Source organism: Perca flavescens, chromosome 2 (assembly GCF_004354835.1).
Source record: "Perca flavescens isolate YP-PL-M2 chromosome 2, PFLA_1.0, whole genome shotgun sequence".
Lineage (NCBI taxonomy): Eukaryota > Metazoa > Chordata > Actinopteri > Perciformes > Percidae > Perca > Perca flavescens.
Window position 1 is genome coordinate 10,100,716 of NC_041332.1, and position 139,631 is coordinate 10,240,346.

The 139,631-nt window shown below is 40.5% G+C and overlaps 3 protein-coding genes across 5 annotated transcripts; 2 read left to right on the forward strand and 1 right to left on the reverse strand.

The window, feature by feature from the left end:
* The first annotated feature begins 8,966 nt into the window (after positions 1-8,966).
* cacng2b (calcium channel, voltage-dependent, gamma subunit 2b) lies at positions 8,967-76,699 on the forward strand. The gene is given in 5 exon segments (XM_028565474.1): positions 8,967-9,177; positions 59,460-59,543; positions 72,078-72,218; positions 76,174-76,502; positions 76,505-76,699. Coding segments are annotated over 5 exon segments (960 nt in total).
* Positions 76,700-91,219: 14,520 nt separating this feature from the next.
* On the reverse strand, positions 91,220-104,987 carry ift27 (intraflagellar transport 27 homolog (Chlamydomonas)). The gene is made up of 7 exons (XM_028605676.1): positions 104,810-104,987; positions 104,239-104,318; positions 94,588-94,647; positions 94,205-94,264; positions 92,825-92,942; positions 91,647-91,756; positions 91,220-91,515 (listed from the first exon to the last, which is right to left on the reverse strand). Exons 1-7 carry the CDS (start codon positions 104,841-104,843, stop codon positions 91,411-91,413), a joined length of 567 nt encoding a protein of 188 aa, XP_028461477.1. The 5' UTR covers positions 104,844-104,987; the 3' UTR covers positions 91,220-91,410.
* Positions 104,988-105,814: 827 nt separating this feature from the next.
* Positions 105,815-136,831, forward strand: syngr1b (synaptogyrin 1b). 3 transcript variants are annotated; one of them, XM_028597529.1, is made up of 4 exons: positions 105,815-106,284; positions 129,926-130,163; positions 133,186-133,331; positions 135,637-136,831. In XM_028597529.1, the coding sequence occupies exons 1-4, from the start codon at positions 106,183-106,185 to the stop codon at positions 135,856-135,858; spliced, it is 708 nt and encodes a 235-aa protein (XP_028453330.1). In that variant the 5' UTR covers positions 105,815-106,182; the 3' UTR covers positions 135,859-136,831. The 3 variants fall into 3 exon arrangements, with proteins under 3 accessions (XP_028453330.1, XP_028453338.1, XP_028453348.1); XM_028597537.1 differs by lacking the exon at positions 135,637-136,831 and adding an exon at positions 133,593-135,129; XM_028597547.1 differs by lacking the exon at positions 135,637-136,831 and adding an exon at positions 134,950-135,129.
* Positions 136,832-139,631: the final 2,800 nt, after the last annotated feature.

A 139,631-nucleotide genomic window follows, 5' to 3' on the forward strand; every position in this document is an offset into this window, starting at 1 on the left:
ACAGAAAACTCAGATTGGACAGATAGTCTAGCTAGTTGTCTGGATTTACCCTGCAGAGATCTGAGGAGCAGTTAACCATAGTCCTCAGAAACCGACTGGAGTTTAAAATTACAAAACAAAGAAAGCAGACGGTAACGGACATCCAGCCGAAAATAGTGACATCCGGAATTTTCGGCAGCAATGGAGCAATCCCGGAAGTGGAATGTTGTGGATATAGACTACATTACCACTCTCCCTTTAGCTCCGATTTGGTTTCCACAATGCTTAAAGGAAAAATCTGGCTTTTTAACTGTAAAATGTTCCACTATGTTCACAAGCTAGTCGCTGACTTCATCTGCTGTTTGGTGCTGTGTAGGTAGGGTACAGTGGGTTCATCTGAGCTGTTTTCTTTGAAAACATCTGTGGCTGTAAATCAGGCTGACAGGAGCAGTGGGACTAAACCTAAACAGTAAAGTTGCGGGCACCTTTAAACTAAAATCATCATACACTACTTCTGGGTGCACAAGCACCATCGTGTTTGGTTTGCTATAAGCAGAGGTGTCAAAATTATTCACATTCATTACTCAAGTAGAAGTATAGATACTAGGGTTTGAAAAGACTTCTGTAGAAGTTGAAGTATCAACTCAAGCTTTTTACTCAAGTAAAAGTGTAAAAGTACTGGTTTCAAAACTACTTAAAGTATAAAAGTAAAAGTAATCTAAAAAAAATGACATTAAGGAAAAAAGCTTAGCCCGCCCCACAGGGGCACTACCCCACCTCCACAAAAAAACATTTTTCTAAAGGCCATAATTACTATAATGTTATATTAAAATCAGCCACAAGGCTGGCGAGGCAAGGCTGAGTCTGTGTTTTTCAGACAAAGGCAGCTACAGTCCGGTGTTAGAATCCTTTCCAGTGAAATACAGACTCACTTTTACACCGTTTAGCTGTCAGCATTTTAACCGTGTTTAATCTAGCTGCTAGCTAACAGTAGGCTAACGTTAGCTGCTGTCGAGTGTAGTGTTAACTAGCATCCCGTGCGGCGATGTTTCAGTTCCCTCTAACGTCCGTTTTCGGAGCATCAAGAAGCGCAGTCATTTAAGTGGCACCTAATAAGGCACCGAAATCTATTTTGGTCTGATAGATAACGGTCGTTAAGGTATATGTTTATACTTCTCATCAAACCACAATCAAATTCACTCTCTCCGGATGGCGCGATTTATCTGGATAGGTTTTTTTTTTATGTGTGTTTTTTTGAACAATGACGAGCCGGAATGAAAACAAGCCGAACTGAAATATGAGTAACGAGGCTATTTTTAAAATGTAAGGAGTAGAAAGTACAGATAATTATGTGAAAATGTAAGGAGTAGAAGTAAAAAGTCTGCTGTAAAATAATTACTCCAGTAAAGTGTAGATACCCAAAATTTCTACTTAAGTAAAGTAAGTAGTAAGTAAGTATTTGTACTTTATTACTTGACACCTCTGGCTATAAGTCATGATTGGGTAAATGAATAACGTGTTCTTGATGTGCTTAGTAAATTACAGCTCTTAAAATAATAGCAGGTATAGCCTAAAAGAAACACTTAAAAAACAAAAATGAATGAGACTGGACCCTAAAAAAAATTATAGTAGTTTCAAACAATTACTTTTTTTAATGCAAAAGTACATAAAAGCATGTTGGTGTAAATCTTTCCACTTTTTAGAGATAGTTGGTGCATCATTGAATATGTTTCTTGACAAAGCATTGGCATTGATTCAGAGGTAAAAGACCTCCTATGATAAAAACGATGACAAAAAACACAACAAACTACACGTTTGTCATCGGCATATTGTTTGTGCAGAATGAGCACCCAAAGACAGGGCAACAACAATGCATCAACAATGCCGTGCTGGTCATGATTAAGGGATTTTCTGCCTCTCCTCTGGTCTCTGGCCATCAGTAACCAGAGTGCAGCAGGGACTTGAGGCTGTGGCTGGATGAGAGGAGAGAAGGAGGAGTAGAGTAGAATGTTAAACATGTCCTCTAGACCCCAGAGGAGGAGGAGGGAGGACGGCCAACATGGCAGACTGTTCTCTCGCTGCTTCTCTCTTCTTCTCTACAGCTTTGTTTCTTTCCCTCTCAATCTTTTTCTCTCACTTTCTTCCTCCCACTCTTATCTGCAGCTTTCTCTCTTCTTTGGAGGTCTCTTGTATCTTTCATTTGGAAACGGTTCATATTCATCAGTCTGTGTGTCTTTCATGAATCTCTCAGTTTTGTCACTGCGATTGTAATTCACTCAATGTATGAAATGTTATTAGGCTAAAGGATTTGCGTCACTGAATGAGGTAATTTGAAAAAAAGTTAAACCTGTTCTTTCAAAATGATTAGTATTGCAATATCATAATACTTTCCTGTACTTTTTTAAAGAGCACTTAAACTGCCCCGGTAAACAAATCTCAACATTTTATTTTTCACATTTCATTATATTTTTAAACAGAAGCCTTACAGACAAGTTTTTCCCACAGACACTAAAAAATTACAAAGGAACTAATTTGTAAATTACACTTCCAGCAAGTACGTACAAAACTAAATATGTTGTGGCCGGGTTGGGTCAGTGGTAGAGTAGGCGCACATGCACTGAGAGGTTTATGCCTCGACGCAGAGGTCCAGGGTTTGACTCTGACCTGTGACAATTTCCTCCATGTCTTCCCCCTCTCTCTCACCTAGCTGCCCTATTAAAAATAAAGGCAGAAAAAGTCCCCCCCCCCTCCCAAAAAAAAAAAAAGTTAACAAAATCTGAAACTCACTAATTATCACACCATATCTCTTTTGTTAAATACATACAAAAAAGTGTAGTTATGCAATGACTTCCTGGAGTATTGTCATCAGTGTGAGATTGCCAGGCAAGCAGAAAGACTAAGAAGTCACTGCGCCCAGACAAGAAGTAGTCATAACCCCCCAACAAATTACACAAAAAATATGTAAATGTAAATTAGTGAAGATGTTTGGCATATTTTGTTATCTTCGGACACAGCCAGGCTAGCTTTTTCCCCCTGATTCCAATCTTTATGCTAAGTTTTGCTAACTTTAGCTTTATATTTAGCAAAGAGATATGAGTGGCTTACCTAACTCTCTTGGCAAGAAACCAAACAGGCGCATAATCAAAAATATCGAAATATCCATTCAAACCCATGTTCCAATGCCAAGGCAGGGTCTTTATGTTGGCATGTATTAGGGTAATACATATACATTTCAATTTAACAATCTGATGCAGGGGTGAATTTGTATTTCTAGGTAAGATAAGGTAAGGTAACATGGAGAAAAGCATGAGTTAGCGCAACCCTCAAACAAAAAGCAAAAGGTCCACTGTGCATGTAATCACCCAGGCAGCTGTATAGGCCAATCGGTGACAAGACAGAGCCTCCCTCATTACATCCAGATCATACTTCTGCTGCAGCAGTTATGGCCTTTCAAAGTTTGAAGTGTTGACCTTTAATTACAGCATCCGGAACAGGCAACTTAGTGTAATTTCAAAATGCCAAAATCCATTGTTCCAAGTTTCTTCAACAGTAGACCATTAATGTCTTAGGCATCTCCTGAAATATGCTGGATGTATATATGGATGAACTATCAGACTGAACCAGTTGCTACCTTTTTGCTTCTTGGTTTATACATTCACTCTGAGTTCTCTGAATCACTCTGTCAGGCCAGCAGCACTGGCAGACTTGTAGCAGTAGTGAGACATTTTGCATATCAGAGGCTGCAAATGGCAGCGAGATATAACTGTGAAAAATCTGAACTTTGATACCTAGAAATCATGAAAGGTTGTGTAAGATTCGCACATCCTCTGTGGGTTAGCCTTTGTACTGTGTAGCCCACAGCCGGGTTGCAGCTCTATGTGTGGGATGTGAGCTCCATGCATCTGAAACGTCATAACTCATCTTCTCTGACAGACTCTATTTCTTGGAGCCAGTGCGTAATCAATCTCTTTAGGATTTAAATGTAATTCATGATCATGTTGGTAGACAGTAATCCTGTATAGTATCAGTTTGTTTTGTTTTAAATATTTGGATGTGGATATTTGGATGGAGTTTTACATGTATATTAATCACGTTAAAGAAAGGTCACTCCACTCATTTTACAGCCGAAGTTTAGTTTTTTTGTCATGGCACTTCTCAACCCATTAAAAAATGTTGTTACATGGTTATCCCAGTTTGGGCTTCAGACTTAATATTTTTAAAAGAAAGTCTGCATTACAAACTGGAGGTGTGGAGTTTAAAAGACATTGGCACTTAGTCAATTTTGAAGCTGCAGATGCAGAGATATCTTATTGGAGACATTTGTTGTAGCCTACTTCTGTAGCCTACTTTGCGTAGATTACTGACCAAGACAAATAGATCAGAAGAAAGTGATCCTACATATCCCATAATGCAACTTCAAAGCATCTTTCTTTAGACCCTCCCCACCTCCTATTCTTTATTAAAAGCATCTCTTGCGAGTCCCCTAACTTTTTGGAAGAGAAATACTAAATTACTGGAGTACCCCTTTCAACAAATTTTGAGTTGACTTCTCTTTTGAGGTTCAGTCTTGCATGCAAATGTATTTTAGTTCTACTGTTGCGTTAGCTCACACATTTACCAAACTAATTGTTCAGTATTGTTACATAAAGGGTTAGCAGATGGAAAGGAGAGGCAACAATTCTTAGATATCTAACATAGTAAGTCTGGCTTTTGCATTACTGTCTCAAAGGAAGTATGGTACTTCTGTCTTAAATTGTGTTTTGTCACTTCTTGTGCTTGATACTGCATGTGCATATTATAAAGATTTGGCAAGGGCAAATTGAGCAAAACATACTTTCATCTAATCATGCTGGGATATGACATCTTTAAACTATACCAACACTATCCATTAATCCACTGTGTGACTATTTTGAAAGAGATTATTTTCCTACTTAAAGTTTTCAAAGTGACATTTGCTAAAACTACTACAGCACAGTAGTTATTATCTAACTGGTTAGTCCCATTTTTTAATCAAACATCCCTTTTTCAATGGCAAAGAAGATAAGCAACAACAGTAGTGATCGATTAAAACTCTTGAATAAAGACATAAACCCCATGCATCCATAAACAACCAATTATCATGTTCAACCACAGACAGATATGTAGCTTCAACCTATCTTCACCTCCTTGGAGAGAATAAAACATCAACAGTTTTTGTTGCCTCTAGGCCAGCCCGGCTGCACTAAGTATGGGTGTTTTTGTGTGTGTGCATCTGTGTCTAGCTCCCTGGCAATCCCCATGAAAATACCATGTGGCCGCAGAGCAGCCTATCACAAGAGGGAGACAGTTGCCGTGCTTCTGGATCCAGGGAGGGAGCTGTCCGTTTCAGCACCACGTAGAGGCAGCAGTAACCATGGTGCACTGTGAGGATGAACAGGATGTGACTAATACAACAGAAACAACAAACAGGACAAGAACATTTTTACACCAACTTGAACGTATGTATTAAAATAATTTAGACAAAAATACAGAAATTATACAGACACATTATGCAGATTAGGTCTACATTCATTCACATTCCAGATATTTCCACCTACATGCACCACTGACATCTACATTTGCATGTGCATACCTAAGTAATATTTCAGCACACAAAGCATACTTAAATACATTGTTTTGTATATTCTGTAATAATCTTTGGAAAAAGTGTCTTAACATAATGTGAAGTACATTTCCGTGGTGGTGACAGTAAGAGAATCATTGTCTTCTCTGCGATGGTGAGGGGATAGGAAACATATGACAGAGTCAAACATACTGACCATGGATCACTGAGCTTTACAACCTAGCCCATCTATTTCTGTTGAGGCCATCCAAGCCCTTAACCGCTCGTTCAGGTGTTTTTTCACTGCTCAACCCTTTCATCATTTGTGTCTCACATCTCCCCCTCACCAGGAAATTAAAATACACATCTGTCTGCCTGAAAACAATAAACCCGCTGATGATACTAGCGTGACACCTTATTGATCCCTGTCAAAAAGTTTTTTTTTATTGCCCCTTCCATGTAGAGGTCAGAGGTTGGAGGTTAGCTACAGAGAAGCACTCCTGGGGATAGTATGGGTGGTGCCTTGCTCCAGGACACTTCAACAGGGCAGAAAGGGATTTGTTTGTACATCTTTCAGTCACACCTGCTTCCAAATGAAATGGTGTGGATTAGTTTTAATTATCAAATTTTGTCTCAACACAAATCAATGAATAGTTAAAATAACCCATACATTCTAATCCCAGATCATATGTTAACATGGTCATTACTACCATCAATGTAAAACCACTTTATATTTTGTGGGGGACTTTCAGTGGTTTAGTGACCAGGGTAGGAATCTTAAATTCCACATTTAAAACATACACACTGAAATTATTCATTGGGACTATAAAACCTTAAATTTGACTACTTTTAGGCCAGCAAATAAATGGTTTTATATACAGTATCTCCACTAGAACTTATTTTTTTAGGCCCGGAATTGTTTCCTTAAAAGAACTATAATTAAGTACTATATAGGAAAAGTAGAGAATGATTTGAACAGTTTTTTTAGTTAATGTTTAGTTATTTGAGTGCTTGAAGTTCCCAAATAGCCACTCAATGTAAGTAAATATTGTAGGAAAAGATAGTTGAACAGCTACAACACAATAAATGAAATATGAATTCAGACTACAGCACTGTAGCTGCAATATAACTGTATTGCATCCTAATGCATTTCTTTAAAGCACGTTGGATTGACTCTGTGTTTGTTAGGTGCCATAGCCTACAAATTAAGTTGTCTTGCTTTTCCTTCAACATTTTTGAAAGGGTATCAAGAAAATAAGTCTCCAAAAAAAGTTAATGGAACATGCATCTTCTTTTCACTAAGAAGCCACATGGGCTTGTCGTCAGAAAAATGAAATGCTGAGATTCAGCATTAGATGAACTGACTTGTTGAAAAGGACTTTTTTTTGCAGTGCGCTTGTTTTTGCGTAAAGTGCTGCTGCGCACGGAACATTTACCTCTCTCTCTCTCTCTCTCTCTCTCTCTCTCTCTCTCTCTTCCTCGTTCTTTGGTTGTGTCGATTTTTTTTTCATCCGCTGCTTCTAACCATCATCCACCCCCTCCTCCTCCTCTGCTCTCTCCACTTCTGTCTCAGCTCTGCAAAGAAGAAAACGAGGAAACCAAGGATTGATGTGTTGCTCGACTTGAAATTTGAATTAGTATTTTTTTTTTCGCGCACATACAGTAAACCCCCACGCCTGACAGCCTTTTGTTGATTTCTGATGATTTTTTTATGTGATGACTGTAAACGGCTGTGTGTGTATGTGCGCTCGTTGCTTGGCCGTGATATAACCGTCTAGGATCGTTTGGATGCTGGAGGAAGAGGCTCTGTCGCTCCGGGAAGCTTCGTCCATCCCTCCATGTCCTCCTCATTCCTGCGACCGGCTGCATGAGCGGTGATGCTCGGCCTCTCCGCCTGGATGCGCCCCTCTCTCCGCTGTGTGCCGTCGGTACCGCTGCCTGTGTCCCCCTATAGCAGATTCCCACTGTCGCCGGAGAAAGGTCTAGGGACCACATATGGAAACTGGGGATCAGAATTTTAGGAAAAAGGAAAACTAAGCAGGCTGTCGTTTGATTTTATTAACTTCATATTTTTTTCTTCCTCTTTTTGGCTTGATTTTTTTATTATTTGGAGGGAGGGGTTAATCGTCCCTGGTTGGTTTATTTTCCTTTATCTCTTAAGGAATGGCTGGTTTTCATGGCAGTCATGGTACCGGCTGATTATTTGCCATTATTTATTATTCTGTCCTTGATTTTGGGGGAGCGCTTGATTCTGCTCGTTTGAATTTGTTCTTTCATTTCTTTCAGCACATCCAGTCCTTATTTTGTTCAACACATTCTGGGCCCTGTCTGCCTGTCTGTCTTGCCTGTCTCCCGTCACCTTCTTCCCACAGAATACATGTGATAGCCTTATTCTTAAGAAATGCCTGAGATGAGCTTCCAAAATTCACTGATCCCCTGGGTAACATCAAGGTAGTCAGATCTCATCCCGAATTGTGTCATCATCTGTTGGAGGTCTCTGCTTTTGCCTATTTTTTGGGGCCATTTTAAAGATATCAGGCCGCCAAGTGTGTTAGTCTTAACCACCCTCCACCCCCACACCCCCATGTTTCTTCATCCCTTTTCAGAATGAATTCATTCACACTGCATGCATGCTCGTGTTCGTCCGTGTACAGGTGTGTGCGAGTAAAAGTTTAGCTCTGTGAGCGTGTGTGTGTGTGTGTGTGCATCTGTGTTTGTGTGTGAGCTGGAGAATAACAGTGTAGGCTGAACGTGACAGCCTATGTGGGAAAAATCAAGCGCTACATGCACATCATTCCATACATCACCGTTGAAGCTGTGAGGATTGTAATACATGTAACTGCTTCAGTCAGCTCAGAGAGCTTGAGACAACAACAGAGAAACAGAGCAAAATCCTCCATCTTCTCTTACCTTGGCCTTTTTTTGAGAGTTTGACGTTTAGAGGCCTTCTAACTCAACAAAGTAGGACCTAGATCGCAGACCAGGTCTCTTGTGGGATCTGCTAGAAGCCTGTGTTTTTTAGGTCAACATTTTGTTTTCCAGAGCAGGACAACTTACTGCCACTTAAGTGGAGTAGAACTTAGACACCTTTGTAGCTGAAGGTTCTACCATCCTAACCAAAGTCTGTTTCTGCCCGTCTGTTGGGCCAAACAGACAACCCCCAAACCTTCGCCCTCATCTTAATTTTTTTTTTTCACTTATTTGCTGTTCCACCCCAAAACCAACCATACGATTTCCCCCGAGCTCCCCTAATTCCCCCGCCCCCCCAGCCGCCCCCCGCTACCGTCGTCCTCCCGACACATCCCACCCCCCGTTTTCCGAGCTGGCGTGGCGACGCAAACTCACAAATATTTACTTCCTGTACGTCAAGAGGAAAGGGGGCCCCCCTTTCGTGGAATGCGGCAACATGGGTGTGTTTGACCGCGGAGTTCAGATGCTTCTGACCACGGTGGGGGCCTTTGCCGCCTTCAGCCTTATGACCATCGCCGTGGGGACAGACTACTGGTTGTACTCGCGCGGTGTCTGCAAGATCAAGAGCACCAACGAGAACGAGACCAGCAAGAAGAATGAGGAGGTGATGACGCACTCGGGCCTCTGGAGGACCTGCTGCCTGGAAGGTGAGCCGGAGATCTACTGGAGAAGCAACATATATATATATATATATATATATATATATATATATATATATATATATATATATATATATGTACATGCACACATACACCAACAACACTCCGCTCAGGCACACGGGCAGATCGATTCCTATATGCCCACACACACAAACACGCAGTCCTGCATTTACACTCGTAATGCCTACACATACACTCACATGCCTGCACTATTCTTTATGTATTCTGCATTCATTTCTACACATTAAAAAATGCGTATTCTCCCTAACTTACACACACCTCTGCTTTTCTATCTATCTATCTATCTATCTATCTATCTATCTATCTATCTATCTATCTATCTATCTATCTGCATACTTCCTTCTCCCTGCCTGCAATTTGTGACACCATATCCTTATTTGCCAAGTATTATAAGTCCCACTCTTTCATTTCATAATGATTTATTCTTACGTAATTTTAAAATTGCAGCATTCCTCACTGCTTCACATTTAGTTAAGTGTAGGAAGGAAGGCTTAACCTAATGTTGAAATGTTGAGAGATGAATGCAGCTTCTTCTAACAGGTGTTTCGGATAAGGCTTCCAACAAATGGTGTTTGGTTGCTTTCCTGTCCAGGGTGTAGGTTGTCATTTTGGGCCGTCATAGCTGGTGTACGGATTGGCATTTTAATAGTCCCAACAGAGAGCCGCTCGGTTAACTTAGCAAACTCCCAAACTGGACCCCAAAGGACATGCATGGTCCAGCTGACTCGTATGGCCACCAGTCCTGCTATAAACTTGTAATTGTTGTCATTTTACATTCTGCTGAAAGGGGAAATCTGTAAAACTCCACGTTTATCTTCATGACCAAGCTGAGAAATGTCTCCAGCAGTCTGTATTTAGATTGATAAACAGGCACACTAGAATATATTTTCTTAAGTCTATTTTACAGTAATTGTATATTCCTTTCCCATGTCTATGAAGGGAGTGTTTAGTACTCACAGTAATCCTTCCTCCTTTCCATACTATCATTGAGTCAAAGCTCATGATAACTATAAGCAGTTTGATTCATCCAATGTAACCTTTTTAAAGATCAACCTGGACAGTTGCATCTGTGTGTGGAATGGTGAATGTAAAGAGAAAGGGAACTGCTATGCAGGTTCGTTTGGAAGCTGAGATGGAGAACAATCCAGTTTAAATGTGGTACAAACTCACTTTGCCCTACATAACATATCATTAAAACGTGTGGACAAAGCAATGTTTTGGGTGTGTGCGTGAGAGAGAAACACATGAGAGTGTATTTGAAAGAAAAAAGCAAAATCTTAACATCTTGTAGTGTGTGATGTCTTCTAGTGTGAGTATATTTGCAATCACACAGAAGAAGAACTGTGAAATGTCTTTTTATGTGTGAAGTAAGGTAGGATTTTAAAATTCCTGTGATCTGAGTTTGTCCTTTTCGTAATCCCAACAACTGGCACTAAATACCCAACTGTTATCCTTAACTTCAGCCTGTTTTTAATTCTAAACATACATATAAGTCCTAAGCCTCAAATACCTTCTAAAAAGAATAGAGTGCTAAAGACTAAAGTTTAAAATTTTGCTGTGTCTCACGAGGATAGTAATACAAGCACACACACACACACACACATGCACACACGTAAGCTCAAGCGCACACACACATGCACACGCACACACACGCATACACACACATGCTGCAGAGGGTGAGGACACACTCCTACTTACACCATGCCTGTGTGAGCCATCTTCCTCCTGAATCACATAAAACCCTGCCCCAGATTCACCTGATTCACAGGACAAAGCCATGTGCTGACATAGTTTTAGTGCATTTGCCGTACTTCTCCCCTGAATCAATTGGTTGTCTTTCAGTGAGTGCCTCAACAATAGCTGATGTCTTGTCATTATAAATGTGGGTTTATGAGAGAAGGAAGGACAGAGAGACGGAAATACAAACACAGACAGATTATCTAAAAGTTTGACACAGCAATTCTTTTGCTACTACAACTTTCTGTCCAGTTTCCAACAGTTTTAATGTATGCACTAATGCTTTGTTCATGTTATGTAAATACATCGAAGATCGGCGGTAATTATGACGTGGAATGACACACGTTGCTGAGTCAACACTCTTTCTATAGTTTGATGTATTGTATGTCATAATAACCACCTACCTATTACTCATGTACTGAGTGTGTGTGTGTGTGTCTGTGTGTGTGTGTGTGTGTGTCTGTGTCTGTGTCTGTGTGTGTGTGTGTGTGTGTGTGTGTGTGTGTGTGTGTGTGTGTGTGTGTGTGTGTGTGTGTGTGTGCGTTTGTGCGAGTGCGTGAATGCTGAGACGTGACTCTCTCTTATCGTGACCTCACATTGTCACATCGGTCGAGCCATACAGCCTGATCCTGTCACACACCTGGTTATCCGTTGTCTCAAGGCCTCAATGTAACATCAAAATATATTACAATTGAAACTGTAATGAGCCCCTCACCTCGCCTTCATGTGTAATCATTTAAGGACACTAACCCCTTTACAACATGCTATCTAAATTTCCAGATCTGACATTAAAAACAAAATGAGCAAATGTTGGAGATCAAGTAAAGCATGTGACATTTACATTTGTGATTTGTTGTATATTAATCATTAAGAACTTGGGTCAGCACAATGTCATGTCGCTCATCTTAAAATGAAATATAACCCCTTAATTCTTACAATAATGTAGATCATGAAGCATTGGAGTTTGGTGTTATTGGTCAGTCCCTGATTGTGCTTATTTCGAGACATCCCACAGTCATTATAGAACTGTTACATTGCATCATGCTCTCTTCAAGGAGTCTTGTCTAATATTATTGTCAGTCGGCCTGCCACTTGACTTTATGACATTCAACTCTAAAAGCATGCCACAAACTCAAATGATGGTTATACATACTCAACTGTTCTCCAACTTCATCTTGTTGCTACAGTGCACGTATCACCTCCACTTGCCAACTTTTTCAGGTTAATTTATTCTGCTAATAAGGCAGATATTACAGCAAACCATATGCAGGTGAAGCTGAAACATTATAATAGACGGACTGTTTCTTTTTTTTTTGTAATCCGAGTTTTTATTGTTTTCCACGTGAGAAACAAACCACATTTAACAACATGTAACAGCACTAAACAAACACTATACAGCAATCTGGGCAACACAATTAAAACATATACACCTAAATAATCAATAAAATAGGAAGAATAAAAATTAAAATTAAAATAAAAATACAATTAAAAAAATAATATGGGGGTGTTGGTTGAGATCGAATTAGTCTTGATAATAATATTAATTATGAGGCACTAGTCAGTTCAAATTGAATAAAATGCAGGAAATGAGACAAGACCTGGTAGAATAAACCCCTACGATCATTCAGTTTTGCAACAGAGAGTTGTTTCAAAAAATCTCACATTACATCACTACATTCAGTATTTCTTCACTACCCTGGAAAAAAAACAAAAAAAAAACAACAAAAAACATTGTTATTCTGCTACAGTGGCTAACTTAGTTTTACCACCAGTGTCAAACAGATTGAAACAAAATCTGTATGATGCCCTCAAATACTATACTATATTATTCATCATTATTTAACAGGTAGTTTTAAAATGTATGTTACATTTTTATTGATGCTTCTCAAGCATTGTTGACTTCTTGCCCCTGGCTACCTCTCTGACCTTTGGACCGTCTTTGGAGTGAAAAGGTGAAGCCTTAAGGCTCTTAAAGCCTAAGATAGGGATGCCTTGGCTATATATCCTTTGTTTAATAAAAAGTCAAAGTTAAAGAAAACAAAATGGTGTCCAGGCTTCCCAGGCTTTTGCTGTTATGTCCCTCTGCCTGCGGCAAACCTTGCAGCTTGCCTAAAAAAAACAATGCTTAGAACTATACAAAGTTAGAGTACAATATGGTTTATACAGCTTCACATGTGTGAGTGGCTCCAGAAAATCAAACAAGAAAAGTCTGATACACGCTTATAGATTTTTGACATAAGAACAGTATGACATGTAAACTAGACAAAGAGCAAAAGCGTTTTTTTATTCTACCATTACAACGACAGAACAGACACGGTGGAGGTAATAGCAATAGACACAAAACTGGTTAGAAGCTACGTTTACCTGTCATCACAACCATTGTTTGAGCTTAGCAAGGCTGATCATTTATATACAGCAAGAAAACACAGTATCAGACTTGAGCTAACACAAGCACCAAGGGGCGTAGCACTATATTTTGGACCCTGTACATGCTGTAGGCATTCTCTATGGGCCCCTTCCTCACATCCATGGCTATTCCTTCCAGTATCTTTGCGGGCCGTCCTCCCATGAGGGCCCTGTTTACTCATCTACTTCTTCACTACTATGGTTTGGTTTGAAAATAATACATTTTGCCACAAGACTCGCGTCAACACTACTCCAGCATTTCCAAGTCTCTAGAATGGAGACATTTGGTAACACTGCTGCCCGTGTTTTGGTTTTAAAACTCCCAGGTTGCTTTTTAGTTTGGACGGTCCCAAACAGAGACCTTTGGAAACGATGATGCACGTCAGACAGGCTTATCAGTTAGGTAGGGTTACATACCTTTCAGTAACAGTTCCACCTTGTTCTTGGTTCAAGGAAATAAATCCCTGGTCTTACTTTTTGCCATTATTGTTCTTTCTGCAAAGTATTTTCAATTTATACATCCATAATTTTTATAACATTAGGCGATCTTCAATCTTACTGTTTACACCGACACGTGCCTAGTGTATGTAAGTGGTCATGTGATATGCGTTGTCGTATGTGTAATAAGGATGGAGATTAGTTCTGCTACTGGAGCCAAAACTCTTGTGTGAACGGAGAACGTTTTTGTCTCAAAACGCCGCTTAAAATGAAAATGTAGTAGTGTAGATGCCTAAGTCCCTTTTATTCACACACCTAATCAGTTGCTAACGCTAGCCCTCTGGGGAGGCTACTTACCTAAAAAGTCTTAAAGGTCCCATATTGTGAAAAGTAAGATGTCCATGTCTTTTGTATTATATAGACGGTTGAAGTGCTATATAAATACTGTGAAACTATCAAAAAACTCAATCCACCGAGAAATGCACACAGCCAGTAGTCAGAAACTGTGCCTTTAAACGAGCCATTAGGACTTCTGTAAGATTGTGATGTCACAACTACACTATATATAGGTAGAAAGTGACGCTACTGTGCCTTTACAGTCATTCCCTGGCTGCAATGACGGTGCAGAGACTCACATTCAGAGCAGACTGGGTTTTTTCAGGGGTGGGGTTTAAAGAGACGGGCGCTAAAACGGAGCGTTTCAGACAGAGGGAGAATAAAGGTGTATTTAGACAGACAGGATGATATAAATAAAGAATTTTTTTAAACATTAACGCATGTAAATATGTTCTAGCAGAAACCCCAAATACATGTATCAACATGAAAATGAGCATGATATGGGACCTTGAATGTAGAGCAGTTGTGAAAGAAATGTGTTGTGAGATGAACGCTGACTATGGAGGACAAGAACAAAGCGCCAACCAATCAGATTTGAGACTACAGCAATTGACACCAATGCCAGCTGTATACATAACCTGCACAATAAGTGAAGGAAAATTAAGAATTGCTGGGTGTTAGGCTCCTTTATCAGGTTGCTTACATCACCCAGAATGAAGTCGAACTACTGATCCCTTTCTATGAGAAAGAATATAAAGACCCATGAAAAATGTTGAATTTTTGTTTCCTCATTAAAAACGAGTGTTCTTGTTTCTCGTTCTGTACTTTGTGCTCATCGTCTTTTTATCCTGCATCATGAACTTTCACTCTTCTCAACAATTAACTGGTTTCATTTGAAAATTACCTCAAAAGGAAACAGTGAGCAACTTGTTTCACATCACTGCTTTTTCAAGCTCTGTTATTAAGAATGTGATATGCACGCGTGATAAAAGCTACCTGTGATCAACCACATGACCAAATGATGTAATGATGACAAGGTCAAATGGAATAAATTCATTGCTGTGAGTTTGGAACTACACAAACACTGATTTGTTGTGACTTTAGGGACAAAATGTGTTATTTTTTAAGACAGAGAACATGAAATCTTGGCAGAGTTGCAAAATTGTGTCAAATCAACAACACATTTTGTCGATGTGAATGCAGCCACGCCAACTCACTCCATGTGATATGTTTATTTTCCCCGCTAAGTGGCTTTACTTTTCACACTCTAAGCTCGCTCAGTGTCCTTGGCACTGGAGATTTCAAATGGTTAAGAGCAGAGAAGAATCTGAGAGAGATCCAGGCTCGCTCTGTGTGTTTCGCCTTCAGATCTACAGTTGCTTTATAGCTGCGTGGTGCAGAGAAGAGAAAGAGAGAGAGAGAGAGAGAGAGAGAGAGAGAGAGAGGAAGACAGAAATTGGGAGGTGTTGAGAAAGAGAAAAAAGAGGGAGAAAAAAGAACTAGAGAGAGAAAGAGCAGGCAGCCCTGGTTTTCTGTCACACCCCCTCAGGCATCCTGTGCTATCTTTAACACACAGGCCTAAGTTCTATCTAACCTATCTTGCCCCGGCTTTTAACATAATACGTCACAGTGCATGCTTTTTATTTGAATGCTCGGGACATGATGTACGTGATTTGCAGATACCAGTGACTGACTGACTGACTGACTGACTGACTGACTGACTTACTGTCATCGCAGCGACATGTTCGCATCACGAAACAGGAAAGATCACACATGACAGTTCCATGTTGAGCGTTGAGTTCTGTATAGCAGATTCGATTATGCCTCGGCCTTCACGCTTAGGCCTGTATATAAATGTTAGGGTGTTTGAGTGTGTGTGTTTGTGTGTGAGGCAGGCTGTCTCAGAATTGGAGTGCATTACGGCGATGACATTAATTATGCTAATAGCCATCAGCTCCGTTAGCTTTGCAGTGCTGATCGTCAACAGAGCCTCTCCACGCTGCCTCTTTATCTAAAGCCCCAGATAGTGATACGCCAGGATAGGAGTAACTAATTACATGGAATTAGATTACAAAGAATAATGCACACCGCCTCCTTATCTAAAGCTCCAGTTAGTGATACGCCAGGAGTAACTAATTACATGGAATCAGATTACAAAAAATAATGCACACCGCTTCATTATCTAAAGCTCTAGTTAGTGGTTCAGTGGATGGGGAGCACAAATGACATGTAATCTGATTACTGAAGTAATCTGGTTGGGAAAAAAAAACTTTTACATATCAAGCCCCAGTCGGACATATTGTAGGTAGAGATGGGGACTGGCAAATTCCATTTAATCTGTTTCCAAAAAAATCACACACTGGTGCTTTATCCGAGGCTTTATTACGTGACATGATGGGATTGCAAATTTATTCAAAAGTCAACTGATTATATGGGATTTGGGATCTATAGGCTGTCAGTCAAGAAAAAATGTTGATGATGAAAATACAGACAAATTAAATTATGATTTAAGGAGATAGTTCCACTGTTGCAGTTGTCAAAATGCAAATAATTACCTTTCATTTTGTCCTGTTCTGGTGGGTTCTTAGTCTCTTTGGACAGATAATAAGCATTACACCTGTAGGAATTAGTGAAGCACAGATTGTATTTGGTTGTTGCATCCTGTATGTTGTCACATGTTCTATAAATTGATGACATTCATTGTGTTCAGCAGTTGTTGTGTATTATTTGATTGGTGGAATATTAGTAGAATAATTGTGATTTACAATCAGTCTTTCCTTGTGTGTTGAAATAAGTCCATAACATTAAGTATATACTGTATATTTATTGCAGGTGATGATACTTTAAGGATGTTTAGTGCACATGTGTAAAATCAGTAATTCAAAATTGGAGAAGCATGCTTGGTGTGAAAAAAACATGTGTTTTGACCATGTATTGTATTAAGGGATACAACATCAAATAGGAAATAAGAAATGGCACGAAGTCTGTACATTGCGATAAGATGCACCTTTTCTAAAATATTGTCTGTCTATATTATAGGGCTACACCGAAGGTCATTTTTTATTTACATTCAAAGCTTCTATTGATGGTTTTCGAATGAAGCTTTAAATGTCTGTCGTCATATGTTATCACCCTTAAAAAAAACAACATTTTACAGACCGCAACCAACACATTTTTGCGATGTTAGAAAGTCAGTCAGTATTAGATTTGAATAATAATGTTAATGGGTTGATCATAACCGTCCATCCGAACTGACAAAACTGTAACATTTTGAATGATGAAAATGCATATTAAGGAATATCTGGAGTCACTAAAGTGTCTTATTTCCCACACACAAGTAACCAATTTTAAGGAGAGCAGAGGTCAAAGCCATAGTCCCTCGGATACAAATGCTGAAGATTGTAAAACACTATTCATAGTGTATTATGGAGTGCTGGGTAAGGAGATTGGAGTCATTGTTCTGCCTCGGCACTGAGGCTGGCAAACAGTCAGCATCCAGCAGCGCTCAGTGGGCGTGCTGTTGTTGATACTGTAATAGAAGTGACTGACAGGTCACGACAGCTGTCAAACCTCAGCCGTCAATGTGCTGCAACCACCCAACTCCTGGAGACTCTTCTTCTAACGAAGCACCAAACACCTATTTGAAATTATTTTTAGCTTCAGAACTTATTTAAATGACAATATCTCTATTATGTGAAGTCTAAGCACACCCAGATTTTGCAATAACAGCCCGAGGCTATTATTTGGTTTTTTTTATACTACACATTACCCCCTGAAAATCATATCACAACGCATCTCTTTACGCAAAAATAGTCCCTTTTTAAAAATCATAATTAGTCATTATTGGAAAAACTACAATACATGTTTGGTTCTACATGTTGTGCTACAGTTAATAAAACAGAGGTATTAAAGAAAAGTTTTTGGTTTGCTTTTTTCATTGTCAAGAAAGAGCATATGTGCAGGAAATATTCAAGTGAGTAGATAAGAAGTCCTGAAGGCGTAGTGTCCATGTAGCAGCTGGTGGCAAGAAGAACTGTATTCATTAACCTCAGAGTTTAAAATGTCAAAACTTTATCTACAATAACCCTTTTAATATTGGCTACAGATTTCCCATTTATCCCCCTTTATTTGCTTTGAGGTTGGAAAAATCATCTTAGTCCACACTGTCTGACAGTATCATGTACAGTATGCATTAGTTGTATCAGATGTTTGGAATCTTCAAGAACATTCTGATCTCAACTACAATTCTAAATAAAGTTCTGTCGGTTTGGACAAAGTTTAGCGCAATAGAATGAGTTTGAGTGACATTTTGACTGGTCGGTTAGTTCAGAATGACCTTTTTTGGCCAAGTTTGTGTACACCTACAAACAAGGAATTTGACTCAGTTTTTAGTTGCTCTTAATGTACTTAACACACAGTACCAAGAACAATTGACTGGAAGATAGAAATAGACATGCAGCTAAAAACAAGGACAACAAATACCAACAAAGATATGTAAAAAATAAACATTACTAATGTGTACTGTATATACGCTACAAGCAACATACTGTAACAGCAATATATAGAAAAAAGCAACAATTATCAACATTCATTGTCTATATAAGTGTCAAGCAACTAATCCGGTTGAACTGGAGAGTTGACAATCACTGCGACAGTTAGAACATCACAGACATAACCAATACTTTACTGCTGCACTTTAAATAGACAGAACAGGCAATACAGTGTGAGACACAAACAAAGACAGCAGCACGTACACTGGATAAACATCACAACCTAAACTTTGAAAGACTAAATTCCACATTTGTGCTCATAACGGCACTCACTTCTATAAAAGTGCTCACACACACACGCACACACACACACACACACATGTCTCAGCATCCTGCATGCAGCCATCACACGCCCCCTCAATCGGTCCCCACACTCCTCCATTCACCAGTTATCGAGTCTGCGCCAGTTGGATTCACTCTGTGTGCCTGTCATCCTGGACGGATGGCCCTGTGTCGGTGGTCCAGCTGTGGAGGCTGGCTCCAGAGATCCAGCCTTTCGCGGACTTCCATGATGGATCTTGCCCCAGGACAGTCGCTCGTTCCTAGGCACAGACGGGCGCTGACAGGTGGACCTCAGCAGGCTCTAAATGCTGCTATTAATCTCCATCACGGCGGGTTTGAGAGCAAGCGAGGTGCGTGTGACAGGAGATATGTTTCTGGGAATGAGGTGTGAGTGTCCGAGAGTGTGTGCTCTGTGTGTGTATGCGTTTGTACCAGCATTCAATTTTAGCTTTCATCACACTCAAAATCATTTTGTTACCGAAGACATAAAAACCTTTTGAACCTTTGAGAACCTCACCACGTTCAATATTTTCCCCCTTACTGCAGTATAGTGGTCTAGATTGACAAAATATAACGCCTCTTTGGGCTTTTTACGTAAATCCCTTTTGCAAATTCACAATTGTCAGTTTAGGAACAATGTTCTTTTTGTCCTAAGCTATGATAGAAAAAAGGTTTTAGAAAAAAGGTTTTGGAGACATGATGTATCATCATGACAGCTGTGTTAGAAGCAGGGCAAATATGATCCATGTGTAAAGGTGATGTTTACTTTAAGTCGAGTCAGTGTTATTGAGCCTCTGAAGAGAGAGATGAGTCAAATAGATTGTAGCTACAGAAAAATGGTAGTGTTGCTGCTATTATTGATAATTGCAGAAATAGGCATTATATACATGTTTATGTTATTGTAAGATGAGATTTATTTTGTGACTATTTAGTTAACAGATGACCTTTTTAGGGTTACTGAAATAAGTCACATATTTCCATTAATTGTAGCTTCATAGTGTATTCTGTTCCTTGAGTTAACAAGGGAGCTATCTAACATGTTATACCCTGCCTGTAATTCAGTAACAGTTATATTGGCGGAGGGATATGATGTTGAGATGATGAAGCACATTTTGTTATGAGTCTTGAGTTGTCCTATGCTTGAAGAGTGTCATTAAAGTGAACCAAGTTATACAGTCAAAGCTGTCTCCGTGCTCTTACTCTATCCACGGCCCGAAAGTACTTATATGTAATAACGACGAGTTAATAGTTAACGCTAATAATAACTAGCGTCACATTATGATATGTAACATGTACTGTATGGTTTAGACGTAATGCTGCGTTACTGCGTTGCCCAACTGTGATTTGTTTTTTTGTCCAAAGTAGGCTTTCTTATACGATGACATGACAACGTACGCTTGTCAACTTGAGAATAAGACTCAGGTTAAAATTTCTTTCAGATTAGAGTTATGATGAAGTTAGGTAATAGCATATTAATTACAAGGTATACTTCTATATGCTTGTGAAAACCTGTGCACATACCCAGTTTCTACATGTGTGTATTTGCATTGGCTGCATTGTAGAGGCCTAAACCTGCCCACACAGTGAACGTGTGAGAATTATCTGGTGGCTTGCTGCTACTATGCACACGCTAGCACATGCTTATGATTGCTTTATTGTACGTGTGATATATGTTGGTGTGCATAAGTGTATGCCATAAAAGATAAGGATTATAGTGCCAAGTGACTCTGGACTAACATGGCTTTGCTCACTGTGATGATGCTGCTAAAGTGTTCGTGTCTGCATTGAACCTACGGAATGCAGAATGCAGCTTCCTGGAAAACTATGACCTCAATCTGCACAGGTAGGCTTAAACAAAAACTCCTGCCATGTAAAATATAAAGTTTTTTTTAAGTAGGCTAATCCTGTCCATACGTTCAAATCTAAGAAGAAGAAATACGTCACATTATCGAGAAGCTTTTAACAACTATTACAACTTGGCACTGTAGAAATAAAATGAAGCAACAAAAGGGCTTAATTCTTACCATAAATATATTCAGAAATTGATTTGAGTGACGATTTAAGGAGAATTCTTTCCTATTATGCTTCTTTTAGACTATCCATCATGTGTTTCCTGTTTTAAAATTGGAAACAAACACCAACAACACAATGACAGTTAGCTCAATTAGCTGAAGTAAGCTTTTCAGTGAAGAAGAGAACTTTCTACATCTATTGTACAGCTTTCTTCAGCTAAATTAGATGGCTTTGCGTGGCTGGGATTTTAGACACACTTTAAAAAGAGCATATTGAATAGCAGTCATGTGTAGTAGGTCTTTCTCATAAATTCCTTTCCATCCATAGCAACAGTAAGGTGCCTGTCTTTTCTGCTCTCCTTACTCTCTTCAGCCTTCTGCTATATCTGTTGTACGGTTGTTGTTTTTTGCCTTTTGTGTTCACTAAAAAAACACATTATTTTGAATTTTCTATTAAAAGACTGGCGAAGACTAACATTTTAAACCCTGACTGTAATGCAACGCTTGGGGAGTCGTGTCAGACACAATGGTATCATGTCATTTAGTGTAGTGAACATCAATTTAATTATTGGACACGTGATCTTACATTTGTCAGTATGTTTTTATAATATATCCTACATCATATTTATTATCTGCTGTCACCCAGCGGTGTTAAATCCCTAATGACCTTCTCCTCATTAGCTAATTAATGCAGTCATTCCACCTTCAATTTGCAGCAGCTCTCCTCGTCCACATGACGCTGCGTAACTATGGCGATTCTGCTCTCTGTTGGTGGCACAAGGCCGCCTGTCAAACAGGCATCACGGCCTCTCAATCAAAGACACTGTTTACTCGCACTCGCACACCACCTGGGACTGACACACACTCCGCTCCGCACCATGGGAGGGACATCTATAACACACACACACACACACACACACACACACACACACACACACACACACACACACACACACACACACAGGTGTAGTAGAGACACAAGGACGTACAGAGTTAACACACAACAGGCATTCACAACATGTTTATAATATATTAAAAATGATCCACATTAAAATGCATAAACATGTTCTATTATTAAAACAAAAAGATCTATAGATAGTGCTTTCTAGTCAACTGCCTCTCTGATAACTAGAAAGCACTAAACGTTATGCTAGAGGCAGCTGTTGGATCTAAAATACATTTCAGAAAATGTTACTGTGATGCTGGTATGTTTCAACAATTTCAATTGCAATCAACTTTTCTAGACTCCTACAGAAGTGGTATATAGCCTACTGTATAGTATATGGACATAGAACAACACATGAGGCATCTGATGGGTTGCAACATAATTCTAGGAAATAAAGATTCCCACTACACATTTTCTCTTCATCTGTACTTTTCATTTACAGTCATTGCAGGGTTATTTTAATAGAGAACAATCTGCCTTTGGTTGAACTATATGCCAACGGATTGTTTCATTGTATAAAGGGGTTGGACGCAAATATGTTAGGAGCTACTGGACTAGAACAAGTATTGGTTACACTTTACTTGAAGGTATCTACATAGGAGTGACATAAACATTTATGACATAACGCTTCTTTTAGTAAGTGTCATTTGTTTTTTGTCATGACAAGTTATGGTATTGGTTATGGTTATGGTTATGGTTAGGGTGTAATTTTACTGTGGAGTAAAAGTGTATATGGTCATAATTTGTTTGACGGCAGAAAAAAGGGTCCGTGAGTCGGGCGCATGGTTCAAAAGGGTTGTACTTAGTGTTTTTCTTTATTAATTCATAGGTGTGTTTTGGGCGTAACATGCAATAAACCAATCAGTGTCATCTCCTATTCCCTTTAAAAGCCAGGAGCGTTTGTGCCTTGGCGCATTGCTATTATGATGGCGGATTTACACCATAATATTTGTATTTGTAATATTTTGCATGTTTGTGTGCTGCTGCGCTTCCCTGTGTGTGTGTGTGTGTGTGTGTGTGTGTGTGTGTGTGTGTGTGTGTGTGTGTGTGTATGTGTATGTAACAAGCATAGTGTGCACACGCTGTGCATAAGCCTAGGCGGATTTTACTAATTTGCTGTTTAAATAACAATGAAATGCTGCGTTATTGACTTTAGACCAGCACGCCCATGGGCGCAAAGATGGGCGCAGGTGCATTTGCTATTTAAACGACGTGGGCGCTGGACGGGAAATTGACAACTGCGTCGGTCTTAAACTAGCAACGAGACTTGCAAGATAGGGCCCCTAAGGACATAAGTGTAACTCTGAAGAGATATAGTATCCAGTATTAAGCAGGAAAAAAAATGCACAAAAAACAAAAGTGAAGAAAAGTAAGAAACAAATATGCATTTTACAGTGGAGTCCGGTGTTTTACCGTAGTAACAGTATGTCACGTTCTTTGTTTAACAGTATAGTAGGTTGAGTGTGGTGTAGCAGAGAGCTGTTGGCACCTCCACACAGTCTGTTTAACGCCTGGTGGGAGAGGTGCTGACAGGCCCAACTGCTCTCTAATCCTACAGACATTAGAAGCCAAAGGGAATGACCAGGGAGCCCAGTGTCAGTGAGTGTGTGTGTGTGTGTGTGTGTGTGTATGTGTGGGTATGAGCAATATGTATGTAGAGTATGTCTCCTTCTACATTGATAGACACACTGGTATTTCCAGGGCCTTTTGGATGATTAATGTGGGTGACAACAAAAACGGAAGGATATAGAAACTCTGTACTTTCAACACAAAGACGTACATCCATCAGACATCTTTGTGTAAAGGGTCTAATTGATGTTGGGTCACCAGAGCCTTTGGTCCCCGCCCCCCACCACCACCATCAGTCACAGTAGAGCGACAGACCGACCAAGCTGCTCTCAGTGTGAATGCAGGGTAAGGCTGCTGCTGCTGCTCCATTATGGAGTTTGTCTTAGTAGTAACATATGGTCAAACTGATGGAGTAACAATGCTGTCATCTGTAAGCTGCATGACTCACAAACACAGTGTAAACTGTGTGCGTGTTTGTGTTCCCAGTCTCACTTGCCTGTATGTGACACATTAGCCCATTGATTACTGTTGCATTAGAGAGTAAGATAAGCAGCCCAAAACACACAGACACACACGCACACTTTACAAGACACAAGCACATTTGTATACAGTACATACAAACTATTTTAAATAAAATACACGTATACAATAATACATTTATGTTTTCACTTACTGTTTGAGTAATGACAATTCTTGACTTCATAAGTTATTAATTTATTAATGATTCAGAATTTAGAAATGTCTGTAATACTAAGCAGCAGATTTTTTTTTTGGTTGAGTTGGTGAATTTTATGCATGTGGACAAAACCAAGTTACAAAGTACCCGCCTTGCCGCGCTTTTACATTTTCATGAGAGCTGTAGTTTTTACTGTGCTCACAAAGTAATGATCATCATCAACTTTGTTAAATTTTTAATGGCAACTGCTTTCGTGAAAATGGTAGTAGTTTTTTTTAGAAAGACAGATGAAAAAATGTTGACTGAGAAATTTAATTGCGTTACGGAAGCAAGTGGAACCGATGCTAGCTGTCTATAAATATACACATGTAGTACATACACATGTAGTACATACACACAACAAACCAACGCACAAACGCTTGTGTTTTCTTCATGACAAATACAATTTTCATATGTTCTAGTTTGCTGCTATGGACTGCGTGTTTGTGTTCATGTCTTACATGATAATTGGTTAGGGGGGGTGAGGGTTAGTCCCTGCCTCTACTGAGGCCAGAGGTCAGAGGTTAAAGGTCAAATGTGTTGTCTTGTAAGGTCAAGTGATGCATTATGGACTGAAACACACACATACTGTATATAAGTACCAAAAAGTGATGAATGTTGACGTTGATGGATAAAATTACCACCTAATTATAGCCTTAAAACAAATCCACTATTCAATAACTATATAGCCATGAATTATCTCACACAGGTGTTACCATTTTGTCAAATTATTTTACATTTACATGAATCAATTGTTTCACCACTTTGAGGAATAGAAACTGGATTGAACAATTAGAAGCACACTCTGAGGTAAAGGTATGTATTCATTGTATAGTACAGGCCAAAAGTTTGGACACACCTTCTCATTCAATGTGTTTCTTCATTTTCATGACTATTTATATTGTAGATTCTCACTGAAGGCATCAAAACTATGAATGAACACATGTGGAATTATGTACTTAACAAAAAAGTGTGAAATAACTGAAAACATGTCTTATATTTTAGATTCCTCAAAGTAGCCCCCCTTTGCTTTTTTGATAACTCTGCAAACCCTTGGTGTTCTCTCAATGAGCTTCATGAGGTAGTCACCTGAAATGGTTTTCACTTCACAGGTGTGCTTTGTCAGGGTTAATTAGTGGAATTTTTTCCCTCATTAATAAAAAAGCAAAGGGTGGCTACTTTGAAGAATCTAAAATATAAGACATCTTTTCAGTTATTTCACACTTTTTTGTTAAGTACATAATTCAATATGTGTTCATTCATAGTTTTGATGCCTTCAATGAGAATCTACAATGTAAATAGTCATGAAAATAAAAAGGAAACGCATTGAATGAGAAGGTGTGTCCAAACTTTTGGCCTGTACTGTATGTTGTGCAGGGTTTGGAGCTTCACAATAAAAAAATTTGGCACATTTGTTCCTCCAGATATTCATAGAAAACAGGTTGCTCTAAAGCTGTTAGATGATATGTATGTCTAGTTGCAGATGAACTATTATGGAATACAATCGAGAACAATATGCCACCCAGTAATTTACATTTTTTACAATTTATAATTTATAATAATTCAGGGTGCTCACAGACACTTTGACAGGCTACTTTGGCTTTTGTGGTGATCCAGCCTTTCAGTTAGGGACTGATTTCCAACAGTTGAACCATTGTGTGGCCTTCCAGATAGAGTACTTCCTGGTTAATGTCACCTGGTAGCTTTATCAAGTTCTCCATCACTGAAGATCAGCAGGTGTACGGATGTGTTTCTTATCAACCACTGAGTCTGTGGAAACAAATAGTTGTATTATCTGGTGGTTGGCTGTGTGAGAGGCGTCCAGATGCCATAGCTCCTGTCCTCATGACACAAAGTGAAACCCAGCAAGGTGTCAGTTTTTTTACACCTTTTTTTTATGTCAGTGTGGAATGAGTTTACAGATACGCCCCAGATGTGTGCAACTTAAGGGGGCTATGATGAACTCTGGTGTCTGCCTTTTATGACACTCTTTCTATAGTTTAATGTATTGTATGTCATAATAACCACCTACCTATTACTCATGTTGAGTTTGTCCTTGTTGGTTAACGTCATATGTGCTTTGTGTGCGTGTGTGTGTGTGTGTGTGTGTGTGTGTGCGTGCGTGTGTGTATATGTATGTTCTTGTACGTTCTTCTACCTTTGTGAGGACCAGGTTGTAGACCTTAAGAGTAAGGACATTTTGGCATGTCCTCAGTTATTCAAAGAGCTCTTTGAAGGTTAAGACTTTAAAGGCCCTGCAAACTTATTTCCCAACCAGAAAATATACATTTTCATAGTCATTGGCAGTGTTGGGCAGTAACGCATTACATAGTAATATATTACTGTAATATTATTACTTTCCACAGTAAAGAGTAGTGTAAGGGACTACGATTTCCAAAACAGTAATTATATTACAGTTACTGATTCAAGTAACGCTGCGTTACTGCGTTACCCAAATGTGATATGTTTTTTGTCCAAAGTAGGCTTTCTTATATGATGACGTGACGTGACGTACACGCTTGTCGTAATTTAGCGCGTGGCAGGTCAGGGCCAGGGCAGGTCACTTTGGCTACTACCCAAAAAGCTAAATGAAGGATGACAGAGAGAAGAGTACTTTCAAGTATTGTCATTATAGGCTTTGAACCGAGTGGGAACATTGATGACATCCAACATGTCACTGTGAGCAGAGCAGAGCAGTGCAGCGTCCCTCTCCACCCTCGCCTTGTGCACGCAGACAGAGTTACTATGGTTATGGGAATCTATGTGAAACTCGACCATGAACTTAAAGTGCTCATATTATGCTCATTTTCAGGTTCATAATTGTATTTAGAGGTTATATCAGAATAGGTTTACATGGTTTCATTTTCAAAAAACACAATTCTTTTGTTGTACTAAACATTGCTGCAGCTCCTCTTTTCACCCTGTGTGTTGAGCTCTCTGTTTTAGATACAGAGTGAGGCATCTCACTTCTGTTCCATTTTTGTTGGGAGTCGCACATGCGCAGTACCTAGGTAAGGACTACTAGCCAGTCAGAAGCAGAGTATGAGGGCGTGCCATGCTAGCAGCTAGGCTAGCATTATAACGCGTGTTACAAAGTGACACTTGTTCGTCACAGAAGTAAAGGCTGGACTACAATAGAGCTGTTTGGAGCAGTTTGTGAACAGTGTTTTCTGTTGAAGATGGTAAGTCCCTTTGGGGTGGACTTTGGGCTTTTTCACTTTGTAAACCTATAACGTGCACAAAAAAATATATATAACACAATAAAGGAGAGGGAAAAAGCCAAAAAGCATAATATGAGCATTTTAATAGGCCTATGTAAATGTGCGATAGTCTTCGTACCATACAGTGACTGGATGCAGAAGGATTGCAGCTATGCAGTTTGGCTGATTGTTGACTCCTTCTGTAAGGTTACTTATTGTTCCAATAAAGTAGAATGAGTTCTACAAGAGCTGGCAGATTGTGCATTTGGTTTGTGTGTTTTTGTTTTTGTTTTTTGTTTTTAATATAACAACTTCTGTAACTTTTGATACTAAGTAATAAGTAAAGTAGTAGTAGTAGTAGTAGTAGTAGTAAAGAGTAACATATTACACTTCCTGAGTAACTTGCTCAACACTGGTCATAGGTTTAACTACATTTGTATCAATTTTGATTGACACTACTATAAATGTCGTGAAAACAAGGTTGCCGGGTGGATTCTCTGACCTGGACAGTAATTGGTGGATGGAAAAGGTATCATCCTGACATTCCCGAGAAAGGCACTTAGGTCCTACCTGAGGCTATTTTTGACCTTTTGTGTGTTAACCCCTAAAGAGCAGAGAAGGCAAATAGGTAGCAATTACTATAATTAGCAGGGGAGTCTTTTTCTGAATTAATCCATCATATCCTCCAGCCTTTTTGATTTCAGTGCTATAGTCACGGAGCAAAGGCTTGTGGACGAGGAGGAAATGGTATAGAGGAAGCTGAGCCTGAGGCGAGTAAAATAGACAATTTTTCAGATTTTGTAATATGCAAGAATTGGCTTTAGGCTGTTCTCTCACACAACAGTTACCATTGTGAAGCCTTTTTAGGCATGTACAGTGTCTCAGGTGTTAGCTTCTAATGGTTTCATCTACATTCATGAGTTGAGAACTTGGTTCCAGCAATGCCCCACATTTATTTTGAGCAAGAGATAACTCCATGTGGGTCTTTTTCGTGTGTGCTTCAGCCGTGTAAAATAAACTTTCATGCAAAGTCGTGGATGCACTGAAAAAGTTTTTAAACTACTTTCTGTTGGTCCGTATGCACTTCATTCCTGCTGTACTCATCCCCCGTTCAGGACTGCATTGGAGAGTCACAGAGAGACATGCTGTAAGTAGCTGTGGAGTGAATCAGTTACTGACACTTTTAACCACTCACAGATCAATTGCAGCTGTTAAATGACCCAGTGAAAGTGTGTGGTTGTATTGTGTGGTGGTGTGTAAATGTAACAATGAGAAGGATGTGTTGCTGAAACACAGCTTGCATGCTCATCCATTATTCCCCCGCTTGTTAAAGCTATGCCTAATATCATCCCCCTCTTTTCAGTAGTCATGTAACAGTGGACAAAAAAACAATTCCAATATGTTTTTCACAGTCACAGTCCTGTCTACCTGCCCTCAAACATTCACCTGTTGTACTGTAAAAGTTAATAAAAAGCTTAAAAAACATCCCCAAAACAGCTAAGGTTGTCTGTTACATAGATGGGGTGAAAATTGAATTTTTATTTTGGGAGCTAAGTCAACTTATTATTTTTCCATCCAATTTTTGAAATTAAATGTTCGACCCTTTGCCGGGCAGGTTGATGCAAAGCATTTGATTCTTAAACATTAGAGCACATTCACATGTCCATTAGTTTAGAAAATCAAATATATTTGAGTAAATTTTGGTTCAAATTATTTTTCCAACTGGATATGTTATTTCAAGGACATCATTTCCACTGAGGATTATGCTCAAAATCCTATTTCTGTCCCCCTCATTTGAGTTGTATTAGGTTGATTTCTTCAGTGTCGTCTTACTGTCCAGCCATCATCATCCAGATGAGTGAAGATCTGACTTGATACACTCATTTGAGTTGGTTTCAATTATTACAGTGTACTCACACAGCAATAAGCTTATAGGGCAGCAGTGAGTTATTTGCAGATTGTTTTGCCTCTAAACAGTGTATACTAGATCTTATTCTATTGTTATACATAAGTTTGTTGTTTTTTGTTTTTTTGTGTTAAATCATTGAACAGTAAATCACTGAATCAATATTTTATTTGCAGTTAGGCTTAATATTCCCCTTAAAAGATGATAGAATTGAACATCAGTCAAAAATAAGGCAGCTCGTTGTTGTAAATAAGCAAATTCAACGTGTCAGAGAGTATCAGGAATCAGCCTTTCCATTTTTTGTAATTCTGCCATTATTTTGGAAAGCACAACAACCATGCTAAAACTAAACCTATGCCCCCTTGCATAATTTACTTGGGCCCAGTTACATGTAATATAATGTGATTTTGATGAACAAGCCAGATGTAGGCCTACTTCACTCATGCAAACAGCTCATGACACGGTTGAGAATGTGACCGTGCTGTTTTGAGAGAACAGGGAGCTTCTTCCCCACAGCAGGTACTGTAGCACACGAGTTGAGTCAGAATAACGTGAAGCGATTCAGCAGTTTCCTGAAGCCTCTCAGAGTTTGAGTTCAGGTCAGTGCAGTGACAGCAGCATGTGGACACAAAATGGCCTCCAGCTAGTGTGGTTGGTTGTTGTTTCGTAACTCTGCAAAGACTTGCTGACAAGCAGGTGACACGCAGAAACAACTTTACTGAGTGCAGCTTTGCAGCGAATATGTGTTTGTGTGTGAGAGTAAAGCCGGTTACACACTGGATGCGTCGCGCGAGCGTGTCAGCTGCGTGGCGTGTCCGTTTATATTTCGGCTCCCATGTTAACAGGTTAGAGCTTACACACTGCCTGCGTACAATGCGTGCCTGCTAGAAATAGGACTGACGCCTATTTTTCACGCGACACGCAAGCGTGTTGGAAGCGTTTCCAGGCAAAATAGAATAGGAAAAGAAGTTTATATGTCGTTTAGACACAAATACATATTCATAAATGATATGTTGATGTTTGAAAGTCTCTAGGTTTTGATATAAATGCAGATATACATTTAATTTTAAAAAATAATTTATTTTCTAATATTGCACCTGTAAATAGGCCTACAGAACGAAATATTCTGTAGCCTATTTTGCCATCAGTACTGCCGACGTTGTCTTTGCTGTAATCAAATCAGCAAATATTTATGTTTAACATGGTATTTCATTTTATCAATGGTAAACATACATGTGTCCAGACAAGGCTAGCAGCAGCAGTGCCGCGTCAGACACGTTTCTGTTGAAATAGAAAAATCCACGCAGCTGACACGCAACAGAAACACCACGCAGGCAGTGTGTAACCGGCCTAAGGGATCCATTTATGTGTCTATATGAGCTTTGTTTTTTAAAACCTCATTGTGAATTAAGTGACTGTTAAAACACATCGCGTCGGCCCTCTGCTCGCTGTACAGTGGAGGGTCATTTCTCTCACAACATCCCGTGTCAGTGTGTTTTGAAGCTCTAGATTGTTTGCTGTTCTCCTTTTTTTATAAAGACTTATTGTTGAATATGTAATGTCAAAAAATATATAGCAATCATCAAACTAGACAGCCCAATCATATGCAACACTACTACAGATGGTGTAGTTTTATTGTGATTTTAAATGGGTCTACAACAATGAGCAAATAATCAAAAGGTTAAAAAGACTCCACCCTGAGGCTGAATGACTAATGGACACTTAAAAATAGGCATTGACAAAATGTCATTTTACCACCCTGTGCTGAACTTTAACCCTTGTGTTTTCTTCCCATCGACCATGAACTTGTTGTCCCTCCTGATCAAAAATTGAATTTTTTGTGCTTTTTCCGATGCCTTTATTTTACTATGTAAAATAAAGGCATCTTTTACAAAGTAAAATAAAGGCATATTTCATTTGAGATAAACCTAATTTATATGACATTATACCTATTTCTTTTTAGTTAAAACAAAGCAGAAATGATGAATTATTTTGACTAATAGTTAAGATGAGAGGATGTTGAGTGGATCACAGATGGGTACCTGTCAAAGTTTAGTCTTGATACTGTATTGAAAGCCATTTAAACATTTTATTTTAAATGCTATTAAATTGAATAAAACACCCAAAATGGAAAGAAAGTAATCATTCATTTTACCTGCGAAGAACTTTGTATCTGTTCCATACATCCATGCATCCAGGTTATTTTTGGGGCAATTTGGTTGAAAGAAACCTATATTTCTGACATACATAACTTTGAAAAGGGGTCAAATTTGACCCAAGGACAAAACAAGGGTTAAAAAAACCACACAAAAACCTAAGAACTGAATTAAAGAAATCTCATAGCTTTTGGTGTGCAAACCTTTGTTGTACTTTTTGGATTCGGGCAGTGGTTACACACACACCCCAACTCTTTCCTTTTGTTGTTTGTGGTTAAGTAGTTAGATGGGGAGATTCAGAAGAGCAAGTTAGTTAAGATGTGGTTAAAAGTAAAGCTTGACTGATAGATCAATGGTGGCAATATATCAGCTGATATTAGCTTAATCCAGATTTATCAGTAGCAGCTTTCATGTTGGCTGATAACAAGAAATTGCAGTAGGCCTACAAGAAAGCCAAAGGTATGTTTGAGGTTCATTAAAAACAGTGTACTGAGAGCACAAATGTATTTTTCAACTATAACATGTCTTCTGCATTCCAAATTTAGGTCACAATTCTTTAAAAAAAGAAAGGAATGTTTGTTTACATTATGTGTTAATGCAAATGTAACTATACTAATGTAAATCAAAATTGGTCTTAGCCTCAACAATTCATTCTTGGTTTGGCAACAGTTAAAACATGAAGAATATATACATAAAAGATTCTGAGATGCAAATTTTTCTGCTACTGTTTTTTTTATTTTTATGAATAGGTATCCTATTAAAAAAGTTTATACTGTATCTCAATTCTGAAAGATACCCACTGTGGTCCTTGCTGAGGAAGAAGCTGGTGTTTTAATATGCTCCTTGTGATATTAAATGAGAATGATTCTACTAATTTCCCCCTGCTGTTAAATTAGAAAGTGTTTTGAAGTTGTAGTGAAACACAGCTAAAGGCTGGCTTCTTGGTTTCAAGATATTTACGGAACTAAATAGTTTATGAACTTTAGGAGGGGCAAATACTTTTTGTTTTTGTTTTCTACGCATTTCATCCTCCGTCTCTCTATGCCCTCGGTTCCTTCCTGCTTGTTGTGAAACGCTCCGGCGTTTGTTGAATATTCCCAGATAATTTAGAAGGCAGAGGACAGGAGGGGGCAGAGGCAGGAGGGAAAGAGTTGGAAGAAGAAAGGGAGGGGGGGGGAAGGGGTGAAGAGAGGAGGTGGACGAAGAATGGAAAGAAAGAGGGATGAATGGAAGTGATTTGGTGGATCCAAACTCTGCACCCACTGGCTTTTTAAGGACCAGAGGCGAGAGCTGCAGCGACATGCTACTCAGAATACTGGATGCTCCGTCCTCCTCTCCCTATCACTTTCAATCCCTCCCGCATTCTTAAGGAATCAATAGTCACAAATTAATCATTCTGCCCAGAGCACTGAGAGAGAGAGAGAGAGAGAGAGAGAGAGAGAGAGAGAGAGAAATGGTTTGCATAAAGATAGCAAAGCAGCAGCAGTGTGCATAATCACACCTTCAGTACTTCCAGCCTGATTAGATGTTATTCATTGTTGTTTCACTTGTTTGGGGATGAGTAATCATTGTTGTCATGGCGATTGTTGTGGCGCCCCCGTTAGACGCTCTTTATATCATTTCAGGAAGGAAATACATCTTGCCTGGTCTGGAAATCCAACAGTCGGAGATTTTAAAGCCACACCAACTCTAAACATACCAGCTCTGCTCCAAAATATGAAACTGAAACTGGAAATAAGTCAAAGTTTGTCTTGGTTGGAAAACAAAGGAAACATTTTCATCAGTTTTCCTGATAGAGTTGTTAGAATTGATAAAGACAAACCCTGCGATAAATTATACCGACTAAAGAGACTTTTGAATATTGCACGAGAGCGTGTATACAAAGTTTAGCCTTACAATTAAGACATATGTACGTCAAATATTTGTATGTACTGAAAAATTGCACACTGTAATGCACCTACACACTGGGCCAATACACTTTAGTATTTTAGTCAATACACTTTAGTAGTCAATACTTGAATTGCTAATTTATAATTTCGTTGTCCCTGCATTTCATCCTTCAGATGTCTTTTAAGATAAGATAAGATAGACTTCATTAATCCCATACTGGGGAAATTCCTGTGTTACAGCAGCTCAAAAGAAAAAAGAAAAGCAATGTACACACATCAGAATAACACCAATACACATTAAGTAGACATAGACAAAAAAATATACATAAAGTATATGAACAAGAAAATAGAATCAGTTATAATAATAATAGTAATAAAAAACAGACATTTACACAATAAACCTTATATAAACAGACAGTATATATACACAGATATACAGATGAGTAAGTTGCTGGTGAATAGATATGACATATTGCACAGTTAGAGTTTTTCAAATTCTTATTTTTTTTGACACACTGCGTTTCACTGGATATATTGTATGATTGTATAAGCATGTGACAAATAAAGCCTTTGAGTCTTTGAGTCTTTGACTGGATTGTATGTCCAATACTGCTGATCGGCTTCATGAGACAGCTATTTCCTCTGCCTGGCTGTTGGCATGTCTAGTATCTCTGCACTTTTAACATTATCTAAATGATAAACACATATCCAGACACTGCTGAAATTGGTTCAAACAATATTTTTGTTTTGATATCATCAAAAAGAAAAATAAAGATCTTTTTTTAGTAACACTCTTTTTCTTAGAAGGTCTCATCCAAACAGGATCGTCTTCAATCTTTGTTTCCTTTATGTTCCTCTGCATTTCTGCTGACTCTCAGCGCTTATTTCAAGGCTGAGCAATCTATTGATTACTCCTTCAATATTTTAGTCTATAAAATGTCAAAAATAATGTCAAATGTCTGTCACAATGTTCTACCAAAGACCAAAGTGATGTCTTGCTTACTTATTCTGACCAGCAGCACATAAATAAAAGTAGTTAACCAAAACACTTTTACACAACAACAGTTTTAAAATGGTATAGAATTAAGAAATGCAAACGGGCAAATTGCAACCTGGAAATATTGATATGCACTTAATAAAGTTTTAAAAATGAATTAAAATGTGCTTGATTCTCAGTGTTTCCAACATATTAAACACTAAATCACTAAATAATTCAGGTTTCTTTAGACTCAAACGTGCAATAACAGGGTATTTTTTTGGCCACTTTGGGGCAGGGAAAACAAGTTGGGAACATAACAATGACATATCATCACAGTTACTGAATACAACTCATGATGCTAAATGCAAAATGATGCTATAAGAGCGGTGAGAGTGAACTAAAACAGTAACGTTTCAGGCCAGACTCCATTCACATTATCACATTGTTTTCTCATTAGACAAATGGTTTGTATACACATGTTATAGCCTCAAATCAGCACCCATAAAACCCCCAGTAAATAATCTTCGTTCACAAAAACTATGTTGCAGCTATAAACATATATACCCACAATCGTGCCCACTCTTTTGCCAACCCTGCACAAACCTGTGTTCCACATATACACAAACGCACACACAGCTTGCGTGACAGCATGTGTTGCTTTTCTTTATCCAGGCTACGAGCATATGACTGTGACACAACCCCGCAAGCCCCAAAACAACAAGTACTTAATTTGCCTCAGGACACTTTTCAGTTTCATCGGCACTGCAGGAGAGATCATCTCTGTCCAGAAAACATCTGGGTGAGATGTCAGGGTGAGACTGAAGAACTGGTGCGAGAAGGCAAGATAGGTGTGGGATGAAAGGGGGAGGGGGGAAACCAGAGGGAAAAATAGAGAGTTTGGATGTGTAGAGAGGGAAAGCGAGGAAATGAAGGATGGAATCAGGGGTGGAGAGAGGAAGGAAAATTGGCAGAGAGAGCAGATGGAGAGACAAACTGAATCTGGTGAAGAAGAGAAGGTGTAGCAAGAGAAAGAGAGAGAGAGTGAAAAGGTGGGGATAAAGAGAAGTAGAGGAAAGGAGAAAGAGAAGAAGAAGACAGGGACGGGTAGAGATGTGCCAAACAACATCTGTGAAGGAGGGAGGAAGAGGACAGGCAGCAGTGGATGTGTACGGGAGAAAGCTTTCCAAACAACATCTGTAATGAGAGCGACATCTGTAATGAGAGGAAGGGAGGAGAGGTTAGGCGAGAGGAAGAGAAGATCTTGAACTGAGATTGTGCTGAGGTGATGACTGACGCTGCTCTGAGTGATTCTTAGTCATAGTAAATGTTGTTGACGAGGCAAGCAAGTTGAAAAATATTTTGTGAAAGTTGAAAAAAGTTTCTGTGGTCATAAAACATGAACTTATGATCACAGAAGCATCAGCTGATAGCGAGCAACACATTTATCATGTTTACTCTTTGCTGATTTGGAAAAACACCTGATCATACCTGAGCTTTTTGGTAGACACCATCTATTACAACGCATTCTCATGAACGGGTATGATTATAGTACGAAAATATATGCACACCAAAACGTAAGAAATCCTACTAAACTAGGAGACAGCCGGCTGGTCACGTGACGCCGGCTACAGTGGCCGGCTACGAGCTCCATGACGCAGAGCAGCAGTTGCTAGCCAAGCGGCAGTTGCTAGTAGAGCTGAAGATCTTTCAATCAATCAATCAATCAATCAATCAAAATGTATTTATATAGCACTTTACAACAACCAGCAGGTATCCAAGGTGCTTAATATCAGAAACAAATATCATACAATATAAAGAATGAACATAGAAAATAGTAAAATCAGAAAAGGTTACAAAGAAACAAAAGAATGAAATTGTCACACCATTGCTACGTATTAAAAACCAGACTAAACAGATTCGTTTTGAGTTTGGACCTAAAAAGAGCTACATCTGTAATAGTGCGGATATCAGGGGGTAAGGGGCAGCAACTGCAAAAGCCTGATCACCCCAACGTTTATCTTTGCCGACGGGTTTGGTCGGGTACGGTCTTAATTTCTATCCTTTTACAAGGTTGCGCGGTAAATGAGCGGTCAGGTGATGCGTTTCGATTAACGCGAAAATGGATGCTGAGGAGGTGAAACGGAGGACTTTGTTCCAACCCTTTGTTCCAACTTCCAAGTGGCCTATAGCCTACGTTAGTCATGGATAAATTATGTAAAAAAAATTATAAATTACCATTCTTGACAAAAGACAAAAGAACTGTGTGCATGCGCACATTTGAATAATGTCGGGCTGTAAACAGGTTCGGGCTTATAAAAAGCTGTCAATCAAAATGTACTTGTCGGGCTCGGGCCAAATTCTCTCTAACTTTTAAGGCCCGATTACAGCTCTAGTTGATAAGTGTTTTAAGCCACTACAGAGCTTGGTGACGCCAGCTACAGACCTCCGTCACAGCTCGGTCGTATCAGCGGCAGTTAGCGGATGTGTTTAGCCGCTACAGAGCTCTGCGACGCCGGAAATGGTGCTCCGCATGGTGCTCCGTCATATCAGCGGTAGTTAATGGTTCCGTTAACATGTGAATAGGTAGGTGTTTTAAGCCACTACAGAGCTTGGTGACGCCAGCTACAGACCTCCGTCACAGCTCGGTCGTATCAGCGGCAGTTAGCGGATGTGTTTAGCCGCTACAGAGCTCTGCGACGCCGGCTACAGTGCTCCGCATGGTGCTCCGCATGGTGCTCCGTCGTATCAGCGGTAGTTAATGGTTCCGTTAACATGTGAATAGGTGAATTTGAGCTGGGCACAGAGCACCGCAAGCTGCCGGTCATTTCGGCCGACATTACAGTTAATTTTAGGCGACAAAAAGTGAACGTTATGCAGTGAAGTATAGGCACTAAAACGACTAGTTAACTTTAGGAAAAAGATGGTGGTTTGGATTAAAACACTCCCAAGGAACACACATTTCCCGGATAAGAGTCTTTGGTTTTCCCCTGGGGAGCGAACTCCATTCCCTTGCTTGAAAGTCCAGTGTTTTATGAGCATCCCATCCACCCTGACCTCCCCCGTATGCAGCCAGCCACGTTCTTATACAGCAGCAAAAAGAAACGTGGAATGCTTACGAATTATAGTGCTTAACCTTTCGTAGCTATATGACATATGGTTCATGAGAACAGGCTGTCTATTACCAGCACGGCTTAGTGGCTTCGATATTTGTCCAATCTATCACTGTCAATGCTAACAAAGCTGCCGTTGGGCAGTAGGACTGTGATGCTCTTTGTGTTTTTCTGCTGTTTCCTGTTCTAGTGTTTCCTGGTGTATCAGGTAGATCTGTTTGTATATGTATAAATCATTGTCTTCCCACTACCACAACCAGAATAAAGTGCTGACTTTTTCATGACATAATTAAAATTAATTTGTTTGGTTTTCTATGTCCCATACATGACACGAAATTATTTCTGATTTTGAACTTTGTTATGAAGCTTCAGTTTCACTAACGCAATAGCATGACTCAGAAGCAGGCAGGTTGAGCCTAAACAAAGTTTGTCTAAAGTTTGTACCCGAGTGGTCAGTACAAACAGAGGGTAAGCAACATGATCTAAAAAGGCAGGAAAATGGTCTTAACAAACAGGAAGGCAGAAAACGGGATAACTGGTTACAATGACAAAATCACAAGTGGTAATCTGGCCAAGAAGTTGGGGCAAGTGGCTGGTATGTATACTGATGGAGCTAATTAGATAATAATAATAATAATAATAATAATAATAATAATAATAATAATAATAATAATAATAATAATAATAATAATAATAGATAAGAAAGGAAGCATTAAGCATATTTCCTTAGCATTTAGAGAATTCGACCAGCTCTTATCATGCCTGCCACTTAGATACTTCGAGGTCATTTCACTCAATTAGGAACCTTCCAAAGCAAAAACCGCAGCCATGGTCTGGAATGACAGTAAAGGGTAACAGCAACATAATGAAACTGGTACTAAGAACTGGTCGAGGCCATGACATAGATGTCTGTCCATTCTACTAAACTCCTGACGAGACGCCAGTACCTACTGTCTGTTTGACTCTACATTTAGGATCTCTTTGTTTGACGCTGTAACCTGCAGTTCATCAGTGAAAAAACAATCATTAAAATTGTGCTTCTTAAAACCCCAAAAAATGAAAGAAAGTTGATAAAACGTTTGAGTCATTGTTAGTGTAACAATATTGATAAGTGCTGCTTTGTAATTTGATTAAGTTATTTATTTAATTATACATTTATATATTTTGTAATTGCATTCGGTTGGCGTCTCCACAGTCCAGAATTTATTATTATGATGTAAACAGCAATATTTTGTACAAAAACAACGTTACACGATATCAGCCTTTAAGTGTCCACTTGACAAATCTACAAATTATTTTGTCCGAATCGATTGGTGTGTATATGATTTCCCCGGGCCCTCTGACCTGTTAATGGAGTGTTTATGGGCCACTACACTATTAGCACTGGTTGCTAAGGACCTATATGAGCTTTTGCACAACCGTTGCTATGCAGAGAGCGAGCGCGAGAGAGAGAGAGAGAGAGAGAGAGAGAGAGAGAGAGCCAGAGGCCCATGCAGTGGATGAGTCATAGCCCCCCCAGCCCTCCCTGCTTTCCTTCCACTGACTCAATGGGACCTCACGCACACAAACACACACACACACACACACACACACACACACACACACACACACACACACACACACACACACACACACACACACACACACACACACACACACACACACACAGAGCTCCTGGTGGTTTCTTACCAATCCTCTCAGTGGTAGCCGAACCTGTCAACATGCCTTCCCTGTGGATAATATTGGCTCATATTCATATGCATGCACACATTAATATAAATCAGTCACACAGATGCACCTAAAATACATATATTGTATCGTCTTTTTCAAATATACGTACATACATACACACACACACACACAGACAGACACACGCGTCTCCGTCACCACATTCTGCCCTCAGCAACCACTGCCGAGGTGTTTGAGGGAAGCACTTAACCTCGTAGCTGCTTATTGAAGGACTGGTTGAACTTTGACGCTCCCAGGTGTGAATGTGTAAAACTGCATGAACGGAAGGATGACAGCTCATAAATGCTCAGTCATCTTTTATAAATTAAGATAACTGTGTCGTCATAATTTAAATAGGAATAATTTCTGGATGGACGAAACAGGGATACAGGGATGGATACATGGATGGATGGATGGAAGCATCCGACAAGTCTCAGGTGTGCCACCACACAGCCCTGTCTCCTAAAGATCACATCAATTTTCAATATTCAACAATATTGCACATGATTTCAATATTGACCAAAATAATCGTGATTATTATTTTTTCCATAATCGAGCGGCCCTAGTAACTTAGAAATACACAGTTGGATCCATTAGCCCCTGCACTAAGCTATTCAGCTGATAACGCTAACTCTCCCAATGTTCGATCCAGGTGAAAAAAGCTTCTGGGGGGTTGTTTGGGGTTGTGGTGCAAAGGACCCCAGGGTGAAATTACTCCAAACCATCACATTAAGATACAATGAGGCTTAATGTGACACATTTTCAGCTACAATCGACAACACAAATCAAGATGATCCGCACATAAAACACATTTCATGGTGTGAAAATCACCACTTAAATAAAAATCTAAGTTTCTCATTGTGAAGAATAGAAAAAGAAAATCTTTAATAATTGGGTAAAAATGTTTCTACTTTTATTAGAAGTTGGGAGGAGGAATCTGCAAATAAATCAACTGGCTTTCGAAATGCATGTTGACTTTATAAAACTGAAGAAAAAAACAGTCATGAGGAAAGATACGTTGGGATATTTGAACGTGGGGAGGAAAAGGGGGGATGCTACAAAGATGTAGGAAAGGATGGAGTAAAGCCAAAGAGAGAGAAGGAGAAGACCAGTGTTGTTGCTAGTATCTTGGTTATTTATAGTTTAAATGTCCTGGCTCCTTTTGCCTGAAATCATTGTCTGCCCCTCTCTGTCTCTTTCCTCCTCTCCCCCTCTAGCCTCTCCTCCCTCTCGTTTTAACTCCCTCTCTCCTCCCTCCATCTCTCTCTCCCTCTCTATCTGTCTCCATTCTCTCCATCTCTTGCGTTGACTTCACCTAAATCCTCTCTCCCTCCTTCTCCATCTCCATCGCTCTTTATCCCCCCACACACACACACACACACACACACACACACACACACTTCATCCCTCTTCTCGTTCATTAGATATTGGGTCAGTGCTCCCTGCATAACTTCTCCCTCCTCACCCCCACCGATGCAGCTCGCTGGTGTGGTTTCTTTAGTAATGTTACGTAACGGCCATCACAGACACTCTGTAGGGCACGGGAGGGAGGTGGGGTGAGGGAGTAGAAAGAGAGAGAGAGAGAGAGAGAGAGAGAGAGCTGGATGGGGAAGAAAGGCAGATGATGAGAGACATTCATTGCTCATTGACCCACTGTCTTACTCAGTCACATTTTAACCCTCATGAGCTAATGGCTGATTCTGACCCATTTATGCTCATGTTTTTCTACCAGAGCGTGAATGCATTTTAATGTGGCGTTATATGTGACATTATCACCGTGACCAGCTTTTTTTATTGAACTTTTTTTTAGCCTGTAAATCAATGCACAAATTTCAGGTCATAAATGTAACAAATAATATCATTGAGTATATGCGTGTTTGTGGTGTGTATATAACCAATGCATAATATTCAAATTGTTATTGCAGCTATGAGTCACTGTGTGTGCTCAAATCATTTATTAGATCAATAGGCCACTGCATTTCATTTGCATGGGCTTTTAAAGCAAGTGGATATTTTAGGATCTATGAAGAGGTTTATTTCTAATATTTTCAACATCTGGAAAATGGACAGAACATTGATGATGATTCTGTACTCAAAACATGATTATGCAAATATGTTAGCATGACTCAGGACTTTGAATTTACCCTGTAAGTGGTAGTTACACGGACGTCCTAAGAGAGGGATCCCTCCTCAGTTGCTCTTCCTGAGGTTTCTTCCATATTTTTTTCCCCCGTTAAAGGTAAGGCATATTTGTGATTTGTCATATTGGGCTATATGAATAAATTGACTTCACTTTGTTAATTAAATATCTTCTGCGTCTGAAATTGTCATTAGTACAGCTGTCACAATAAGTTCTGCTCTTGACTAATCCAAAAGCATTGACGGATAAATAAAGTTAGACTTAGTCAAGCTTTTATCAAGCAGCAGTTAAAGCGTTTACACATGTGCCCAGGATTCATCACATGCTTGCAGCTGCCTCACAGTAAAACCCTATCCAGAACTGCCAACAATCCCTACGCCACTTGAACACAACTTGACTCAGATTATCCTAATCAGTCTTTTAGGTTTAAGGTCTTTAAATGATTTTCTGAACACTGTATGCTGATATATATATATATATATATATATATATATATATATATATACTTTAGCGATGAACCCACCACTGTCCACTAACATTGTCTCCTAGAAATTACATTTATACATTACTGATTTGCAATAGCAAGTAAATCAAGCAAGAATGGAAAATAATTCCATGTAAAAGCTTAAACAATTAGTGTCCTCAGTTCACAAACGCTAATTGAGTGTTGTTAAAAGAAAAGGTGATGTAACACAGTGGTAAACATGCCCCTGTCCCAGCTTTTTTGGAACGTTCTGCAGGCATCAAATTCAAAATGAGGTGAATGATGATTTGCGAAAAAAAAAACAATGAAATTTATTAGTTTAAACATGAAATATATTGTCTTTGTAGTGTATTCAATTGAATATGGGTTCAAAAGGATTTGCTAATCATTGGATTCTGTTTTTGTTTACATTTTACACAACATCCCAACTTCGTTGGATATGGAGTTTGTACATTTTTAAGGAAACACAATGCCAGCCGGATTGTGTTTTCTATCAGGGAACTTTGGAATTCACACATTTAGCAAGTCGCAAAATGTTGATACAGAACGTATCAGCAGAATGTTCACTGACATTTGTTTTCCTACAATATCAGTTGTATACACCTGTGCTTTTCCTACTATGTCACCATGTCTGCCGTGAAAAAGGTCTATACTTTTCCTAACCTCAACCAAGTATTTGAGTTACTTAACATAAACCATACTGCTGTTGACATGCTATGATTTTTACTTAAATAAATAATTGTATTATACTACTAAATACAAAAATTATATTATTGAGAATACTTTCTCCCTGGGGATGGGTTTGATTTAAAAAAAAAAGTTTGTTGCTTGCTCCTTCCTGGTGTCCGTGGATCCCACTTATTCATCATTTCATAGGAACTGAAGTATGAGAAACATTGTTCATGTTCCTGTTAAGCAACTCACAGCTCCTGGTTAAGCAGGGAAAGTCTTTAATATTCATAGTCTTTAATATTGAAAAAGTCAAAAGTGACTTGTAGCACAAGACATGACGTGTTTATTTTATTAACCTTAACCCAAGTGCTTTTGTTGCCTAAATCTAACCACACACAGGACTCGGGATTTGAACCCTATAGTCTCCAACATTAAATTCCTGCACCTTGTAAACCCACTAGACACCCTGACCACCTCCCTATGTATGACTTCTGTGTAGTACATGAATGTAGCACTTCCACCCGCTTCCACTTGGATAAAATGTTTGCAATATTATTCAGTTACTTTACAAAATGTAATTAGGAAATCCAAGGGCTTAGCACAAAATTCTGGGCCCTGTAGAAAGACATTTTCTATGGGCTCTCCCTGCATCCACATCTATTCATTCTAGCATCTTTTTGGGCCCTCCTCACATGAGGGCCCTGGGTACTCAGTCCCCTTTATCCCCCCAGTCCGACGCACCTGAGGAAATCTAATCAATAGTATATGGACATAATTTCTAGGAGACAGAGTTGTGGTCCCACAGTATGAAGTTACTGTAAATAAGTTCACACATAGATAAGAGCCTATGTCTTCATCAACCTTGTCAAAAAGACAAAAAACATAATTTGCCTGCCCTAACTGCAATACATTATGGATATCTAAGGCTGGAAGACATGTTTGCATTTTAACCTATGAAACCCGACTGGATCACTCGGGTTGTGTGGCAAAGCATTGCTCAATTTCACAGAGCTTTAATTTAAACAGTGGAAGCGATTCCATTGACTGCATGCATACCAAATGATACATGTTAAGCTGTAGAGATATCGTTCAAAAGACGTCTATGATATTATTCTATATATTTGCCCATCCTGCCAGAACATGGCAGCTTTTTTTTTTTTTTTACATATTACTTTAATGATTTGCCGGAACAAGCAGACTCAGAACACATGAGTGACACCATCATACGATTAAACGCTTCACTTAATTCAAATATAGGAAATCTTCCGTGGAAATTCAAAGCGATTAAATCTGAAGACGTGACACCAAAACCTGTCTATTCTGTCATTTTTGATAAGCTGCCAATATAACGATACAGTAATATAAATCGTAATAATAGCCTCCTGAATAATCTTAGCTCACATCATACTCTGGCTCTCTGGGATGTAATGTAGAGCTGCAGAATGAGGGCAGGTAGCTGTTCCACATATAGCTGCCTGGTGTCATTTTATACAGGACTAAACATCTGTTGCCTGATTTATCAATGAGCTTTGCTGGGACGCTATCAAGCTTTGTGAGTCTCTCACATTTCTTTCATTTCTGTCACCACTCTGTCCCTCACATCTCTTCTGTCTGTCCCTTCCCTTCCCTCTCTCGCCCTTTTTATTACCTCCTTTTACTCCCTTTTTCCTTCTCCCTCTGTGCCAAAGGAATTAATCAGGTTGGGAGGGGGAGGACATACATGGCAGAAAGTTTCACTAAACAAAACTAGGATAAAGCAGTTAAGGGAGATGAAAAAAGAGCCAAGGGACTTCTCAGAAAGGGGGACAGTGTGGTTGTTTGCAGGTGGTTGCAGTTACTCCCATTTAAAAGGCCCTCGGACTTGTTCATTACCAGCAATTGTTTAATTGTTTGATATTTTCTGTTCCAAAAATCCCATCTGCATATGTATACATATAAATGGCACGTGTGTACACGTGGGGGGAGATGCAAATGTCTTCAGCGATCAATAATAGTGTCTCATTGGCATCATTGTACTTTTTCCTTCTTGGGTACAGTACCACTCGTCTCAAGTTGTGTTCCTTTTGTCATCTTGTCTATCTTTCCTAATTTGGATCCATGTGCTTATTTTTAGTTGTTGTCATTTGTTGTTCATATCTATCTATCAATCAATCAATCAACATTTATTTATATAGCACTTTACAGCAAGCAGCGGGTGTCCAAAGGGCTTTGCATCGACAACCAAGAATAAAACAACATAACATACAATAAAAAGAATGAAACATAGAAAACAGTAAAATCAGAAAAGGTTACATAGAAACAGGGGGAGGAGGAGAGAGAAATTGTCAAACCACTACAACGTGCTAAAAGCCATTCTAGATGAATACGTTTTGAGTTTGGATCTAAAAAGAGCTACGTCTGTAATACTGTGAATGTGAGCATGTAACTTGTCGATCACCCCACCGTTTACACCTTGACTTTGGGACTTGTAAAATCAGTTGATTTGAAGAGCGCAATGACCTAATTGTGCTCATGCAGGGTTACAATCTCGGCACGAGATTGTAGTTAAAATTAAATTTAACATAAGCCAGGTAGGTGTAGTATTGACTGCAATGCAAAAGAGACGCAGTATGGTTTGTTGTGAGACAAGAGATGGTACAAATCCGATCGATCGCATAAACTTATCAACTTCTTTGCTACCGAAAGTCCTCGTTTTTGACGTCACCAAGTTTCCAGCGACCAGGCATGTAGACTGTGCTTCTGTTTTCCACATGAAATTGATGATGGAGTCATTTTAAGAGTTTCGGAAAAAGGCTTAGTTTTCTGCTACAGCTGGCAGTTTCCAATTGCTGTAACCGTTTTGGGGGAAAGCAAGGCTGTTTAATGTGCTCTGAAAAACGGCAACTTGTTTGAGACTGGCATGCACTCACCAAGTTGTAACAGTCTTGTCTTGAGAGTGCTGCGTGCCCCTGGCACAGTACAAGTCCTACTTTAAACCGGCAAACTACTGTAGCGCTGCTCTACAGCTCTGTCCCAAAAGAAGTGTTATTTTGTGTAAAATTATGTGGATATGTCTGGTAGCAACAGAAACTTTCCTTACAGTACATATTTGATTTTGTTTTTATATTATTCAAGAAAGATCTGTACTAATTTGGGGGGAATGCATGAAAAGAGATGTCTGAAACTGTGCGACTGATCTAATGCTGCACACAGATGAAGAATGCATGATGGGAACATAGCAGCATCGTATGTGTAATGCTAGCATTCTTCTACATTATACATGACACCAGCACAGATCTAAGTGTCAAGGTGCAGCGTGGTGCTTCTAACATGTGCATTACTGTAGCTTTTGAAATTCAGCAGTTTCCTCTTAGCAGGTACAGGAATAAAGCCAGAGCACTGAGACATTACATCCTGGAGGTTGGCTAGTTGTGTTCAATGGTTCACACACATATTTTTTGTTTTGTACTTTTCAAATTTGATTCATCTTGTAGAGAACTTTAATCACAAGATTCCACAGCGTATAGTGATTGTGCATTTCCTGAGATGTGTGCACATTTGTAGTTAGAAGCGAAGTTAGCCATGGGTACACAGGGGTCTTTATTAAAGCAATACTAAATTTGTCTTTTCGCTATTACAACAACCCCCTGTAGGCCTGAAAGGTGGCATTTCAAAAGTATTTCTAGGGATATGTTAATATAGGAGAATGCTTTAATGTCCAGTGCCCCCTTTATGTAATAAATTAGAAAGTAAGTATTGTGGAGGTCAGGGTAGAAAACATCTATTTGAAGTCTTCTTTTACGTCTTACCCCACGGACCTTTTTCACAGCAGACATTTTGACTTAGTCATAGTAAGAAAAGCACAGCTGAAATTGATAACCTTAAAGGGGTGCTATGCAGTTTTGGCCATTTTATTTTCATATAGTTTCTCTATAGAGCTCCCCCTACAGCTTCGGAATAGATATTTGGCAGCTCCTATGTTTCCTTGTGTCTGAGTCCTCGCTCGGACAGTCTGCCGTCTCCTCTTTCTCTGTTCCTTTGACAATGCTTTCCTAGCTTTCTGCTTCTTTTTTGCCGGCTCAGCCATGATGTGAGTGTGAAAAACATCGCTACTTTGTTCTTATAGCTAGCCGGTTCCTGAATGGGCGTATGTGTGCAGTGCCGTGAAGCAATTTGTTACATTGTGAGATCTGATATCACGAGATACTTCCTGACGATGAGGCCGGCGACTCGCCAGCCGAAAGTTGCAAGGGTGGTTTTTCCTCTCACAGGCGCTAGGGGGGAGCGAGACGACCACCATTCAACTCGAAAAAGGATATTACTATTTCAGTGACTCCGAAGCTGTCCAGTTTTACATGGAAAAAGAATTATTCGAACTTGTTCACATATTAGTCATGACGGTTACACTGACTGCTAACCTTGCAGTCACTGCTGAAAAAAGCCTAAATTAACAACATTTGCACTGTTCTTTATTTTGAGTGGTTCATTAACAAGTGACACCACATAAAAACAGTGTATAGCAATCCTATAATTGCTAATATTGTATTTTATTGCAAGTGATTTGCCTTGCAGCCATTTTGCAAATGGCTTGTTGTAAGTACTCCTGACATTTCTGACTCAGAATTCAAACTCAGAGGCTGACGTGAACGTTTCTTCTGACTCTGCTGCTCGCACTTACCGTATAAACAATGGGATGTGAACACGGAAATAGCATATATTTTTGGCAAGATATGGCTAAATAGAGCACACTGCGTACATCCCGTTTGAAAGCAAGCATGTGTATTGGTTTGTACATTAGAATGCTTGCCTCTCTCATTTTAACATTGAGGGACATTTTAGCAGTGATGAACTCATTTTAAATTAAAATGTGAACACCTGGTTATGGGATAGTCTCTGACCACCTTGCCTCTTTGGAGCCCTCCACCAAACAGCTCATGTCTTGCCAAATCAAAATCAACCAGCAATTTTTGCTGCTGTCAAATTAGCTGCTTCTTGTTTTGGGCCACATAACACACTGCTCCACTTCCTTGTCTCAAAAGAATCAAATCACCAGATATTCCAGCAGCAAAACCCAGCAGTTTTCTACCTCTGTCACAACCACACATCAGACTAATTTGTGTGTTGTGTGTGCATACACGTGCGCGCCTGTTGATAGGAAAAGTAATTGCTTACTCTAAATTAGTTAGTGCAAGTAGGGTGAGAATCTAATTCCACATTTATTACAATTATCTTTAATAGGTCTCTCCATTGTCGAATGTGTTCTGAAATTGTGCGGAAATGAATTGGGCTGTCCGGGTTCAAAGATTAAAATGAAATATGGCTCACAATGAAGTCGTTTAATGAAGTGAACGTTTTGCAGTCGATTCTCTGCATGTTGAAGGGGAACACGTCTTCTATGTCCGGGTTTTTAATCCCGAAATGTATGATTGATATTATTGAACGTCCGTTACATTCAAGCCATTGCCAAATGAGTTGCTACAAAGCTAATTAAGACTATCAGCTCCACACAACTCTCTCTGGATTTCTCAGTATGGCTATGTTCAGAAGATCGTGTCGTCCGGTGACTTTCACCAGCAGAAGCTTGAGTGAAGATAATTACCTGTTCTGAAGAGTCCATCGTGTTTTCTTAATCTTCTACTACTAAGCTACTAACAACAGCATCGAGGAGGGGTGGGGGCGCATGTGCGATCACATAAAGCGTGTTTTACAGTAACCGCAGCCCAGCTGCCGCGCGCATATGTGACGTCATGAAATCAGTCTTCTCCTGAACAGAGATGGCGCTAATGAGCAAAGGCTACCGACGTTGCTCTTTCCACGGACTAGAAGAAGAAGAAAAAGATAAACAACGGCAGAACTGGCAGCAGCATTGCCGTCAATGCTTCGATTTGATTCAATGACCTACTTCGTCGGATCAAGCCTTCATTGACCATAAAAAATAATGTCTCCTGTTTCCGCTTTGTCGCACGCCGCTGAAAAAAAAGAGCCGTGCCTGACCTCTGCTCATGCGCCATAAATCGGACGCGCCGGCAGGATATTACGTCATTTTGACGTCACGATGGCGGGCGCCACCTTGGATGCATCTAGTATAATTCACGTTTAAGGCTTGTACCATGTGGATGCACCGTGTTGTTATCATTACTTAGAATTCCTCTTGGGGGCGACAGAAACTACGCACTATAGCTATAATGTTCCCAAGCATTTTAGTGTGTAGCCAAATCAATAACTTCCCACATATATACACAGTGACACACTCAATACTAAAGTCAACAAAAACATACCAAAACAGTTATAAAAGGAGGGGTACAAACTTTAAGATAATTCACCTTTTAGTATCAAGAAGACAAAAGTAAATCCACACATTCAAACATTCAGGCGATATCCAATATTTCTTCAGTTTGGTCTGAGATTTCAAATGATTAAGGCAAGTTTTTTTTCCATATGGATAGCAAAATTGAATTCATGTGCCGGCAGAATGATAGCCCTATGTAGACACATTCACATTCATAGATCACTTTTAATATAAAAAGTTATGTAAAATACAACCATGCATGTACATTACATGTATTCCTCGTTTACTTACTTCTTTTCGGGCATTGTGGGCATTTTCAAAACGAACACCCTGTCCTCAAACTCATTAAGGTCCGATGCACTGCATGATGGGAAGCCTAAGAAATAGAATATTTTCCTAGCTTCAAAGAAGTCAGACAGTTCAGCAATGTATAAATCCATGAAAACTTTAATGGCAGGGATGAAAATATATAACCTGCATAAGGGGATCCTTTGATGAGTTTTTATAGTATTTTCTGTGGTATGAGTGTTAGTGTGGATCTGCCGTGGCAGGCGTCTCTCTTCATCTCCAGTAGGAACAAAACAACATCAGAGTTATGGTTAATGTCACCACCACAATGTCACTGAGCAGAGCGATGGAAAATATGCAAGTCAATCAGTCTGAAGAACTTCAGGGCCGCATGCTGATTGTGAACATAAACTACTGCCATTGGTTGTTGGACCGGTAGAGGCCAAAAACTGATAAAGATGCAAATGAAGTGACACCACCTGAGGAATTGGTGATGGAGAGGTGCGGTAGGAGGGAAACCTTTTGGGGGCCAGTATATTATAGCTTTGGAAACCCTTTCCCCCCACACCTTTCCAACGTCAAATGAGGGGGGTGAATGTGTCTGAACATTTCTGTAGTTTTCCCAAACTGACGATTCAACATTTGTGCCCAGTTCACACTTTGATTGGCCAGCAGTGCAGAGGTTTGAACTTCTGTCTCTTGCTCTCTTTTTCATTAGTTACACAACTATTTATGTCACTTTTGTGAACCGTCGAGCTTGTCTTTCCCCAAAAAATGTTGTGGCTGTAGTAATTGGGAAGGTAGCAAAGCAGTAAGTGGGGTGACTTTCACCAGGGAGACGGGTTTGTGACCTATTTGGAAATAAAAGTAAACTGCAAGTTAAGAGTAATGACGTTCTGGATGTCCATGTTTAGTTCAGATTCAGGAACAGAGGAAAAAAAGAGCATCACTGGTGAGAAAAACAAAAACCTTTCCTAAATGAATTAACATTAACAGAAGAAAAGTAAAGAAACACATTTTCTGTGCGTCACACTTGTAATCAACTGAACTGAGCCGATAGCCATCTTTGCTGTGCAACACGTCTCCTTTGAGGTCTCTGATGTTCAACCACCTTTGCAGTTGAGGGATTACTTTAATGGCATTTTAGCATACAGATAGAGGGAGCCATAATTAGCATAAAGCATAAAGAATAAAGACGCTGTGTATTTGCATAACACACAGAGCTGGTTCAGAAGAGGGCATTTGTACTTTACAATACATTCTGATTCACACACACACACACACACACACACACACACACACACAACCACACACACACACACACACACACACTTTCTGCAATGGGTTAGGGTGTTAATACTTCATAAAAGGATGTCTGCTTGTGTTTCATCACACTACATTAACTTATCCTTAACAGCCATGAGGTGAGTCGACAAGCAGCCCTCCGATTGGCTTGTGACAGCAGGGAGGTCAACACGGTCTCTTCTTATTGGTATAAATCATCTGTGGCCCTTCTTGCTGTGAGGATAAGTGGGTGACGGATCCGTCCTGACCCCTGAGGTGCAGGTTGGTCACAGAATAATAGTATCTGCTCCATGTTTAAGCAGGATGTATAATTTAACAGGGGCAATTTGGAAGAGCGACACCTCATTATGACGACTGAGGAGAGGGGGGAGGGGGGAGAGGAGTGCTCAATTGGGGATTTTATACAGCAACAGACACAAAAGTTTTGTTTGTTTTTGTGTGAGCAAACGATTAGCTGACTGTAGAATACAAAACGTGAAATTGTTTATTTTAATAGTAGAGATACCTGAGTGGCATGTCTACAACTCAACAGAATCCCAGTGAAGAGAAGCTGTTGAGTACAACTAAGTATGAATAAATGAAATGTCTTGCTGAGATCCATCCTGTTCTGCATTTAACCCCCAAATTAGCAATGAAACAACTGCCAATAATATGATTACAAATAGTTGTGAATTAAAGAGTGCTTAATTCATAACTGTGTAACAGTATAATTGTTTGAAATTGATATCAGAAAACTTATTGTCATGACTTGTCATGAACTGAACTGGAATTGTAACCCATCCAGAAGCTTTTTTAATCCATCATGGAATTACAGTGTCATTACAGTGTCTTTGTAACATAAATACATGATTTTGACTCCAAAACTTGTGCGTATGTTTCGTTTCGAGACAGATTGTCTCGCCGAATAGCTCAGAGCTTGCCATTTCCAGATACTGCTTCTGTGTCTTCATAGCCCTTCCAGAAGCTTAGAAAACGGGGACTTTTTGAAGACTGTAAAGAGACTATGCACGCAGATCCAGAGCGATAAATCCATGATTGAACAGTTATTTTCTGTGTTTGGTACCAAACAGCAATCTATTTTTCGTTAGCCGGCAGCCATCTTTGATTTGGGCAAATGACCATGACTTTGACTGAGAGATTTGTTGACCACTCACATGAAGTAATACGCCCAAAGAGTTTGCTCAGCGAATAGAGAGCATTTAGAGGAGGGTCTTATATACTAGGGCTCTGTGTGTGTGTATTGGCAAAATACAGAGGCCTGGGTGAGACAGCAGAAAGAAGCCCAGAGGCTGAAATGATTTGGCTTACTGATGTCAAATAGTAGATAGAAAATACATTGAAGATGACCATCCACACAGGTGTTTTCACTTATCTTGCCTGATCAGGCCTCTTTCAGCACTGTGTGCAGACTGTGCTTGATTGACATCTCCTTCACCTCTCCGTCTGTTTATGATTCATATGAAGTTATTAACCTTTTGCGATCCCCATCCTAACTCCGCCCGATGTCAACCTGAGCAGAAGTCTAATCAGGCCTTTTTTTAACAGGCAGACATTTTGATTTGTCACAGCACAGGTGTTACTAATAACGTCAGCGACATGACAGTGTGATGCTACGTTTACACGTGGCTGGATATTTTCATAAACGGCCATTTCAACATCTCTGTCTTCAAAAATAACACTGTGCACAGCTGTCAGTTTCCAGAAAAGTGTTCGTTTACATGTACCTGTGTATATATGCCGTCAATGCAGTCAAGAGCATGCCAAACCTGTAGGTGGCGGTGTAAACGAGAAGCTCAAGCACACGTTAACCAATCAGAATCCCAAAAATAGCAACAACAGCAACCAATCACGTCCTCTTTCTCTCCCTCGGCTGCCTAAACCTCCGTTTGTCTCAGTTTACATGCAAACGTGCAAACGAAGATTTCAAAAATCTCCACTCTGGCCGGAGTTTTTAGAAAGACTCGGTTTCAGAGGCGAATTCTCCGTTTTGCGTGTAAACGAAGGGTACAAACGAAGGGAAATGTCTCCGTTTGTAAAAATAACCATGTACGTGTAAACAGGGTCTGACAGTGAGCCAACATGTACAATACTAGGACCCTGAAACTACAGCAGCTGAATGGAATTCAGCCATCATTAGATTATTTGCACCTGTGCTTTTCTACTACTGTAAATTGTCAAAATGTCATCTGAGACAATCCGTGTCTGTTTTAGCGATCCTCTGACATTACTTTCAAACCTAGAAAGCTTGAATTAAAATGGGTGAGGGTTAAAAAAGGGTGAAATACATCTTTAAAAAAAAAAACGCTAGTCTCTGACAGAACTGTATCAGTGCTGGAGTCAACCCGTTGTCACTCCCAACTCGTGAAATACAGACTGGACAGTGGCTCCCAGCGTCAGATACCGACGCAAAAAGCACGCTACAGTATATGTATGGAACGCACCGGGCAGAGCACCGTGGCGCCGTAAAATGATGTAGTATTAAGAGCGCTAAGGGTAGCGAGTAGTATGAAAGACCGAAATGCAGCGCAAGGAGGTTGGTTGGGGTGGTGGATGGGTCAAACAACACAGGACTTTCAGCCACCGGCGTTTGTGTCCCGTTCTTGTCCTGCGTGTCACAGAACAACGCATTCTCATGAACAGGTCTGTATGATATTGTACGAAAATGTATGCACACCAAAACGTATGACATCCTACGAAATTAGGGGACGCAGGCTGGTCACGTGACGCCGGCTGGCTATGAGCTCCATGAAGCCGAGCGGCAGTTGCTAGTTGTTTAAGCCGCTGCAGAGCTTCGTGATGCCGGCTACAGACCTCCATTGTATCAGCCGTAATTGGTGGTTCAGTTACCGGAAAATAGGTGATTTTGAGTCAGGTTCAAAGCACCGCAAGCTGCCAGTCATTTAAAACATTTACATTACATTACATTACATTACATTTTACATTTAGTCCAGCCGTGTACTTATGATATATGATATAATGACTTTATTCAGGACACAAAAAGGAAGGTCCATAGTACAAGTTAAAAAACAATAAAATATACAGCGGCCATCAATTTAGTGAATACAGCTAAAAAAAACTTGCAATTCTTACGAATTACAGTGCTTAACTTTTCGTAGCTTTTTGAACGAATAGTTCATGAGAACAGGCTGCACAGAAACATACAATTTATAACCCCACCCACGACCTTTTCCTAAACTTAACTGTCCCGTTCTTGTACCGCGTGTCACTGAAAAGTACATTTCATAACCCCACCCACGATCTGTCTTGTTCTTTTGATGCACGTCAGTCAGTACGTCCCGACCCAGAGCGTCAAAAGTGACATCAAGAGTCGCGACTCTAAAAATAAACTTTAGCGTAAATAACAAACGCCTAATGACCAAGCGTCCGGATTTTATGCAATGGGAGAGTGACAATATGTTGACGCCAGCAACACTCACTCTCCCATCGCTGGCAACAATGTCTTTCTATTCTGGGATAGGGGAAATAAAGCTCTGACTTGTTTGGATTTCTTTAAACCAATCACAACCACTATGATAGCGAAAATAGGGAGAAGGGCTTTATCCCAGCAATGTACATCAAGTGAGCCAGACTAAAAAAATGCTGATGCATGACCCTAACACACTTTGTTTAGTATTTCTGCTGACGTCAGTGTTGTGTCGTCGATCAGAACAGTTAATTATAAAATACAGGAGTCGTCGCCCATAAATCTTGAGGGAGTATAATGATGACAATGCGGTAAATGCAAATTTTTTGTTGTACGCTAATACAAAAAGATGAGCGAAGAGTTTTTCCATAGGCTTTTCAGTGTGGACAGCAAACTAGAAACGTGAAATATGAATCATAGTACAGAGACAGCTAGCTGAGACTGATGTTATGCTGATTATATATTAACCTCTTACATCACAAAACTGGTCTCGTATTCACAAAATCACAACACAGACATGAGCTGCTAATTGACTCATCTGATGACAAGAGAAAGTAGTAAGACTCCTTTTTTTAACATTTGACCTATCAGAACAGTGTTTTTTTGTACAGCACTCAGATAAGTAGAAGTAGAAGGCTCAAGCCCCCCTAAATTTCATCTCAGCCGCCCTAAAGATTCTAATAATAAAAAACATTTATGTTCTGTTTCTTATTTCAAATCAATTTTAGTGCTTCAAGTTAGAGGGGACTTCTCTGTTAGTGACAGAGGACAAACAATTACAGGTTCAAAGGGCTTGAAACAGGTTTAATATCCTTTGTGGCTGTCGCAGAGCCTATGCACCTGTAACCCCGTCACGGAAAGGGTTAACAGAAACGTAGTTTTGGCCAATCGGAGGTGGTTGTGGCAGACTCTCTATCTGATCTGTCAGAGGGAGAGCAGGAGTGCAGTTGTGAAGTTTAACATTGGTAGTCCCCAGAGAAGAAGTTGGTCATTTAATGGCGCAGATTAGAACCCAAATTGAAACGTAAACAACTAAAATTGTTGAATGTTAGAACACTGTGTCAAATAAGTTGTTATTACTGTAACTTATAAAGTGTCAGGTTTAGTTCCATCATAGTATAAATAGTGTCAAAAAATGTTAGCTAATGTTGTTGGTCAGTAGCTAGCTCAGAGATTATCGGCTAATGAAATTACTAATTTAGCAGGGGGGGTTGACACTTTTGCAAGGCACTGTATCCATGTCACATTCTCATCAGGGGCTGAGCCCCCATAAAGGTCTGATCCTAGAATTGCCCCTGAGTGAAGTACTCATGTTTGAGGCTTTTTGAGACTCATGAATTCTGCTGAAATCTTCCATTCTATGTGTTTTGGTTTCTGGCCATCTGTTAATGTCAATATCAGTGAAAATCTCAGATGATGACGTAATGCTCTGTTCAGGCTGCACAGGTTTCATCCCTGTGTGAGACAATAAAGCGCGTTCTTAATTTGAATTGCGGAGAGAATAAAGAAAGAGAGAGAGAGAGAGAGGAGAGGAGGGCTGAGCTGCCAGCTCAGTTCAAATGGGAATCTGGTCCTCGGGGTACATGCACATGTATGCATGTGAGAGACAGATAGAAGAGAGAGAGAGAGAGAGAGAGAGAGAGAGGGAAGGGAAAATGCAATTCCAAATTACATGTGCTTGTGCTGCAGCGTGGGAGGCATGTGTTGGAGGGAGTGAGGGAGAGTGTCAAAGGGAGAGAGAGAGAGAGATGATTGAGGAAAGAGAGTGGAGATGATGGAGATTCTGCCTGGCAGGGAATCTGTAAATTGATGTCTTTGACATAATCTGGGATCTTCATGTGGTGATGCCAGTAAATTAGAACTGAAAACCCAACCGATATTATTATTAAAGTTGAGGGAGTGATGATACAAGAGCGTTTGTACTATACCTTCTACTTTGCACATCTCCTAGCAACACCAACGGACACCATTTTAAATGTTTTTTTTATAATACTGTGGCTATATGTACAGTATGTTGGATCATGCTTGAGAAAATAACTAATAAAGTCATGTTAACAGCAATTACCATTTAACCTGGTTGAAAGAACTGAACCTACAGAGATACAGCTCACAAAAAGTCAATACTCTTCCAAAATAGTGTACACAGGATCTTTAGTCATGACAGAGTAAATGCACTGGACAGCCCACTATAGTAACACAAATGTCATCAATGAATAAATACATTTTCCCTCCTTGTGTGTGCCAAAATTGGTTACATGTGTTGTGAACTTTGAAGTGTATTTCGTAAAAGTATGGTAAACTTCTGAACTGTGACTCTGCACTGAAACCTGGATGAATTGGATTATTAATGTTGCACACCACTGTGTTTCTGTTTACGAGCTGTTTTTGGCCAGTATTTCTGTTATGATTTCTCATGCTCATATTTGTGCTGTCATTGACCCAGTTTCAGTTGTAGAAATGTTCAGCAAGGCAAAAATGTTGAATCTTATCTTTGACTGTCAGCAGCAAAAACACACCTTGTCTAATAAGTTGTGATGTCTGAACCCATAATCAGCTCAACAATTGCAATGTGTGTCCCTACTTTAACAAAGCTACAGAGGGTACTATTATCTCTACGAATGTGTATGTATTTACCTTTATACTTATATGTATACTAACATATACTATATCTTACATAAAGTAAAGCTTCAGTCACAGTTGATATTGCTCAGCCCTATAATCACACCATCAGGTGAAGCATTGAAATCCCTTCAGCAGACCTTCACGCAGACACCATCACCAAGTCTGAGACTAAAGTCCCTATACACAATTTTGGACTATCTGAGACAAAAGTTGACACGTGGAAAAATCTTTGTTTCCCAGTCCAAAACAGTGGCCCTGCGGCACAATTCTGACCAAATTAAGGACCAAATTCTTACGATGTGACTGCTGTTACGACTCAGATCTGCAAGCCAGCCAATCAGAGCATGACATGAAATCACAGAACATTTGCAAACACAATTTTTGAAAAGATATGCACACAAAAAACCAAAATGATATATGCTAAAAGGGGGGAAAAAAAGTTTTTTCTCCTTCTCTTCTGCAATTTTTCAACGCATAAACGTGTCAACTCTATTAGTTAAAGCGTCCTGATTGTTAGAGTGGCGCAGATGGATGACGCGACTGATGACGCGCCACTGTTTTCATGTACTATTTTCTATTTACATTGTAACAGTACGACAGATTTTAATTGGACCCAGATTTTATTGGACCCATCTCACACAGTGTGACTTGCAATAAACTTAAACAATCAATGTTGTAGTCTAAAGGCGCCCCAACAAGACAAGCCTCCTGACTCGTTGGTCCTGCTCCTGCACGGTGTTTGGTGTTTTAAGCCCCCAACGTTGTCTTCCAGGCAGCGCTGCCTGGAAGGCCCTAGGATTAGGCAATGGTTAGGGTTAGGGTAAGGTTAAGGTTAGGGTTAGGTGCCTTGAAGTCAACGGTTGCAGCGCTGCCTTGAAGTCGACGTTGGGGGCTTAAAACACCATTGAGCCTCCTCCACCTTCCACTGCCTCAATATTCTCTATTTGTCTGACTGATAACAGACACATGTCATTGGTCATGATAGGAACTGCAGTTGTTTTAACAGTCATGTCATGCAGTAAGAAACTGACTGTTATTAATTGATAGCATTATCTCAATTATCTTTAACTGAACAACCAATGATGTCATGTTTTTAATACTGATGAGTCAGTCTTTTAGGAACCCTGAGGCCTTATTTATGTCCACTGGGGGGCAAACTACAACACCTGAGAGACCTCTACTCATCAACACTTACTGTAGTAATTTATTTCTATACTTGTCTAAAAGCCCCTTGAGAACACACAGCATGATTCAAGTCTATTTCACTTCGTAGCATTCCTCACATTTGCACGACAAACAGTTATAGGGACAAGAGGCCATGTGAATGTAAGGCTATTTCCTCCTGAAACATGCTGTGCTGTTGCTCATCACTGGTCCTCTTCCCTCATTAGAGGAAATTGCCAATTTAAGAATGCTCTCAAAAGCCACCAAGATTACAAAAGACTGTTCTCACTCTGGTCACCCACTGTTTGAGCTCTTGCCCTCAGGGAGACGCTACAGATGTCTAAAAACAAGGACTAGTAGATTCAGGAATAGCTTCTTTCCCGAAGCCATAACAGTCTTAAATTATGAAGCTAAACTTCTTAAACTTTTTTAATGATGCGGTTTACACAGTTACTCAGCGCTTTATCATTTTAGAATATTTATTAACCACTTAGTGGTTCATTCATTCATTCATTCATTCATTCATCACTCAGGAACGGTACCGAATTGGGACACACAGCTCCACACAGTTCAAGCCGAAATTATAAAATGATGAAAGCTTTTTCGCAGCACGCTGAAAGGTTTCCGAGCTGCTTCTTGGTGAAATATCTTTAATGTATCTATCAAAGTCTACCTGATGAAAAACACTTTGTTCGCCTGAGTGTTTGCTATGGTGTATTAAAGATATGTAAATATGAAACAGGCTTGTGGTAGAGTCCTGTCATCATTTTCTTTTCACTTTCATGTGTCGAGCTTTGGTTACGAAATTGTTCATTTTCTCTGTGGTCATGAAAATATATAAATATAATATCTGAAAACTTAGCCGCTGGTGCTCTCAGTGTGATGAGTGAGAAACACAGCCAGTGAGGCTCTTGACAATAGGGCTGATGCTAAAGTATGTGAGCATGTGTGTGTATGTGTGTGTGTGTGTGTGTGTGTGTGTGTGTGTGTGTGTGTGTGTGTGTGTGTGTGTGTGTGTGTGTGTGTGTGTGTGTGTGTGTGTGTGTGTGTGTGTGTGTGTGTGTGTGTGTTTGTGTGCGTGTAACCAATGCCCATTTGAAAGCTGGGCGCTAGTCTTTCGTCCTTCAATCGCCAATTAACAAGGGCCCATTTAATTGCAGTGGTTTGGGAGGGCATACAATTACCACTGGAGCTGAACCAAGCATACGCACACACACACACACACACACACACACACACACACACACACACACACACACACACACACACATACACACAATTCTTCTTAATGAGCGGCACTATCAGCTCTCCTTTCTTCCCCTCTTTCATTTGCATTTTGCTCACTCTCTCTCTGCCTCCTCCTCACCCTCCCACCTGCTCTGTCGAGGCGTTTAGATTAAACTCCTCCTGCCTTCTTCTTCTTCTTCTTCTTCTTCTTCTTCTTCTTCTTCTTCTTCTTCTTCTGTCACTTTCTCTCCTGTGATGTGTTTCCTTCAAAGCTGGTGACAGATCTCTCTTCCTCTCCTTGTTTCCTTCGTCTCAAATGCTGCATCAAACCTTCTTCTCCTCTTTCCTATTTTCCATTGCTTTCTCACCTTTCTTTATTTAGTTCCTTGCCACCTTTTCTTCATCTTTTCCTCCCCCACTTCACCCTTTTTCTCCGATTACCTTCCCCCTGTCCTGCAGTTTTGTTTTCTTTCTTTCATATGTCATCATGTTACAGTATTTTTACTGCAATGAAAGAAATGTGTGGATAGACATTTAAAACAGGCAACGATTTGTAGGAAGCACACACAAAAACATGCATTTTGTTTTAAACTGTTCAATTTCTCCTGTCATATCAATTGTTTAAGTGCTTTGACTTGTGACTATATTCATACCTGTCTCCCCTTTCTTCTCTTTCTTTCTCTCATTCTAACACAGGTTCTTTTAAAGGCATGTGTAAGCAGATAGATCACTTCCCAGAGGATGCTGATTATGAGGCAGATGCTTCCGAGTACTTCCTACGTGAGTTCTTCGTTAATTCATTCCATCCATATTTCCAGAGTTTATTATATGTTTTTATCCATTTTGTATTAGGGTCAGTTTTATTTGTACTATCTTATTTATTTGTTTTCTTCATTTATTACAAGTACCGTACAGAGAAACATTGACAGTTGCAGAAGCAGTGTTCAATGTCCTGTACACATGTACATAGCTGAAGCTAATTTCCAACACCCAGTCCCTTGATGGACATTGTTCTGGAAATTCCCATTTTCAATGACCATGCAACATGTACGGTTTCAAGTTAAAATGGTTGAAGTTTAATTTCATCGTATCGCTGAGATACAAGGATATGTCAGTACCAACTGTAACACCAGAAAACTTAAACAGATGGTCTAAGCTTGATGTTGGAGGGAAAGAGAGAGAAGATGGGCGAAGGGGAAAGCAGCCTTGGACAATGAGGAGAAAAAGAAGATGGAGAAAAAGAATCGGGAGAAGGATTGGGAAAAAGTTAGAGGTGGAAGAGATAGGATGGAGAGAGTGGTGGAAGAGATAGGATGGAGAGAGCTGAAGCTGACAAAACTGGAGGGAGCAGTGTAAAGGTGAGGAGGAGAGACTCAGAAGAGGAGGAGAAGTAAAAGGTAGAAGTAAATAGGACAGGAGAACGAGGTGGCATGAGATGGCAAAAGCCAAGGAGAAGGGAAGGTTGAGGAGGTGAAGGACAAGGAGTAGGGTACCAGTGCAGTGCTGTTGCTCTCCCAGCGGCTTGCCAATTAGGACACTTTCTTCTATAAATACTCCAGGCTCCGCTATGTGGGTCACACCTCTCCCTCTCCTCCTTCCTTCCATCTATCCATCCTTTGCCTCCTCCCTCTTGCTTTCCATCCATCTGTCTGTCCATCTCCGCAGAGGCCCACGTGCCTGTCTGACAGCTGGTGGATGGAGGCCATGGGGTGGAGCAAGGGGGATGATGGGGAACAGGACAGGGAGGGAACCGAAAGTTGGTGTCAGAACCAACCTTAAAAAAAAACACTTTCTGAAAGTTTTGAGCAAGTTTGGTTTGAAAAATGCATTAGAGGTTCTAAATCATGAGTGTGCCATCAGTGTGAGTTTTTTTTTTCAACACTTAGTTTTTTCTTAACAATATTCTGCTGGTTTTATGAATTTATGAAATGTATGAAAGTGTGTAGGGAATCTATAGGTAAGGTGTGAGGAGTCCTTATGGTCTGACTTTCTGAGTGAGCCCTCTGTAGAGAACAACATTATACAGCCATTTGATAGGTAAAGATGGAAGCAGCACCCATGCCAAATATGTCCCCAGTCAGATAAATATTCCCCCGACAGGGACGAGACATCGATCAGTTGGTGCTCTGCTATCCTTTACACCCTGGAGGCCACTGAAACAGCAGTCGCCAGTTTTGGAGTGGAAGAAAGAAGCTGGTTGCTATTCATTTTATATTACTGTATTTTATCCAGATGAACCACTGATCCTGCATTCCTTCCTTTCCCACTGTGCGTCGTCATGGCAACCTGCAATATATCTGTGCACTTGTTGTGTGTTTGTGTATGTGTGAGGTACACTTAAGCTTGGGACAAACCTAGACCAGCTGAAAAATACAAAGGCTGGACTAACCACACATAAAGATTATTCCCACGTGTTTTACAGTCAGGGAGGAGCACAAACCTCACGACGTGCTGTTTATATGCAATGCAATTTGCACTGAAAAAAAAAGCAGGAACAAGGGGCAGAGTTTGGGTGAGAACCTGGATGGAGAAGCATGGGGGATTGGTGGATGGCTACGTACATTATGCATTTGGTCTAATTCAACATTGTTGTGTCAGGCGAGTTATTATATGTGACTGTGGCCATTGCCACAATGTGTCCTTCTATTGTCATGCTGTTTGTTTCCGGAGCTCCACTTCTATGGATAGCAGAATTACATAATGATTGTAAATGTGCTGACACATTGACTCTTGCACTCTTTGCTTTTGGTTCTCTGTAATCTTCAGTGATATGGTAAAGAAACCTAATTCTACTGTTGCACTCACTGTAAGTGAATAACTGAATAACAGTCAGCTTAATTATTTAAATGACAATTTAAAGTGTACACAGTCTCTGAAAAATGGAAATGATGCAATATTTGTTTATCAGGGCAGGATTTTCTCTATCACTCACTCATATACATTCCCCACCTGGAAGGTTACCAGTACAACCACAGTCTCTTACAAGTGGCCACTGAGCAGCCCTAGAGGACTGGTTGGGTGCCTTGTTGTACAGCTGAGAGACAGGAGAACACTGCTCTTCACTAACCCCCCACAAGTCTTAAATTATGTTTCGTCAATTCCCAGGCTCTGCCACCTAGAATTTCAATGATATTGTTTTTACTGTCAGAAGCCTGAGATAATGATATGAAAAAGATTGCCAAGGAAGCTCAGGGAACTGTAGCACTCACTGTTTGTTGACTAGTGGGCTCCTGATATCCTCAGTGCAATGAAAGCTGTCCTCAAACAGCAGAGTTATTACAGGGAATTGCAAATGTATAGGACGATTGTGCTAGCAGCTCACACAATTCTTCTCGTGGCTGCATGTAGTTATTATCGCGGGAGCAAATGAGTAAGTGAGGTGACAAAGTATAAGACCGCAAAATTCCACATATGGAAGTAGGTTGGGGTGTTGAATGGCTCAAAATAACACAGGATTTTCACTCAGGAGAACAGGGTTCAAGTCCTGTGTGAAACCAAAAGTCAATCGTGATTTTTTAAATTAACTGAGTTTTCTGGACCTTAGTCTGTGATGCAATAAATTCAAGTTATGTCCTCATTTTAGTAGGTTTACATGTCTCATTTTAAGCTAATCCTTATGTTTTCAAACGCTAAGTATTTTTGCTGCCTAAACCTAACTAGTTCCATTTCACAACTGTTACCTTAAGTAGAACTGTCACGTGATAAAGATTGCCATCGTGGTCACGTGTTATGGTCACATGTTCAAAATGGCCACGGTGTGGCCTTATCACAGCATTAAATACAACGCTCAAATATGTCATTTATGGAGTCATTGGAAATCAACCTTTTATGTTGTTTAGGTATGAGGGAGTGTTGAATGTTACGGCAGGCCTTTGACAGCACCTGTTTGACATAAACCCTCATACCTTATCTACAAAATAGGTTGCTTATCAGTGACCTTCCAAAACAAACCGTATGACTGAAATGAACTCATGTCAGTATTATGTGATTTGCAACTTGGCAGCTAAATCTACTTGGTCAAGAAAACGTAGTTTACAGGGTTAAAAGAATCAACATCAATTGTTGGTAGAAGACAGGTAAAGTTAGGGATGTCAGCAGTCAACCCGTTCAACACAAAATTAAATATCATCCCTCTTTCTTCGAGACTTCGAGAGACTTTGAGACCTGCAAATGTATCCTAGATGCTGCTTCAGCTAAAACACACTGGACAAGACCTGGTGCCACATCAATGACTGGGATGTGTCCACAAAACATTGCAGTGCAGCAGTGTTTATCTTATTATCGTGTATTCACCCTTTTAACTGCTTTAGAATCCAACGTGATAGTGTAAAAACGTGCAGCAGCTTTTCAATTTTAGTGGAAAAATCCACGTCCTTGAATGACCCAATCACATTTCTGGAAGACATAGACAGACATGGTACAATTCATTAACACTCTGCCACCATTTAGCACAGCTTAACCAACTTAAACAGTAGTAGACCAGTAGATGTCATTCTTTTTGGATTATTTACGCGCTCTCTCTCTCTCCTTCATTCTCTTTCTCTCTCTCTCTCTCTTTGCCCAAGGGTCCTTTCGATCTCGTCTCTCGCTTTCTGAGCCCTCTCACCCCGCCACCCCCCCCACCCCTCCTCTCTCTGGGTGAATTTGTACATGTGGTTATGTAAGGCCTTCCTCCTGTAGCAGTACTATCAGCCGCAGCCACCACCCCAATCCTTCACTACAGCATAATATAGAGGACAAGGCTTACACTTACCATGTTGGTGTACCCATCTGAACCAGATAGCAGAATCAGCTGAAATCTGAATTTATGAATAATTACCATTCTATGTGTCAACATATCTAATATCCAAGTTCATCCAAGCGTGTTATCAACTCTGATCACACATCAAAATCACAGTGGGAGAAAAATTTTTTGGAAATCAGTAGCCTATTTAAATGTATGTTATTAAATTGCTTTCATTTATTTTTTGATTCACAGATACTAAATTAGTTTTTGTTTTATTCATTCTATCAATCTATCACCTAGTTGGCTACAGAATGTGTTATTGTGGGTGCAGTATAAGACAGAATTCTAGAAATGAGTCTTCGAATCAGTTAAACAATTTTTTTATTTAGTTTTTATAAATTTAGATTAATTCTTAATGCATTAGTATCATATCTTATCATGCTTCTGCCGGTGTTCATGCTTTCTCTCTTTTGGGCTCTTTTTAAGTCAACCACATTTTGGATCGGGTCTAATTTTCCTCGGGTCCCCTTCTGATCAGGTCTCTTTTTTTAGAAAATGGATGTATGCATGTGGGCTTCGGCTAGGTTTTCTAAGACTCCATTTTGGCTCCAAAATGAAGTAGTAAAAAAAGACATTTATTTAAAGATTATCTAGCACAATTATCAGTCTTCTATTGCTGGCCAATGGGAGCATTTGGGAGTAGAAAGTTTTATTTTGCAAGACTTTGTACAAAAATATGCATGAGAAAAGAATTACAAACTTAAGGTGCATGATTACATGGTACATTAATAAAAAAATATTTAATACCTAATTAGAATAGTCATCTTACAGCAACAGGTGATGGGTAGTCAGTCCGACGAAAGGTTGCTCCTCCTCTCTATTAATATTGTTTCTTATCATGATCACAGACTGACTAGGTAAGCGGAGAATGTTACAATTTTACAAAATCACAAATTGTGTTTCATGACACAGTAAGGGAAAGATCAACCTCTTGGTACATTTTTTAAAAGTCAACATTCACTGTTATCAGCTGTGTTAGCTAACTAACTAACTAAATTTACAAGCTTTTGTGAAAACAAAGATGATAGGAGGACATAACATTCACCTCAGCCTGCTGAGACTCTGTGATGTCCTACATAAGCCAGTTTTTGATGTATAGTCTAATGTCCAACATATCTCTTGCGCTGTCTGCTATTATTGCACATGAACTCCTGTTGTCCTTGAGACCTGGACTGGTATTTGTTTTATCGTAGAGTTACTGTAGGTAACTAGGGAGTCTGTCTTTTGGTGTCACTAAGATGTATGTATGTACATTCACAGTATTGACAAACGGAAGAATTCAGATTACTATTGATTACATTATTTTGTACATTACTTGAAGCACAATTCTGCTCATGCAAAAATTAGATGAAATAGGAAGTGTGTATTTGTGGGTTAGGACTTGAGAAGAAGTCATGGTTATGTTTTTGAGACACGTTAAAGTGTGTGTTAGGCTTTATAACAAAGAAACTATGTGTATTTGCGGTTTAATTGAAATAATGTAAGATCTACACTTTGTGTGTGTGTGCGTGTGTAACAGAATAAGTTTAGGACATTACAGCATCTGTGTGTATGCAGGGTTGGATAGAAAGGGTGTGAAGTATATAACACAGTGTGTGAATGTGTGGTGTGTGTGTGTGTGTGTGCTTGCATGTGTGCATGCGTGCACGTGCGAGCGTGTGTGTGTGTGTGTGTGTGTGTGTGTGTGTGTGTGTGTGTGTGTGTGTGTGTGTGTGTGTTGTATAATGCATGGAGCTATTGAATTGGATTAGATATGGCTAACAGCTCAGCTCTGGCCCTAACTGGCTTGAACAAGGCACACACTTTACACATACTTCTATATTTGTGAGGAGCCCAGCTCCAACAATCACAACAACTACCTAATCTCAACCCTTACTAGTGGTGCAAGAAGAAACTAGATCCTTTATTTAACCGTAGCTTGTGGAATGTTCAACAACTAAAGGTGCTATGAAGTGATGCTTTTTGGATGGGTGAAGTGGAACATGTACATTGAAGAGCATGTGGGTGCGAGGCCGTAAATATTCCTGCCAACAGCTATTCCAGTGATTGACAGTTGGTGGCAGTATCATAGGCCAGAAATACGCCAGGAAACAGAAATGCATCAGTGAAAGGGGGAAAGAAAATGCAAATATGTAAATTAAAGATGTTTCACGAGGAACAAACTAAATGTTTGTCAGATGTCAACGATGCACACACTGTTTTTATTTGCCTCTAAAATTGAATGTAGTAGAAGTATAAAATACTTTAATATATTCAAGGACATGCCTCAAAATTAAGACAAAATGACTTAAGAATGGTATTTAAGTTAATGTATTTAGTTACGTTACACAAGTTACCTTTTTAATGCACAAAAAGCCATTTGAACAAATGAGGACTGGCCAAAATGTCCTCGTTTCACAAAAATGTCCTCACTCGTTAGGTCTAAAACTTGGTCCTCACAATGATAGAAACACAAGAAAACACACACTCACAGAGTCCTGATTTGCTCACTCTGAAGTGGAAGCAGTGCGCAGTCTTGCCATTGCTATAATTAGACTGCTGGATCTTCGTACACAATGCTAATACTCTGGATTGGAATGCTAGGAGACACGTGTTGTCACCCACTGATGACGTCATCCGACTGGCTGATGTCACCGCTGCTATTTTTGGGAGTTGAGTTGTGACATGGAGGCATATCACGGTTTACATAGTAATAGTGTAATAATAGTAATAGAGTAATACAGCATGATAATGACTGGCAGGCTGCGCAAGCACACTGGTGTGCGTACAGCATTAATACAAAAAAATACACATACATACACACTTACACAGGAACGTGCAAACACACATCTGCCCAGTGGTGTGTGTTTTCATGATCAGAGTTTTTTTCTTCCCTCTTTATAAGATCTGTTTATTTTCTAAAATTGATTCTACTGGTGAACATGTCTGTCAGCTTTACATGGAAACACACACACACACACACTGTGATATTTAGCTGTTTTGACAAGTTCCCACTACCACATATTCTTTGCTGCTGGGTTCTCCCACGTGGGCGAAAACGTGTGTGTGTGTGTGTGTGTGTGTGTGTGTGTGTGTGTGTGTGTGTGTGTGTGTGTGTGTGTGTGTGTGTGTGTGTGTGTGTGTGTGTGTGTGTGTGTGTGTGTGTGTGTGTGTGTGCGCGTGAGAGCAAGCAGATCGTTCCTGCGTGGGTAGTATATAGTGTGTATGGGAAACACCCCACTTTGGAGCTTGAGAGTGAGCCAGTGAGTGGGCTGGAGGCTGATCGATAAGTGTGTTCACGTTGTAGCTTGTTGAGCTGGTGTGTGTTTTTGTGACAAAGTAATGGGGGGTTGCTGCACTGTACTGTAGTTTCTGTGTATATACTCTAAAATCTGTGTGCGTGCGTGTGTGTGTGTGTGTGTGTGTGTGTGTGTGTGTGTGTGTGTGTGTGTGTGTGTGTGTGTGTGTGTGCGAACCCAGGGATCTCCCATGGTGGTGTCCACCCCCGCCTCTATAATTCAGCCACAATTACAAGGCTCTCCTCTGCCGCAGCTAATGAAACCATAAGTCAGCCAGAGATACACACACACACACACACACACACACACACACAACCATATAAACACACACCACTGCAGCAGAACCAACCAAGTGGTGGGAGAAATGAAGGGAGGTGAAAGTGTAACAGAAAGAATGAAAAGGAAAGATTGAGATTGAGATTCAACGTGAAATACAGGTTGGTATATGTGTGATAAAATGTTACATAGCTGATGATTTGTTATATTTAGGATTACCTGTAGGCCTATATTATTGGAATATCACTAGCAGTCTAACAGTCATTATCATCAAGATTCTGTACTCCCTCCTCTGGACAACTGTTCCAGTGTGTGTAGGAATGATATTAAGCCTTCCTAACACTCTTCTAATTTAAAATACCATCAGTAAAATAATAACCCTCCACCACTGCATGGTCCGACTGGGAAACAATATTATAAATCACTTACTTGAAGATAATCAGCAGACAGGTGACCAGTCCAGGGTGTATCCCGACTCTTTCCCAATATGAGCTGGGGTAAGCTCCCCCGGCAATCCTGGACAGGATAAATGGGTATAGATTATGGTTGGATTGATGGATGCAGATAATCAACTGTTGATGCTTTTGTGCTCGCTTATTGCTTTAAACTTCATCATCATACTCTAACACAACTGAGCAACGGCATCTTTAATTGTATTATTGAAACAATGGTGTGAACTATAATTGTGCTAATCTAGCATGTAGTAATAATAGTTTGGCGGAATAGTCCTGACTTGATACTGCAGTGGTTTAGCAGCGACCATTTTCATGGATTAAGAAACACGCACCCTGCAAATGGATTCGGCACATACAGTGGCAGAGACATCCACCAGTTAATACGTCTTCACCCTTCTGAAAATAATTGTAATAAAATGAACTCTAAAGTGCATCACACACTGGCCACGAAAGCAGAATTTGACCGGCATCCATTGGCGTCGGTATCACACGCCAGACGTACCATACAGACAGAAGAAGTGGTCACAGTACAGTAGCCAGGATGTGCTGAAGATACATGTAAATGTCTCAGCGAACCTATGCAGTGAAGGGTGTGAAGGGCTGATTGGTTGATCCAACTCCAATTAAGGGGTTTCGAAAAAACAAAGGAGAGAAAAACATTGTACATGTTGTACGCAAAGGTATAAAAGAGACAGCCACGTGAACGTCTCCGTTCAATGGATGCGGGTGCTTTGATGCCCGTCATGCACCACCGATGTGTGTTGCCCTCAAAATCTATTGCCCAATTTTACTTCTCAATTTGACTACTTTTACGTGCAGTCATCCCCAGTAAATAAATATATATTACATACAGTGTATTCTATTTCATTCGTTCTGACAACACAGTGTAGAAAATAACCAGGACTCTCCTCTGTAAAGCGACCCATAATGTATAGTTAATTTATGAGCTATCCACATCATTTAACAAAAAAAGCATTGCAAAAGGGTTTTGTATAGATCACAACAACCGGGGGCCAATCAAGAGTTGTTGGATGCAGAACTATAGCTTGGCTTGGGTTATTTTAAGATTTAGTGTTACTGTAGGCTATATAACAGCAAGAATGAGAAAAGTTTTAGTACAGGCCAAAGACAAAAATAAATAGCCGTAATAATCTCCGGGACAGCTGGGTGCGCGTTTTACAGTGATGGAGCAGGACGGCCTGAAGTTTACGGAGAATCCACCAACCAGGAAGTCAGAGGCTCAATCCCCGCGGCAGCCTCGAGCATCCTTGACAAAGACACTAAAAACACACTGTAGACGTCTCCTCACACTGCTGATGCTCGCTCACTTTCAACTCACCCTCTCTCCGTCTCTCTGTCGCTACGCTGTGATGTGCTTGGCGGCAGGGTGCGCCTGAAGGCCAGCGCGTTTTGGTTAAAAAATTCTTCCTTTTAAACTCCCTGCCTTCTGCTTAGAGCGCAAGTGCAGAGAGGGATGAAGAGAGAAACAGAGAGAGAGAGAGAGAGATAGAGAGAGAGAGAAGATTGCTTGAGGCAAAGCAGCTTCACAGAGAACGGCCTGCAGTCTTCTTGCTTCTCCTCTTGTCTCGTCTCCTTTTTTCTTCTTCTGCTTTCATTGCTTTTTTCATTCCTATTGTATTCTTTTCTTTTCCACTTTTATCCCTCTATCCCCCTGTATTTTCTTTTTTATCATTTTTTAGCTTCTCGCCACAGTCGCCTCTTTCTTTAATGATAGCTAAAGTCTGCACTGTTTCGCTAACTTCTAAAAGTCAGTGCATTTCTTTCATCTGTAATTTTGAAAAATATCAAACTTGTCACTGGGATCAATCGCTACTCTTAAAATAAATGAGTTTCCAATACAGCACTTGAGATTAGACCTCAAAGCCTTTGCGACCTAAACAACATTAAACAGCGATTCATTTAGGAGCATACACAAAAAGTAGAGCTCCCATTAAAATGTCTCCACCTTGTTAGCTGTAATCTCTGCTCTCTAAACAGTCCGTGCATTGCGTCATCAGTTGCTGAATAAAAAGGAGAAGCCCGTTTTTGTCTTACTTCTCTCTGAAATCGAGGACACATTGTTTCAAAAATGACTATAAACTTTGAGTGGCCAATATGCAGCGGTGGAATGTTAGAGTACATTTATTCAAGTACTGCACTTAAGTACAAATTTGAGGTACTTGTACTTTACTTGAGTCTTTTCTTTGAACACAAAACACATGTAGTTTATAAAATGCTTAATTATTATCAAAAATGTTTAATTATAAATTAAACTACCCAACAATATAACGGCCTACAAGTAACAGCTGAAATAGACCGTTAAACACAGAACCGTTTGGATGGTTTCCAGTTTTCTAAAAGGTGAGTATTTTTCTGCATTGAGTACATACTGCAGTAGTACATTTTCCTGATGATAGTTACATACTTTTACTTAAGTAACATTTTCAATGCAGGACTTTTACGTGTAACCTGTATTTTTACAGTGTGGTATTAGTACTTTTACTTGAGTAAAGGATCTGAATACTTCTTCCACCGCTGCCACTATGCAGCTGTTGTCATTGTAAACTGCACACGTTGTGTGCTGAAATGCAAAGCTTGACAGGTGTAACGACAGTGAATAAAGTCGGTGGGGTTCAGGAAATGGTCAATGAAAATTCGATAATAAAATACAACCTTGCAATATATTATGTGCTGGATAGAGTATGCTCTGTGTGTGTGTCTCTTAACATTGTAGAGAATCTCATCCAGCTATGTGTTAACCTCTAGTGAGTGATAAATCAAGTATAGGTGTATGTGTGTGTACTCCTGTCACAGGAGGCATTTCTGCTTAGTCCAGGAAAAAAAGATGTGTGTCTCTGTGTGTGCGTACAGTATGTGGTTGGTATGAGGGGCTTTCCACCTTGAAGAGAATTTGCCCTGACAGCACATGTCAATGAAGTAGAGGAGATGGCGTTAAAACAAATACAATGGCGGAGGAGGAGGAGGAGGAGGAGGAGCTTGGTGCAGTGCCAACTCTGAGGTCACCTTAATATTTGATCTGCTTGTGCGTTTGATCTCTGAATGGAACCATCACAGTATGGCCATACTGGAAAAAGATAGAGAAAAAAGGATGGAAATAAGAAAGTAAGATAAAAAAAAGGAAAAACAGAAAGGAAAGGAAAAAAAGAGATGGTGAGTTACCGTCTGGAGGCGGTGCGCGGTAACAGAAGGCTTGTATCATGTAGACGCACCGACAGTTTTGTTGTCATTACTTAGAAATCCATTTTCATTTGAAATATCATTATTATCACGGTGAATTAGCACGGTGTGGAAACTGTGTGTTTAATCCTTCCCAGCTTCATCCAATTCACCTGAAGTTGCCGCGCATGCCCACTGCGTAGCCTACAATGTGCGTTTCTCGAAGTTGGAATCACGGTAAAAGGAGGAGATGGCAGCGCTCATCTGATGTTAAAAGTTGCACTTTTGATAAGGTTTTGTCTACAATTTTGTAATATAATAAACACTGTTACACTTTTTGAAACTATTTCAGCTTGTGTAGGCCTATCAGTGCTTACTGAACATGTTGAACACACTTTTAAATATCGCGATAATACCGAAAACCGCGATAATTTTGGTCACTATAACCGTGAGGTTAATTTTCATACCGTTACATCACCTAGTATCAGCATGATAGAAGTTCAGGAATGTGACATTGGTCGCCTCAGAAACCAGATAGAGCACCTGGACCGCGGCAGCAGCATGACCACCCTGAGGCCAATCAGCAAATCAGCCATGCAGAGGGCAAACAGCTGATGGACAGACTGATAGGGGAGGGAAAAGAAGACAGAGATGGACGGAGATTTAGAGAGATGGAGTGATAGAGCGATGGAGAAGGGGCTGATAGAAGGAGACGGACACACTGCACAATGGAGACCAGATCTTTGATACAGATAGAAAAGGAAGATGCAGTCTCTGGAACAATGCTAATAAGAAGAAAAGTGTGCCTACCATCAGTATTACCAATGATCTGGTGATCTATCTAATACATTATTTTATTATTATTGAATTTCTTTAATTTTTCTTCATCACATTACATTTTTTTTGTCTGTCATCTGTCTTTTATGTGTGAAATTTATGTCTAAATGTGCACCATTTATATTATTAAGAACGTTCATAAAAAATTAAAAAAGATAGAAAAGGAAGAGAAGACGAGAGAAAAAATGTTGCAAGTAAATATAGTAGGCTATAATACTAAAGAAGAAATAGCTAAGGTGCTGTATAATATAATGCAGAATTTTTTCTTTTTTAATGATTATATCACTGATACTGTACATATTGCTTGTTTGTTTTGTTTTTTTGCAAATTGACTGCATATCTGGGAGCAATTTATTACTTTTAATTTAAAGGTCTTTCATGCATGTCAATAATCAGTTGGTAATTCACACTATTTGTAATAATAATGATATATTTAGCATGTGTCCAGTGGTGACAACTATGACAAAGACATTCATTTGTTGCCTTGATGTGTGTCTGTGTCCAGGCGCTGTACGAGCCTCCAGCATCTTCCCCATCCTGAGTGTGATCCTGCTCTTCATGGGGGGGCTGTGCATCGCCGCCAGCGAGTTCTACAAGTCACGCCACAACATCATCCTCAGCGCCGGTATCCTCTTTGTCTCCGCAGGTACGAAGGGAAGGAGAGGAAGGAGGCAAGGAGGGGTGAGAGAAGGAGAGAGTGGGAGAGGATGGCTGAATGAGCAGGAGGTGTCAAGAAATTGTGTGTGTGTGTGTGGGGGGGGGGGGGGGGGGGGTAGAAGGAGGAGGAAAGAGAGGATCCATATGGATGAAAGGCATGACGAATGGATGTGGGGGAAAAAGGAAGAAGGGTAGAAGTGTTTTGGATGTACTTTAGGAAAAATGATGGAAGGCATCTTCAGAAAAACAATTTTCTTTTGCAATCAACACATATTTTTCTTTGGGTAGGCTACTGTCACATGAATGGATGGAAACAGATACAGAATTGGATGGATGACAACCCAAAGATGTTATCCTTAAACCTTCAGTCATTGATTTTTTCTGGGCCATTTGAGGGCAGCGCGACAAGCTGTAACAAGACATGTTGGCTATCACCTTATAAAGTTGATAGGGCTAGTAAACATTGGCTTATTTTTCATATTGCATTGTCATGGAGCAATATAAGCATTTATTTGGTGTCATGTTTCTGGAAACCAAAGATGAACGTAAACCCAATGTTTACACTTCTTTCAGTCTCCACAAACTCCTGAGGGCAATATCTTTCTTTTAGCCAACTGTTCCATGGATGTCCACAAGCTAGTCATGCTCGCTTTTGATTGGTGCTGGGCAGGTAGTGCACTGAGGCCCTCATGTACTTACATTTGCAAACGTAGCGTTATCAGCGCCATGGCCAACCTGCAGAAACACCACGCTGTGATACTTCAGTTCACGTCGTATTTATCAAACCTGCAGTTCATCGGGTAATCGGCGCCTTTCTCTGCCCACTATACCGTAAATTGCGCTGTAGCAAAGCGTTAAGTACTGGTGCTATGATACGGCTGAGTGCAGACTGCGATATTCCCACTGCTGATGCTAGGACTGTTTGAAATGATCCTGATGCCAATATTTGTAATGTAGCGAGGAGTTTAACAGCTGCTGGAATGGAATGTGAACGCTGAGTCGGAGATTCAATGTCATCTTTGATTTCTTCCAGTAACTGTAATATTGCATGGCTGTTTAATCTGTAACGCTTAATGATTTTGTGTTCACTCAACTGAAAAAGTGTGATCCTTGTGGCAAAAATCTTTTCAGCTCCTCTTCTTGGCCTATGTCTTCGTCTTGCTCAGATTACTGCTGCCACTTCACCAGGAGGCGTATGCGAGGAAACCCGCTTGCGACTGGTTTACACCTGCTTTTAAGAGGCGGTGAATTTTCACTGCGAAATAGAGGCGCGCTGTCACGGGAGGTTTTTGTACATACCGCAGAATACATAATTAGGCTCACTTTACGCTTCCCCTCCCATCTCTTTATGGGAAACTCCCACTTTTCCCTTGACCCTCCCATAAATGCATATGCATGACACGGAAAAGCGCAATTTGCCATTTTCAGTTCCCGCGACAGCAGTCTGCGCTTTTACCTCAGTGCGGCCTGTTTGTACATACCTCGCCATGCTTTTACACGCACGTTGCGAAAACAAGTACGCCTGAAGTGGGCACAAAAGCGTTAGTACATGAGGTCCAGAGAGTCCTTTACGACCAAAAACACAAGTATTAGAGCGTTGAAAGTCAATGAAAACAGTAAAGCTGCAGGTCATAAAACCAAAATAATGAACTGAAAGAGGTCGAATGCTCTGTAGAGCTGAGCGGGAACTTCAGATTCTGTGATGATTACCTCCGCCATGGACTTTATGTTTCCAGTTTGTTTTGTCTGTTTTTCAGCAGGATTATGGAAAACCCATTAGTCCAATTGTCATGAAACGCTGTGGAAGGGTTTAGCACGCGGTAAGGAAGAACCCACAAAGCTTTGGCGTGAATCTGAATCACAGGGTGGATACACAAATCATTTTTCACTTTCGTTAACATTGCAAGATAAGGCATGGTCTTGCCGGAGGTCTGCGCTCTCTGAGTGCCCTTCTAGTTATATGTTGGTTGGTCATTACAAGCAGCACCTTTCACATCCCACATAGTCATTTCAACTGTTAATACAGAAATATCAATTAGAGAAGCTAATTCGCAGACCTTCGCCCAGGCCATGCCCTATCTCACAAGGTTAACAAAAGTGAAAAATGTGGATACATGATTCGGATCGGCTCCAAAATGTCTTCCTTGGCCCATGCTACACCCGTTCCACCAAGTTTTGCAAGCTTTATGGAAATCGGGACAGTAGTTTTTCCATAATTCTGCTGACAAACAGACAAACAAACAAACCAAACTGAAAAGATAGCTTTCTTGGCGGAGGTAATAAAGGTGCAGTTAAAAACAAACAAAACCAGACATTTTCTTTCCCATTTGACTGACTGGAGACTCTGACTGGAGACATTCCTTTATTAAGAAAAAAAAAGATCTGGACATTATTGTTCACCAGTGTATAAAAGAAAAGAAAAAAAAACAAACCGGATGAGGAGGCAAAGGTGAGGGGAGGTGAGGAAAACACTGATGACAGCACAGTATCAGAACATTTGAAATAGACACACGTCTGCGTTGTGGAGCAGCTCAAAATAAAAAATAAAAAAAATGTCCCGTTTTGGAGACAACAGAAGACACGATGGCGCACGCTGACCACCACGTGACGTGTTGCGTAGCGCTCAACGTGTGTGCAGCATACAACGTTCGCCTCAGGACGAAGCTAGGGAGACAAAGATAGCGCAGGTTTTCATTTTGCCAGAGCAATTTTGTGTTGTTCTGCGCGCACGCATGTGTGCGTTTGTGCTCTGGTTCTAGGCCATGGCCTACTGTGCTGCGCTAGATAACTAGTTCCCCTCCAAGTCAGAAGAGAGAGATGCAGCTCTCTCTGTTTCTCTCTCCTTTCCACTGTCTGTGTCTGTCTCTCTCGCCCTGTTGCTAGGCTAAGAGAAGGCCACTGGGATTACACTCTAAAAATAAGGTGTCCCTGATACTCTTCTGCTCTGATCCTTCTCAATCAGGCCCTCACAGCCCTTACACCTCAGTCTGTTTTTCTGTCTCTTTAAACTGTATTTCTTTCACTGTTTATCTGCATATTTGTCCTTTTGTCTGTCTGTCTGACTGTCCGTGTGTCTATTTCTGGCTACGCACAGCCCGAGTGGTTATGCACACACATACACAAATGAAAGATGATCAAAATAGGGGGAGGGAGAAATGGAAAGAGAGATGGAGAGAAAAAGGTAGATAGCAGAGAGGCAGATGAGAAGGATTGGCAGTGAACTGGGACATCGTTGGAGAGAGGAAAGGCTGGGAAGAACGGACTACAGAGATACAGGGAAAGATATTCCCATGTAATATAAGAAATAAATGTAAGGCTGAATGTGCCCCAGTTTGCATCTCAAAGATGGGGAAGGAGCTGTGGGAAATCAGTAAGAATGAGACAGAGAGAAAGAGAGAGAGAGGGAGAGAGGGAGAAAGAGTAACTACTGGCCGTCAATAGCCACAGTTGAAATCCTGTACTCTGTCAACTACAACACACTCTATTCACATTCCTGCTGTTGACGCAAAGATGTGATAACTTACTAATTTATTTGAACAAGAATTCAGTTCTCTATCACCATCATTCATCAGCTGTCTTCATCTTCTCTGTCCGACAGCTATTTGAATTTGAATCACCAATGAATTATATGTTTGGATACATGTTAAAAATAAGAACATATTGCCTGTTTAAAAATAAAAAATAAAAATAAAAAATCAACTTTTTTTCATGAATTTTCTGTAAAGAATTAGGCAGGCCGCTTCACTAGAAAACTTGATTTTAGAAAAAATGTAAATGCCGAAGACGCTAAGCAGTCAAAGCTGAGGACTCTTTTACCCTTGGTTCCTTTGTTCTTTTTTTCAGCTGCCAATGATAATAAGTGTGATGATTTTGGGCCTACTTGAGTAACAGTTTGGCTGTGTTTTAGTTTTGATCTAATCCTATTCCCTCTTCCTCTGTCCCAGGCCTGAGCAACATCATAGGAATCATTGTGTACATATCAGCCAACGCTGGGGACCCTTCCAAGAGTGACTCCAAGAAGAACAGCTACTCCTACGGCTGGTCCTTCTACTTCGGCGCCCTCTCCTTCATCATGGCCGAAATGGTGGGCGTGCTGGCCGTGCACATGTTCATCGACCGCCATCGGGAGTTGCGCGTGGGGGCGCGAGCCGCCGACTACCTCCAAGGTGCTGCCATCACGCGCATCCCCAGCTACCGCTACCGCTATCGACGCCGCTCACGCTCTTCGTCCCGGTCCACGGATCCCTCGCACTCCCGCGAGGCGTCGCCGCCGTGGGCCTGAAGGCCTTCGGGACGCTGCCCTCCACCGAGCTGTCCATGTACACGCTGCCCAAGGGCCAAACGGGCACCCCGACAGCCACCTACAACTCCACGGAGAGGGACCACAACTTCCTGCAGGTCCACAACTGTATCCAGAAGGACCTGAAAGACTCAGGCGGCACCGCCAACCGACGCACCACACCAGTATGAAACTGATGAGAGGGACCTCAGACAATACAAAAAAAATTAAATAAAAAAATCAGAGCGAATTTGGGGGGAGGCGGCAAAAGACGGATAATGGTGTAAAGGAGACGAAAGGGAAGAAGGGGGGCTTTAATGGCTACATGGAGTGAGGGGGTAATAGCGACAGAGGGGAAGTTCTCAGATGATCACTTAGTTTCTGTTTTAAAAAAAAGGAAACGGAAAAAAAATGCGTTAAAAAAAAAAAAAAAAAAAAGGAACATGCATGATTTTCCCATCTACCATTGTTTAACAATGTTTTGAACATGTTTGTAAAGATATGAGGGGGAGGATGGGGAAAGAGGAGTTTAGGTTGGGGGTGGTGCGGGGGGCGGGGGTTTGGTTGTCCGTCTCGGGGCTGTGGAACCGCGAAGTGGTGGGCTGGGCCAGACTGCCCGTTTAAAGGTGAACTTTATATTTTTTACTCTTCCTCAGTCTGATGGAAAAGGGGGGCGTTAGTTGACCCCCCTCGGCCCCGCCTATGATCCCGCCCTCGCACCACCATCCCACAAGCCCCGCCCCCCAACGCGACACACCTTAACCTTCCCTTAAACCCCACTCCTTTCTTTAGTTGCTGTATCTTCTTGATTTCATCCTTTATTCGCATTAATACTGTGAACCAATCGCGGTGTGGGATTTTAGCAGGGAGCAAATTCAGGCCGCAAAAAAAGAAACACATTAAAAAAAAAACACACACATAAGTTAATATATGTATTGATTATATATAAATAAAAGAATATATATATATATATATATATATATATATGTTAATAAATCATGACTACACTTCCCTGTCGCAAAAATATCAACAAGAAAAGAAGAAAAAAAGAAGGAAAACAAAGTAACTTAACAAGTGAAATTAAATCAAGTCGTCATGGAAACTAAACCAAGACCGAGGATTCTTCGTGACTGGCTCATTTGACGGGCAAAGGCTTCCGCCTACTTGATAAACTCCTATTGGTTAGTATTAGACACATTATCACATTCTTTTACAACAACCACAAAAAAAAAACTAATCTTTTGGCCTTCCGCCGAAACCCTGGCAGCCATCCTTGTTCGGGGTCGACTAGAATTGAAAAGATTGACCTCACTTTTTTTTTTTTTTTTTTTTTTTTGCTCCGTAAAGGGGCAGAGTGAAGAGAGAACTCTGGGTAATGGAGGATCTCTCTGCAAACTTGAAGAAGACTGTGGACAATGAGACGTCACTACTGCCAAAGACACAAAGTAGTGCGTGAGACAACGTGGCTACCAGCAAGGTGAAGCTAAGTGACTCCAAAAAAAAAATTAAGAATTTACATGCATGCTAAATCAAAATCATCCGATCTGCTTTTAAGGAACCTACGTTTTGAACAGCTGAACAATGATACCATGTAAGGGCAGTGGGGGTGACAAAGTAGAAATTAATGTTCCAGTACTGTGTCTATTTAAATTTTTCTTTTCTTATTTTTTTCTTATTTTTTTTTTGAGTGGGTAATTTGGGGTGGGGCTTCATTACGCTTAAAACGAAAAGAACAAACTTTGGACAACGTATCAAGGCTTTTTGTTTTTCAACAGAAGAAAATCTTATCTTGACTTTTCATTTCATTTTTATTTTCTCGGTTCATTTGAACTCTCACACAGCCTTAGCCTCTTTCTTTGTCTCATTTTTCTTGTTTGTTGGTTTTTGCGTTGTGTTGCTGTAAATGAGAATTAAAAAAAAAAAAGTTTTAAAAAAGCGTAATGTCTTTCAAGGTGCCAAAACTGAATGACTCTGAACTTGGATGCATCAAGTCCTGATGAAGAATAAAAATTGAACCCCCCCATAGGGAACAGAATGAGTGTTTGTTTGTGTTGCAGAGTCCAGTTAGACCCTAGAGGACCAGTCTACGTTAGGATTTAAAGGTGCTCTAAGCGATGTCACGCGCTTTTTAGGCTAAGAAATTTTTTGTCTCATACGGCAAACATCTCCTCACTATCCGCTAGCTGCCTGTCCCCTGAACACACTGTAAAAAAAAACGTAGTCTCTGTAGACAGCCGAGGCTCCACAAACGCCAACAAAAACAAACTGTGCCAACCTGCACCACAAAACATAGCCAATAACCGACGAGAAGGATTTGGGGTTGGGGGGTTAGCGCACGGAAGGGAGGGGGAGGGGACGGGATGGAGGAGGAGGAGGAGGAGGGAGGGGTGAGCTAGCCTCCGTTTTGTTTGACTATACTTCGAACGTCAACAAGAAGTGACGTCACCCAACATCGCTTGGAGCACTTTTAAGGCATTTTAGCGAAAAGACAGAGAAAGACAGATAGCAAAAATAAGAGAAAGATGCGATTCTAGAGATTTGAAGGTGAGAGAGACACAGCAGCAGGGTGCACTGGGTACTGCCAGTCATTTAACCCTTTGACAGACTATATAATCTGTCTTTAAAAAGGTCTGATGGTAAAGAATCCCTGAACGTGATGCAACTCAAGTTGCTTAGCCAATTGAAAGAAAGTTTAGCCCTTCCTTTTCTATGGGACTCAAATGAAATGCCTCGGCAAATTTAAACCTGATGTAAATGTGGCTGAAGTTTGTCAAGGAGCTTTTGGTTTGCCGACAAACTGTCAAAGAAAATGCAGCGGTTTGCCAGGAAATGTATGTTTTATTTTTTCCAGGTGTGGAAAATGCCGATGGAAGAGAAGATCATTATTGGAGTTTCTGGGATCTGATTGGAGGTTGCTTTTTTATTGATTTTTTTTGCAACCTGCTACCACACGAGCCTTGACACCTATAGAGACGAGCAAGAATTGGTCAGTCCAACTTACTTTTGCTTTCTTGCTAAACAGTGAAACACTGTTCAACATTCATTTTGCAGGCTAGATAGCCTATTTAGTCAGCTGTGGCACATTAAACAGCTTAGAAACATATATGTTTAAAAGATCGGTCAGTTTAGACGCTGAACGGTCTGGTCTTTTCTTTTTCAGCGTCACAGTTAAGTCAGCTGTCCCTCAAATCTCTACAGTGGCCCAGGTGGATTTCTTCTTTTTTTAAGATTATTTTTTGGGCATTTTTAGGCCTTTATTGACAGGACAGCTGAAGAAATGAAAGGGGGAGAGAGAGGGGGGGGGGAATGACATGCATCAAAGGGCCGCAGGTCGGAGTCCAACCCCTGGCCCCCTGCATCGAGGAGTAAACCTCTACATATCAGAGGATGGATACCGGAACCGTGCCCGTCGGGCCGGGTTTGGACAGATATTTAGAAATGACGTTCGGGTTCAGGTCGGGCTCGGTCACATCAGCGCGATAAGGCATTGATCATATTAAATTTAAAAAAGCTTATTATGTAGGTGCACGCCTGTGCTAACGTGCGCATGTTGCCCTGTGTGCGCTGATGTGCTCATCTGTTGACGTTTCCGAATGCCTACAGTTGCGTAATAGAAGCGGGCTTTCCACACAGACAAACGTACATGTCATTAGTATGAGAAAAAAATATGAGATTTTAACTGTGTCGGGCTCGGGTCGGGCTCGGACATAAATATTTTAATGCCTGTCGGGCTCGGGCCGGGTTCGGTTACTGCTCTGTCGGACGCGGGCCGGGCTCGGACAGAAAAATGCAGCCCGATCCGCACTTATGGGAGCCCGCTCTACCAACTGAACTATCCGGGCACCCCCAGGTGCATTTCTGATTTTCTTTATTCCTAACGGGATAGTTTTTGTGATTTCAGTTGGACTTGCTGTAATACATCCATGTTTCAATGGAATAGCCGCCATAGCATGCAACACCATCATACACATCATAATAGGTTTGCTACAGCATTAGCTGCCTCGGCTTGGCCATCTCACACTGCGCAGCATTTTCTCACAGAGAACATTCAAATGCTTGATCTTGTCGGGGTAATAGTGGTAGAAAATGCAGCAGCACATTGCAGCACAGGCAAGACTTCCTCAGGGTGCAAACAGTGTGTACCGCAACATGTTCTATACTGTTGGCACTGGTTTTAACCCACTGGGTGAAGTAAACTGGACAAAGAACGCTCTGTCCTTTGTCTTTCTGTACTTTTTTTTTCTTCTTCAAATTACTCTTTCGTCCTTTTTTACTCTGCCATGTCCTTGTTCACGCTATCACTTTCTCTCTACATAGTTCTGTTATCCGCTCACTTATTCACACTGCCTTGCTCACTCACTCACTCCCTCTTCCATTTCTCTGTTAGCTCTCCATTAGCCGGCTGATCTGCCGTTCCATCAGCTGTAGAATGAATGTCAAATTCAACATCGGCCCCGATGTCCTGCTGCATGATACCCTGACTCTACGTGCTCTCCCTCTCTCTTTCTCTATCCCTCCTTCCCTCGCTCCCTCCCTATCTCTCTCTCTCACTCTCCTCCCCTGGTGCGATGATCAAAGTGGCTTGCATGTCTCTCTGCAGTAGTGCTGTGATCGCTGAAGAGAGGCGAGCGAGGGAGGGATGAGAAATGGAGGGAGGAGAGAGAAAAGGGAGTGGAGCAGCCTGATTCAGGAAGTGCCACACTCCCCCCCTCTGGTGTGGAGGTACATAATGATTTTCTCATTTTAGTGTTCGAACTCGGTGACCCCCGCCGAAGTTCATGGAACATAAATCTTCCACCACAGTGTCTGTTAGCAGCATGAATATAGTGGAGGGTAAATTCAGACTTTCCCTTTAGGATGAACACCAGCATGACTCTAAATTGCTAAACATATGTGATGTGTGCTGCCAGAATAATTCTAGACAGTCTTAGATTGTAATTAATTAATACAATTATACATTTTGAAAAGCTACTATGTCCTGGCCAATCAGAGTGCTGCTGCCCCAGGTGATTGCTTACATGTCTTTAAATTAGAGGAAGCTGTCTTTAAACTAAAGCAACTAAGATATCGAAACGTTAAAATGATAAAGTAGTTAACATTAATTGGATGGAATGAGATAGGAAGAAACTTACAAGTAAATAAACAAGAAAAAGTAGAATAACAGCATTATTAACAGCATTTTATGAAATAGTTTGACTATTCCATTTGAAAATAAAAGTATTCATTCATAATTCAAAGACAGAATAAGGAATAGCCTAAGGAAAACAGAATTGCTACATTTTTTTTGGCTGGGAGAAGTTGCCAGACAACCAGAGGGAACTGCAGGTAGTTACTGCTACCAACCAAGAAATAGTCCAGCACATCAGAGCTTAGATCGGGTCCAAAAAATCAAGCCTGACACTACCCGAGCCCGTAATACTGTAATTAAAAGCCCGAGCACGATTTAAACCCGACACTTTTTTAATACGTGGGCTGTTAGGCTATAACTGATGTTGTCAACTACAATTCAGAGTTGTTTGAACTACAGAAATCTTAATGAAGAATTATCTTAATGAATAATGCAAAAAGGACGAGGCATGTAGCCTAAACTGCGCTGTTTGTTTTGATCGCAAATGCATCCGAATGAAGAAACTCAACGCATTTCTCTGTGAGGGGCTTGCCTCGCCCTCAGGGGCAGCCTTTGCTAGGAGAAGACAAAAGAGGACGGTGAAGGCTGACTATCATCTTTTCTGCCACGGCGAGCCTGCTTCACGTGTCTGTTCATCGTCCAAGTCCCCGTTTTATCTGCTGTCATAGGCGAACAGCGTGCCGCACTTAATGCACTCGACAAAACTGACACGTATGGTGTCACTTCCCACGACTTGTTTAAAATGGTTCCATACCTCCGACTTTCCTCCAAACTTGCTCAAAGGTAATTCTCCTGTTTTTCTTTTTTTCTTTAGCTTACATCCTCAAGCTCCATGCTATACACAGCAGAGCAGGCCCAATGTGATGTGTGCATGACACCTGTTGCATTTTGTAACTGTAGTCTAACTTGTGTAACTTTTTGGACACATTTGTTACTTTGGCCTAAATATACCCTATGTAGATAATATGTATGATTATGGCATAGATTTCTCCCCACCCAATTAGGCTAATAAAGTAATAATTTAAAAAAAAACACACACAAATGCAAGGGCCCAGCCCGGCCTGGCCCGGCCCGAGTATAGTGCCGGAAAATTACGGGCTCGGGCAGAGAATCTAAACTCTACAGCACATACAGTAACCCACCGTAAAACGGTGAATTGTCATTTTTGTACTTCAGCTTTTACAGATTAAACAAATGAGATATAGCACGCTTATTAATGATCTTAAGATGCTGGGAAGCTAGCTGTTTCCCAGCTATTTACAGTCTTTATGCTAAGCTAACTGGCTTACTGCAAATGGACAGATAATAGATTGGTATGATCTATTAATCAGGGCTGTAACGATATGCGATATGAAACGGAAATCGCAACATTCAGATCCACAAACCTGTTTCGCAGTGTGAAAAGGCAGAATCCCGACACACACACCCGTTCCACCTCCCAGAGTTATCCTTCGCCATCCAGATCACAAGATCACATCGCAAGTTGCGTTTTAAGCTCCTCGTTTTTTCTGCTTGTGGAGAGCTACGTGACACATACAACTATACTGATGAGGACCGGCGACTTAAATCGCCAGTCCGAGAGTATACCAGGCAGACACACTGACTCTTTGGTGTTCAGTTTAATACAGGTTTTTCAAATGTTTTTATTTTTTATTTTTTAATCTCTCTTTTTTTTCTCTTCTCCAACCCCCTTTAATGGGTATCAAAGAAATGGATGGGGACCACTGATTTAGTAAAGGATTTGGGAGAGCTGTTTGTTGCATTTCACACTATATAATTTGCCAATTCCTTTTGAGATGCTGATATTAGCACCAAAAGCCAACAAGACTGGCAGCCTTTGCCGGCCTCTACCATCTTGGGTGGCAGTAGCTCAGGGTAGCAGTAGCTTAGTCTGTAGTGAGTTGGGTTGGGAACCGGAGGGTCACTGGTTCAAGTCCCCATCAGACCAAAGTATGGTGGTGGACTGGTAGCTGGAGAGGTGCCAGTTCACCTTCAGGGCACTGCCAAGGTGCCTTTGAGCAAGGCACCAAACCCCCAACTGCTTGGAGTGCCTTTCCATGGGCAGCTCCCTCACTCTGACATCTCTCCATTAGTGCATGTATAGGTACTGAACATGTGTGTGTAATAACAACAGAGTGAAAACATTGGAATTCCCCCTTGCGGGATTAATAAAGTATAAATTATTATTACCATCCATTTTACAATGTGGGCCCCCATGAGGCTTCAAAGCATCTACAATTTACCTCCTTTAAAATGTGAATGCAAATAACTTTGTTTTGGATGACATTGGACAGATTTTGCAAAACAGGGTGCTTCTGAAAGGGCAGACAGGTTATAATGAAATAAAACGTGTTTGTTGTTATGCAGGTGAGCTTGGAGGCTGATTTTTGTCACGCTGCAGTTCAGACAGGAGGGCAGCAGAACAGCTGCTGTGTCCTCCCTCACCTGCAATTAGCAAGCTTTTTAGGTCACGGACAGTTAGGGGCTACAGAACAAGCCATGCTTAGACACACACATATAGTGAGAGAGAGAGAGAGAGAGAGAGAGAGAGTTGGTATGAGATAGAGAGCGGTAGAGACAGCTAACCTTTACTTCTTAAAATATAAACAAGTTGAGAGTTGTTGAGGTCAACTCAATCAAATTACTATAATATGAGTTAGCCTAATTAACAATTATGGTATAATAGAATAATTTGGTCATATTGCTATGGGGCATGACTGATATAATTGCAAAGGAACACAAGAAAAAAAACGAAACAGATCAAATAGGAGAGAAAGTCACCAACAGAAAAAGAGCTGATCCACAGGAAAAGTGAATGAGGAACAGAAAAAGAGCGAGTGTAGGTGTAAGATATGAGATGGAACTCTTTGCCCTCCGCTCAGGCTGTGTCATGAATACAAAACTGTGTTTGTTTGGGTGAGGAGCACTGCAGTGAAATAAAGCTGCAAATAAAACCCTGATGTCCCAAAGTAGAACTTATAGCACAGACATGACGAGCAGAGATGCCCAGACAGATACGCAGGGACAATTGCAGTTGTAATGGCGTAATTGGCGGATCACCAAACACGCTATGTGCACTTTATACGATGTAAACGAGCACAGCAAGCCTCTTTTGCAAAAATTTTACATATGCAACAACTGTAGCGAGTAGTACCAAAGCCCTGAAATTCAGACTGATCTCATGAAGTGGCGTATGTCTGACACGCCAATTCGTATGCCATTACTGGCGTGTTATCAAGACGCATACTCGCTTTTTAGCGTGTTTATCAACGCCGTTTGGCCTCCATTGACTTACATTACCTTGCGACTGCGTGTGAATTTACGCCGTAGCGAGTAGTATGAAAGGGCGAAAATCGGCGTAGGGAGGATGGTCGGGGTGGAGGATGGGTCAAACACAGGACTTTCACCCAGGAGAGCGGGGATTGCGTCCTGTGTGTCACGTTTCCTAACCTCAACCGTCGCTTTTTTCTTTTATTAAATCCAACCTCGTTGTTCTTTTCCTAAACCCAACCGGTTCTTCTTTTCCTAAACCCAACCCGTCTGCTGTATACGGCGCTCAAAATGCGTGCAGATAACACACCACTCGGCTTTAGAAAGTGCCGTGTATGTTTACGCGATAACGCGCTACTTGTAGAAAGTGGCGTGTATGTTAACGTCCGATGTATACAGCGTAGACATACTCGCGCATAGCTCAAAATGCGTACAGATAACACGCCACTTGGAAGAAAGTGGGCGTGTATGTTTACGCAAAGTCATGATATCACGTTGCTTGTAGGATTTTCACCCCAGGCTTCGTTTCCTGCGTTTCACTTTTCCTAAACCCAACTGTCCCGTTCATCTTTACTAAACCCGACTCTTCCTTACTTGTCCAGCTTGTCACGGAAACGTACCTTTTATAAGTCCACCCGCTATCTTTTCCTCAACCTAACTGCGTCAAAAGAGGCACCAGTAGTCCCGACCAAGCGCGTTTAGATATGACGCTAAAGGAGACTTTTAGCGTCAATAACAACGCCAAAGGAACCTGACCAAGCTTCCGTATTTTACCCGATGGGAGTGAGAATGTGTTGATATATGACTGTGAGATATTTCTAGGTAATTTAAGTGTAAATAAATAACCAACATTCCCAACTGCACGAATAGGGACGCAAGATCAAGAACTCGAAACTTTGTATGCACTGTTGAAACAGTTATTGGCTGCTCATCCACAAAATGTATAAATCCAATTGAAAAGTCACAATTGGTGGTGATTTGTCATCGGCAATCCAGATTTTCAGTAATATTTTCAAAAGTGCACTAAAAAGTATGATAATAAGTGCTAGATGACCTGCTTTTATGAGGCTGAAATTCATACATAAGCCAGCCTTCCTACAGCGATGCATACCCCAGCTTTGGTAATGATCAAAGCATGACAAGCATATTTCCCTGCTGTATGGCTGCAATACAAATTGGTAACACTCAAACAACAATTGTGTTAACAATCAAATTGTTAACACATAAGACAGCAATTTTCAACTTTATTTTGTCCCCAGAGGGCAATTGGTTTTGCAGCAAGGTATACAATACATGAAAAACAACATAGTCATACACAGAAAGAGATAGGGGGTGACCTGAATACCACTGGGCTACAAGGCCAACAATAGTCACTAGTGACCGATTTTGACATTTCGAAGTGTACAAAGCACAGCATCAACATCTAAAAAAGCGGCAGAATGATGCAAAAGCTACAAATACCCACAATAAAAGTGCAAAGTGAGCAGGCCTGTTGAATACATGATCAACATCTCTCTTTTCTCATAACACAGCAGCAAAAGAGACGGAGTAAATATACTCCTGAATGACACTGAATAACAGGCACAATATTGATTTATTTGCTTAAATGCTGCAGGAAGACATAACTGTGAGTTTGAAGGACATCAACCCGTAACATATCAGTAAACAGTGCACTCCTTAGTCCTAATTGTTTTCCTAATATGTAGAGTTTGGCTGTGGTAAATATGATAAAAATTATTAAAGTGCCCATATTATGAAAAAATCACTTTTTCTGGGATTTGGGGTGTTCTTTTGTGTCTCTGGTGCTTCCACACACATACAAACTTTGAAAAAACATCCATCCATGCTGTTTTGAGTAAGATATGGTTTCTGAATATGTCTTGCCTTCAGTCTCCTAGTGAGCTGTTCCAAATCGGCTCGGACTGTAGCGTTAGCGTTAGCATGCTAACGCTAGCATGCTACGTCGTTCTCAATAGCAAAGCACTGCTACAACACACACAAGTTCACCATAATCTACAAAAGAACTACTTACATGTGCGCCCTCATTTAGAAGTCTCCCAGCTAATCCTGCCTTGTAACTGACCAAAGTTGGAGAAACAGGCTTTCTTTTACTGTCTCTAGAGTTAGCTAGCTGACATGCTCTACATCTGAGCTACTGCGCATGTGCGAGTGCAATCAAAGATAGTACAGAAGAAGAAGATGAAAAGAGGTCTCACTCTGTAGCTAAAACAGAGACCAGGTGAAAAGAGGATCTGCAGCAGTGAGAGAGAGCTGTGCAATACATAAAAAATATGGTGTTTTTTGAAAATTAAACCATGTAAACCTATTCTGGTACAACCTAAAAATACAGTTATGAACCTGAAAATGAGCATAATATGGGCGCTTTAATTTGGTGCAGAATGCCATTGTTGTTTAAGTCCAGGTATTTAGATTTATATACCATGCATGCACTTTTAAATTGAGTATATAGGTGCATATATTGAGAATGTGCAACTTTTTTGTTATTCCCTATTTAAAAATCACTTGATACTGTACTGCAAGGCCGCACTATAGTAGTTATGTGCCCACTGGGGCCGTGAATGATAAAATGCACTTATGGTATACTTTAGATAAAAGCACCCACGTAATGGCACATGTAAGCATTAATATGTGAGGCATGAGCAGTTTTAAAATATTCATCACTGGCCTGCTGAGTACTGCAATATGCCCTGCATTAATTACCGAATATCATAAGATAGTCTTTAGTTCTACTTGGTTATAGTCAGACATAAAACAAGTCTATCTACGATATGAATTTAACCAAATTGTGGAGGAAGAGGTGGTTGTGTTCTGCATCAGTGGTCTTGACAGCCATGAAAAGCATCTGAATTATCACTCATTTTAGCCTGACAAACATTCCCCAGTTCCTAACCATCCCGCGGTCAGAAACATCGCACAGTTGACATCAATCACCTACTACAGATCTGTCAGCTTTGAATGGGACGCGGCAGTGACCGCTTTTGCCCTCTCTTGTGGCTAAAAGGTGAACAGCAGTTGCTCCTGCCGTGATAGAGGTCTGCGCCAAAAGGGAAGACCTGCTTTGAATACTAATTGAGAGTGCATAACTTCGTGAAATGGGAACACATGACGCTGTAGGTGTATCGAGCCAACCAAAACAGGCATGTCCCAACATTTCTATAATCGCTGACCAACCGTTTCAATATCTGTCGAAATGAAAAAGTATCTCCCAAAGCAATAAGCAACAGCCCACACTCTATCCTAAGTGATATTCCCAAGACATGATGCTACATTTAAAACGAATAGAAGACAGACTGTAGGATACTGTTGAAGTGCTTCGAGTGATTTTCCAGAATAGTCAAGAACTTGGATTACACTTGTATGTGTGTGTGTGTGTGTACAATCATCACTCACATCTACATCAAAGCTCCACAAAAGTGCTTTGCAATGCCACACATATTTATATGATCATTTGGTGGGCACAAATAGCGGTAAAATATGTATAATCTCCATCATGATACACAAAGCACCCTGATGTGACAGACGGTATTGCTATTATTTGGATTTTTTGCCCATATGCTTGGAAGAAAAAAACCAGACACGCAAGAAAACACATAGAGACACCCTCACACACACACACACACACACACACACACACACACACACACACACACACACACACACACACATTATAGACACAAAAATGAGGACAGAAAGAAAGAGGAGAAAGATCCTAATTGCTGTAATTATGATCACCCACTCAAGGAGCGCAAAAACATCGTGCTGAAATAACAATTACAAGCTGTTAAATACAGATTCTGTAAAGAACCTCATTACAAATCAGTTTTCATTTGACAGGAAAAAAGTTGCGGATAAAGTTACGTTATGTATCATCTAGTAACTTTATGGGCCCTATTTTAACAATCTAAGCGCACGGCGTGAAGCGCTTAGGGTGTGTCCAAATCTACTTTTGCGAGTTCGCCAGGCGCATGGTTCAAAAGGGTTGTACTTTGTGTCTTCATTAATTCATAGGTGTGTTTTGAGAGTAACATGCAATAAACCAATCAGAATGTCCTCTCCCATTCCCTTTAAAAGCCAGGCGCGTTTCTACCTTGGCGCATTGCTATTATGTAATATTTTTATTTGTAATCTTTTGCATGTTTGTGTGCTGCTGTGCTTCCCTCTGTGTGTGTGTGTGTGTGTGTATGTGTAACAAGCATAGTGTGCGCGCGCTGTGCATAAGCCTAGGCGCATTTTACTAATTTGCTGTTAAAATAACAATGAAATGCTGCGCTATTGACTTCAGACCAGGTTTTTGTTGGTCGACGGCGCGATCACTTCCCAATGCCTCAAGATAGCAATACGCCAAAGTTTGTGTAATATTTGTGTTTTTGTTTTGCATTGATTTTATTTTATTTACTTAGCCTTTTGTCTTATTTTCTCTTCTGATGTTCAAAAATTGAAAATCATTATCCTTGTACGGTGTGTCTGTAAGGTTATACATTTGTGTGTATTTCCTTTTGTAAAATACAACTTTCAATGAATCAAACTGTAGATCCTTCCTACACACCATTAACATCTTGTAAGAACTTCTGATAATAAAAACAAATCTTAAAAAAAAAAAAAAAAAAATATAGCAATACGCCAAGAATGCACCTGAACACACTTCCATGTAAGACCAGCACGCCTATGGGCGCAAAGAAGGGCGCAGGTACATTTGCTATGTAAACGATGTGGGCGCTGGACAAGACAACTGCTAAAACAAGCAAAAACACTTGCGTCAGGCTCTGCGCTGCGCTGCGCTGGGTGCGAGATAGGGCCCTATAAGTGTCCTACATTCCTCAACGAAGGTCAAAAGACAGCTGGTACACAGAAGTGAAGGAAAAACTTATCAAAAATAAAATTCAGTGACTGCATTTCCTAAAGACGACAGAGACTGTCTCATGATTATTACACGCTGCAGTCACTTTCAACGTAGCACATAATGAGATAAAAACCATTGTGTCTGGCTTGGACCAGCGTGCCCCTCATTTGAATGGTGGCAGCTGGTCTGAGAGGCAGGGAGACAACAAGGACATGGCTCTGACCTGCTTTGAATGGGAGACTGCTAATTAGAACAGTGATTACTGGTTGTTAGCGCCGCACCGGGGACATGCCTGAAACGCTGTGAGAGGGCTGCAGCTGGGGAGGTAACACAACCAGGGAGAGAGAGAGAGAGAGAGAGAGAGAGAGAGAGAGAGAGAGAGAGAGAGAGAGGAGAGAGAGAGAGGGGAAGAGATAGGATTGGAAAAAGAAGAGATGGCGAGCAGGAAGGACAACTGATAAAGCCCCTATAATACTCCTTTTTGGCATCATATGTATATTTTGGAGTCTACTAGAATAGGTTTACATGTTTTGTTGTTTAAAAAACATTTCATGTTGGGTGCCCAGATAGCTCAGTTGGTAGAGCGGGCGCCCATATATAGAGGTTTACTCCTCGACGCAGCGGCCGCGGGTTCGACTGCGTCCCTTTGCTGCATGTCATTCCCTCTCCCTCTCCCCATTCAGCTGTCCGGTCAAAAACAAAGGCCTAAAATGCCCAAAAAATAATCCAAAAACATTTCATGTTTCTCATACTGCCCACTGCTGCAGCTCCTCTGCCTGAAACGCTCTGTCTAAGCTCTTGGCCCGCCTTCCCGAAAAAGCCCAGTCTGCTCTGATTGGTCAGCTGGCCCACTCTGTTGTGATTGGTCAACCAAGTTCAAACAAGCCGCTGGGCGGGCTGTGCCTGCTCAGGCAGCACCTACTGTATGGGCAGCACATATGGAAAACTGGGCTGGCTTTCTCAATCAGTGACATCACTAACTGAGGAATTTCAAACAGGAATGTGGGCGAGGCGTTTCAGGCAGTTGAGAAAAAGTGCTGTCTGTGGGAGAGAAAGCTCCATTTGGAGTGAAGTGTTTTTTTTTTGTACTTTATACATGTATTACCCATAGAAAAAACTATATAGCACACTAAAAGATGGGAAAAGTCCAATAGGGGCTCTTTAAGAGAAAGTGAGACAGAGAGAAATGACAAAGCAAGTGAGAAAGAGATGGAAAAAGACGAGGGCACGAACTAAGTGACGTTGAGATTAAAAGAAAACATAAACAATGGGAGGGTAGGAGGCAATAAATAAGGGTGAGCTTGAACCTTTGTTCAACCAAAAATCCGGAACAGCCATCTTTGCAGAGGACAGGAGAGGAGGTACTGACACTGAGCTGGAGTCTTATTTTAGTGTTGGTAATGTGCGTAGAGCACCAGCGAGCAGATGAGAGATGACACGGCTAAACACTGATTATCATAGAAAAACAACTTTAATCACGGTCACATCAAAATATCATTCTGAACAGGCCTTTTTCTGCAGGGCCTGCGGCACGGACAGTACCAAAGAACATAGGATTTCTTTGAATCAAGGTGTGTGTGTGTGTGTGTGTGTGTGTGTGTGTGTGTGTGTGTGTGTGTGTGTGTGTGTGACTGGGGAAGACTCTAGCCTGGACTCAGGTTCTGGATGGTCTCGCGACGTTCCTGGTAGAGTGAGTGGAAGGCCCGGGCTAAACCGAGGAGCGCCGCGTCACAGTTCTCCATCTCCTTCTGCAAGAGACAAATATGCAACACATGGTTGATGGGTGACGCTCTTACATACATATAGAACACAACCCATTTGGTGCAATTTACTTACATAGTCAAACAAGAACACAATTGTCTAACTGAAATACACTTACAGCTGATGTCTCGTGGTACTCCAAACCCTGGCTTTGAGCCCATTCCTGGGCCACGGACGCCTGGACCTCCCTTCTAGCAGACAGGTCTGACTTGTTGCCCACCAAGACACCTGAGACACGCGCACACACACACACACACACACACACACACACACACACACACACACACACACACACAGACACAGACACACACACACACACACACACACACACACACACACACACACACACACACACCAACAGATGACAGCGATATCGGTTTGTACTGTGGTGTATGTTTGCAGCAAAGTAATAACTTTCTGTAAAAAAAATATATTTGAACTGTAAAATGTCCAGCTCAGTATACGCGTTAGTTCTTAAATTCTTAAATGTATTTGTTAATGTTTAAAAACTGATAATTGGCTGATATTGCAATCTAATCTTTTTGGATTTTCTTGAATACCAATCTCTGTATCGGCCTAAAAGTCCATTACCACAACAGAAATGACAAAAGAGTTTTCGACAGTCCGCCAGGGTTTGAGAAATTCTTTGACCTGTAAAGGCTGTTTTATGTTTCTGCGTCAACTCCACGCCATAGCAACGCCGTCGCTATGCTGCTGCTATGCCGTCGCTCCTACGGCGTTGTGACCCCTTCGGAGTTCTGCGTCGGGGTTGCTTTGCATCGACCTAACGCTAGGGGTTGATAAGTCTGAGGTTATTTGCGAGGGGTCTGCCAGCCAGTTTATGTTATGTTAGGAAGCAAACTTTAGCACAACTGCCCACAAAGTACTGCTTGATGGCGAATTTCAAAACATTACTGACATATAGACACTTTACAAACGGATAACCCCTTCATTGCAACCAAAATATGTCTGAGTTTATTTGCAAAGCTGATGTTAGTGAACTAGCATGTTGCTACTCCCCACAGTAGGCTGCTCGTTTTTGCACTTCTAGTTAGACGCAAACTGCATTTCGTTGTCTTCGTACTTGTACTCTGCCCAATGACAATAAAGTTGAATCTAATCTAATCTTGAAACACTATCAACACACAGGACGAGTTGACCAATCACAGTCCTCACAGGCCTCGACGAGAAGTTGCACATTTTTGGAGGTGCACAATGAGCTACGACGCAGAGGGCTCTGTGGGGGTACGCCGTCGATTGGACGCAGAAGCACAAAACAGCCTTAAGAGTTGTTACCTGGAATGTGGAGGCCTTGGCAGTGAGCACGAACTCTCTCCATCCAGTGGCTGCAGTTGGCAAACGACTGTTCATTGGTCAGGTCAAAAACCAGGCACAGCAGCGACAGCTCACCCCACTATGGAACGGTAGTGTAGGGAAGGAGGAGACGGGGACAGACCACGAGTGCAACGGAGTTAGTAACACCAGTGGTCGAATGTAACTAAGTACATTTACTCAAGTACTTACTCACTTCAGTACAAATTTGAAGTACTTTTACTTTACTTGAGTCATTTCTTTTCATGCCACTTTCTACTTCTACTCCACTACATTTCAGAGAGAAATATTGTACTTTTTACTCCACTCTGCAGCTTTAGTTACTTTACAAATTAAGATTTTTGCACACAAAACACATTATTATAAATTAAACTACTCAACAATATAACAGCATACAGGTACAGCGGAAATGATTAAATGATTAAACACTTAGTTTTTTTGTTTGATGATTTTTTTTGGGACATTTCGGCCTTTAAAAGGTGCAGTAGGAAAGACTTATAAAACTAACTTTCTGTCATATTTGCTGAAACTAACCCTATGTTCCAGTAGAACTACATGAAGCAGGTCATTTAAAAACCTCCAGCCTGTAGTGCGATTTGCAAAAATCCACCACTCACAGGGGGGGTGTCTAACTGCGTGTCAATCACTCCTCATGCACACGCATTCATTCTCCCTTGTGGGGGGAGGGGCTTAGGAGACCATTTTGGGCTTTACCTGAAAAAGGGGGGAGGGACTGAGAAGTTGTTGATGTTCAAATTTTTTGGCTAAATCCTGGATCTTCCCAATCCTACCTACAGCACCTTTAATCACCAGGACAGCATGAAAGGGGAGAGAGGGGGGGAAGACGTGCAGGAAACCTGCCGCAGGTCGGATTCAAACCCTGGGCCTCTGTGTCGAGGAATACACCTCTTTATGTGGTCACGTGCTCTACCACCTGAGCTACCCGGGCGACGGTTAAACACTTAGTTGACTGACTGAACTGTTTTGATCGTTTCCAGTTTCTAAAATGTGAGGATTTTTCTACATTGAGCACTCTTACTTTTAAAACTTTAAGTACATTTTCTTACTTTTACTTAAGTAACAAAGCAGGACTTCTACTTGTAACAGTGTGGTTTTTTTCAGTGTGGTATTAGTAGTTCTAGGATCTGAATACTTCTTCCATCACCGAGTATCACATCAGCCTACTTCTTTCTACTTCTGTGACAAAGTCAGTTATACTTCAGTAGCTCCCCTGTGTTTGTACTTTATGTGAGGATGGAGCCCTGGATGTTCAGTTTCACTAGTGAACTTCATGCAAATGGCAAAACTAGAGAAGCAATCTCTAATCTCGAGAAGCAGTCTCACCATTTTCTCGCAGGCTTCCACTAATGCCTGCTTCCCCGCAGAGTCTATGATGTAGAGCTCCTGGAGGGGAAAGGCGAGAAGAGAATGGAATGGAAGGGAAGAGGTGTTAAACATGAAGATTTAGTCCAATTACATGGTTTTTAAACTTCCTATTTTCTTTGGCAAGGGCATTTATGTTCTTCTTACGATGCTTTCCTATTGCTCGCTGAATACAGATGAGAAAATAACTATATTAAATGTCTGGGGAAACTTCTTCCACACTGAGTGATTGATTTCCAATTCTCACCACCCACCTTCTGTGTTTCAGCAACTTTTTGAAATAACAAATAAAGCCCAAAAGCGGTGTGGTGGACACAGGATGAAAAGACAACGGCTGGACTCACCACACTGTCGGTGGTCTCTGGGATGTTGACACATTTTATCAGCAGCTCCACTCCGGTTGTCTGCCAAAGCAAACACAACAAATATGTCAATTATAATGCTGTTTGTGTAATGTAAAGCTGTCAGTCTTTGTTGTAAGTAACAACTCTATGGATGTGATTATAAAAAAATAAAATCTGCCATTTGCTGTACCTTACTGTAGTGAGTGTATTTTCGGCTACATTTTCTTATCAGAATAAGAAAAGGTTTTTTTATTGCCACAGTAAGTTACACCTAAGGGGGAATTTGCCTTGGTGAATGGTGCATACATACACAAACAAGCATATTACGTAAACATAAATAAGCGTATAAACAAATATATACATAATAGCTGTTTAGCATAAGAAAAGGGAGGCTGAATGGGTTGATGTGTGTATATGTCTTTGTTATATATATATAAACATACAGTACAGGCCAAAAGTTTGGACACACCTTCTCATTCAATGCGTTTCCTTTTTATTTTCATGACTATTTACATTGTAGATTTTCACTGAAGGCATCAAAACTATGAATGAACACATATGGAATTATGTACTTAACAAAAAAGTGTGAAATAACTGAAAACATGTCTTATATTTTAGATTATTCATAGTAGCAACCCTTTGCTTTTTAATTAATAAAGGCAAAAATTCCACTAATTAACCCTGACAAAGCACACCTGTGAAGTGAAAACCATTTCAGGTGACTACCTCATGAAGCTCATTGAGAGAACACCAAGGGTTTGCAGAGTTATCAAAAAAAAGCAAAAGGTGGCCTACTTTGAAGAATCTAAAATATAAGACATGTTTTCAGTTATTTCACACTTTTTTGTTAAGTACATAATTCCATATGTGTTCATTCATAGTTTTGATGCCTTCAGTGAGAATCTGCAATGTAAATAGTCATGAAAATAAAGAAACACATTGAATGAGAAGGTGTGTCCAAGCTTTTGGCCTGTACTGTATATATGTATGTATGTATGTATATATATATATATATATATATATATATATATATATATATATATATATATGTATATATGTATATATATAGTAGCTGTTCCTGACAACATGCATTTTACAGCACCAACAGTCTTACTACTGTGGCTTTTATAGAAGAAGAGAAGAGACATTTGGTTGTCACAGAGTTGACACCATACGCAGCAGCACAACAAGCTGTCTGATGTGATTTATTGTTAATGTCGAAACATAAGCATCACTAATTAGCGGCTTGGTTTGCCTTGAAAGCAGCTTCACGGTCATGATTAAATTGAGTATGTTTGTAAGAATGATTCAAGCCCCCTTTGGGCCCAGCGGTGACGACAATTAAGACATAGTGAGAGTCTGAATTGTTAATGGAAAAGGAGTGGAGGTTTGACAGTTACCAAAAGCTGATAGTTAGGCTGTGGTTTCTAAGTCATTTTTGGCAGATTAGTGGCATTGCCATCGAAGTTGAGAGTTGGATGATAATTCTCTGTTGATTTGTCACTATGAGCGACATCTATAACATACAAGTGCATACAAAAATATTGATTATAGCCACTTAAAGTGCTCATATTATGCTCATCATCAGGTTTTTAATTGTATTTAGAGGTTATATCAGAATAGGTTTACATGGTTTAATTTTCAAAAAACACCATATATTTGTTGTACTGCACGTTGCTGCAGCTCCTCTTTTCACCCTGTGTGTTGAGCTCTCTGTTTTAGCTACAGATTGAGGCATCTCACTTCTGTTCCATCTTTTTTGGGAGTCGCACATGCTCAGTGGTTAGGTAAGGACTACTAGCCAGTCAGAAGCAGAGTATGAGGGAGTGCCATGCTAGCAGCTAGGCGAGCATTATAACGTGTGTTACAAAGTGACGCACGTTCGTCTCTGAAGTAAAGGCTGGACTACAGTAGAGCTGTTTGGAGCAGTTTGTGAACAGTGTTTTCTGTTGGAGATGGTAAGTTCCTTTAGGGTGGACTTTGGGCTTTTTCACATTTGTAAACCTATAACATGCACAAAAAAGATATATAACACAATAAAGGAAAGGGAAAAAGCCAAACAGCATAATATGAGCACTTTAAACAAAAGACTTCATTGTTCTCAAATGTTGAATGCTGTCCGTACAAGCCGTCATACAACAGCCGCGAAAACCTAAATAAAACCAAAATTTGGATTTAAGTTTGTATCATCAAAGAATAGCCTAAACAGAATTATGTTTCTGACCAAGAACTTGGAACTTGACAGTTGTCGCTGTGGCTTGTAAGTCTTTTTTTGGCAAACCAAAATGACCTAAGATGCTGTTTTCTCTCCTTTTTTTCTCGTATGGTGGAGGTGTAGAGTTGAAGTGGCAGATGGGTTTTGGAGTCCGCCCGATGGTCGTTTGAAGAAAGGGTAGCTGTTTGAGCTTTACTGCAGAGGTTGGAGACACAAGTAGCTGAGCTTTTTCTTCTTTTTTTTTTTTTAAATGAATACAGGGCAAAGTGGATATAAAAGCAGAGGGTAAGGAGGATATGATAAATATGGCCTTATCACATTCTTCACAAGCTTGGAGATCTAATGAAGTCCTAAGTGGACTGGATGGTTGCAGGCTGCCTTTCGACACAATGTATCCGCTTGTATGAGATCAGTGGTAACCTTGAAGAAGCAAACCAAGGTTTCTTCACATCAGCACCAAAGTCTAAATTGATCTGATCTCCTGAGCTCAAATTGACAGAGACTTGAACACACACATACTTTTCATGCTCGCTGCCACCGTGAAACACACACACGTCATTGACATAATGCATTCCCTAGCCCCTTACCCTAGCCATAACCTAGGGTGACCATATTTTGATTTCCAAAAAAGAGGACACTCGGCCTGGCCTCGAGACAAATCCAGACAGTGGTTATTCTCAGATGTTAATGAACATGCTTTATTATGCCTCAATTGTGCAAAAATAACTTCTGTAATAAAATAAAATCTGTAACAACATGTAACATGTTATAATAATAATAATAATAATAATAATAATAGCTCTCTTTTAAAATAAATAAATAATATGAAATAATGTTCTAAATATGACCTCTTCTGTGTTAGAAAATCCAGCTTCAACAAAATATCTCTTAATACCTTTTCAATGTAATAAGATAAATAATAAAGACACTGAAACATATGTGCCAGCTTTGCACACGGTGCACTCCGCCTCCCACTTGTCCGGTCCTGACCGGGACGGAATGTGGGACATTTTTTTTGCAGTTCAACTGTGAAGCTGCACTAGTCTTGTTTTATGGTTGTAAGTGCGCTAGTGTGTGCGTCGAGACGGCGTGTGTGTGTGTGTGTGTGTGTGTGTGTGTGTGTGTGTGTGTGTGGGGAGTGGGTGATATAGAGCGGGGGAGAAGTGAGAGTGACAGCGAGCGATTCCTACCGACTCTAGAGTCATAGTGAGAGAAACAAAGTGTCTCCCCTGTGTTTTCTGACCACGGTGGGAAATCTTTAGCAGGAAACGCTTCGGCATTTTGTGTGTAATGCTGCTCCGCTGTCTGCCCTGGTCCCTGTCTGCCTGCCCTGGTCCCTGTCTGTCTGCCCTGGTCCCTGTCTGTCTGCCCTGGTCCCTGTGTATGTGCGCGTCGCAGAGCCGCTCACAAGGCAGCCTCCCGGGAATTACGTCACACAACAAAGTAGCCTACCGTAGTATTGTGTTGAGCAAAGTGCCAGTCAATTTAAGTACACGCTTAATGGTCCCATGAAAAACAGCGAAAACCGGACATTTTAATGAATTTATAAAACCCCCCCGGACGCCCCGGACAGTAGGTAAAAACTGGACATGTCCGGGCAAAAGAGGACGTTTGGTCACCCTACCATAACCATCACAACTAAATGCCTAACCTTAACTCCTAACCATAACCTAATTCTAACCCTAATCCTAAAAAAAAAGTCTTAACCCTCAAACAGCCCTTTAAAGTTGTGGGGTCCAGCATTTTGGCACCACAAAGCTGTCGGGACCCCACAAGTATACTGGACTCCCGGCTTTTGTACCCCACGAATATAGTTAAACAAGAGCACACACACACACACACACACACACACAAAGCACAAAGACCAACATTTACCTGATTCATACACAGCAACAGTTCATAACAAAGATCCAATGGCGCACACACACACACACACACACACACACACACACACACACACACACACACACACACACACACACACACACACACACACACACACACACACACACACACACACACACACACACACACACACACACACACACACACACACACACCGGATCGGTCTAATGAGCTGGTGAGATGCATAGGAAGCCTCTCGCTGGAATGTCAATGAGGGCCTATTAGTTACAAATAAGCTTGGAATATTGCTAACGGCCCGTCTGACATTTTCAAAGGAGGACGTGAGCAGAATGGCCGACAGCCTCTGCTACCCTTCAAAATCAAAAGTTGAAGAACATGAGGGATGGCATAGGTGTCTGCACAAGAACAGAAAACTCTCCAAAGCGCCAGTTTCTTTTTCACATTCGACTAAATGGAAAGGACACGCTGTTCCCTGTTTCCACCTGCAGTGAAATCTCAAAAGAGGAAATCCAGCCCGATACATTTAACACTACTTAAAACTGCTACCTCTTCAACATGAGTGTTAGGTGCTGTGTTTATAGTGGTGTAAGTATGCACAAAATGATATAAACAACATACAGACAATTGTGCCGTTCTTTGTCCTAAAAGTAGTCTTACATTGCCAGATCTATCTCCACAGCGCTGTGTCAGCGCCCGGAGTATGGTCTGAAATACACCACCTAACTTTTCTGGGATAGGGTAAAAAAAAACACTCTGGCTAGTTTGTATTTCCTTAAACCAATTACAACCATCCCGCTAAGCCCCAATAGCAGAGATAGCGAGAGGGGAGGGACATTTGGGACATATCCCAGCTATGTACATATACATATTATATGTGTATAATATACATAATAAGTTATAATAACTCGTCAAAAATGTATTGTAAGCAGCTTTAAAGTGGCCATATTATGCTAATTTTCAGGTTCATAATTGTAATTTGAGATTGTATCAGGATAGGTTTACATGGTTTAATATTAAAAAAAAAAAACACCATATTTTTGTTGTACTCACACATTGCTGCAGTTCCTCTTTTCCCCCTGTGTCAGGTCTCTGTTTTAGCTACAGAGTGAGACCTCACAACTTTTGTAAGATCTTTGTTGTCAGTCACACATAGCTAGGTAAGGATTACATGAGCTAGCTAGCTGTTTCTCCAACTTCGGCAGGATCGATTAGCCGGGAGACTTCTTCTAAACGAGGGCGCACTTCTTTGCGTGGAATACCTGCAGAACAGGGACATGTAAGTAGTTCTATACAATTTATTTTGTAGATTAGGGTGAATTTGTGTGTCTTGTAGCAGTGTTTTGCCATTGAGAACGAGCTAGCACACTACCACTAGCATGCTAACGGTTAGCCCCCTAGGCCCCTCGTCACGGCTCGTGACGTAGAAAGCCGTGCAGATTTTGACCAGCTCACCCGGAGACTGAAGGCAGGACACATTCAGAAACCTGTATCTCACTCAAAACAGCATGGATGGCTTTTTTTCAAAGTTTGTATGTGTGTGGAAGCACCAGAGACACAAAATAACACCCCAAATCCCAGAAAAAGTGATTCTTTTTTTCATAATATGGGCACTTTAAAGTTTGGGAAGGTGGATTTTGTCTTACACAAAGCACTTGGTGTCAAGTGAGCAACAAGTTAAAAATATTTCAGTTGATATCAATAGCAAGCGGCTGGCTTCAATAGGTATTTTAACAGTTGCATAGCAACAGCAGAGACCGTGACCAGCAATTTCCCATGAGCATTTGTTTCAGTGCATTCAGCTAATAAAGTGGTGTCTGGTAGACACACGACTTTGATCTAACGCTGCCTCAGTCAGCTCATCCCTTTATTTTAGGTACACATGCTAACATGCTAACCTGCATGTTTTCCCTCTTACTTTCAATGTGACATTCCTTGACATTTTTTTAATTTGTCTTATTGCATTGTATTTTTATGGTTATATTTTTTAATAGTATGCAGTAATACAGATGTGTTAAGGCTTGCCCCGAGTTCAGAAAGCACATATCCTAGGCCAGTGCAAATTAAAAATGCAGCACTATTGCAGCACCTTTAGACTTGTTAACACTCTACTAGTCCAACATGAACAGACATGCACAGCATAGCAAGCAAGTGGCCTATGCAGTATGGAGAAAGTCAACACTGTTGTACAGTGTGAGTGAGTGAATGAGTGCTTGTTTAGTACCTGTTCTGGTGGCTTTCCAGAATCCTGCTGTATTAATTATCGACGTTGCTGTCACCTCAGAATCCCCAAAACGGCTGACACAGCAAGAGCCACACACACACACACACACACACACACACACACACACACACACACACACACACACACACACACACACACACACACACACACACACACACACACACACACACACACACACACACACACACACACACACACACACACACACACACACACGGCTCTTGTCCAGTATTTACCCACCAACCTGTTCTGTACCCTAACCAGCGACAAGGCTCAATACTAAACTCATGAATGAATGTGTGCAAGCTGCGCTATATTGAAGTTAACGCATGCACTGCACCTGCACTCACTTGCATGCATAGCGCGTGCATTTAGCCAGTAGCCCTTGAAACATTGACAGAGGGAATCAGTGAGCAGCCATGACCTCATATATCACAGAGTCAGGTTAATGACACAGTTCCCTTCCTTGTGCAGATTAGCATAAATAATGTAGATTGGCCTTCTCTGCATCAGCATTAATTGGCAGATTATGCTGTTTTGCACTTCGATGATTCCTGTTGTAGACTTAAGAGACCTCTGCAGGTCCTTGAAAAGATTGCGAGGAGGAAAGATTATCAGATTCCATTATTAGTCCTAATGATTTCCAACTGACACATAACTACATCTTGGGTAAAGCAATTGCTATGACCTTAGGGAAAATTATCTAATATTAAAACGGATATTTTGAATTAATTGCATAATTCTAAAATTATTGTTTGATTGAGTACATTGGAAATATGTAACTGCACATGATCAAATATGCAACCCTGCTACTTTATTATGGTTCCACTGCACTGTCAGGGTATGCCCAATAGGGATGTTAACCGATGACCGTTTGACCAGTGGTTGACCGTTTCAACGTTAACCGGTCAAAATTATTGTTAGTCGGTTAAAAAAAAAAAAAAGTTAATTCACGTGCATATTAAGTAGCCACGTGTATTTGTTTTGGTCTTATAATACAGCCACAGGTTTACCGCTCCAGCGGAGAGGATGGTTCGTTTAGACAGCAGCTACGTTTACAAGAGTTGGTCCAAAAATCAAGATTCGTTGCAAACTAAGAAACAGACTACAAACTGACATCTTTCATTTGAGCTTGTTTGTAAAGTCGCTATTTGCAGAGTAGAGCTTTGTTTGCACAGCGCGGTGAACAAGAGTGGACAGCGCATGCAGAGCAGACTGAAATATCGGTTTCTACATGTTTAAATTTGCCTGTAGAACAGGTAGGTGGGTATTAATAAATATTGACTCTTTAATCATGGAGGGTTTATTGTAGGCTTCTTACAGTTAACGAGTGTACCGTTAGTTCATCTGCGCCAGCGGAAGTAAATAATGTATAAGCTGTAGCTATCGTTTCCAGCCAGTTACATGTGCTGCGTGAAGTAACGCAGACACTTCGGCTCGTGTGTGTGTGTGTGTGTGTGCATCGCTGTTCAGAATCCCGTCTATCTTCCATAATGCAACGCTTGTATCCAAATGAATTGTGTTGTGAAGTTGTCATTAGCTTCACTGCTGTTAGCCACCTCCAATGAGCCCCAGGGACTTGCTGTAACGTTAGAGCACTCTAACGTTTACCTTTCATTTGATCGGGTTTGCTTGCTACGTTGCCATCCTCTTGAACGACATTAAACACAACATATAGTTCATGAGTGGTTTCATCTGCCCTGTTTAACGTGTTGAATCTCCCCGGCGGCGCAGTAGCGCTGTAGCTGGCCGCCGTGGCCGGTGCCGATATTACGAATCCCACTATGGCCATGCCAAGACCTGCCCTTCAATAGCGTTCACACACTACTACTGGCCAGGCGTCCATGCTTACATGTACAGGTCCTATCCCCTGACCAATCCCCTAACCCTAACCTTAACCACTCGAGGTGAAATGCCTAACTCCAACCAATCAAGCTGCTTCGTAGGGCGGGTCTTGGCGTGGCCATAGTGGGATTCGTAATTTCGCTGGCCGGTGAGGGCTGCTTGAAGGCGCCGTCCTCACGCTGCTGCTGCCGTAAAACTGGACACGGCAAAGTTAAGTGCCGCTGCGGCGACATCGGGTCCTCTTCCAGCAGTGCTGGAGGAAAACGGGCATCTTGCATCGCAAGAGTGCTGTACAAAAATGTAATTATAGTTCGCCTTAAACGTTTTATTTGTTTATTTATTTAATTAGTATAATTTCTTCCCCAAACTCATAAAATAAATTTGGGTCGCACATTAATTGACAGGGTCGGTCGGAAACCGGAACCAAACAATTAATTTTGTTAAGCCTAATCGCCTGTTTTAGCATTCTGAAGGTGCCTGTTTTATCCATTGGTTGTATCCTGTTGCAGTCTATAAGGCAATATTCCGCATAAGATGGGCTTATATTTGGAAACACATTACATCTGCATTTCAGTGGTAACAGATAAGGTGATGATCATCATCATCTTTCTTTATTATTGTTAGCACTACACTCAAACTAAAGCGGCGTCTCTTCGGAGCTGTCATTTTCTCAAATGAGCCGTGGCAATGTTTCTAATGAGCTTCTAACGCTAGACAAACGACTATTTTAAACGCGATCACGTGGCTTGTACACAAACTATTTCGAAACTAAGGAGCCATTTGTCCTCTGATTACATACAAGCTCCTCTGCGCCGCATTTGCAGGACTTTCGAGCTGTAGGGGATTTAAAAAACCTGACGTGAGTGGAAGGGCGGTGCCGGGGCAGTGTGTGTGTGTGTGTGTGTGTGTGTGTGTGTGTGTGTGTGTGTGTGTGTGAGATGCGACAGAGTTGAGAAATTGCAGGCACGGCTCGAAATGGCTGTTATTTGAAATAGCGTAGCATATTTTAAACTAAACGGTTAACCGGTTTTAACCGGTTAATGAGGCTCGTGACCGGTGAAGAAAATGTTTAGTTTTCGCCATCCCTAATGCCCAACAAAGACCTCCTGCTGTGTCTTCTGGGCTAACAATGAGCCAGAATTAAACTTTAAGAGTTGCTCCTTCAAACCCAACGCAAAACCTCAGTTACCCCACCAGAATGTAATAATGTAAGCCTGTGGCATGTCCACGACTCAGAGGACAGCCCAATCCCTAAATCCTTAGACCAGTTGTTTTACAAACCGATTTCTCCATTGTGACTGTGTGATGTGAATACAATGCAGTATATCATTCCAAGGAGTGTTACAGTGGTACGCGGGGTGCTCCACATACACCGCAGTATATTTGGAACTGAATGCCCTTGCTGTGGGTCATCATGACAGTATTACACCAGAGATCAAACCGGCAACATTTCATTTTCTCTGTGTGTTCTAAATGCTCTCACCATGCTGTAGTTCTTCTGGAAGAGAGTGCGGTCACTGTGGAACATATGGCAAAGGGCACTTTTCCCCACTGCAGCATCTCCTACACACACACACACACACACACAGAGAGAGAGAGAGAGAGAGAGACAGATATTTGCCGATTAAATTCACATTGCTTTCTCTGTCAGGCAGTTTGAACGCTGAGGTTGCCAAATTATGCGGTAGAGTACATATACAAACACAGACAAATTTACCAGCTTTTTTGTTTAGTGTCAAATATCTACTACCTGTAGTGATTTGTTGTGGTATAATGATTGTCACAACATCTGAGTGTTATTACTGAAGAAAGGAGAGCCAGCTATTTTTTTGCGATTTGCACACGGACGATGGTGATACATAACATAAACACAATTTTTGTAACGTTACGTTTGGGATAGTATGAGACAGAGGACAATTTATGTATCTATAGTGTTTAACGCCTAAGTTGAACTGACTAGACTGGGGTTTAGTAAGATACTGGTTAGCTGAAGCTAACGTTAGCCCTTGTATGGTTAGCAGAAAGGAGGACTAGCTAAACTTACAAAACCTTACCGACAAGCAGACATCTCGCCCTCAACTTCACCATTACAGTGGGGAACTTCCAGACACGGTAAGTAAACGCACTTGTTTTATTAATGATGCAAAACAACCTCTACTTTCTGTTTTTAGCTGGCTCGCTAAATATCTTCTGACCCTCAGCAGACGGCAACATGGACACAACCCGTCTCTTAGCAACCAGCCACAAAGGCGTTTCATTGGTCCAGCCAGCGAGCACTTGCAACACGTAGCTGAGCTGTCATTGGCTGGTTGTGAGGACGTAAAGTAGTCTTGTGGCGGGTTATATTCCCGTGAGGTTGTCTGTCAGGCAAGCTTGCTCAAACTGTTTACAATTAACGCCACTTATTGTAAAATTGGCGTATCAAACGTATCAAACTTCAACCATGAACCCAATCTTAGAACCCAAGTTATATTGGTGAAGTTTGTTACTCGGGCAAGGTAGCACGGTATGCTGGAATGTCTAATACATTCATAGTTGGGGCGTTAGAACCAACCACGTTACCTGAAAGGCAAATATAGGGCAATAAAACTCCGGTTTCAAAGCAATGGCCGGTAAGAACACTAGATGGCGGACTTTCTTGCCTCAGCATCACACAGTGTGATCATAAATCCCTTTGACAATGGGGTTTTATTTATTGTGGTGTTTATAACGTTATATCGCTTTCAAATGTTTATATAATATATATTAATTTATAATATTATTATAGATTTTTCCAGACATAAATCAATGTCCTGAGTCAATATGACGTGACATTAGACGAATCCATTTTATTTCCATGAGTCTAATATTTAATCTTTCCTTAAACACACTGAGGCATCTTAGTTATATTATGGTTATGGTTGAGTCAACTTGTTTCACTCTCCCCCTCTCTTGTCTAATGTCTGTTTGAAAAAAAAGCCCAAATAGAAAAGAGAAAGCGCGTGACTCCTTGTGGCAATCCTGTGAGCATAAGCGCGCCCCCCCCCCCTCATAAACACGTGCGCATGCTGGGTGTTTTAGAGGTGGAGCGCGTGACAACGGAGGCGCGTTCATGTGTTCGCCACCGAGGGAGAGAGCATCATTAAAACACTGTCGTACAGCTTCCTCTGCCCGGATATCGAAAGAGGACGACGGGGAATTTAGAGGTTAAATTAAAAAAAAAAAAAAAAAAAAACTGCAAGAGAGAACGGGGAGGCTGTGCGCCAAGGAGCCAAGAAAGAAACCAGAATCCATCCCTGCAGAAGCAGCAGTGGTAGTAGAAGCGGGAACAGTTTCGAGAAGATTTTCCGTGTCGGTTGCCCGGTGCTCCACACACCCGTGTGCCTTTGAACCAGCAGCGGGAGGAGGGGAGGACCAGAGAGGAGGCTGTGCAGAAAGGAGGAGGACCATGGAGGGGATGCAGGCATACGGAGCCGGGAAAGCCGGAGGAGCCTTCGACCCCGTCACCTTCTTCCAGCAGCCTCAGACCATTCTCCGCATAGTGTCTTGGGTGAGTGACCGCCCGGTCAAGACAGAAAAACAACAAAAAAAATAAGTTTCTTGGTTCCTACCTACAGAGTGGCTGGTCAGAACTTATAAATTCCCTTTTTTAAACGTAAATGTGGGATTTCAAGGCCTTCTTTTTATGTGTTTAGGCCAGTCTAAAAAGGGCCCAGACAGACTTCATATAGGCATAGTAGCTAATAATAAAGATTCCTGTTGTAGGATCATACCATGATCATCATCATCATCATCATCATCATCATCATCATCATCATCATCATGATATCAGGATATAATGTAAACATCCTATGGCATTGAATGCTATGGTAATTATCTTATATGTTGTATCAAATTTACCAATATAATAGTAGTCTTTGATATTCCCATTGTATGTTTCTGGTAGGGCATTTACATTAGGCTGATGTAGGCCCAACCAGAATAGGTCCTGATCACTGTTTATAACATTAACTGTCCTCTGATAATATAGGCCCTATTAGTTAGCAAATAATGTTTTCTAATAAGCATAGTGAGAATACACAGGCACACTCTAAGGCACACTCTAAGGATTTCCATAATTTCATAACTGGCTGCCCACCCTCCCCTTCCCAAAGACAGAGGAGCACTAATGAATATAGCAACAGGAGTTGTAAGATAAGTAGTTTTAGGAAAATTAGGAAATTGCGGATTGAAAATTCCACATGAATGCCTTTAAGTATGATATGGTCACTATGAACTCAGGACTAGCCTGAATTCTTTGTTCAGGAATCATTTAACCTCCATTTGCTTTTTCACTTCTAACATGATAGTCACTTGGGATAAGGAATACAGAAGCGCATCAAAAAGTAGGAGAGACAGACACAGTACAGTACTCCACTGATGGAGAATCATAAGATTATTTAATTAGGTTGGGAAGCATCAAGTAAAATAGCCTATCTGCTGCTTTCCTTTCCACTGCCTGTCTCTTGTTTTGTTGTATTCTGTTTAAATACATGACATTAAAGGAAAATGTAATATAAGCTGAAGGCCACCTTGATTCCACATGTATCTGCTACTCATTAAAGAGAGTTTATTGGTGCAGAACTACTGTATGACGTACCACTCAGAGGATGTTCACTAACATTTTTAGACGTCACACTTTTAGACTGGCATGGATGCCTTTCCATAAACACTGTCAAGCCGTAAAACAATGGTCTTTTTTTATGGTGATTAGATCAAGATAAGTGATCGCTAACTGCAAGTTAAGTTTCCTGTCTCAGATTTCCACAAATCATCATCTTGTTTACACTTCCCCTTAAGGAATGTGTAAAGCTACTCTTTAAATTTTGCTAGTTTTTGTTGTAATGCACACAGAAAACACAAAGTGTCTGTTTGCCTTTGCAGTCCTGCAACCCAACTAAATACATAACGACTAGCTCTGCTGGAATACTCTGTAAGGTAAAGTGTAAAGTATTCAAGGAAGGCCATACTTTTACAGTCCACCCACTTTACAGCACAAAGTCTCATAGTTAAGATTATTTCTTATTCATAGGACGGTGTCTGGGTTCTGCGTGTCCTTAAATAACGGCAAGAGCCTTTTCAAGTATGCTGAGAGGATAAAGAGTCAGGTGGATTCATGCGGATACACAAGTCATACTTTCCAGTAAGGCAGCAAGTCTTTCCGGCATGCCGGTTGTTGCAAACATGGGGTCACGAGGGCTGATCTGAAATTGCTTGCCAAGACTAAGAACATTAAAGGGGACGTTTGTTTTTGGTAGAAATGTGTACAAAATAGACCCAACTAATGCTTTGGGTAGTTTCATGTCACCCAGAGTTGGAAACAGGAAAAAAAAAAAAAAAAAAAAAAACTTGATTGAACGTACGGTACTTTAACTTTCCTTTCGTAAAAAAATAAAAAATAAAAAAAGTACCATAAAGTATTTGAACGCTATCCTATTTCTGTCCCTTGTGACTACTAGTGTGACTGATAGCAAACTTAACGTTAACATAACTGCACATCAACTGTATACAAACCACATGTAAGACATGTGAAAATAGGTTGTGAGTGTGCGAGCCATTGAACTCTGAATGGCGTGTGAGAGGAGAGTCATGTGGCTATTCGGTGGACCGTAAAAAGACTTCATGTGAGCATCAGTTCTACAGCAGCTTTCTTAAAGTTGTGAGGTCTCTGGCTTCAGATAAATATATACACATATACAGTATACATGAATGTAATGATGCATTTTGTGCCTCATTTGGTTTTATTTTGACATTGTCCTGCTAAAGGCCACAGATACATTTATCATGAGTAGGTTTTTTGCAGATATCGTAGTTATACGGTATGAATAGTTTCTAGCATTAAGAAAGGCATTCATTTAATGGAAAGTCACATGCCACAGTATGATCTCGTACTGAATGTCCCATCAGTGGAAACACTGCTATTGCAGCCTTTGTAAGAGTTTTAGGGTTGTTTTTTTTTTTTTTCTTCACAAAATGAATGCCGTAACTCAGTAGATGCCTTTACCTAAAATGTCTGAGTCATCATTGCATACTGTTCACATGTTTCACATGTTCACAATAGGTTGCTTGGATGTTAGATTGTTACATGGGGCTACAGGTAATTATAGAGATTCATTATTTGCACTATAACATATCAAAATACAGTGAAAAAGGCATTCAGAAATTCACAATTTTCCCAAGAGTATGTCTTCAATCCAACAGTCTAAAATCAACAAAAAAAAAATTCAATATATAATGACATGGAACAGAAACCAAAGGAGCACCTTTTAGAAGCAGAAACCAGCAAATGTTTAGTATTGTGTCTTCATTAAACAATCATCAAACGTCTTATCGATACGTTAGACTCTGAGAGAGGAACACATGAAAGTAAGCTGTATGCTGGGGAAAAAAACAAACCTGAAGAGAGGTATGGAGTGACTTTGTGAGATGCCTGCTCCCTAGCTTTCACCCGAGCAACAACATGTCTCCATAGTAACAGCCACAGCCACAGCCTGAGTTGTGATGTTTTGTGCGATGGTGCTAATTCACTTATTAACACTTTAAACATTTGATGATGGGGGATGTCAAACGTGTGTGTGTGTGTGTGTGTGTGTGTGTGTGAGAGAAGGGGGAAGAATGGGAATGGATAGAGTTGCATGACCAAGAGAGAGAAAACTGTTTATGAATGGTGGTTGAGGGCTCCCACTGCCTTTTCTCTTTCTCTATCTTTATCTTTACGTATCTTTTTTCTATCTCCCAGTTTTTCTGATTTACGAGGTCTATATACAGTTGCTGATAATAAAGTGTGTGTGTGTGTGTGTGTGTGTGTGTGTGTGTGTGTGTGTGTGTGTGTGTGTGTCAGCTTCAGTCCATCCATGTTTGTGATAGTGCACAACGGATGGAGGAGAGAAGAGTGAACACCAATGGGGTAGACAACCTTGTGTGTGATAATGATTTCTAAACGAAAACAATTAATGATAATTGAATGTATTTATTAAATTCCAGTAAATGGGCAAAGTTGAGATGCTATCTTTTATTCCTGTGGGTCTACTTTGATCTGTATTTAAAAGAACATTAGTCTACTTTTGAAGCTTGGATGTTTGCTCTTTTTTTGCTTTGAACGTAGCTCTGCTGCTGTTCAAGAATATGGGTTATCACCAGGGCAACTTAAAAAACATTGATCAAATCATTAAGCATCTAAATGTTGTGTTTAGTTCTGTTCCCCTTAAGAAGCAGTTTTTACTTTCAGAAGTCAACATGCCCAGAGCGGAGTTTGTTTTGGCCCATTGGGTGAATTTGTAGATCAAAGTTCATCACTTAGGCTAACTCTGCAAAAAAGAAAGTGATATTTGCTGTTTGTGTGTGGCTTTCTTTGAAGGAGTAAGAGGGTTAAAGCAAATATTTGCTAACTTACTGTCTCTGTAGTAAGCCACCTTTGGACTATAAACCTGTACATTGCACAAACTATACATCCTGGACTTTTGCTCATTCCTCAACATCTTTGCGCATCCTGCACTAAACCATACAGCCTTCTTTTATTCTCGTCCTTCCTCTTAATATTTGTATGTTTATGTATGCACATTTCTGTTAAGTTTAATATTAAGTTTTTCAGATTCAGATTTTGAAATTCATATAGTGATAATAACATTTGCCAACATTGGATTCTTGTTATTTAACATATCTGAAACACAAGTGACATAATACACTCTTATTTACAAGTTGATTAAAGTGCCCATATTATGAAAAAAAAATCACTTTTTCTGGGATTTGGGGTGTTATTTTGTGTGGTGCTTTCACAAGCATTCAAACTTGAAAAAAAAAAAAAAAAAAAAAACATCCATGCTGTTTTGAGTGAGATACGGGTTTCTGAATGTATCCTGCCTTCAGTCTCCGGTTGAGCTGGACAAAATCTGCAGGGCCATCTACATCATCGGCCGAAACATTTGGTGTGTGCTAACCACTTTAGCTAATACCACATCGGCTAGCTGTTTCTCCAACTTCGGTCAGTACAAGGCAGGATTAGCCGGGAGACTTCTTTTAAACGAGGGTGAACTTCCAACTTTGCGTGGAATACCTGCAGAACAGGGACATGTAAGTAGTTCTATAGTGTCTATAGTAGCTAGTAGTCCTTACCTAGCTACTGCGCATGTGTGACTCCCAACAAAGATGGGATAGAAGTGTGATGCCTCACTCTGTAGATAACACAGAGAGCTCGTCACACAGGGTGAAAATAGGAGCTGCAGCAATGTGCAGTACAACAAAAATATGGTGTTTTTTTAAAATGAAACCATGTAAACCTATTCTGGTACAACCTCAAAATACAAGTAAGAACCTGAAAAGGAGCATAATATGGGTACTTAAACTGTGACCTGCTAAAAAAAAATCAACTGTTATCTTTTTTTTTTTCATTGAAATGCTCTTAGTTAGGTAGGTTAATGTTTTTTTTTATTTAGCTGTGATTATGATGATTAGCATTTCGGAGGTCAGGTGGGGTTGGAATCGGTGGGTAACTATTTGAGAAACACACACTCACAGCAGTGTAGCGCATTCTGTCAGCTCCATGTAAACAGGAACACACTCTCACACAAACACTCAGATTGTTAGTGCCCACGTGTCAGAATTCAGAAAGTTTGGAAGCTATTTTAATATGTGCATTTCATGTTTGCATTGTATGAAAGCCTTTATGTGCTTGCTGTAGTCGTGCTGTGAACATGTTTGTACATTTCTGCAGGTCTGTGGTGAACTAAATGAGCCTGTCTGTAATTACATTTACACATGAGCCTAGAATAACATCCAACTGTCTGTCAAATAGGATTGTTAATACATTTTGGCATTTGGCTGGTCAGTGTCAGGAAGTCATAGCCTGGATGTCAGCCGAACTTAGCCCCACCCACAACATTTGAGGTTGGGAAGTTCGGTCTGGACTTGATCCGTTGTGGAGCAACTTTGCTCCAACCAGAGCTGTTCGGACCAATCAAATTGTCAGGGCGGGCTTTATGCGATGATGGACAGATGATCAACAGTAACGTAATCAACCACGTCACCAAAGAGCACTTGGGGTGACAACATATCATTTCGAGTGGAAAAAAATAACAGAAAATCCCACTGTACATATTTTAATTTCCGAGCGAAGGAACTACTCATCCCATTAACCACCGCGCACCACTGAATAATATAGCTGAAGACAACCGCGAAAGAGCCTCTTGAACAACTTCCAATCCGACGACAGCCTCGCACACTTTTTCCTCCAAACAAAGTGATTTGTATATAGTGAATGTACAGTTAATAGCAGTTCTTTCAGTAGTAATCGTGTAATGATTGATATGACTCATACGGTATGAAGGCTACAGTAGCCTAGCTAAAGTGAACGGATAATGTTAACTAATGTTACCAACCTCCCTGCAAAACTCACCACAACTGTGTAGGTCTTGTCCCTCATGCTGGCCCTTACAAAACCCACAAGCTGACCCTCGGACACACTACATTCAATAACGTGACACTATTTAAAGTGGTTTTCACCCCTTTGGACACTCTTGTTCTCGTCCTTGAAAAAAGCTATCATGGCAGCCAAGGAGATCATGATTGTACTGATAAGACTACCGTGCAGAAACACAACATAGTTTTTTTTTCTTCTTTTTATTAAAGATCGTACAGTAGACAGTAACGTTACAGTAGCCTACACAGTACAGCAGTAAAGACCCACATGGACTTTTGTTGGGTTTAGGGTTTAACCAAACAGTTACATGTATGACTTCCACCAATCAGAGGCATCACTGTGGAATTGTGGCGATTGTTCAGGATTGTGGGTAATGAAGTACTTATCCAAGACATCGCAAATAAAAGACATTTATCTCAAAACAAAGTTGTTGCCCAATGAGCTTTTGGCGTCTATATGAACATATACAATTGCTATTCGTAGCTGGTTTTAAGTCTACCATCGACGGTTATGGCTTATACTCCAATTGTCAATGGAGAAATTGTATTGTATTCTTACTGCTGTGGGTGGGACTGTTGAGGTCTATGGAGCAGTATCAGACTCATATTCTGACTACAATCTGAGTCTGACGACGTCAGGCTAAGGAAGACACTAAACTTTCCACTGATTGGAACATACTGCAATAGCGATAGCATGTATTGTCTTTTGTGGTAAACTTAACTCAGTCAATAGTCTTATGTGTACATTGAAAACAAAAGACATGAGTAAAGTAAAGTAAGTTTGTTGTACATCTGCACTTTGTTCATCTGTGTTTGCGCTGCCTGATTAGAAGCACGTAAATCTAATTCCAGGCCCTGTTACTCCAGCTGCAACTTTCATCTCCCTAATCTGACCGACCATTTTCAGTTTTCATTTCCCAACTCTTCAATGTAACCATTGTAGGGCTGCAACCATAGATATAGAATGAGAGTAGAACGGCCATTTCCATTTAAATCAACATAGCAGCATGGTCAGAACTGTTGCTATTGCAAAGAACTGTGACTGTTGAAGCCGCCTAATTTCTAAGTTCTCAATGTACTGACTTGAGACACCCAGAACAATGGAAGGGCAACACATGTGTACCGTTGGTCAAGAGGTAGGCCTAGTGATCAAACAGTATGACATGTAGTCTAATCAATGGATAAGGACGTTTTGAATTCAGACAATAGGACTGTCAGACAGTTTACTGATGAAGAGAGTGATGAAATCAGCGAGTTAAAGGTGGAAAGGGTAGGGCGCTGCTCCCAGACCATTCGTCATTATCACTATTGAAGAATTGCCCCTGGGGTTTACAACCTTTGACCAATAGCAACAGGATATAGCGAAGAATAGCTTATTATCGAGTTTACCTTGTAGAGAGGCCTCAAGATGATCCTATGGATCGACATATGGGCCAATCCGGGCATATTTTTATTGGATTGGCATCAGCTAAAACAAAGCCGATCAGATAGAGTTGCAACACTGCTCTCCTTCACCCCAGGAACACTACTTGCTCCATGTGTAAGTGGAAATTAGAATGTGTGAATGTGAAAATGATATACACATAAATACACAGATTATAACTTGATAACAGGCCAAAATGAAAGTCGGCTGTGCCTGTACTCGACCCAAAATAATATGTGAGAGAGGAAACTCCACTCCTTAACACCACTGTACAATTTTGAGCAGTCTTTGTCTTTCTAGTCCCAAAATCTCCAGCAGAGTGATACTTCTTCTCAATAGCTGATCACATCACCTCAGTTTTAGCAATTGCATTCTTAAGCTTTCATTCAGTATTTAAAAAAAATAAATAAATAAGGTGAGCCTTTTATTTGATTTTTTCCAATACATATTTAATCAACTTTTAAGTAAATATGGTTATGGATCGGCTCACTATTTGCAGATACCCACTATTAAAGTACTTCAGTATCAGTGCCAAAAAACTTGATTGGTACATCCCCAGTGCATTGGTTACAATATAGCCTATATTCTTCATCATTGTTCACTGTGATGGAATATACGACTAAAACAAGTTCCAGAGTCTGCAAACAGATACAGAAAGGAATGGAGGCTAGATGCATTTAATAAATGGGCAAAAACATTCAAACACACTGATATGGTCCTGTTAAGTTTAATATAGCATGTAGTGAAATTGCTCTTTAAGCATGACAAGCCTGTCATACTAGTTAAACACACAGGCAGAAGTAACTGAATGACTGATTGCAGTACTCTCATTTGAGTCTGTTATGCTTTCTATGATTGAGGAACCGTCTGCTTCCTTGGTACAGCCTCTTATCATCTGATCATGTTCTCTCTAATTGCCTCCCAAATTAAAATGGCGAGGGATTAGGGCTGAACGATTTTTGAAAATAATCTAATTGCGATTTTTTCCCTAAATATTGCGATTGCGATTCAATATTCGATTATTTTTTTTTAAGCTCTTTGTCTTCTGTATTATTCAACAAAGACAAACAATAAATCATTGTATAGTATGAACAACACACAATTACACACTAGACAGTTAAATAAGTAAAAATATAGTTTATATGCTGTTCTTGGGGGTCAGCCCCCCAAGAACAGCACTCAGCCTTTCCGCCTATTGTCTTTCCCCCAGAAAGGATTTTCCCTATAGGCCACCATTGTAAAAGAGGCCGCCTGTAAAACTGCTGCCGGGACACCTCGAACTGCAAATAAGATCAGTTTTGACTCTTTCTATCCTGGATTTTTAATCCATGCACTTTTCATGTGGTCCATCTCACATGGAATTACAACGATACAAAAGTAATTTCATCCACAGCTTCACGTCCAATGTCCACACACAACATACTCTGCGCAAAATAAAGAATAAAGAAACATTTAAAAATAATAAACATATTACAGCAGCCACAACACAATATTGTAACCCATAATGTTGTCCAACGAGAACTAAACATTTCATACATAAAACAAAACTACAGGCAACAAAAATAAATAAAAATAACAGGGAATGTCACTTCCAAAAAAGCGATTTTTAGAAAACCTGTGACATCTCCACAATGTAAAATCTATGAGACCATCAGGAACTCTGGTGGCGGGGCCAGCGGAAGAAACACTGCTGCGCATATTCAGCTGGCTGCGTGTCACGGAAGTAAACCCGGAAGCTTAGAAAACTTTTTTGCCATATGTGCCAGGCGAGCAATTCCGTTGATCTGAACAGGCGCCATTTGGGGATCCGGTATCCAGTCAATATAATACATCCATGGTGTGAGTGAGTGAGTGAGTGAGTGGGTAGAACAGAGTGGAAATGTGTGGTTATAAGTGTCTCTGTGTCCTAGACTTGTGATTACGTCCGTCTGTCTCATTGTGTACCCTTGGTGCTGCAGTGGCGCTCCTTGAATTGCACTTTGACAAGGTCTCCTCTCTCTCTATCACTCTCTCTCTCTCTCTATGTCTCACTCTCTCTCTCTCTTATTACATGAGCAGCTGCTGCCATGGTGACAGAAGCAATCAGGTATCCCCAGTCCAGGCCAACACACTGCAGCAGACAATAAGCCCACACACAAACACACACACACACACACACACACCCTCGCACAAATACACAGTATATAATATCCTCCAGCAGTGATCCTGTATTATTCTCCTTTTTACAAGTTCGTTTTCTGTCATTTTTGTTTTTGTTTGCTCCTGACAGCAGCTCAAATATAAATCTCAGTGAATTACTCCTTTTCAGAGTATTTCTTTAGAGGATCCAACGTGTGTTTCATCCACAGCTTTGTCTCCCCTCATTGCTGAATGTATCTTAACACTCTCGGCAGAGTTGGTTCTTTCTTCCATTGTCATTGTTTTGTTATCTAGAGTGACTGTAACGAGTGCAACAAAAGCTCTAAATACACATATTGCAAAATTACAAGGAACTGTGGAGTGCTAGATTTCCTCAGAAGACCACTTTTTCACATGGATGGTTGGATGGTTGAACAGCGTCTGAAAGCCCCCTCCACACCTTTTCAACCTCGGATTTAGGGGGTGGGATTTCTATCCGACAATTTCTGCAGTTTTCCTAAGCCAAGCGATCCGACATGAATGCCCACCATATGTAGAGATTGTCTAGATGTGTGGAGTTACGAAAGTAGGCAACATTGTAACTTCTCTCTAAAATTCCCTTTTTTATTCTTCACACAACTACTTCGGTCATTTTTTGTGTGTAAAAACGAGAGTGTACACTGTCGTCTACTGAGATTGAATGTGCCGTTACCCATTTGAACGATTATCGTGTCTTGCCCTCTCTACGACAGCAGGCTTTTTTCACCCAGCCTTCGAGTGTGCCCGGCCACTTTTGCTCCCCAACATGGTCAGTTGACACATCATACCGAACTATGGCAACGTGCGTTTTCTTCCAGCCTCAATCCAAAACTTAGTAAACTTATTTTTTTTTTCCAGCGATACTTATACATAAACCTATATTCCCAAACAAACGTTCATTGAGAACTAGGTAATAAAGGTCTTGAAGGCTTGATCGGAGACCAAATCCCTTTCTAAAACTGATTTTTTTGAGTTGTAATCACAGTTTGGACTCACGTTGTCAGTGAACATCTCTCAAATTGTTTCATAAATTGGAACGTGCCATTCATTTTACTTTGTAAATGAGTCAATGGCTCAACAAACTAGATGACTAACTCACCTTTGCAGTATTTGTTTTCGCCATGGATGGTATTTCATTCATTGCTTGATTGTGAACGCACTGTGTGGAAGGCCGGAGTCGGAATAGACCTGGACAAAATGCAGTGCTGGACCATGGTCTCATGTGTCCCTCTGTGTGTGGCTAGTTCTAATACAGGATTTTGTTGTGAGGTACAGTGGGTGAATACCGGGGTGACATGAGGCCCGGTTCAATTGTCTGGTCTTTACAATGGATCCAAAAAGGCCTTTCAGCCAGCACAACAACAGCTTTAAATCATTCACAACCAGCCAGACTGGACTGATATAACTTAGGCGTAGCCAGTGGCTTAAATCACTGTTTGCACTGTGTGTGTTGCATGTAGCAATCGACCGAAAGCAAGATTAAGATTAAAAATTAGAGCAAAAACAGGAAATATAGATGTAAAGTAGGTGAGGTAGAAAGAGAAAGGGAGATTCTGGAGGAAGCGCATGCATGCATGCACGCGGTTTCACAAGCAAGCGGACACACACATGCACACACACAGACACACACACACACACACCTCTGGCAGTTGGCATACTTAATATGCAATTTGTAAGTGACCCTCTGATGGTCACAAGATCAGAGACCCACGTGGTGTCCCTCACAGTGCCTGCTTTCATCACCGCCAGGAGCCTTGTGATCTGTCTACGGATCAGAGGGGTGAGGGACCCTCCCCACACATACAACACCTAAAGAAGTCTTAAGAATCACAGCACCAAAAGAGTGGGGGAGGGTGTGAAGGAGAGTCATATATGAACCATATCACACGCTCCGCTTTTCATGGCTCCTAAGAAAGGAAAGAATGTTTAGGTGCAGTGAGTTCAAGTATTGAGCACATTTTATTTGTTTAACATGTTTGTTTGCAAATTCAATATTTATGTTCATAAAGTCTCCTGAACTGCATACATGTATCTCATTGGGTGAAGAGTAGGGCTATGCTCGATTGAAGAAATTCTTAGTCGACTAACACTCATTCAATTGTATCGACTAATCGATTAGTTGATTTAATCGACAGATCTGTAAATCAGAGTTTTCCGCAAAAGCATCACTTTAATTCTTGAGTTTACCAGACATGTTCCTTGGAAATAAGTCATTCAGCATGAAAAAAAAGCATCAAACATGACTAATCGACTAAAAGAAATCTAAGTTGACTAAGACCAAAACGAGCGATTAGTCGACTAATCGACTAAGAGGGAGCAGGAAAAATTACCATTACACATTACGATATGCAGTCAATGTGCATTTGAAGGACATGCTCCAGCTCCAACCATCACTAACCTGGCTGCATTTTTTGCTCGCAGAAAAAGATCTGTAATTTAATCTGCCTCCTGCCATGTGACCCTGAAGACGATGTGTGTTTTTGAATTGAAACGAACTAGGTCATGCCAAAACCAATCCTTATTTCAAGTAAGGGCGTTTGTGTGTTTGGTGTTTGTCTCACTGGAACAGTCAGAGAAAACAAGAGTGTAGAAAATAGAGGCACATACAGAAAGCTAATCCCTGGTGGTGAGTGTATTTTCCAGTGGAGTTTCTCAGGGGAGCATCATAAAACCAAACCGTGTCACACCACCAAAAACTAGTGGCACTGCAGGTTCTTCTGCCCTTGTTATAGAAACGTATACACTCCCTACTGCATCCAAATAAAAACAAAAACAGCACAGGGAACAGATGTACATGTTCCATAGTCACTGTGTACATGGAAACATGAAGCATACTGCTATCACAATAAATATGTTTTTCATTTTATGCATTAATTAACAGCCAATGAGCAGAGCGAGGTGGGGAATGGCATGCAACAAACTTGGCAGTTGTGGCCTTGCTCAGCAAATTAAATGTATGTGGTGTCATCGTTTGACCTAAGCGCACACATTTGGTTAAAGGTCCCATGGCATGAAAATTTCACTTTATGAGGTTTTTTTAACATTAATCCAGAGAGAGTTGTGTGGAGCTGATAGTCTTAATTAGCTTTGTAGCAACTCATTTGGCAATGGCTTGAATGTAACAGACGTTCATTAATATCAAAATGTTACGCACTAAAGCTTTAAAGCAAACTAAACGCTGTTGAAATCATGCATCAACATTTACAGTAGCAATCATTCAGTTATAGATCTGTGCAGTAGTTTTAGCTGCATGCAGTTGTTATCTACATTATGGTGCATATCTTAATATTCTTATGTCCTGAGCCATTTCCACCAGTGCAACCTTATGTAATATGCATATGATAATACACTGCAATTTCTGTATGCTTTACATCCAGAGCCACAAATCCAGAATGTCTTTAAGGTGAAAGCCAAAGATAGAAGCGTATTCTAATGGGGCAAGTAAAATACACACAGACTACTTTTCTTCTCAGTATATGTAGCTGTAGCATAGGTTTATCACGTGACTATTCTGAGCAGACAAAGCATTGTGACATCATGTGATTGACTGTGTGTGTGTGTGTGTGTGTGTGCGTGTGTGTGTGTGTGTGTGTGTGAGTGTGTGCACGCGCGTGTGTGCGTGTGCTTTCCTGCATGTGTGTGTGACTTTGTGTTTTCTGACCTGAATGTTAAAGTAAGCCGGGCATTGAAGCAGTGGACAAACTGTGCATGCGCTTGTGCCGAGCTAAATGGTTGAGTGTGTGTGTTAGCGTGTGCGCCGGAGCGCGCTCATTTTTCCCAAGAATGCTCGTGGGCAGAGGCAAGGCCAGTAATGATTGGAGACGGGAGAAGACGAGAGTGGAGGGAGGGAGCGAGCGATGATGCAGCCGGTCTAAAAATACCACCGCCTCCACACCCTTTGTGCCCCCAACGCTTCCCTTTGCTCATCCCCCTCCGCAATCCCTCCGTCTCCTCCTTCATCTCTTCATCATCTCTTTCCTTAATGAAAAAGGCTGCAGGTAGAAGGATGGCGAGTGGGGGGGAGGTTAGAGGTGTCACTGCCCTCCTCCACGCGTTGTTCCTTCCATGGAGAGAGGAGTGCGTGAGGCTCAAGACGGACCAGAGATCAGAGAGGCAGAAAAGGGATGGAGGGAGGACGAGGGAAACGTAAAGGTTGTGCATACGTGTTAAGACAAGACACAGACTCCAAATGCCAACTCATGTTTCTTCTCTACATGGTATAGAAAGATAAAGATCTCCACTTACTTCATTTTATTTGTATTTTTAAAGCCTAGCACATTGGCCGTGTATTACCGTGTACTGTAATATACTGAGTCACTTGTGTTATTACTAGGGCTGTCAATCGATTAAAAAAAATTAACTAATTAATTGCACAATTTGCTGTAATTAATTGCGATTAATCGCTTTTTTAAATTGAGACTGAAGCTTATAATAATGGATATTTAAAGGCTAAATCACTTAACTTTGCAAATATGAAGAAAAAAACAAACAAGGAAAGGTTCTGCTAAGTTCAGAATGTTTAATATCTTTCAGAACAACAGCAGCAACAATTTGGCTTAGTCCAGCTGAAGGCTGCTGGAAACGGCTAGAAACTGTCTGACTTGAGAGCAGATTTTTGTCACCGTCCCCGGCTGCTGTCGCCTGCTCTCGTCTACTTTACAGGCGAGGCGCAGTTCATCTCCAACGAGCCTATGTTCAGTCGGCGGCAGGGCAGTCGGGACTCACCCGGAAATGGCGAGCGGAATGAGGTGACTAGTCTCTCAAAATCTGATGAAAATCTTCTAAACGGACCTTTGTTGAGCTGAATTGCCTATTTTTTGCTTAAAATGTTTTCAGAAACATGTTTCAGTGAACTATTTTAGTACAATATGAGATCGTATTCTGAACGGCCGCCATGACAGTCTGGCTTTGGATTTCTGGAGAAAACAAACCCATGTGACGCGTTCGTCCAATCAGCTGCCGGTTTTCATTACTTGGGCAACAATACAGAGTAGCGCTGCCTGCTGTTATGTAGACGTATTACGTTTCTCAGCCGCAACATGAAGTAAACAAACACAGCTGCGTTAATTTCGTAAATTTTTTTTAACGAGTTAAATATTAAAAAATTAGCGCAAAAATTAACGCGTTAATTTTGACAGCCCTAGTTATTACTGATTAATATTAAGTGTAAATATTAACCAAAACAAAACAGGAAATGGAAAACTAACAGAAAACATGAAACCAACTAAACACAGAAACTTGACACAGGGACTAGACGTGACATTAAGTGACTCAGGGATACTTTATCAGGTAGTAACCCTACAGTCACATTAGCCACAAAAGACAGCGACACGTACTCGCTTGATGGGCGTTCCTGGGCGTGCCTAGCCTACCCCTGGTTGCTTGGCAAAAGTAAACAGAAATTCTCTGGTGCTACCTTCAAGCACGTCCCCTCTGTTTACTTTGTGGATAGACCCATAGATATACTGTACGTTAGATTAAGGTTAGATTGTACAGGACCGGGAACGTGGACACCACTAAAATAAGTTTTTCCTCCATTTTTTTCACAGCTTTGCGGATCTAAAGTTTGATCGATTTGTTTCTGTGAACGTTTGACATGGTGATTTCTGTATCGATAGTAGCATGCTATTGCCTAGTATCTGAAAGAGGTCTTACAAGTCACTTCAGAGGTATTGTCAAGTCACAAGAACTATGTTTTGGGATTTAAAAGTATTTATTTATCGATAGGGGTAACAAAATCTATGAGATAAAATGCCAAACATATCAGATATATACAGAAATACGATGTCCTGAAGCGTTTCCGCCATCTTAAATGATTTTCTTCGACTCAAGCAACCAACGTACATACGTCACGCTGCCCTCACGCTGCCTTGTTTGATGTTATGTTTAAATGGAAAGTTCTTCTTGAGGTCTATGTGAGTTGGTGACATGTTTTTTATATTACATTTGAAATCCGATTTTAATCATCTCTCCTAACAATTATGGTTTGATTTTCCTTGGTAAATACTTTTGTATGACATACATCGCAGCCTTTGACTATATTTTAATCAGCTTAATGTTAAACTGTGTCTACTGCCACGCTAGCAGCTCTGTGAGGCTGTACTTAGGCACAGCGGTCCTTTGAGCTAAACGCTAACGTAAACATGCTAACCTGCTCACGCTGACAATGCTAGCATCCTGATATTTAGCAGGTGCGGTGTTTTCAATGTTTAGCTCTTATAGCATGCTAACAATTACTAAATTGTGCTTAACACAAACCACAGCTGATGCTGATGGGATTGCTATTAGTTTTGCAGGTATTCACTGTAGTCATAAACCAAATTGAAATGTGGCCAAAGAGGAGAAGTCATGGGATGACTAAAGTTATTAGAATGAATTCCCTCCATTGACCTAGGGCCCGGAAAGGTTGTTGTGATATTTGAGATGTCACAAGTGGTGGACTGACATTATCATAGCAAGAGTATAGCACTAGCATAGCATCTTCTTTGCTTTTCCCGAAGCTTTCAACCACATGTCTTTGTCTTTCTCAGCAGATGGACTGCTCAGTTGATCATGTAACCTAAGTTTGTCATATAATGCATGTGAACCGCGGATCAGTTGCAAAGTTTAACCATAATAATAGTGTGAAATACCTTTTTACTGTCGCTGTTACTTAACGTAGGCTGATAAATCTCTCTCTCTCTCTCTCTCTCTCTCTCTCTCTCTCTCTCTCTCTCTCTCTCAATGCCTAAACAACCGGTACCGGAATAGCAACATGGATTTGGGTGCCACTTAAAGGTGCACTATGAGTTCCAGCATAATGTCACTTCTGTTAATGTTCCAAGTAAATACCAAACAAAACAGAGCAAGCTCGCCCCTCCGCCCATCATGACTAACTGACTCACTGTCACTAACCCCCACCCCCTCCCCCAACCATCTTGTCGGTGATTGGCTGGAATGTGGTTTGTTGTATATTGGTGCACAGCCTGTGCCCCTAGTGTTTGTTTGACATTTACGACCCCTGTGTTGTCTCCCGAGACCGGGCTTTTTCAAAGTGTATTCAGGGGGCAGGCAGCTAGCGGATCAAGGGGAGATGCCTACGATTTGAGACAAAAATGAAATTGCGCTGAAACCCTGCAAGAACTCATAGTGCACCTTTAAATGCCTGCTCTGCTCTCTGATGCTCCGAAACAGACGTTAGAGGCAACAGAAGCATCGCTGCATGTCACGCTAGTTAACACTAAAGGCCGTTTTACAGTTGTGTGGAGGCTCCACGCAGAGCTCTCACCGTAGCCTATGTAAGTGGCCTGATGTTTATACTTGTGCGCTGGTGTGTGCGTCGAGCCGGCGTGTGTGTGTGTGTGAGGAGTGGGTGATAGAGCGAGGGAGAAATGAGAGAGTGACGGCGATTAGCTTTGGAGCGAGTACCGACTCTAGAGTCATAGTGAGAGAAACAAAGTGTCTCCCCTGTGTTTTCTGACCACGGTGGGAAATCTGTAGCAGGAAAAGTTAAACCTCTCCTTGATTTCATGTTGTTTATGGAGAAGAAGAACCAGGAAATGAGCCGGGGGAAATGCAACCCTACAACGCCATTTTACGCATGACTATAAAATGGCCTTAACGGTACACTTGGCAGCAGGTAACGTTGATGTAGTGTTAATTTCGGCAAGACTAAATATGTTTGCAGGTAAAAAACGTTGATTATTGTAGTGTTAAAATTTTTGCAAAAATTAAAACTAAAATGTTTTGTCTAAGATATATTCAGTGAGGGTTCTCTTTGACTGGTGCCTTAAATCTAAAAAAAAGACTAAAATGTTTTGTCTAAAATAGTGAGTTCTCTTTTGAGAAAACTTTTACTTTTAGTCGACTAACACTTGACTAACAAAAAAAGATATGTGAATGACTAAATATGACTAAAACTAACAAGGACATTTGGCACACGACTAAGACTAAATAAAAAATCGGTGACAAAATTAACACTACGTTGATGATAGCCTAACGTTACAGTTAGCTAGTAGCTGGATTAAACACGGTTAAAATGCTGAGCGCTACACTGTGTCAAAGTGTGACTGTATTTCACTGTAGAGGATTCCAACACTGGGAAGTATAACAGTCTGCCGCTAAAGCTATGAGACACAAACTAGCACTTGGTCACTGCTGTTTGAAAAACAACACAGACGTGAACGTTGCCTTTAATTGAAACTGGTAAATCTTATTTAAAGTTATTGTAAAATACCCTTTTCTCATTTGTTTTTGTCATTTAACAGCAATTTACTGGTGAAAGAAGTTGTTTTTGTTAAAAGTTGTTGTTACATTTTTAATAAATCATTTAAATTCCCCCTTTTTTGTGCTGATCCGAAAATGTATCCGAGCTGAACCGTGAGGTTTGTGATCTGTTGCACCCCTAACTTGGACCATCACTGGGATAAAGCAGGGCATGGACAATTAAGAATTCCTTCGAAGGGTGATACAATAGCAAAGCAAGGGAACACAATTTCCAAAAATCTCAGACACCAAATAACGAAGTCTTTGAAGGACATTTAACAGCCTGTATATTCTGCCTCGGCTAGAGCGTCAGAAGTTGAGTACTCTGTGTGAGCAGCGAGAAATGTGGTTTACCAAGTGTGAACCAGGCAGTGGAGAGAAGGGCTTAAAAGCTGATAAAGTCAGAAAGATTGGAAGAGAAAATCCCCGTCCTGACTGACATCTCTGTTCCCTCCTGGCCTGGTTGTTGGCCTTCATGGTCAGGGCTGTCAGTGGAAGAACAGTGTATTGTGTGTTCACCCTTTTGTATCGCTGTCATTTATCACATACATACAGACACAACAGCTGGGTAAACTATCCACGCAGCTCACCAACCCACCCGAGGTGGACTCCTAGCTTTCTGTCTCTCTTTTACACACATTCAGAGTCCATCACTCACCACAGAAAAATCCCCACACAGACTGCAGACAGACACAAACACACTCAACTAGCTCCCTGGAGGGTTGGTCTGAGGGTTTGTCAGTTAGATGGGGTGGTCTGATCTGCTGTTATCAGCTGATGTACATACACTGCTAGACTGCACTGCAGGGTGGAACACTGTGGGTGTTTGTGGTCTCATATTTATGGCCTCAGAAAGGGTGTTTCTATGAGGAGAGGAGAGGAGAGGAGAGGAGAGGAGAGGAGAGGAGGATTAGATGGTATCTTAGTAACCTGCTTTTGTAATTGACTCCATTTTGTATCCTTTGCGTCCCCACTCATTGAGACAGAGGACAGAGGAGAGAAGAGGAAAGGAGAGGGATGCAGAAGAGCTGAGGGATCAGATACTATCTTAGTGACCTCCTCCTGCAGTATGATATACGGATGTACTCCATTTTGTCGCCACCGTGACAGACCAACCATGTCAGGATAAAAAAAACAGAGTGTCTATTTGCACCCCCGGTACGAATAGCCTCGGCCACACAGCTGAGCTATTTACACCCTGTGACGTAACAACAAAAAAACGTTGCTCGCGTGCACCAAAATCATGTCGGACGTTCATCTTCCATGACAGCAGAAACTGGCATATTAGGAAAGTTTTGTCTCTAAAGTTTATAACAATTGAATTTCAAGTGGAAAATGGATACTACAGTTGCGCTTTCTGTCTTCAGTGAAAGCATACAACCGTTGGTTTGTTAGTTAGTACCTATTTTTTTGTATACAATATGGTTACCTAGCAACCGGGGCTTGAAGAAACCAAGTGGTAAACAGTTGTTCAATATCCTGAAAGAACTGCTTGGTGAGGGGTTGGTACGCTTACCTTTGGTATGGGAGTTTGGAGTTCGATTCTCCTATGTGGTGATCTTATTTTTTTAAATTTGGATTGGATAATTTGCATGCAATTGCGCAAGTCAGGACCCGCGAACGCGATTTTTTTTTTTGCAGGGTGGTAAAGGAAGACTCATGAATATGCCTGCTCTGGTTGGGTTGGTTAGGTTAAGGCAAGAGGAGTGGGATTGGTTATGGTTAGGGTAAGAATGTCAGGGCGATAATATTCCAAAAAGGTGTAATACATGAGTAGTATGGATAACTGTGTGTAAATATATGCCGAGGTACTGTAAATGCACAGGGGTGCAAATAGCATACATTGATATTTGTACCAGACGAGGTATTAATAGAACACATTGCTGTGTGCACCGGCGGGGTACTAGTAGCATTAATTTCTAATTGCACCAGGGTACAAATAGCACTTCTAATTGCACCAGGGGTGCAAATAGCATACACTGCTAATTGTACCAGGGGTACAAATAGCATACACTGCTAATTGTACCAGGGGTGCAAATAGCCTCACCCTAAAAAAAAACTCTCCAGACAGTTCTTGCAATTAAGAAAATTGGCATTACATCTCATCTCGCCATCCATGGATTTTCTTTTTCATCAAACACTTAAAAAGGATTTCATATGACTAAAGGGTCCACAGAGAGTTTTGTAATCCATTAGTTGAATTAAACACAGGAGCACCAAAACCACATTCACAAGATTTCACACACAGTACTTAAACATGTCTTTGTGGTAATTCATTTTCAATGCTTTAAAAGTGCAGTGTGGAACAACATGTCACAACATATCAGTTACTTTTTTAGCACATGGTATCACATACTGGGTTATCATAGGCAGCATGAGTACACATGCGGTGTGAAAGATCACTAATGAACATGGTATGCCTTGCATAGGCATACCGGTACCTACAAGAACCAAAGTGTAAAAGAGGATTTTGTTAAAGGTCCCATGACATGGTCCTCTTTGGATGCTCTTAGTGGTCCCCTAATACTGTATCTGAAGTATCTTTCCCGAAATTCAGCCTTGGTGCAGAATTACAGCCACTAGAGCCAGTTCCACAATGAGCTTTCCTTAGGATGTGCCATTTCTGTCTGTAGCTATTCAGGAGGAGAGAGGGGGGGGGCAATGTGGAAGGTGAGGGTGTGGCCTTGACCAACTGCCACTTTGCTCGTTTGAAAGCCATGATGTCTCTCTCTCATGGGTGTTCCAAATTCTCTGGGCGGGCAAAGCAGAGAGAGGGGAGGTAACTTTCCTCCTTATGAGCTCATAACCTTAGACAAATGAATGTAACTAAAATACTTTTCTCAGATCTAGTGATTGTAGTTGGACTTCTTTAGCAAGTTGTGTGTTGTGTTAAGAGTGTTATTTATTCATTATCTGCTCTAGCTTTTCCAACATTTTAGACACAGATATGGTGATAATAACGGTCCAAAATGATGTGAAAAAGAGATGCAAAACTACCACAAAGGGACACAAACCGACTACAAAAAGACGCCAAATGACCACAGAGACCCAAAACTATTCCAAAGAAAAAATAACCAAAAACAGACACAACACAATTACAAAGAGACACAGAACCCCACAAAGAGACACGTCTATGGGGAAATTGCCTTTTTTAAATTGAAAAAGCGTAACATCGCCTAAACCGCCGTCCAAATACGCACACCACAAACGAATAAATTATTTAGTTTTGTAGTTTAATTTTTATTTTAGTAGGCACTATGCACGGTTGAAATAATTGCACCAGAGCTAGGAAATTTAGTAAAAAATGTAGTAATTTCACAAACCTTTAGGTGCAATAAAACTTGGGATTCAAAAATTATGTAAAAGAAAAATGCAGATTAAATCCCATTTTCACACAACTTTAATGTGCTGAGTATTTTCCAGATTGGATATAGCCAATATGTCCTCATAACATAACGTCTTCGCTAAGAATTATACTGCATATGTATTATTCATATCATTCAATGTTCAGTAGCTGAGATGTCATACTAAATAGAATAGCAGAGAATCTTTCCACAGTCAAACTCCATATTTTAAGAGAGAACCTAGAGGCACATTGAGAAAAACAATTTAAAAAAGACATGAGGGATTATTCATAAAACTCCCCTGCAGGGTTGTCGTGACATTATGGGCTGAAAGCGTCATGCTGAAGTGTTTTCCTTATTCATAAATTACCCGGTCGGTCTAAATATACCACCTGACTACAGCAGTGGCATTCTTTTGGGCTGTAAAAGGCTTTTATGAATTATTACAAAACATGCGAGTGGAGAAGTGGGTGAGGTGAAGGTGTACAAATACACAGAGCAGGGACTTCGGATTAGCGAATGAAAACATGCTCAGCATGTTAAGGGAAAAACTCAGGAGCAGCACAACTCATTTCACATACGTGAAGAAGGTTCGGGAGATTTTGATGCCTTACACAGAAGCATTTAATGAACACTCAACTGAGAAGACAATTAAGCAGGCAGTAGAGTTTAACCACAATGTAGTATTGTGCAGTGCCCTCCTAGAAGTACCTGTCTTCCTGAAGGTGTATTTAAACTCATGCTTGAGGCGTTACGTTTAGCTGAACCTTTTAAGGTAAACAAAGATATCGCAGGTGCCATAAACAAAGATGCTAAAGTAGGGCTGTGCAATTAATCGAAATTTAATCGTGATTATGATTTCGGCTCCCAATGATCACAAAAACAGAATAATCGAGAAAAACAATTATTTAGCTCATTACGCTTTGCAAGTAAACTCTTATTTTCTCTTGTGTTCTGAATGAAAAAATAAAGTTTAAATAGGAAAAGTAATAAAGCAAATTTCACAGTTGTTTTTTAAGTTCAATAATTGCAACATCTTTCCAGAAGTCAACGAGTAATCGTGTTCAATTATCGTGATTTCAACATTGACCGAAATAATCGTGATTATATTTTTTTCCATAATCGAGCAACCCTATGCTAAAGCCTAGTTCAGCCTCTCTCTCTCTCTCTCTCTCTCTCTCTGTGTCTCTCTCTCTGGGAAGTATGCTAAAGTGTGGCAGGCCCACGACTTCCACTAGGAGACAGTCCTGAAACAAAACATTCCCTTATGATGCAGCTGTCGGTAGAGAGACAAACATAATTATACATGAACAGATTTGGTTATCCTCTGGCTGAATATTCTGGTCCCCTGAGCTCTGACCTATGACTGACCTAGGGGCAATATAGAGAAAATCATATATCACAAATAAATTACAAATCACAATATTTTTGACCAAATACCTTGATATCAATACCGCAACAATATTGTAGGGTTGACTAATGGTGCTTTCACAAAATATTTACACAATTAGATTTTTGATAAATAATCATCAGTAATGTGGATATAATGACTAAGTGGGTAAAGGCAAATAATAGAACAGCTACAACAGTCTGGTAAGTTCAGAAAAGTACATCACTTTACTGTAATGCAGCCTTTAAAACCAGGAAAATACAACACTTATGTCATATCACGATATTACGATATCCAAAATCTAAGACGATATCTAGTCTCCTATCACAATGTCGATATATTGCCCAGCTCTAGAATGACCTGATGTTGTCTAAGCTTTCCCTTTGTCTCATCATACCACAACATGGTGTTTCTGGAAATTCCACTACGCAGCCAGTCTCTTATCTTACACAAACACTCAGCATGAAAGTACAAACATAATAACGTCTTTGGAAAGCCATACAAATTAAAACATGCCTAGCATTTACTTAATTTAATTGTTGAAAAACTCCAGCTCCAGTAAAGCTAATAAAACAGTTTTTAATGGATTATATCCCAGATGATGTTTTAACTTTTTTAGAATTATTGCAATCAGAAGTCATTATAATTACTACTTTTTAAGTGTGAATTGAACGTTGAAGTACTTTTTTTAATTACCTTTTTCAGCAATTTTGCAATATTTTTCAAATGGTCTTCATTAGAGTTGATAAGTTGATTGATTGATTATCACAGGAAATTAGTTGTTGCTGTCCAAGATGCAAATATATTGTCTAGGCACCATGAAACACCACAGGAATGCCTAAATCTTCCTTACCATGGACTGCTCTCATGCATCTTTTGGTGTCAAAACAAAAGTCATTTCGCGTGTGTGAATTGTCGCCTGTAGCACACAACAGACAGAAAAAGTTGTCAAAGCATGCTAGTGGATTTTGGGCGGGGGTCTAATGTGATAAAAGTGACTTTAACAATAACAAATAAAATTAAATTAAAGTTTGGTCTCTCCTACCAAATGTCTTTAAACTGTATCCTGTTTATTGATGGTCTTGCATCCAAAGGTCCTGAGAGTACCATGAGCTACACAGGGCTGCTTATTTTTTTCTCTCTCTCACAGTCCCATCCTTTCTTTTCTTCTCCTCTGCAGCTCTTCTCCATCGTGATCTTCGGCTGCATCGCCAACGAGGGCTACATCAACCGCCCCAACGAAGTGGAGGAGTACTGCATCTTCAACCGCAACCAGAACGCCTGTAATTATGGCGTCTTTATGGGCTCCATGGCCTTCCTCTGCTGCATTGCCTTCCTAGCTCTGGACGTCTACTTCCCCCAGATCAGCAGCGTCAAGGATCGTAAGAAGGCCGTGCTGGCTGATGTCGGATTGTCAGGTAAAGTCATTATCTATTCATACTTCTTCTACATTAAGCTTAGCCTTAGTTCATGCTGGACACGGAAGTCATACGCCCGCTGATTGAATTATCATTCCTATCAGACACACACCAATCACAGCCATTCTCACATCAAGACTGTCTTTTTAAATATGACTCCCTCCTCACTGGTCCCTGCTACACATGATGCTGCTTCACTCACTGTTGCTGCTGGCAATGTTTTACCTCCATCACCCCAACCTCAACCTTCTAACATGTCCTAACATGACTCAAAGTTTAAAATGGTTTTCAATGTCTTTCTTTTGGCTCACTCTATTTTTTTACCCAGGGGGGTTTCTGCATGGTGCTCCCTGTTTCAGCTTAGCATGCTACATGGCTGGTCCAGGGAGCATCATCAAGAGCGGAGCCATCAGCGCCAAGCATAACTGTATTTCCATTTGTTGCAATAAATGGTTAAATCTATGACGAGAGTCATGTTAGTAGATATATTGCGAAGACTTATGTGTACACTATTTTTTCGGACAGTTACAGATTATGTTTACACATTTATCACTGAAAGAGTGAAAAAATACAGACTGGCCTGTAATATAATAACCATGTAAGCCTCAGCAAAGTACAATAAAAGAACAGCCATCTGATCTTTTTTCAGTTCAGTAAATGTTCATTATATTTTATCGGTCTAAATAAAATCAGCTTTTTCTTCCTAAATTCACATACACTCTACAGAAGAGGGAAGGCAAGAAGAAATGTATATAGCACGAGCACAGAGACGGATGCATGAAAACGGGTATAAAGACACTGAGTGCTGGGGAATTGATACAAATTAACCTGCAACAAATCATTTCAAGTTGAATAGCTTATTGGAAAAAAAAAAGATTCATGAAGTGCTCAACAGCTTGTAGGGCAATAACACTTAAAAGGTATTAAAATAAATTAGTACAAGGCAATCAGAGAGCACATATCCCACCAATGCCGTTTTCTAGCTTGCTGTACCATCCAAGGACATTGACTGCAAATGTACCCCAAAGATCAGCACACCAACCAAATTGGATTTTATGGAAATTTGATTATAATGTTTATAAGGAGATATCTCAAATTGTACAGCTTGCCTGTAAAAATGGGGCCTGAACTGAAGGACTCACTGCAACACAACAAACAGCAGTCTCTAATTTACTAATCAAAGAGCTACAAGATAGTTAGTGGTGGCAGATGCCAGAGGGTGGGGAGATATTCAGTAGAGATTCAATAGATTATCTTGGTAAAACAAAACCATCTGAAACCAATTTAAACCTAAATTAACTTATCAAGCTTAAGTGTTGCTGTATCAATCAGAACAATGTGTCAAATGGGTTTGCTTGTTCAATTGTCAGTTTTGGAAAGTTACAATAATTGTTGGATGCAGCACCTCCAACTCTGATGTTAGAATGATGTGGGATGAGTGGGGTTCAGACACTGTTAGACTGTTAAGACTTATACATGTCCGTAGGTTTGGTAGGTTCCCTACACACGAGAATTATAGTACTATTAGCTTATCCAGTTGTTATGGCAACCATTACAGCAAATTCTGTGTCTGTGAGCAACCCTTTCCATCATACACAGAGTCATTCTATGCTATGGTAATGGTATAATGGATGTATGAGGTGTGAGAAAATTGTTCCTCATAAATGAGTTTTACAATAAAAAGATAACACAGTGCTGAATGCAGGTTTGGGAAGATAGGAAGGGCAATTTTGGAAATCCGAGACATTTCTGCTCTAACAATTATTGCTATCATTTTACAATTATTTATCAAGGACAGTTTATGCTTTCCAGAATTAAATCCACTTCAAATAAACAGTCTAGTGACCATTCAGCTGATTGTTATTGCTGCTGTCATACTTGATTTTAACCATCTATAGGAACCTGACTCCGCATAACTTCTTTGTCAGCATTCCCCTTTACACACCTTATATATTTTTACGCACTCACACCAGTCTTTTGCTGCATGTAAAACAGGCTGCATGTATTGGGATAGGGGGTCAAAGGGCTTTTCTTGTGGGAAAGTTATCACTTTATAAGGATCAGATAACTTTCTCTCAAACAGATTTCCTCAACTGATCAGAAGCTCCAGAATACCCCACCCTCTGAGAAAATTAGAGCACTCGTTTTAGTATAAAAAATCATGTTTCAGAGATTGGTAGTTAGGTCATCATCACAAAAAAGAAGAGGAGGTTTGAGTGGGATAATAAGGACAGGAGTACTCTTCTGGCGCTAACAAGCCTCAGAGATGTGCTTCAGTGTCTCGGATGGTGGCATCCTCTCTTTCTCTTCTGTACTGCTACTGCACCAAACTCAGACATGATGACAAGATAGTCAAGCGTTGAGTCGCTTAATAAGGCCGTTCCTGTCACACGTTTCCCCTTCCCTATTTTCATCACTCATACAGTTTCTGTGTCTCTCTCTTTCCCCCACTATCTCCATGTTGTAATATGAAATGCTTTGTACCTTACTGAAACAAGGGAACAGCTGGTACATGTGTCCTGATCGGACCTGGATACTTCTGATTAAGTTTTAGCTTCTGTCTCCTCCACTGCCACACTTCCAACTGGAGTAGATGTGATGGGATGGTAATCCCCTTAATATCTTGGACCAACAGGATAGAATCATATCTGGTTTTAGGGGTGATTCCTTTTTTGTCTTCTGATTTTACATGTGGCGTTCCCCAAGGGTCAATCCTTAGTCCCCTGTTGTTTTCAACTGATCCGTAACTATTTCCACAGCCATTGTTATGCTGATTATATACTTATATTATAATAATAATATTTATAATAATAATAATAATAATATTTCGACCTAACAAAGAATCTAACATCAACGCTGGGTAACTAATTAGGATGTTATAAAGTTGAAGCCTACATTTCTGTTTTTGCACAATTACACAAACAAAATAAGTTATATAGTTATTGTGTTAAATCTCAGATGGTCTTTTGTTACATGTATATCATTATTTTAACACTGTTTCTGTACATGTCTTTCTTCCCAGCGTTCTGGTCCTTCATGTGGTTTGTGGGATTCTGTTTCCTGGCAAACCAGTGGCAGGTGACCAAACTTGAGGACAACCCACTGAAGGAGGGAGGAGACGCTGCCCGGGCAGCCATCACTTTCTCCTTCTTCTCCATATTCACCTGGGTAAGGGCCTCCACACCTCGATGGCGCACTGTATAATACAACTTAACATAACGCCTTCTATTAGGTGGCGATGGATGACCTCTGATTGTGAATCACTTTTCAATTCCTTCTTGATGAGCTTTTAAAATGTGTATGCCTTGACTACCGTTCCTCCATTTTCTTTTTGTTTAGTGTTCGGATGTGTGGGATCATGTTTTTTTTTTAGTTCATTTGTATATGTGTACATGTGAACTCATAAGTGTGTGGATGTTGTTTCAACAGGGCGCTCAGACTCTCTTCTCTATGGAGAAGTTAAAGAATGTGTCGTTTGAAGAGGAATACACCAAGCTGTTCCCCCCTCAGCCCAATCAACCTCTTGTCTGACTCTGCTCTGTCTTCTCCCCCTGCTGCCTTAACCCTCCACAGCTGGTCCTACTCGACTGTGGCTGCACTTGTTTAAGAGTGCCCGGTAACATCAAGTGCTGCTGGAAGTGAGAGTATTTGTAATCCAGCAGTAAGAGCTACAGTTGTACCATTAATATGTGTTACTCAACAATTGCATTGCCAAATGCTCTGGCCTTAAACACCTACCTAAATTCCTGTATTGGATTGGAAATGGAATGAAAATTCCCTTCCCACTGGAATGGTAAAATGCTTCTTAACCAAAAACGAACATGACATATTAGATGTCCTCTTTAAATTTGTTAGAAAAAGAAGCCAAACAATAAGGAAAAGCATGTGAAATGAATGATTTTACTTCAGTATTCAAAGCAGGCAGGTCCGCAGTTTGTTGCTGAGGTAGCTGAGTGTATGACAGGTACACAGTCTGCCCAGCTGTTGCTTTACCTCCAAACCTGGAGCCCTTAAACAAGTGCAGGCCACAACTTCTTCTCATCATTAACATAAAGGTTTACAGAGTGATTGATGCTTTGTAATTTTGCTGTAGGGGTCAGAATGATTAAGGTGACTGTTTTATATGCAATAATTCTGTTTAAAACATAGTTACACCATTTTTAGTATATTTTTCAGAGTGCATTGCTTGAAACGTTAAAGGATTTGTATTTCTTTTGGTTTTTTGATGAAGCTACATTCAAAGCCTTCTCTTCAGTCCTTAAAGGAGCAGTTCAACATTTTGGGAAATGCACTTTCTCGCTGGTTCCCCTGTTTTTAGTCTTTATGCTCAGCTTAGCTGAGCTTACCACCTGCTGGCTCCAGACAGACATTAAAGAAGTATCACTCTTCATATCTAAAAAATGTCAAACTACAGCTTTATTTGCTCCAGTTTTGCAGATCAAAGTTTTTCCCTGTAAATCTCTATGCACGTCCATGCTTTCCACTCTTCCACTATTTTATTAAGTTTAACAGGTAGATTTGTTTATGTTTTTATAGCTTTTTGAGATTGATTTCACAGTTTAAGCTGTTGACAGTTAACACAATTTAATTGAAGTATCAAACGGTTTTTATTGCCTATACATACGGTTTTTATTGCTCGATGAATGTTATTGGGTCATAAATACTACTAAAATGTGCCATATCCACATTGACAAAATATCTGACATTTTCATGGTTATGTCTCTACATTGTATTTTATCTGACAATATATCTAAAGGTTAATTGACTTGTTTTTCATATTATGCAGTCAATCAACTCGACCACATAATTGATGGACCCAAGACAGAGTGGTGTATCAGACTGAAAGAGTCAAAACTGTTCAACCAGATTCAATCTGTCTGCAGCATCAGATTGAGCCGAGAAATACCAGTAAATAAAACCCTCATGAAACTTCCCAGCACTGAGAGCTTAAATCAACTCAACTCTTTCTGTGGTTTTCTCTTTCTCTTTGTGAGCGTCTGTGTTTGCTCTGTGTACTCATGGTATATTTGGCTTCCGTCCAGTTTTCTTGAAACATCTGTAATTATCGCAAAAATATATATATTTGTGGTGTTTTACAGTGCAGAGCCTCAGCTGTGTAATAATGCACACAGACACAGTTTAATTGCTTGGTCCCCATCCCACTGTGGACTATGGTGATGCTGAGTTGGTGTTTCTCATTATGGAGCCTTTTTGCACTGCTGCCTATAGAACTAACCTGCTCTGACTGACTACATGACTCACTCAAACTAATCTAATTAGCTTCACAGCTTTCCAAGCCAACTAATCAATGTTTCCTTCTCTCTCTTTGTTCTCTCCCTTCTCCCAAAACCTCTGCTCTAACACTTCTGCATCTCTGCTTCCACATCTATCCATTTCACCACACCTTTCATCCATCTATTTGTCCTCTTTGGCTTCCCGTCGTCTTACCATCACCAATCGCTCCATCCCCAAGGCGGGCCAGTCCTTCCTGGGCTTCCAGAGGTACAAGTTGGGGGCCGACTCAGCCCTCTTCTCCCAGGAATACACAGACCCGAGCCAGGACGCAGCCGGAGCCCCTTATACCTCTTTCGGTGGGGATGACCTGGAGAGCCCAGAAGGAGGAGGAGCAGTGGGCCAGGCTAACAGCGATGGGGCCTTCGATGGCACCGGAGGCTACCAGCGTCAGGACTACTGAGATATTGGGGGGGATATATATTAAGGGGGAAGGATCTGGGTGGAGTTGTTCCTAATTTAAAGCAGGGTTTGTATAGTTTCTGTCACACAATCATCTCAATATGGCATCAATGCAATACCAGTACCAATAGGGTTGTTTGGCCCAGTATTGTACACAATAAGCTTGAGTTTTACCTTAAAACTGTCACAAATCTGTTGTAAAGTGCATAAAACAATGTGCATATGACATTCAAAACTGCAAAGGATACATGTATTATTAACATTCAGTAGCAAACTGTTAAATGTAGGTTTAAAAAGAGCTGGAGTAGATTATAACAATTTGCAACCATACCATATTATAGTTTGGGTAAATAACCCAACAGTACGGTAATATGAAAAAAATAACACTCAAGCTCTGTTAGAACAATCCAATGCCATGGTGGTTTTCTATCCGGGTACTGGTTAAAGTTAAGACAATATTGCTTTGGTGCTATATTGAACCATATTGGCTCAGTTCTGACATAGTGATTTTTTTGAGTGTACATGCAACAATTAATGCATTTAGCTGGCGGAAGAAGTCATTGGATTTAATACTTGTGACATTTCAGTTATTGGACTAATTTCCATTAAAATCAGAGTTTATCTCTAGGTCAGAAATTGTGGGCAACTTTCCAGATTTTGAGACAAGATGTCACTTAGGTGTCGAGTTCACGGTAGATCAACAGCAAGGGGTTCAGGACATACATGGGGAAGGGGTTGTGGGATGCAGAGAGACACTGGGTGGGGTTCGACATTTCAGAAACAGTTTAGTGGGAAGACAACATGGGTTTGGGAAGAATTGGGGAGGTCAAGGGTTTGCAGAAACGGTCACTCTGTAGCAGATCAATGCTCGTGACCATATGGCCTTCATCCTCTGAGGTCTGCTGTCAGTCAGCCAAATATTTGCGATCAGTGTTAGTTGAAACAAACACACACACACACAAGACAAACACACATGCAAGCACACAGCATATAGATTTTTAACAGACAACACATGATTCTGCTGATGAAACTCCTAGAGGTGCATAACAGGATCTCAGCATAGACAAACAAGCAACAGTGGCATATCTGGCAACTAATCCCCTCAACTGTAACAGGAGTGTGTTTGTGCATGGGTTGAAAGGTCTCCATTGTTTTTTTTTATGTGTGGATGTGAGACAGTGCGTGTGTTTTCTCGTTTCCCTGAAGCACCCCCTTTTCTTTCCTCAATTGTTGCCTTAGTGCTGACTGCCAAGCAAAATCCAACAAACACAGGGCAACATACACCCAACATGCACAGTATCACAGTTGTCCTTCAGCATCTTTAGTGCAAAAGTATAGCTAATTCAATTGTGTCTTGCTTTTTATCTTAAGCACATAAAAACCCTGAACAAAACGAGCATTTGTCATCATATCATCCCAAATGATACAAAAAAATACAGTTTCATACCAGCAGGCCTACAAACAAAACAAACTTGAAGAACTACAGGTTATTTATCTGTTGTGTTTTTCATCTTTATTACAACAAAATCTACAGATGAGGCAACCATGAACACCCTGAGTATTTCTGAACATGCATTGCTCAATTTTCTTAAAAAATAAAGTATATCTATCTCTCTATAAATATATGTAAATCTATAATTCAGTATATGAGAGTGTTTGAAAAACTATGCTTTATTTTAGGGCATTATGCTAGTTCTGTATAAAAAAGAAAAGACAAAAGAAAGAAGATCTATGTTCTGTTGAGTGTTATTGTGATAAGATATATGGTGAGGTCATCCATGCTTCATATGCTATGTTGCTTTCAGGGTAGGGAGATGTTTTTATTTTGGGATAATAATACTATAAAAAAAATACAGCAACAAAAAATGTGACCGAATTATCAAAGTATATATGCACATATACTTTATACTGTACAACCATGTAGACGTATACATATGTGATGTTCCTTTGTGAAATCTGTTAGATTTAAAAAAAAAGATTGTGTACAAATGTAGGTTTTTGTTGTGTTTGATTTTAACCAATAAAAATAAAGAAAGTACCGATTAAGATATGAATGACTGGTCTGGGATTTTAGGATTTGAGTTGCTATTTCCTCGCAGTCCTCTCCTCAGTGTTAGTGTTTTTTTGTTGTTTTTTTAAGTGGTATATATAGATTAAACTTTTGGGTCTCTAGACTCAACAAATGTGGGTGGTAGCCTACAATACATCTACATGTACGATACTACTTAACAAATACAAACCATACCAATTTCTGGGTTGTGCAGGAAATGCTTATGAATGTCTTTCCAAAAAAAGTAACACATATACCGTAGATATAAACTAATTTCAAGTGTTTTTAATCCAGTTGTGATACAAAGCAGCTGCAGTGAGACACAGAAATAAAAATAATAAGAAGTGTATTTGATATAGCACCTTTTACATAGACAAAGTGATTCACATGATAAATATTTGTAAAAAAAAAAAAAAAAAAAAAAAAAGAATACAGTAAGATCCAACAAGAAATAATTGAAAAGACTAAAAACAATAATTTAAAAGATTAAAACCTAAAATCCAAAGTTACAAACATGAGTCAAAAGCAAACGTAAGCTTCAACAGAGACTGCAGAACGTATAAGACAGTAGGAAGGGCGTTCCACAGGTTTGGAGAAACTGCTTCAAATGAACGGTCACAAATGTGGCACGTGTCTCCCTCTACTGGTAGTTGCATCTAAGTGCAGATTTTACAGAGCGCCTCTAAAATAAAGCATATTAATTCATTTTCCTCACCCTGCTAATGAAAACAGTGGAGTGCAAGAGAGTAAGGCTGCTTAGTAGTGTACGTTATTTGCTGACTGATTTAGATTAGTTTGCCTGTAATAAGCCTTTAGACTTTTAACAAAGGCTATAATGTATTTAGGTGCCCCATCCAAATATGCACACGTTTCCAATCAAATCAATGAAATCAATTTAGTAATGCCATATATATTTATAATTATTGTAGCCTGCATACAATGTAAACTCGAATACAACCTTCCATGTACTTCTTTGTAGCCGTGAATAAACTCCACATGATGTAAAAAATACCAAATTATGTCAAGTATTATACATGGGTTTCTCGGCAACGTCATCACTACTTGCACACGCAACCGGGGGGCAGAAAGAAGACGTGTTTTGTGTAGCTAGCTAGTAGAGGCATAGCTTAAGTCAAAATGCCAAGGAGTTGTTGCGTAGTTATTGCACAAACAGAGCCAGTGATGGGTGCCTGATGTTTAACATACATAGGGGGAAGCATGCTTTTGCCAAAAACCGGCGGAGGTTATGGCTTCAAGCCATAAAAGGGGCAGATTGGGGTCATATGCAAGAGTCAGGCTCCCATTGTGTCAATCAGAAAAGTTGCAGCTTGTGGTTGTTCAGCTAACTGATATCTACCTGTCAGGGCTGTGGTACTCGAGTCCGGACCATAGACAATTAAAGGTCCGGACTCGAGACAAGTTTAGATAGCTAGCTAAAGCTACGCCGATGTTTTGCTAACGTTAGCGCAACAGTGTTAGCCTAGCCTACTAGGTAAATATTACGACTGCCTTCGGAGTTTACTATATCGATATAGTAAACTCCGAAGGCAGTCGTCTGCGTCCACGTTGCCAACATAAGACCCGTGGCGTTAGTGCTCATTTTGTACATAACTTTATTGAATGAAATATTAAGCTTCGCTCCTCTGAGACGGGTGGGTTTTTGTTACATACAAAGCTAACTGGCTATAGTTAGCCTACATTAGCTAGCGGACATTAGCTAACGT

Coding starts and splice junctions, on each gene's coding strand:
- ift27 (XM_028605676.1), bottom strand. CDS start 104,843: ATGGTGAAGTTGAGGGCGAGATGTCTGCTTGTCG. Junction 94,265..94,587: donor CAGAGACCACCGACAGTGTG/GTGAGTCCAGCC, acceptor TTTCCCCTCCAG/GAGCTCTACATCATAGACTC. Junction 91,757..92,824: donor CCAAGGCCTCCACATTCCAG/GTAACAACTCTT, acceptor CGCGTGTCTCAG/GTGTCTTGGTGGGCAACAAG.
- syngr1b (XM_028597529.1), top strand. CDS start 106,183: ATGGAGGGGATGCAGGCATACGGAGCCGGGAAAGCCGGAGGAGCCTTC. Junction 106,285..129,925: donor TTCTCCGCATAGTGTCTTGG/GTGAGTGACCGC, acceptor TCTCCTCTGCAG/CTCTTCTCCATCGTGATCTT. Junction 133,332..135,636: donor TCTTCTCCATATTCACCTGG/GTAAGGGCCTCC, acceptor TCCATCCCCAAG/GCGGGCCAGTCCTTCCTGGG.